The following is a 144179-nucleotide window of genomic DNA, read 5'->3' as shown; positions in this document are numbered from 1 at the left end:
AGATGCTACTGATTTATTACATAAATGTTATTGCCATATAGAACACTGCCTTAAGTCAGACACTTCTGTAATCTGTAAGTAAAAAATTAATTTCAGAAGTTAAATATTAAATATTACTTTTATGGTACAATAGAGGAAAAAGTAGTTGTGAAACTCAAACTGGAATTAGGAGGTTTCTAGAGAAAATCCTGTGTCATAATATTAGAGTATTTCAATCCAGATTTTGTAGTCTTTGGTATAAAATAAACCAACAGTTGTGATAAAAGTTGAATATATTAAAAAAATTATTTTCATAATTAGAAATTAAATGAGGAAATTAATCTCAAAGTGTGGAAGGAGGGGGAAAATGAGCTACCTTTTCTGAGTCAACAATGACTGCTGTTTTACAGAATAAGGAAATAATTCAATCAGTCAGTCTGTTCTTACTGGCGAAGCTGTCTTCATATCACAGGATGTGAAGAAGTTCATAAAGTGAAAATGGAATGAGGAAAGCATGTAATATTTAGGGAGAAATCATATTTGCAAAGGCTAAGATGTATTTGTAAATAGGTCTTTTCATTCATCTAAATAGAGCACAGCACACTGTACTTCATATCTGCAGTTAAAAACAAACAAAGCAGAGCAGAGCAGCGAACAAGCGGTGCACAGATGTTGAGATAGTGGGTGTGTGGTGGGGCAGAGGGCTACAGACACAGGTCTTTCCACACCCAGGAGCTTTGCCAACCTCTTCTAACATCCCAACACCTCAAAGAAACCTATTTTGTCTTCAAGCGTGAGTCTGTTAATTAGTTTCAAACATAACCATATCTTATCTGAGGTTTATAAAGTGGATCAAAAGACTCGATAGTTGGAAGGACTGTCATTTATCTGATAAGGCAAGAACTATCTGAAGAATTTTTTGAGTTGCTGGAATTTGGAAACTGGGAGTGAAAGGCAATACATTTGGAGTCCAGCTGCAATGGAATGTTTTAGTTCACCTGAAATGTATCACTTTTAGAGATTTCAATGCAACATTGAAATTTTGAGAGCATTCTGCTTCATGCTTCTTTGCCCCAAATAATTTTCAAGATTTTTAAAGGAAGTGAAGATCATTTTGAAATTATATATTTAACTGTTTAATAAGAAAAAGTTCAGAATGGTTTTTATTGTCATTAACTGTTGTGAAGTTTGTTGTTTTTGCTGCATGGTGTTTATCCCTGATACTGATGGAGAGATTAGCTCAGATTGGTTGTGTTTTTCCTCTGGACCCTCCTTGTGAATCCATCTTCCAGATCAAACGCCTCCTTGTACATTTAAAACTCTGTCCTTACTTCCATGACCTGATTTATGGAAGATAGGGGTAAATCCTCTATCTTTTTCCTAACAAATAAAAGGGTTGATTGAACCCTTATTGCTGTAAGATAAATAATTTTTAATCAAGTGCTGCCTCTGTGACCTGCTCTCTATACTTCTGCTTTTCACAGACTGTGCAAGTAACTTCAGCAGAAATTATATGGTTTCTGAGAGTTCACTTATTTTACATCTGGCAAATTGTCTCATCATTTATAAAGCTCAGGATTTTAGAATGAGAGTGTAGTTAGTTTATAAAGACATGAATGATTTTGACATGTCTTTATTTAAAAAAAAAAATCTTTGTTTCTCCCAGACATACCTAATTCCCAATCTGATATTTCTGTCTAAAGGCATGGTAGCCAGTAGGAAGGGGACAAAGTTGTCAGTGTTCCATGGCTGTTTGTTGATGATGTGAAATGAGATGCTGGTCCCAGCCTGTGTTTGTTGTACTTACAGAGGCCACTGTCTCAGTTGTCACCCTTCCTCAAACACTCAGCAGAGTCAAAAAAGGGAACTGCACACTCATTCTTTTTGAAGGAAAACTTCCAAAAGCAGGTTTGAAGTAAATCCACAGGGCAGATGGATAAGCTTCCTCTCCCACTGCCCATATTGAAAAATGTGATCTAGGAATTTCCAGAGTTACTAAACCTTTAAGGTAGAAAAGGAAGGATTTGATGTTAACTTCAGGAAGAATTTAAGTTTTAATTTTGGGATTAATGTCTTAATAAAAATTTAAGCAAGTCCTTAACTGCTAAAAAATAAACCTTTTGAGATTTAATGTGAAAATCATGCCATGCTGGCTGTGATGCAATAACTGAGGGTCCAGTCCAGATGCAGATCACTTTTTCTGTAATTGCCTTACCACCAAACTTTAAGATTTCAAAGGCAATAAGTAGGATCAAATTCAGTGAAGAAAAATTTACAGAATTGTGTCATCAGGTAGGTTTTAAGGACATAAAGAGGCTGGGAATAATAGTAACAGACTGCTTCAGTACTCCTGGTGCCAAGGAATGATCCACTGCAGCTAACTTGGGAGCTATTGGTAATAGCTCATAGTTATTTCCTATTTAGTGAAGCACGTTTAAGGCTAGAGGACATTTATGTTCTGGCCCTTGTCAGTGAGTATGTCAGTTGAGTATGGCATGGATGAGCAAAAGATTTTATTGTGAAGGTGTTAAGACACTGAGTTCTCAACTGGATGCTGTGTTAGTGAGCAGGCTTATAAAAACTAATGCACAAATGGGGAAAAGTCTTTAAAACTTGCTGTCTTCTGTTTACGCTTGAGAATAGCTCCCTAAAATGGTTACAGATGTTCCACCATCTGTAAATGAAAATTTTAGTAATAATACTAATATGACTAAATAATAAATATGAATAGTAATAGTAGTGTTGAGAAGCTTCATTATTTGTGCAGTGCTTCAAGAATGAAAAATGTTAAATAAATCCAATTAGTAATTAAAGTTTGTGCATGTAATAGAAAAATATGCCAAATGACTTAGACTGGAAAGCAGTTAGTCAAAATTTAGCCTCTTTAGTCGGTTCTTTGTGGAATGATGAAACTCAGGATTGTTATTTTGTACACTGTGAAAGCTGAGTAAGAATTAATAGGTGTTTTATAATTCATTGACAACACAGCACATTCATTAGCACGTATTTATGGATCTACCATATTCCCATGTATATATGCCATATACGAATAAAAAAAAGACTTGTATAAAATATTATACTGATTATGTATACTGATAATGTATGTATAAATAATATACTGTAATGTATTTTTGTTTTTTTAAACATCCATGTGCAAGCACAACTTCTCTAAAGCACAGCTTCCAGTTGCCTGTTAGGATCTGACATTTCAAATACTCAGAAAACAAAGTGCTGTCTGACAGAGCAGACAACAGGCTTGCAAAACTTTGTACTTGAAAATAATGAATTCAGGAAATACCTTGTGCCTGACCCCAGCAACAATCTCTTCCTCCCTAAGAGTGATCTGTGTGCTCTGTGCTCCACAGTAATGGCAAACACACAGGCTGGAGGGAGGGGGGCATAGAGAAAGAATCTGTAGCTAATGCAAATGTCTCCTTTTTGTACGCATCTATGTCACCATTTTTGCTTACATAGGGCAAAGTTCTTTACTTCTGTCAGGGAAGCTCTGCATTCTGCAGCTGAAGGCACCATTTTATTCTCAAAGCATAGGCAAATACATCCTAAAGCTGCCTAGGATAGCAGCCACAGCAGGATAATATTTTAAATCCAATCTGTCTCTTGCTATTCAGCCACTATTTTCAAATCAGTATTGAATTATTTCCATAATTCTCCTCCCCTCTGACCTGACTTCTGTGCTTTATGACCAACTGAGCAAGGAATCTATCCATAGATCTAGAGAGTTGGCGTTATTTCTAGGAATTTGGAAGAATGGGATACTGTGGAGTTGTTTTATCTCTAGGATTGGTTTTATCTGTTGATATACCTCTGAAAGTAGAAAAGAATAAATAAACATGTGTTTAAAAAACCCCAGTGATTTGTGTTGGTGGACACCACTTCCACCTCCCCATGCAGGTTGAACCAAGTGTAGAAGAAAACAAGGAATGTCTTTGTTACTGCTTGCTGATCATCATGAGTTTTCCGTGTGTTCCTAACCAGGACAGACAGGGGCTGTTACTCTTCATTGCCCTGCCCCTCATGGAAGTATTTATAGCAAAACAAAGTGGACATAAGGTGTCTGTTACCCAGAGCCTTCAAATAAATCTTAATCAAGTCTTCAGTAGTCTTCTAACACTGGAATAAGTAATTACCCAGAGCATGGGGAATTCATGAGTCCGGTCCCACATCTTCCCCATCCCAGACTACCTGCTTGTCATCCACTTTCCAGTAATGGATAGCTTGGGTGGAATGCAAATAATCTAGACAAGAGGTTGTTCCAATAAGACAGTAGAAAGTCTAGCAGCAGGGCCAACTCCTAGAACATTGCAGTCCCTAAATTGTCCTTTTAGTTAAAACACTTTTGTACTTCCAAAGAAATAAATCCTGACTCTGTGTTTGGAAGAACGGTGCTGCAACTGTGTAATTCCCTATTACAGGTAAAGAAAGTTCTGATTTGCTTTCTTGTTGCAAGGCTGGCCTGTCAACACAATGTCTGGTTCTCTTGGCTAAACTAAAAATCTGAATTGGTCCAGATACATATAGATATATATATATATTTTTTTTTTGGTCAGTCAGATGCTTAGATCAGATCTAGCCTTTCCATTATGAGTGTTTGCAGGCTTCAAATGCAGAGTTTTCTGTCTGGTGACTGCCTCCATGTTTTTATTTTCCATATTTCATACAGCCATTATCTATTTCATAATATTTAGCCATTATCTATTTCATAATATTTGCAGTAGCCTGCCAGATCACTTCAGCAAGGTAGACAGAAAAATGTCACTTTTCCCTATGTGCCTGTCACATTTTCTGTTGTCTCCCCTTACTTCTCCCAGTTAAAATCAGCAGTAATTAAACATGAATAAGATAACAGATCACTGCTATTTTTACTTCCGTGTGTATTAGCTCTATAATATTTTAGATTCTTCTGTTTACTCAGCTCTGCTGTGCAAGGAACCTTTCCCTGTCCCACTTGAAGATGTGTCATGTCTGTCATGGTGACTACTGAGGTTTTAAGACACTACAGTGAGGATTAGGTGACAGCAATCAGGGTGCTGTGCATTCTGCCATAATCACCAGAAGAGTAGTATTCACCTATTTTATATGGTTAATACCTGTTTTATGCACTATTTTTACGTGCATATCTATGTGCAAAATGTTATGTGCAAAATTATGTAGATATCAAGACCTAAGGTCAGAAAAAGCATTGAAAGATCATTCCACCTAGTGGCTCTCCTGACCCTGCCTAAACCAGTGCTTGTCAAACAACTATTGATTGCATGTTTCAGTAACATTTTGTTTAGATGTTCATAGTAGGTCTTGTTTCTGAAGTACTGCAAGTATTCTACTCTCTCTGCTGTTACGATCAAAAGCAGTATTAAGTTGAGAAGACCTACCTGGATCTCCCAAATGCTGTATGAGTCAACCATTTAAAAAAGAATTGGCATAAAGATCAAGATTCCAAACAGGTAACATGAAACAGGGGCAAAACTATCCAACTGTTTGGATCGTGCTCCAAGTGTACAAGCAGAATGCTTTGAAATCAACAGTAATAATTAATATTGGATCAAATAAAAGCTCAAAGTGCATAAAATCTTATTTAAATTCCAATGGTAAAAAAAGATGATAGAATATATGCAATAACAGTTTTTAAATAAATGTTCAAATAAGAATGGAGAACTAACAGTAGATAAGGAACAACCAAAGCCCTAATATCATAGTAATAATGCCTCCTTTTTCATTGGTAGTTTCAAAATAGCTTTAAAGTATGATCCCAGGATTATCAGTTTCTATTCCACTGAGAGGAATGAATTCACAGTGGAGGAATTATAAAGTGCCAGAAGCAGAATAGAACCTATATAGCTCTTGCATCCTATTGTGGTGCCTTTTACCACAAGTGCCTTTTTTTGATAGGGCATTCAAGAGGACAAACTTAAAACTATGAAGTTTTATATTGGCTTTGGAAACTTGGATATTTGTACTGTAGTTCTTTTGTTGAAAGAAAGTAAGTTCAAAATTAGTGTACAGTTTGGAATCTAAGCAGTAGTACATGTAATGGTGGGGTAACTGATACACAGTTAAAATCATTAAGGATATTCCAAACATATTAGCGATGTGTTACTGAAGTTTTAAGTAAATGAGTAACAATATGGATTTCAGTGGATGCATAAAAGCATGTGTTGTCAAACTTCATATGAATAGACTCCTGTCTATTACCACAAATAGGGCCTTTTTACTGCTCAAATGTAGGTCTCAAGATTTTGTGCGTAGTGGCTTTCTCTTCCTTTCCTTTCTTGTAGGAACTGTATTTCCTAAGGGAAAGTGTTGAATAGGCAAAGAACCTTCTGGTGATGTTCTTAGTTCAAGGCAAAACACATCTCTTCTGCACAAACCACAGTTTGTGAAGGGGCTGTAGCGCATTTTGGACTGATGGAAGTTAACTGACAAATGCATCCCAGGACTGTACCCATCTCTTCAGCTTTTTGAGCTGATGCCCAAGAGCTGCTTCATTCCTGCACATTGTGCGGAACCCTAGAGCCATAGTACGGAGAAGCATAGAGACCCCTCCAGTTAGGTTCATCTGGAGCTAGCTCTGCCCCACTGGATTCAGAGGTAAAACGTCTTATGGTTTAAGCAAAACCAGAATTTATTCCCTATTACTGCGCATCAGCAGGGAAGCCTCATTAGGGTTGGAAATAGGGTTTTTGTGATACGCATTCCATTTGTGCATGTGGACGCGTATCTGCCTTTCAGACTGAGCATACTCATATAGAAACAATTTTAGGGGGAGTTTTGACTTCCATGCTATTTCTGAAGTGCGTTATGAACCGGTGAGTTTATATAAATACTGCGTAACAGTGATAGCCTCCAAACTTCAAGGTTGCTTTATACACTGCGGTGACTCAGGGAGGCTGCTGGCGACGGAGCGGCAGCTCCGCAGCACTGGGGGCTGTGGGCGGGCGGTGGAGTCTTCTAAATGCATCACATACAAACTTGGCGAAAAAGCCAAAACGCGATTTCCCTCATTGAATACAGCTCCGTTCCTCCTGCCGCGGGGTTCTGGCGCTCCCTCTAGCGGGGAATTTTCGCGTTAGGAGCTTTTCGGAGGGGCTTGCTCTGCTCGCCGAGTTCCAGAGCTCAAAGACAAGATGGCTGCGAGCGCCTCCGGAGCTGGAGCCGGGCTGTTGCCGTGAAGTTAAGAGAAAAGTTAATATCGGCTATACCCGAGTGCCACGGCTCTGGCAGGGCTCGCTCCCTGGGAGCGACCGCTCCCCTTGCTTCAGCCAGCTCTTCTCAGGGCGCTGCTGGGCTGTGTCCGAGCCGGGCGAGTTTCCCGCCGGTCCTGCGGGCGGAGCGGCCGCCCCGAGCCCCGCTCCCCGCTGCCTGCCCCCGAGCCCCGCTCCCCGCTGCCTGCCCCCGAGCCCCGCTCCCCGCTGCCTGCCCCCGAGCCCCGCTCCCCGCTGCCTGCCCCCGAGCCCCGCTCCCCGCTGCCCGAGCCCCGGGAGCGGGCGGTGTTTCCCCGCCGCGCTCGGCACGGGCGGTACGGAGGCGGCGCGGCCCGAGCCCGCCCCGGGCCGTGCGGGCCGCGCCCCGCGCTCGCCGGCCCGCGGCGGGAGGCTGAGGCCGCCTGCTAACTACGGATTTTGAAAGTCTTAAGTCCTGTTATAATGAAACCCGTTTATTATTAGAATGAGAAGCGTTTTGGGGACCTCGCTCATTCTCGATTGCTTCAGAGAATATAGTTTGTTGTAGAAAAGACAGGATTTTTTTTTTTTCCACTTTTCCCCCTGTTTTTTATAGTGTATTTTACTACCCGGTTCTCTTGTCTCAAAGCAGGCGACTCAGAGATGAAAATGGATTACTACTGTGTATTTCTACCAGTCTTAAATTTTAGTTGCCTTAGTATAATTTTTTGATACTTAATATTGTTTTCAATAATGCGTTTGGTGCTTATTTGACAAGATAGTGCCCTGCTCAAGCTCGCATTGCACGGAGAGTGTGTGCTTGTCATCCAGATGTGTGTAAAACACCCGGGGAGTTCCTGCAAGGAGAAATGGTTGTCTGGGCTGCTGAATACCGAATCCAGCAGTTATGTTAGCTGCAAAAGTAATTAAATTTGATTATTTTTCTTCTTATTATACTGGCACAAAATGAGAGTAGGAGAATATCACAGAAACAATTAAAACTGGCAGCAAAAAATAAGAGGTTTCTTTTTCCTTCCCATACCTCCAGCATAGTTACATTTATAACTGAGTATGTGTCTCTTGTGGTCTCGATTACATCCTGTGTTTTTAGCTGGCAGCGTTTCCTCTGCAGAGGCCCTGTTCTGTATGCCAGCGTACATTTCTGTGTATATTAAAAGAACAGAATCAAGATGAAATAGTAAATTAAACTAACCCCCTCCACCCCCCAAAAAGTGAGGGTTTGATACTAATGCTTGGCACAAAATAAAAAGAGGTATATCTACCATAATGTTTCTTTTTGTAAAAGCAGGGATTCTGCTAGCTTTGTGTTGTCAAAGAAGATGGAGCAATTAGTTTGTCATCAAATGTGTTCCACAGAACTCTCCCATTCTTTAGTATTTAAATATTTGAAGACTGAAGATTTTTTCACCAGTGTTTTCTGAAAATGGAGCTTGGCTCCAAGTCCTCACCTACAGAAACACTCTTTTCAGTTTGCATTGAAGCATTTTTGGAACAGTGAGCTCTGCTAACAGCTGTATTCAATCTTGAGTAAAATCACTTCCTGAAAAAAGTGAAATTAAACTTAATATACAAGCTTGCTTGGAATATAATACCATGGAGTTAGGGAACTTTGTGATTATGAAACTGAATCCTTTTACCCTGCTGAGGTAATTTCTTGTAAATTGTACACTATGGAAATCTTTAATCAATGTCAATGTTTTTAAAGCTAAAATTCATACTATTCAAATGTGCTTTTTATTTCCCCTCACACAGAGAGTTCGGTGGGTTTGCTTATGTTTTAAAAAGAATTTTCTGCTGTGGTTGTGTGAGGTAGGAGAAGAGTTAGGGCACGTAGAATGGCACTGTTACCTGCCCTAAGTGTTTGGCACCATATATCAGGTCATGAAAATCATGACTGATCAAAAAGAGAAAGCTACATCTGATTCTATAAAGAAAAAGAAATTACAAAATCAGACTGTTCTTCAGTTTAATTGTGCAGTGTTACACAGAAGAGATGGGAGATGTTTCGTATTTTTTGATGCTTTTAAGATGAAATATGAGAGTCTTTATATATTTATGCTGTAATTCAAAGGTGGAATCTGAGCTCACCTGCATATTGGTGAACGTCACTCTTGTGGTATAGAAACCATGGAATAATGCTCAGCTCGCAGCCAGACTTAGGCCCTTGAGACTGAACCCCACCTTTTGGAGACTGCACTGCTCAAGGCACAGGAACTTCGAGAGGCAAAACAGAACCAGAAGCATCCATGAACTGAAGCAGTGTGTTAAAGTTGTTGACACAAGAATATTGTTCATGAGACTTCATGATCCAGGGCCTTAAAACAAGACCAAAAAGACAAGTGACCAAACCCAATTTGCTCAATTGTTTTTATTTAGAGGAATGGAATGTTTGAATCCTTGCAGGGGCTGAGGAGCTGAGTCTGTCGTTAGGACACTCCAGTAAAGCCCTGCCCTAGCCGGTGCCTAATCCTGTGGGTACCTAAGGACCAAAATATACAACGTGTGTGTTTCTGCATTCAGTAGTTTGGAAACAGAATATAAGCGAAAAGATTCGAATGTGGTTTTCTTATATTTGGGATGAATGCCATAGCCACAGGCTACAGAGTCTATTCCTCTTCTTCCTTACTAGCATTATTGCATTATTTTATATAAATCTGTGGCCATATTGATAGCAGAAATTGAGAGAGATCCATTCCTGAGTGCTCAAGGCAGCAGGCACTAGAATGGGGTGTGAGTGCTGGCTCCAGGTTGAATTTGGAGCTCCTGTTTCCATGGGGTATTCCAAATGTTTGTTTCTTCTGCAGCTTCTCGCATGTATAGTTTTGTTCAGAAGTGTGTGTGGTTTCTCTTCCCTTTCCCTTTACTCATGGCATGAGTAACCTGAGGGCCTACCTTGGAGCAGGAAATTCCAGGAGGGGGAAGGCCACCTCCTATGTGTTACAATAGCCAAGTGACTGACAAACTGCCATTTAACTTCTCATGCTGTCAGCTTTAAAGAGAAATCCTCCTGTCAGCAGAGTTTTGCTTTAAAATCAAATTTCACTTCCTGATTTACCAGGATACAACCGGAAAAAGAGTAGTTTACAAACTATTGTAAAATCTTATCTAGTGTGAACGTGGTGGGATTCTGTTACTGCTTTATATGCTATTTTACATTATTATTGGATTATCTGAATTCTTCTGTGAAAAATATAGGTATAAATTGCAGTCCAAATATTTGTACAAAAATACCCATTGGAAGTTTTATTTTAATGCAAATAAAAATAATTGCTATCACCCCAACTGAGTTCAGTCATAGTGCTTAGGGAACCAGAGGCTATTCCTTAGGGCTTTGGTTGCTTTATGGTCAGAACACCATATTTGAGTTGGATTTCTTGTAAAATGTAGAATGCATCCTCATCTACTGGGTGATAAAGCCCTCTCGGGAATAGAATTCATTTTTTTCTTAGCACGGTTGCTCTTTATTTTCTCCAAATTCATGTAAATAAGATTAAAATTTGGACCACCTCAAGCATTCCTTTTCATTTTGCCGCCAACAAAAGAGCATTTTTTTCATTCCTTGTCCAAATTGTTAAGATGCCCCTGAGGACCTTTGTTTACAGTGTCTTCTCATTCTTTTTTTTTCCTTGACATTCTCCCCTCCCTCCAACAGTGAGATACTAATTAAAGAGAGGACAGAGTGACCCAGAGTTGTTTAGAAGTCACAGGGGAGTGGTGGTGGCATAATGACAAAACCATCCCTGCAGGAAGTAATCAGGCTGGAGACCCAGCACAATACTTACTTCCATCACCTGAAAAACCCCTTCAGTTTGGAGATCCATCCCAGAAGCAGATTTATTTTCCCTTTAATAAAGTATCCTCATTACAAACAAAGCCTCCGTATCTCTGTGTGTCAGTCTGTTTAACAGGGTTATTATACAAGTACTGGTTTTCTTAAACAATTTCTGAAAAATATTTCTCTTAACAGAGTTTGTAAAGTAAAAGCAGTATTAAGAATAGCATGTTAGAATGCACCATCACATTTATGTTTAATTTCAAAGAAAAAGCAGTTGGTTGTCTTTATATCACCCAGCAGGATTATGGTCTTATCTAGTATATAGGAATTTTGCAATTTTATGATGGCTATTATTACTTAATTTCTAGCTCATCGAGACTTGTGGTGTTTTATAAGCACCTAGCACCAGAGAAATCCAGGATTCATTCCCCACTGGGTTTTGTAAACTGGACCAAAAAGTCACTTTGGATTGACACCTGTGAAAACAAGGTTTCTGTTTATCCAGAACACCGCCACAGGGCATTTCCAGCGCAGGGCGAAGGCTGGGCCCTGCGGTGTGCGCTGAGGCTGTGCCTGCTCCCGCGCAGAGCTCTGCTGGCAGAGGCACGGCGGCTCTGCTGGAATGTTAGTGCAGCCAGGCAGAGAAATCAGCAGGCTCTAGGCCTAGCCCTCAGTCTTAGCTTTATCTGTACTCTCTTATCTTGTACCGTAAAAGAATCCAGCTGATTTCAGTAGCTCTCCACTTGGGTTGGCCTGTGCAAATCAGATTGCAGCATTGAAGTTAGCAACATGATACCCATCATTCCATTACATGAAAAAAAAATCCCACCGTCTGCGAGCTGGATCAGTCTGCAGACAACATGCATTTTCAAATTCATAATTAAGGGATTTTTTGATTTTTATCCTAATGGATTTTTTTTTTCCAATTAAGAAGTAAATTATCTAAGAGAAACATTTAGAAGAGTCCTGCATGAGGCAGAGTGTCTTATTCCACAGCCTGAAGAAATCAGTGTCTTAAAATTAATCTTTTAACTGAGGTTTTGTCTGTTTGGTTTTTTAATGAAGTATTCTTGGAGGTATGGTGATACCTGGAATAATTCCAAGTTTTAGTGTGCCTATTTCACTGAGCATCAATCTCTGCAATAAGGTTTACACTTAATAATTAAATATTGTTTCTTTAGCCCAATTTAAAGTTTTAAGGTAATCCAAGTATGGTAGACATTGATCTACTGGGTCAGTCGGTTCCACACATCTAACATGCCTTTCACTTTTGAGTTAAGGGGTGTAAAAAATGTAAGGGAAAAAAAAAGAAAAATGCAGTGTATTTACAATTATTTTGCAAAATCATTGATCAGACCAGTCAAAACTATCCTGATCAAATATAAGGTTTTCTCTAAGAGTATCTATATTCTAGATAGTAGGCACCAGAATTTTGATAGAATTTTTTCTCTAGACTCTTTTTTTCCTTCTTACTTTTTAATGACCTATTGATGCCTCAAAAACTAAGGTGCTGTCTGTTTAGATTGGCTTGTGGCCTTGCATCTTCAGGAAGGCACTTTGCCCCAGTACCTAAATCATCCTGGAAAGCAGATTGTGTCCCTCCCTGCAGTGGCTCCGTGACCCTTCGCACCTACCCAGAGTGTGAGCTGGCTGTGTAACTAGAGACCCACACTTATTACTGTGTCTGGGCAGCAGGAAAGAGCTAAGAGTATCAAATACTATCAAAACCTAACACTGTGACCAGATCAGTGCCTGGTGGGACTGTTTGGCTATGCAGATGTGGCCCAGGTCAGGTAGGAGCTCACACCAGCTGCATTGCTGCTGCTGAGGCAGAGTGCACAGTGCAGGGCTTACATTGCAGAGGCAGAGTGGTACCTGGAGCCCGCCTGGAACTCCCTGCAGCTTCCTGCGCTGGTGCCCCGTTCGCTGAATGCCGGCAGTGTCACAGCAGCCAGGCGGGGTTTCTGGCACTGCTCAAGGACCGCACTCAGTGTCGCTGATGCAGCAGGCTCTGCCCTGGGTAGAGCAGCGGTGACCAGCATCCTCCCTGGTGTTGGCTTTTGGCTGTCTGGGCATTTGGACCATTTGTGGGAGGCAAAGACAGGCGTGAATGTAGTGACTGTCCACAGGAAAGAGCCTGCTTAAAATGAGAACATTGACCTTTTGGGCACCACTGGGGACTGCAAGGTTAGAGTAGGAGGGAGGCAAAAAGGGGCTAAAAATGTCTCCATTTGGGTAATCTTCTGTTTCAGAGCAGGACGGATGTTTGAGATGATGATGAGGCACAGCTATTGCTGGACTAAAGTTGTCACCTTTCAAAAACTTGGGAAAAAGATGACATACAATTTGTTTTTTAAGTAACCTTTACTAAGGAGAGCCCATTTGTGCCAAGTTTTCGCTGCATCATATCATGAAGCTCATGCAGCTTTGATCCAGCACAGAGTTTACTTGAACTTCATTGAATATCTCAGGGAATTACAGCATCATTGATTCCAACCAAAATGTGCCAGCCAGTGTTCTTGACATTGCTGTTGCTTATTGCACTGCCCATTTGACTGGATTGTTATTGTTCAGATTCCTTTCTGGTTTTGTAATGGCTGCATTTCACATTAAAGTTCAATGGTTTTATTAAGGAAATGACTGAATAGGAAGTTACTGTAACCATGATTTCAGCTGTTGAAGAAAGATTTGCCCTGCACGTGAGGAAATTTGTGAACCTAAGCTTTTTGTTAAATATGCAACATCTCCACATTGTTTTTTAAACCACTGATATTCAAATTAATAAATCACATCATTTTCCTTCTCTTTGTAGAGGTTTATTAATTTGTTTCCAAGCACATAGTATACCACAGCATCTTTCACTGAAGCATGGTTTCAAACAAGAGATTATATTGTTTGAAAGTTTCTTTGAGATTTGAAGACAAAACTAAAGACATTCTGTGTTTGCAAATGTCTCTCAAAACGAGAACATTTTATGTGCAGCTACGTAAACCCCCAAGTAACTGCTTGCTTTCAGTTTTGAGGCTGGTCAGGGTTCTGCAGTCAGACTTGATGTTGCTGTTCCCTCAGCAGATGGGTGGGATTTAGAAGTTCTGCCTCTTTTCCCAGGTCTAGCCAATCCTGTTGTGTCACAGCGGCTCTCTACATCAGAACATTAGGAAAACATATATACAAATATGTACAGATTTAAACTGTATCAGTTTTCCACTTCATAGCACACCCACATAAAGCAGTTGATTCAGTCCCGCTAAGGAGTGCGGTAATGTCTGCTTTGAAGGGTGGAATAAGTGGCTGGCATGGATGTGGAGAGGGAATGCTATGGCAGGGAGAGACATCTCTTAAATCAGGTCTGCTACAAATGAAATGTCAGTGAAGAAAAGGAGCTCACATCTGTTCGAGTAGTTGCAAGTCCCCATTCTGCCAAATGGTGTTTATTGGTTTCATCAGCTACCAAATAATTGCAGTGGTACAGTAAATAGTATTAAGCACTGTCTGTCTTCAGAAGCCTGGAGTTTCTCAGCTTGAAGAGGTAGGGTTTCCTCTCCTCCCCTGCCCCCCCATGTGTTTACTTTATAGTTTACAGTTCATGAAAGAAGCAAGAAGGAGGAGTAGTCCAGCATAAACTGAGATCTGTAGGTAGATACCACAAAATAATTTCCATTGTAGCTGCCTAGCAGGCAATCGACAGTGCCAGTCAAGAAGTATTGGTGGCTAATGAGAGGCACGTTTCCTGGCTGGTTTATCATTTTAACAAAGCAGTTCTAGCAAAGTTTTGATTCAACACAAATTTTATCACCCAAACATAATATGAAATCAGTATTTAGACAAATTTAAGTATTTAAACCAACTGTAGTTGAGGAATCTGAAATATAGATTATAAGAGGATGTATTATTTTAAATGACAATGTTATGGCAATACATTCTAGAATTAACCTTTTACTTAATTTGAGACTGCCTTTTGTTTTGTTAAAAAATTAAAGGTCGTCTACAATGGTGACATTTTAAAGACTTAACCTGATTTTTTTAGTGGAAATAAACAGATTTTTTCTGTATCCAACAATGACATTAGTAAAAACTACAGCAAGGAAGCCCAACGTGAGTTGTTACTTGTGATGCTGGTTAGGCTGATTTGTGGCCAGGTATTACATATTTTGATACAAAATATGAAATTACATATTGTTTATTTTTTTAACGAAGATGCAAATTGGGTTTTATTTTGCAGTCTAAGTCATTTTTATCTCAAAGACTCAGCTTTTCCTATTTTTGTTTTTCATTCTGTGAGAATGAAGAAAGAAAAATCTGGTCAAATCTGCTGGTGAAACTAAGGCTTAGCCCACTGAATATAGTCACCAAGGGATTAATGCAGCTCTCTTGTCTTTTTTTCACTCTGGCTTAGATCCTGCAAAATCATGTGCCTACATGATTTACACCCATGAACTGTCATATTGTATGTTGTCGCTAGGGAAAAAAGGTTTATTCTATCTCAAGTTACCAAATACTGAATCAGATTTAAGAAAGTCAAAGACCTCATGGTGTCAGAAAAAGTTAAGAGTTAGTTACTGGTGGCAGGAGCAGATGAAATTAGTATTAGAATATAAGGATTTTTCTTTACTCATACCTCCTGTCATTACATTTTTAGTTGATTTCAGAGCACTCCTTTTTCTCTGGGTAATGTCATTTCCATACATGCACGCACAGAAGTTAATGGTGTGCTTACACACTCTGAGGCACTGTTGGGAACAACCCTTCTGCAGAATGAAGTAGCAACTTTAGTGTAAATATAATGAACAAGGGGATTAAAATGGAAGCATTTAGGCATATTTAGATTTTCAACTTTCATGTCTTTTAAGTGATGTCTATAATTCAGATGAAAATTCTTCTTGAGTTGTGAAACAGTGGGCTCTACTCAGAAAACAATCTAAAATTCCTTAGATGCAAAATGTATTTTTTCACTTAGTGCAGAATGTGATTTATATAACATCTCAGCTGACATGATCTGACATGTTTTTATGAATTCCTTTGCAAGGCAAAAGTGCCTCTAGTTGCAATTTATAGTAATGAGACTGTCTGCTGTAGAGTAACTGATTACAATGAAGGTATAAGAAGTAGGCATGTTTGCCTTTCCAGCTCATTAACCTTTCCTTGCTTCTTGAATACCTAAGCCCGTGTTCTGGAGCAGTGGTATCTGTGGGTCTCCAAAGGCATTCTGTTTGTCCAAACACATTTTTGTGTACTTCACCAAATATAGTCAGACGGTATTTTGGACTGGAGTTCAGCTAATTGGGTTGAATACTATATCTGACAGATAAATTTGAAAATACAACAAAGCTCCATCTGTAAACAAATTATGTAAACAAATATTTACATGAGAACTTCTCAATGATCTTTAGAATGGTGAATGGTAAATTGTGTCTTAGGGTCAAAAGCAATATTATGATAGCACCCAGTTGTCTTCATTATGTAATTCTGGATTATACTGGGGACAAATGGACCAGGTTCTGAAGTGGGCAGTTGTTTACTTGTGGTTTTGATGGATAAATAGCAAAAGCCTGATGTGCATGTGTGGGCATATATTCACAGATTCATGTTAAAATGCTATTGAGAAAATTATTCAAATTTAAGTCTCGCTAGAGGAAGATCATCTTATTTCCTCCTAGTAAGTACTCATAGAAAGTTCCTGTAGCCGTTTGCAGAAGTAATTTTTGTCTTAGAGCCCCATTCAGCAAACACAGCTGGGACTTTTGCTCTTCTGAGAAATGCGTGTAGCAAGCTGTACTTGCAAGCACGGAAACATTGTGAAGATCTGGCCCCTGGGGAGCTTAGTGCAAAATTCTTTTTGAACATCCCAGAATGGAGAAAATCCTGACTATGCAGAGCTTCTGACAGAAGCTGCAATAGTGGAAGATAGGGGGAGGAGTTGCCAAGGCAGTGAAGAACTTCAAAGAACCCTGGAACTAGGGGCGAAAGTTCAGCCTAATTCTTGTGTTATCTGAACTCGCTGACCCACCTCTCTTGCAGGGCATCTGCATAACATGTCTGGGTCTGGTTGTTGCAGTAACTTCACTTTTCTGGAATATGACTGGAAATGTGTTGTTGAAAAAATGGTTCTCATTTGGTTGAAAATGTCTTGAGTAGAATTCCACGAGGGAGGCCTAGACTGAGTTAAGTCACTCAGCCTGCTCCCAGGAGGGACACACAGCTTCCCACCTTGGCTTCCCCCAGCTGTGTGCTTAACTTGTGAGGATCTTGTCAGACACCTCAGTGACCCAACTCAACTCCCTGCCATGGCAGAAAGAAAAGCTGCAGGGTTAGTGACTTGAATCAGTAAGCAAAAGGAAGAGTGGATTAAGCAAAGGGTTCATAACCATGAAGCTAGAGCAGGAGAGGGGAAAGGAATAGAAGCTTTCTTCCTTTTCAGCATCTCTGAGCATTAAATATATTGAGGAATAAACTCAGTAAATCACACAAGCACAGTGTAAGTGCTTTCATCCTGGGTGAAATCTGGGACTTGCTGGTAAATCTATTGATCAGACCAGGATTTCATTTCAGGTTTTATCTTTGATTTATGTGCATTGATATTCGTGAGCAGACCTTTGAAATATGGTTGTGCAGTATCTGATAAATACTTCGAATCCAACTCAAGAGAATGTGTTGAAAACAAGTCTAAGAATCTATTTGCCTAAATAAATGTAAAACTTAATTATGATGCAATAAAATATTTTCCCACCATGATTTGTGCTGCTGCCAGCCCATGACACTTAGTATGGAACATTAGTAAATAAGTCTATGAGTTACTCCCTGAAATAAATTGTCCTAGCCATCTTGATTAATTTACTGATTACTGAACATAAATATTCAGATCATATCTGAATTTAAATTACAGAAACTCAAATGCTGATGGTAACGACACAGACTTGGGGTAGCAATGCAGTTGGTTGTTAATGTAGCTCAGAGCAAAAGTGGCAGAAACCCCTTGTTTGCAGCTGATGGATAGACGTGTCAGAAGATGGCTTTGGTGTTCAGCTCCAGCTTTCACCTGTCTGTGGTGCATCAGCCACACTCTACACCTTCAGGATCCTATAGCCCTTAGGGAAGGGCTGCATCAGCAGGAGCTGCACCCTTCTTTCACTTCTGAGGGTGGGCTCTGCAGGTTACTGGGCCATGGGGAACCTTCCAATGCCAGTGCTGAGTGCCTTGATGGTGGAGGTCTTTCATTGCCATGACCATGAGCCAGATGACCTTTATGAGCACTGAATTTACATGGGAGGAAGAATTTTCTTGTTCTGAAGATGTATCTGTTGATCATTTTGTTCTGTGCTGTATTGATGTTGTGGAGGTGCTGCAGATATATCAAGTACACAATTTCAAAATTCGGAGGGGTAGAGCATGTACTTTTAGAGGAAAAATACAATTTACAGCTTCTTTGGCAGACCGAAATACATAATGCCTCTCAGAAATGTAAGCTATTCCAGGTACTTCAGGAACTATTGTGTGAAGATTTATGTGGATATTTTTATTTTAAAGATATTGAAAATGAGATAAGATTAAGGCTCATTATTGAACGTTTGCTTAACTTCTGACACGTGACTTTGTTTCTTCACTTTGTACTCTAAATTAGGTCATTAAAATCAGATTGTGCATTATAAACAAACATCTTTGTGTTTATAGGTGATTATAAAACAAACAGAGAGGGTAAAGGCTATAATTTTGAAACAGATAAAATGTATATGTCCCTTTGAAATCTATATGTAAATTAGTTTCTCACACTCCAGTCGAGATCATTTAAATGGACCCCAGAGAGCTGGTACAGTGTTGATGTACCTCAGGGGAGTTGGAGCACTGTAAAGACATTTGCAGGTCAGAAATGAGGTTAATTGACAGGGAAGTGTGTGAGGACAGAAAAAATTTGCACAGTGCTTGTCAGTGGGTAGAGCTGTCAGTTCTTCACTTGACTACTAGTATTTGTTGAACAAACACAACAGGACTTCGTTTCAGGGAGAGGGAAAAAAAACCAAGAAGAGTCATCTTAGGACAAAACTTTGGAAATATTGGTGTTTTGTGGTTTTGTTCCAAGGTACCCACCTGTATGCACCTACTGTACACAGTCCCCAGTCAGGCTCGTGGCTGCTGCCGGGGAGCCTGCTGCCTGCAGCAGAGCTTTGCAGAGCAGGACCTGCTCTGGCTTTTCCTTGGGTATTCTTCAAGCCCATGCTTGAGTGTACGAGCCTGATTCTGCACTAATGATGACAACTCCGTCTTTTTAATGTATCATATCATACATGACTTTCTCTGTCCTCTTCCTTTTTTCCACGTGTGTTATGATTCCTGCATGCTCCTCATTGCATTAGTACACATTTGCTTACAATGCAAATAGTGCCTGTTTCATTCATGGATTCAAAATGTATGTTCCTATTTATAGATGTGCAAAGACCAGGCAAGAGGCTGAATTTTTTTTTTTTCTATAGCAGCAGTGCACTGATAAATCTGAAGGTATTTCTTGGCTTTAGATACTAAAAAAACAACACACAAAGGAAAAAAAATATGTCTGGCTGATTTGTGGTCACACCTTCCGCTCTAACCATTGTGCAGTGATTTATCTTCTCATTGTCATTAACTGTTCTCAATCTTTAAAGAAATTTTAAATGTAGGAGTCTTTGAATTTCTTTTGTATTTCTAAGATTCTCATGAAATAATAACTATTCAATCCTGGTCAATATGGTGAATGTCATTCAAAAAAATCCAGCACACCAAAATTGAACATACTGTGGCTAGAAAGAGCATTTTTTCTGGTTAAAAAACGGAATATGTGACCCTGCTTTAGAACCTCACAAAGTGAGGTTTAAGAAAGGATGTTTGTGTATTTCCAGATTTTGCTTCTTTTATTAACATCTATATTAAAATGTAAATATGTAAATACATAAAAATCAAATACCTGCATGGAGTCATTGTTTTCTAGAAAATACTTAGCAAATATTTTTGCTTTCTTCTTCTATTGTTCCATAAATTTATTCTGACTAAAATGTAAAAATGCACAGTCAAAAAAGGAAGTCAAAACAGTAAGCTATTCTTAGTAGTCTCTGTTAAAAAATAAATATTATCCAATATAATGTTGATGAAATTTCTACATAGTTCATAACAAAGCAGAAAAAGCAATATGCTTTGTCATTTTGGACAGACTTTATTATTTTATTCTATAATATATTCGGCAGTTGTTTACACACTTTGACTGCTTTACAGTTTCAAACAAGTGTCTGGCAACATTATCAGGTTAATGGCAGAAATGAGATCTTTAAGAGTCATTTCAGTTCATTCCACAAATGAGGATTGGATTTTGTCTTGTGTTTTCATTACTGATTATGAGCAGCCTCCTTAAATTTCTCTTACATAGTAATCCTTTAAAGTAATTAGTTTCATACTTGTGCTTCCCAGAATATATAGGGTATATTTAGAAAGGGCATTTATTTGACAGTGGAAATGCTTCTATAAAGAAGTATCTTGTTCTGTCTTTCAAATAATAAATAGTGCTTTCCATAATATAAAATGCTGGCGTGGCATTAGCAGAAGATTGTGTTGCTCACTATGTTCATATTCTTAATACTAGTCATCAGTGAAGGAATGGCAACAATTATGTATAATTGTGCAATTTATATTAAGTGTCTTTCCAAGAACATTTAAGGAAGCACGGAAGGAATGAACAGCAAGCCAAAATGAATAGGAGTCAAAGCATGTCACTGGAGGTACAACCCCAGTGGCTACAGCAGGTGCATTCTGTGAGCACTGCAAGGGAGCAAAGGACTGCTCTTTTTTCACAGAGAGCTGTTGGATTTAAGGGAAAAACCTCTACAGTCTAGGTGATGGGAAAATGAGAGGAGGAGTTGGAGGACTCCCAGAGAGAATGAGCTGATGCGTTCAGATTAAAAAAAAAATCTCACAGTGATTGTGCACACATAATTTATAGTGAGTGATAACATGAGGTTTTTTTTTTTCATATTCTAGTGTAGAGTATAAGTAATTTGGTACTTTGCTACCAGTATTTGAAATGGTACAGCTGGAAAAGATTATTTGTTTTTCCCTTTTCAGATCATCATGGAGATTTTTTTTCTTATTGTTGAATATATTCATGTGAGTATTTTGAAGACTGCATTCTTAAGCAAAAGCTTCTCATTGTGTATACAATACCTCACTCTTAGCAGATCATATACTTCTGCAGAAGTCATTGTTTCATAATAATTTTTGTTTTCTAATAAAAAAGAAAATTTAGAGAAGATTTTATATATTAAGTATTTGGCATGTTCACAACATTATTATGTCCCATTTCTACTGTCCTCTCCTCATCCTCACTTAGCTAGATACAGATTTATTTCATTACCTTCATACTGGGAATACTTAAATAAAAACAATTAATTACAAGATAACTTATCTCTGAAGGAGCTTCCCATGTAATTAAGTTTATTCTGTTCCTTTGGTTGTTATAAATTATTTTAATGTTTTCAGTTTTAATAGATGAATTAAAGCCAAAATTGAAAAAACTGCTTCTCTATGATACTCGGCTTCATGTATCCCTTTATTAACACTTTATTGGAAATGCTTAATATCTCTCAAAGTTCAGCCCTGCATTCTGTTTCCTTGGCTTGCATAGGGTATTTAAAAGTATTTTTGCATCGCTGTGGCTTCACTTCCTGCCTACTCTAGTTTTTATCTTTCTCCATATGACCAGGTATGATGAGAGGATGGATGCTGAGGGAACTGAACATTGTGGCACCAGTCTCCTCAGTACCCTGAAGGTGGGGAAATGGGTGCCCACAGTCACTTTTCTACTAGTGGGTCTTCAGAAAGCCCTGAAGTGGTCAGGAGAGCAGAGCTGTAAGGAAATTCAGGAGATCCAGTCTGGACTCACAGGGGTTTGCAATAGACTGTAAGTTTCCCATTTAAAGCAGATCCAGGGCTGAGAGACCATCTGCCCTGCAGAGGCACTGAATGCCCTAAGGGGAAATAGCTACTTTGTTGAATTTTGAGATAAGTAAGGGAAGCCATGAATTTGATTTAGAACAGAAATGGTAAAGTAGCAGCTTAAATGCGTAGAACTGTTTTTAAAATAATGGCTTAGTTTTGCCTGTCTACTGTTTGTTAAGATTGATAAGCATTACTGGAAAGATTCTTGAGTACTTTCAGTTGTCTCCAGGTTTCCAGGTAAGTCTTTCTTTCTGTATTTATAACCATCTCTCTGCAAGCCTTTAAGCAAACTAACAAAACAGGATGTATAAATTGCTACATTGTATTTCTGAAATGCACCAGAGCTGCTCATAAGTTTTCCTTTTTTTCCTGAATAAGCAACTCTGGGTAATTTAAAGAAGCTCTGAATGATTTATAGAGGAGGCCCTCTTAGACTCTGTGGTCACCTTTTTCCCTCAGGATCAAAAGGAATTGCTCATTTATAACTGCAAGCAGCAATATGCCTGGCTACCTGCAAGTCTGTTCACACCTGTTGTATGCAGTTAATAAAAAAGTCCTTGAAATTTTGATTTTTCTCATCATATTTGCATACATTTTACAGATTAGGCATCTCAGTTTTGGCATTGCTAAGTCAGTGAGACAGAGACTGTTCTTTGCAAACAAGGCATGCTTATTGCATTTCAGAAAATATGTAGGAAAACTATTGTCAGTACTTGAACTGATATATCAGTGCACAAGTACTGAAAAGTCCAGGCACTTATCTTGAGCTTTATAAACATAATCTCAAGTACAGGGTTTTACAGAGAAATACTTTTGCCTGTGTTCGGGAGAAAGAGCAAAGCAGTTTTTCATATGAGCATAGCTTCCGATTGGAAGGGACCTCAGGGGATCTGTAGTCCAACCTCCAGCCCAAAGCAGCATCAGCAAAATGATCAGGTCAGGTTGCTTTGGGCTATATGCATTCTGGTCTTGGAAATGCTCAAGAATGGAGAAGGCACAGCCTCTCAGAGCAATGTCTGGCTGTCCTGATGTCCAGTCAGAAACCTGCTTGTTTCAATTTAGCTTTTCTGTCCCTTTATTTCCAGACACTCTGCTGTAAGGAGTCTGGCTCTGTGTTCTTGATAACATTGTCAAATCTATTGGAAGGCAGCTATTTCCGTGTTTGAGACAAAAATGGAGACAGATTACTCAAGCCTTTTAAAAAGAACAGATAATGTTGATAGACACATTAGCACATAGGAAATTATATCAAGTTTTGTTCCCAGAAAATTCTGTAATGAGTTTTTCCTTAACAAAAATAAATAATCGGATACTGTTAGATTGTGATCTAGTAGACATTTACAGGAATATATTAGTTGCTATGTGTTTTCCTAATATGTTAGGAAATAAAGTACTGGTAACTGAGAGAAATGGGCCACATCCTGAATCTAAGAGAGGGAAATTGTGTCCAAATCACAGGAAGCCTTGGGACATGTGACAGCAGAGTGAGCAAGATGGCAGCGTCTCAGATACTGCTTTGGAATATTCTTGAGAGCCTTCCCTGGTATGACAGTGACTGAGACCCAGTCGAGCATATAGTGTTTACATCCCTCCAGCCTCTTCCCTGGGGGGTGGGGCAGGAAGAGGAGAGGGAAGGAAGCAAGGGATGATTGATGGCTTTTGAAAAGCTTTTCCCTGCCAGGGGAAGGTGTGGTCACTATACACATCTCCACCTAACAAAGCCCTCCCGTAGGTGGAGCAGACTTAAGCTTTGTCACCCCTTTGGGGTGACTACAACACTGTCCAGAAAATATTGTTCTGTTTTTCAGTTGGGAATAGAGATCTGAGCAGGAGAAGTAGCCTGTCACTGTTCCAGTTGGTACTGCTTTAAGACAGTTCTCCAGCACTGAGTCAGATTGTGGCCTCTGTGACCAAGGGGCTGAAATAAATCAGATTGGAGCACAGATCGACTGCTGTGTGTGGTACATCTCGGGAAGGCATGAGCACGCAGCTACATTTCTGCCAAATTAAGCCACAGGTACATGAACATATTAAGCCAATATAATCCGGTACTGCTGCCAAAACAAGCACTCATATCCACCCTCTTGCCCCTGCCTATTCTTGCTCACTGCTATCTCCTCCATTACACTGGCACAAGCAGCAGCCACATGCTGAACCCAACAAAGGAAATGATCTTAAAAAAATTAAACTGATCAGAAAAAAAAAAAAGGTTTCACCTAGAATCAGTTGCTAAACTTTTGCTTTTTCAGCATTGATGCCAACTGGTGTTGTTGTGAAGTAGGCATGAGGCCTTAACCAGAGCAGGGAGTCTGAATTTATCCTAGCATTAAGTCTCTGTGTTAGCTTTATGCCAGGAGTGGGAATACGAATGTTCCGTGATCCAACATGAAGTTAGGGTAGTATAGACAAACAATACCTGACCTGACATAAAGTCTGCTGGTACAAACTTATTCCATCAAATATTTTCCAGTGCCAGTGATCACCATGTGGCTGCAGTGCTTTTCATCCAGTACTAGTAGACCTCAAACTTGTGTTATCAAATCAAGGCCAAATGGAATGAGATCCATTTTAGGACTTGAAAGAGGGGAAAAAGGGAAGTTATGTAGAACGTAGTTCTGCCAAGTGTTGATGCTTTCCTGTTGTTTGCTGTATTCAGATGGGCTCTGATCTGCAATATATTAGGATACCAAAATACTTGGAGATTATTTCTAGGGAAGTCAGTAATTGAAGATTATATGTTTTTGTAAATACTAGCATTTTCAGATGTTATTTGGCTTTTCAGTAATGAGCTACCTGGCAATTTTCTGTTTCTTCCCAGCTGTTTCCTATGGCCATGTTGGGGCATATAGGATCAGGGCCACCGTATTTTCAGAAAGAGGAAGAGAAACGAAAAGGTGCTTGATGATGCATATCCATGACAGAAGTTCTGCAGTGTCACTGATCAGTCAGTGGCCTGACAAAGCTATAGCTCTGGACTGTCTTAGAAACTAGATTGTCAACATCAGTGGGTAATGTAAATATAGTAAGGTAAACAGTGCAGAGTACCAGGAGTGAAGTTGGGAACTCCTTGACTCCGTATGTCCCTGTCTTACAGCCTAAGAACTGTAACGTTTCCTAGGCCTAAATTTCGTGAAGAAACTTAAGAATTTCCCCTCGCTTCCCAAATGCTGCCTTGAGGCACTGGAGAGGGCTGTGACCGGATGTTCCTCCCCCCTCCCCATCCCAAGTCAAGAAAAACTTAGGAGAGTTAAAGGGCGCAGTGTTTATCGCCTCGGAGCGGTCAGCCCCGCAGCTGTGGGGTGCCCGCTGCAGCCGGGGCGCCGCGGGACGTCCCGCTCCGGCCGCTCGGGGGTCGGGACCCCGCCGGGCGCGCCCCGCGGCGGAATGCGCGGCACGCGGGCCCGCCGCCCCCCCGCGCCCCTCTCAGGCGCAACCATTGCGCGGCGCGGGGGGGGCCGCGCCCGCCGCCCCGCTCCGCGCCTCCCCTGGCGCCGCGCCCCGCTCCGCGCCCCTCTCCCCGCGCAGGACGGGGCGGGGCGGGGCGCGAACACCGCGCCCGCTCCGCGCTTCCCCGCCGCGGCTCGGCGCTCCCCCGCCCGCTCCCTCCCTCTGCTGGGCGGTGGTTGAGGCCGGCGGGAGGTGGGGCCGGGCCGGGCCGGGCCGGGCTGGGCCGGGCTGGGCTGGGGCAGCCGGCGGCGGTCAGCGGGGGCCCGTGGATGGCAGCCTGGGCGGCCACCGCGGGGTAGGGTCGACGCGGAGCGGGGCCGGGCCGGGCAGGGCGGGGGCCGAGCGGAGGGTTCGAGGAGCCGCAGCCGGCGGAGGAGGCACGGAGGCGGAGAGCGCCCTGCAGCCCCGCCGCGCCGCAGCCCGGCGGCCGCCAAAGTTGCTCCCCATCCCGAGGGGGAGCGGGGGATCAGGCGGGGCGATGATCTTCCCCAGCAGCAACAGCAGCGCGGCGGGCGGCGGTCGGACCCCCTATCGGAAGCAGGTAAGGGAGGGGATGTATGGGTTTGTGGCACCTCCGCGTCCCCCCCGCAGCCCCGAGGTGCTGGAGGAGGAGTGGGGAGAGGGGTGGCGACTGGCGTGAGTTGCGGCTTGCAGCCTGCTCGCTTCTCGGGAGCTGGGATTTGACAAAAGAAACTCTCTTCTCCTTTTTTATTTTTTTTAACCTCCTCTGAAGAGCCGCACCGTGACCTTGGCGAGTGCCGGGGCGGCCGCCGCCGGGTCACCTTCGCGGGGCGTGCGGGGCGGTGCGGGGCGGCCGCCGGGGGCCGGGCGGGTGCCGGCCCCGCCGGGCTCGGCAACAGGTTAGAAAGGACCCGGTGTCGCAACAGCGAAACTTGGGGCTGGATGTTTTTCACTCGGCGTGAAATGAGCGAGGGGATCCGGGCGCATTTTTTTCTTTCAAACAATCCTCCAGAAAAGCTCTGCCGCCCTTCGGGCGCTCCCCAGCTCCCCCCGACGGGGGCACAGGGGGACCCTGTGACATTTCATGGGCCGAGTGATCTCTCCGATAAGCTCGGGGCTCTCGCATCTATGGTGCTGTACTGAAAGAGGTATTTCTTTGTTTGTTTAGTCGCTGGAAATAAAATATTTGAAATAGTTGCGTTACAACCTTGCTGGACCGTTTGTCTTTGGCTGCACTTTTTACGCACACAAGATGCAATGTTGGTATTAATCTTACATTGTTTACTTCTTAGTGTATTAATTTTCATTGACTCTTCGATTAAATTAAAAAAAAAAAAAAAAGAAACAAAAAACACATTTTCAGTTAATGGGAAAGCGTGCTCTGTATGTGTGCCAGAGGGTAAATGGAGTAGAGGTCACTGACAAGCTACCGGCTTGACAAAGCATGCCAAAAATACTATGGTAGGCTTCTTTCCAGGTGAGAAAAAAAAAAAAATCCTTCTGTATCTGCTGCACTTAGTAGCTGAAACGAGTAATTTGACAGGTTCAGTCAGCAATACTGGGGAAGTTCATCCTATTTTGCTTGGGGTCAGAATGCATTAAGGGTAGAAATAGGAAATCAGATATCACTGCTGCACACAGTGAAGGGTTTCATATAAATAATGAGGACATAGGCTTGGAAATTTTGAACTCTTGGTACATTGTTGGGATGACACATGTGTAGCTAACCTGCATGACAGTGAAAGTTAGACTCATATTTTCTTGAAGCTTAAGTAAAAATTGCTATTTCCTTTCTCCTCCCTGTTATTTTATAGAAATATCTTTTTGATAAGAATCACTGGTGTGCTATCTCTGCCGATGCTGCCCAGCAGTGTATGGAGTTATCTTTGCATCTTGTAGTCAAAGTGTTCAAGTCCATACATAACAAAACATGCTTATTGTGTGCACTGGTTTTGGTTTGTTGTTAATAAATGTCCTGGATACGCCCATGCTGATCATCTTGTCTGGTGCTCCTGCGTACTTTACAAATGAAGCCAGTGCATCAGATACTATTTCGTGCTCTCCCCGAGAGGACCATTAATCAAGAAAGGCCCCTTGTGTGGCTGTGCAGTGTCGGGTGCGGGGCAGGGTGCTGGCAGGAGCCGAGGGCAGCGGGGCCAGGCCTCGTGCTGGCAGGGCTGTGTTTTATGTGCGGATGTGAGTTTGCCTGCTGGTCTGGAGCAGGCTGATAAGATGCTCTTCTTTTCACAGTGCACTCCTTAGATTCAAAGAGCTAAAAGGGCCGACTGAATCAGAAAAACAAACAGACCCTTTTTCCCCAATAGGCAGAGAAAGAAATGAATGCAGGGGTATTATGTGGGCTTAAGACCCTGGGTACCAAAGGTTTCTTTTGTTAGTGTGTAGCTATTCTCTGCTCAAACACTTCCTGTATAAGGAGCCAGGGTCTGTGCTTTTCTCCAGTTAAGTCCATGGAAAATGCCTATTAGCTTCATTCATGTAGACTCACGTCGATTAGCGATTGGCTTTCTGATCTCCCTTTCAGTCCGACTTCACCTGCAGGGGTGAGCTGATGTCAAACAGTGCTGAAGAGCGCTGCAAGCCTAATTTTTCTACCCTTGATAATTAAGAAAAGTTGACATTAAGTCCCTGTATGCTCTGTGTAACCTGTATTCAGACAATTGCATTGTAGTTGAGCTTTAGCCTGAGACACTAGGTACTGTTAGTGTAGGAAAAGTTGTCAGCCAATGTCTCTAAATGGAGTAACTGGATTTCCTATGCTAAGTGTGTGTCATATGTGAAGCTGAAACAATTTAAAATAACTTATAAAAGAAATTAAAATCTTCTGAGCAGCTTGTATGTCTCTGCTGATATTTTAATACATATCAGAATAATAAAAGAACACTTCATGTTTAGTACTATCCTGTTTCATTTTTAAGAGTCTATAGCAGATTCAATTGAAAAAATGAGTGGTTAACTGATAAAAGGCAAGGTGACACTAACCTGATTTATTTTTAAGACATTGTAATATAATGTGGATTTCTACCTTAATTTAAAACATTGACAAAATACCATATAGGTAGAGTAGGTTCAGATCTTTACCCATGCTCTCTTTTTGTTTTCTCAAATAACTATGTTTGTTTTATAAACAAATCTGTGCCTATAATATTTTGCTTGTATCTACACTGTGTAACTCTGGCATGTAGGAGCGAGTCAACATTCTCAATTTCAGGTCAGATTTGACCGGCCTTATCATCTTCTCTCTTCTGGCGTACTTGTAAGAATAGTAAAATTTGGTCTCAGCTCAAAAGGATTTCCTGCATTATGGACAGACAGGCATATTAAAAATACTTCAACCAGGCTTAAAATTGAGACGTTGCTTAAATGAGTGACAGCTCATCTGAGAAGTAATTTGAAATGCAGATGTAGGTCTTGCTAAAGAATGAAAGCCACACAATATCTGCAATAATAACCTATCACAACACTCATAGCTGTACATCCTGTCTGAAAAAGGTGTAATCTAAGACTTTTGCTATCAAAGTTATTTGAGCTATTGTAAAGAATGCACGTGTGTGCATCATAATGAAAAGGAAACAAAATGACGTACAATACACTGCTTAATGCAGGCTTTTTTAGCTCTTGGTTTGTTGAGAGCAAGATGATTCTCTGTCCCTCCTCTCACTTTTGTCATTCTCATGTAAATTGGGAGGCGCTCCTCTGAAGTAAATATTTCTACACTCTGTAAAATTATCGTAAATGGAAAATTAGGCTTTCTCCTGCCATCTGCTCCTTGAATCTACAGAGCTACTCCAGCTATTTGATTAGGGATTTTAAATTGCTTTGTGCAGGGAGGTTGCTCTGCTCTCAGGTTTCTCGAGGAGGAAGCCAGAAGCAGCTCTGGAGGCCTGGGCAGGAGGCGAGTGCAGGGTCCTACCAGCCCAGCCCGGGTGCTCAGCCCAGTGTCTGTGCCTTTTAACAGCTTTGCCCAGTAAGGGTGATTCTTGTTACATTTTGATGAGTGTAATGTTTGTCTTGCCAGCATGAGGAGATTGACATAGTTTACTGCTTTCAAGAAGATTAACTGGGTGTAGCTGCACGTGAGGAATTTGACACTGATTTGAGGTTTGGCCTGTGTATGGAGGGACAGACAAAGCTTTTGATCAATCTTTTCATGTGGCTGTGTTAATATTAAGCGTTGTGTCACAGGTTATGTTTTCTAAAAGTTGAAGGTTAAGGTGTGTTTCTAATGACAGTTAAATGGAGAAAGCTTTTGCCAATCTCAGGCTAAAAGTGTAGATTAGCCTAGGTTAAGCCTATCGAGAAGCTACACCTGTAATCCTACTTTACGATTTCCCAGTTGGTGCTGTGTGTGGTGTCTGTGTGTGTGAGAAGGAACCTCATTAAACTTGCAAGACCTGGGCACGGTCATAACTCAAAACATGCAGCTCCACGGAGCAGTCTGTGCCCAGAGGGATTTGACACAACACCTCCTGTGTGTATGGATGGTGCTGCGGCAGGGGGGAGGCTGAGGTGCCTAAGATTGAGCAGATATCTGTGCTTACAGAAATAAATGGATTAGTTTCTTTTTGTTTCTTTCTCTCAGAACTATAAGAATTGTAATTTTGTATCACTAGCTTGAGGTGACAGACTGTATTTCTCTTTGCATTGTATACAATGTTACAGGATCTACCTGGGTTTCGCAGAACTGAACTCCTACATGAAGTACCAGCTACTTTAATAGTTTAAGTGCATCTGTAAGATTGTTTGTGAAGTTCTGCTTTATTCTCAAGGGAGCAAAACTACTCAGTCAGTGGGTTTCTATACTTGTACCAAAACGTGAATGAAAGAAGTAAAAGGGAACACCTTATCTTGTTCAGGCGTTATGTTATAGATTATAAAAAGTGATATAATTGTCTTATCTGTATTTGGCAATTTGAAGCTTTTGTTTAGTATTTCTAACAGGGTGAACAATATATATTTGTCTCTTTGGAAGTGTTATTGTTTAAAGTAGGTGTCTTTGCCATTTAGTTTCACATGGAAAGGAAGATAGAAGTCTGTGTCTTGAACATCTGCTGTTTTGTTTTGGGTTCATTTTTTTTCCCCCTGAAACTTCCAACTGTTAAAAAAATTGCTTGAGTTAACACATTTCAGAAGAGTTAGATCCTTTAAACTGTAACTGCTGGCAGGGAGGAGAGGGGAAGGAAGGAAGGGAGTGGAAAATCCTTTCCTGCGAGCTTGAGATGGCTCCTAAAACATCCACACAGTGCTGCAACCAAGTAAATAAAAATAATGATCATTCGACATTATAACCGTTTCAGTATGCATTTTTTCCCCCTTGTAAATTTGTGGTTGAAATTGACCTTTGCTTGTTGCACGAGGTGGTGTATAACAAAAGAAGTCAATGGAGACTAGGAACCTCTGGTGGATTTCCCTCATGGACCTGTTTCCAACTTCTTATGAATGTTTTTCTCCTTTTCTACAGCCAGCTGTTATAAAACACCTTACTTGGGGGACAGTGTGAAGGCTTATAAATCTGTAGTCCTAATGAAGAGGTGCATGGAGATGTTTTGATCTCGGAAGAAGTGTTGGTCAGAAGTATTTCAAAAAGCCAGCAGAAGCACATTTGAAAGTTCTTGAGCCTTGTTGAAGTAATTGTGAGTTATTTTGCATATGTTTCAGAATTGCAGTGTACTGTGGTAATTATAACAGCCCTGCAGAAGCCACTGTATTTGCAGCTTCCTGATGTAACAGGAAAGGGAAGGGATGAGTTAGAAATAGAGGAGAAACGAGGAGGGGAACCATGGATTAGATAAGCACAAGCCTCCTAACCCAGCAACTTAGGAAACATACACACAACAAGAAAAATCATGTGCTGTAAGGGCTGGTTACTGTGATTAGCACAGCTTTAGCTGTTTCCCTCAAGAGACTGCAGTTAAGGCAGTGTAGCTGCAGCTGTGTATTGACTCACAAAGTAGTTTTAAGCTGCAGTTGAAGTAATTGAATGCTGGTGAGAGATTGCTTTAAACAAATTCATGATTACCTAGGTTTGTGGCAGTTTGAGTTAGTTTACTTCTAGGAATTTAAGTGTAGTAACTTTTATTACTATTTATGTAAATTGATTTTTAACAGTAAAACTCTCTATCAATTTTAAGACTTAACCTGTGCGCTAAGATGTGTTGGCTTAAAACTATCTAGCAAGTATTTTGAAGTCTTAGAAGCTCTTCAAGACAAAAATATAGTTACAACATTTCAAAAATATCTTTTTTGGAATTTATGATGTAGCATAAGGATGTATCAGCTGTAGGGTCTATTGCAAAATAATAGCTGACAACTACAGAAATGTATAAATATATGATAATAATAATACCTTTTTGTTCATGTGTCCTCATAAAAGCCATGATGTACGCTTAACTATAATTGTATAGGAAATCACTCATGTGTGTCTTATTTGTTTAAAGTATTCTGCTCTAGAAAAATGATGTGTCAGATAGAGTGGGTATTTCGAATTTACTTGTTTGATAGAATTGTAGAACTTTGTGAAGTTGCAGTGGAAACAAGCAACACATTGTTCTGGGGAGCCTCATTTGGGCCTCATTTTCTTTTGTTGAAGAACAGCAGAAACACCAAGGCAGGGTGAGCATCAAACTTAGTCTAGTCTGATACTTACCTGCTTGTGAAATGAAATGCTTCTTCACTGCAACTAAATATATGTAACTTTATTTCACCATTGATTCTGTTTCTTTACAGTGTCTCTTATTGGCAATGGCACTTTCACACCTTATTGTGTGGGGTTTTTTCTGCTTAGATGAGAAGGGAATTTATTTCTTTCCTTACCTTGTATTGTTTTCTCAGATCAGAATCTCCTCTACCATATGGTGCTTTTTTCAATAAAGTGGAAACATGAATCCTTTGGTTAACTACGGCTCATATATTCTGTCATTTGGGTTCTACAGCATAACAATGTTAGAATTCAGTCCTTTAGGATATTCGAGGTATGTGTATGTCACTTCCATTTTTACTGTGCTTGAGCAGTGAAATCTAAGGATTCAGGGGGGAGTTTGGATGAGCATTACAAGAGAGCTTTTCTCAGGATTGTCAGCACAGGGCACTTCTCATGCCTGTGGTCTTACCAGCTCCCAGGAAGGCTGCTGCAACTTGGTGAAGGATTATCCAGTTATCTTTGAAAATCTGAAGCAGTGTTCATAGATTCTTGGCTACTCTGAGGTGATTCACAATCCTGCTTTAAGTTTTACTTGACCCACAGAAACTTTATCAGGTTGTGCTTGTGCCACTGCAACAATCCAAAATCACTCCAAACACCAGGCAGGCAAGGGTAAAATCAAATGCAGGTCCTTGTTAACAAGTCCACAAATAAAAATACAGAATTCTTAAAATGGAGAAATGAAAAAAAACCCCGAACAATACAGTAGTACAGGAGCTGGAAGTTTTCTTTACCTTATATGCAGGCATGTGGCACACAACCTCCACTCTTCTCAGGGAGACTGGTTGTTGTCCAACCCTGTCACCTCAAGTTGTGTTCGGAGAAGAGACTCTGATTTAATGCTCTGTATTTCTGTGTTTTATTTGTTCTTAACCCACTTGAAGGGTAAGGGGTAGAAATTGCTTTTTATTTTGGAAGTTGGTGCCGCCTCTTTCACCAGACCATAGGTTGTTTTTTCCTGCTTTGGAAGCAATGATGTCTCTTGGGCATCCCCAGGTGCAATGCTGCCAGGCTTTGGAGCGCTCTTCAGCTGAGCACTAAAGAGATGGTTGGTGTGTTACAAAAGAGATCCTATGTATGAAATGATGAAGGCATTTCAAGTCTTGTGGTATTTTTCTTTCTGTTCTGCCTATATGTACAATTTGCTAATAATGCTTTAAACAGTTGTGCAGCAGATATTTTGGTGGGCTACTATGGGAGTGAGGGAGACCCTGTCACTCCAGCTGCTGCAGGTGACTGGCAGGTGTGTGTCACCTGTGTGCCCACCTTTGAGCACGGCCATGGTGACCCATTTGGAACTGTTTGTATTGCCACATTGCATGTGTGTTGTTCTGGCTTGGCTTAGCTAATCGCTTAGCCAAGGTTTTAAATAACCTATTACAACATGAAACTCTTTGAAGTATGTAGTGTAGAAGTAACGCACAGTACAAGTCTGTGTTAACTTGGCCCCCTGTGGCTGTGCTGTGGGAGAGGAGGGACACGGTGGGTTTGCCATACTCTGGCCAGGGACTTGCCTCCTGTGAGCCCGGGAAAGCAGCAGCCACGCTGGATAAAGCTGGGCTTTGGCAGAGCCAGCACACAGCTCCATGGATTTCTGTCTGGTGTGAAAGCAGCCTCCAGCAGACACGGTGCTTTGAAGTGTTTAGTGGTCTGTCTTCCTGATAAGTTCAAGAAGAGTTTAAATTTGTAGGTCTGAATTTTAAGACTCTTGCTTATGCCAGTGCATATTTACATAGCTGGTGGTGCCACTGCATGGGGTGAGACTGCTGACATCAAAAAGTGCTTATTGAGACAGAACCAGACTACTTCTGAATTTCCCCTATGAGAAACTCGAGTTGAGAAGTTGGTATAGCATGGGGTTAGTGTTAAACTCACATTCAAAATCAAATTATATTTAAATTGCTTTAATGTTATTCCACCCAATCTGTTTGGCTTGCATGTTCCTCATTATGACAGTACTTGTGCTTATTTAAAAATACTTCTGTGTAATTTGGAAAAAACCATTTGAGACAGGTATTGAATACAATTGCTTATCTACTAGCCTTTGAAACAGGGGCATTTTTTTGGCTTTTATTTAGCATTCCAGGAGATATATCTCTGAATGCTACTTGTGAGAAACACTTATCAAAACTGGGGTTTAAGAAAAGTGTCTCACTTAAACAAAAATGTAACTGATAAGATTTCTTTATAGTCTCAGGGTATCAATGCCTCCAATGCATACATATACATGTAAATATTCCAGAATTAGGGACATTTTTTGAGATGAGAGAGCCAGTTCTATCCTGCAGTACTGAGGAGCTATAGAATACATTTGAAATCTTTAGTAATTTTAATGGTGAAGAATACTAAGATGTAATTCAGTATATAGAATTTCGGCTGGTTAAAGGTGCTGGTGATACCTAGGGCACACTGTGGTACCAATAGAAGAATGCAGGGGCTTTTTAGTTTTTTTTTTTTAAGTGCTCTAAGAGCTGCCCCCATACTCAGTTAAACTATTCTACAATGCTGTGGAGGCTAGTGCAAGATGGAAATTGTTGAGGAAGTCATTGTTTCAGCATTAGGTCGATATTTTAATTGCTGTAGTGACAAAATCATGTTAACTTTGGAAGTAGACTTTGTCAGATTGCCAGCAAATATAATGTTCTTAGATCTCTCAGGTGTGGAGTGTCATGGTCTCAGAGTCACTAAGGGCTGCAGACTGGCGTAGTCATTGTAAAAGACACTCTGGATTTTCATGTAACTGTTCTTTATGTATTCTGGTAAGTTGTTGGGAATTCCCTGCTGTGAAGCTCCTGACAATTTGGTGCTTTCTGGTTTACAGTTTCTGTTGCCACTTTATTACTGTTTTAGTATTATTAATGTGTGGGTTTGTATTTCAGTATATTAGATAATGTAAAGAAACATCTAGCCTGTGTGTCTTATCCTTCTTTCAAAAGACATTATTTTGATGTGTCACTTCTCTGTTGACCCTCTTTCAAAATGACTGAATCCATCTCCACCTTCTTCATTCCCTGAAATAAGTGCTGTGTTGTGTCATTGTCCTGGGTAATAGTAGAAGTCCCAGGTCAGCCACACCTATAAAGGTTATTCATAAGGATTAAGATGATGACCTGAAGTTCAGAATGGTCCTGTCATTGATATTTTGGATAATCTTAACTAAATTGTTAAGGCTGGACTCTTCAAAAGGTACTTGTTAATATTAGTTTCCTACGTCTCAGATTTTGCACAGAAATATACTAACACCTACAAGTGGTTCAAATACTATAGCAATTAGGAATAAATATCTTGGGAAAAAATATTTATATACACTTGCGCACATACCTACATAGATGTCTATGTTTGTCTGTCTCCTGAAGCTCAGGATAGGGCAGATTTTTTTGTTGGATAGAACTGTGTTCAAATTCTGCCTGTCATGTACTGTGTAAGTAGTTTCTTTATGATCTGTGAGAACATTCATCTGAATGCTATTATTGATATTTCCAGAAAATTAGCGATGGCAAAGTTCATTTTGGCAAGAAACTGGACTGTTGAAACTATGTAGAACTCTAGTTTTCAAAAAGAGTAAAGGTTGTTTTACTGTTAGCAATAGGTAAGTTTATTTCTAAGCAGATGTTTGTTGGGCAGAAAGGCAGTCAACCATGAAAATATTACTGAGAACAGGAATAACTCCCTGAAGTTCAGTGGCTAAGATTTTACAGAAATTTAATCTACTTATCTTTAGTGGTTTTATGTCCTTATCTTTCCTATGAAATGAACTTCCTTGGGGTTTAGGGTTTTTTTCCCTATTTTTGAAATCGAATTAAATTGCATAAATTCAGAATTCAAATATTTGTGTTTTTTGTTTGTTTGTTTGTTTTTGGGCTTTTGTTGATGTTTTTTAAAGGAATTGCAATACACCGTCATTCAATTTCTGGTGACTTTTGTAGTGAACCAGTGCTGGTGTACAAGATTATTAGTGTTAAATATCCAACTGTTGTGCAGATAGATAAGCTGCAAATAAAAGCATTACTGCTAAGAAAAGTACAGCTGAACACACTTATTGAAAATGTGATTCCTTGAAATTGTCCACAGTGTAAGACAAACCTGAAAGCAGTTGCTAAGCACTGGGGTTGTGCAGTAAGCAGAGGCAAGTGATTAATTTGTCTTAAAAATTTAGCCATTGGCTGGGCAGATTCCCTTTCACTGCAGCATTTTAAAGTTAATTATCAATTCCAGATGTACTTACTAGAAGTACTTTCCTTCATCTATAACTTTCTGGTGTGTTCAGAGGTATGATTCCTCAGCTGAGTTCTTGTACCAAGGGTAAGAACATGACTACTAAAATTGTGGGTGAGCTGGGCTCTGTGCCCAAGTGAACTGGTTTATTCCTGACTGGTGTTTTGTCATCTGTCCATACATAGCACCAGACATGGTTCAAGGCATGTGTCCCTTCACCACCCAGAGGTGGAGGCTGTCTCCCACAGGTGCTGCAGCTGTTGTGCCAGCTGTGCTGATGCGTGGCCTGCTGGCTGCAGGGGCTGCTGAACCCTTGGGTGGCTGCTGTGAGCGCTCCTTGGATCATCTCTGCTTGCAGCTGTAGCCGCTCACACGCCTGAGTCAGACTGTTACCTGCACTGCCACAACCAGTTCTGCCTGGCAGTTGGATTTCTCATATATTATTAATGTTGTATTCGGAGTACGTCTGGAAGCCTTCCTAGGTGTTATCTAATTCTTGTGTTTTTCATTTCAGAATTGACAATGATTCACTGTGCAGTCAGACATTCCCCCAGCAGCTATTTGGATGCACCAAGGAATGGCATCCTGCATTTGTTTGGCATACAGCTGCTAAATCTTTGTAACTGATCTTCAGAACTAAGTTTCTGGGTGTAAAAGGGATTGTTCGTTATCATACACTGTGAAGTCACAAACATTTTCATTTTAGAATACATCATATTGTGTGGCTTGACTTTCTGACATCTGAATGATATTCTTAACCACTTAAAATCATTTTTCTCTCAGAATTTAAAATCTGAGTTAAAAATCTGCATGTGTTAGAACAATAGTTTGCAAAAGAAAAAGAAAGTTTTGTCTCTTGGTTCAAATCAAGAGAGAAATTTGAAATTAGAGGGCAATATGCGAGAAAAAATTGATGAGGGCTGTGGAAGTGACTTAGAACAACTCTTCTGTTTGTATGATTCAATATAAATTACAGCTATCAAGAAGAACAGAAAATGATAAATAAAGTAATATAGCATGGGGCTTTTTTTAATTGCATGCACAATAATTTTGGACAAGATTGTCATTTGTAAAAAATCAGGAGACAGAGAGTATTTGATCTAATAAGTGATAATCTTCTACCAAAACATCATCCTTTAAAGAATGAGAAAAGACTGACTTGGGTTTGTTTCAGATATGGCTGTAAGGAAAATCTGACCCTAAGGCCAGAGCAGCACTGCTGCCTGTGGTATGTACAGAGGATTTCACTTACTTTTTGCAGACCAGTTTGTGCATGCTGCTTGTTGCCTTACTTGTAAGACTCTGCCAGAGGTACCAGGTGTGTTTGCTGCATTGTCTTACTTTGTGTATGAAAAACCAACATTGGTTGAGTTCTGGATTGTTTGACAGCCTAATGCTGTTTTGTTACCACTTCCATGAGACAGCACCGTTGGTACATGAAGCAGTCTGAAATTCTTTTTTTTTTTTTTTTAATTCCTCTTATTCTTTCGATGAGCAAGGGGAAGACCCCAGGAGGAAGAGTAAGCAGCCATAGGGGCAAAGATGCTGCTTTTTGGAGTAATGCCACCCTAAGCTATTCCTTGAACTGCCATCTTGGTCTGTGGCTCCACAGTTGCCTCCATTGCACTTGGTTCTTTTCAGCCAAACTAAGGGGAAGGTTGACTTGAAAGCTGAGCTGCTTGCAAGACCAGCCAAGCCATCTTTGTTCTTTATTTGGTACTGCACCAAAGAAAGCCCTTTTATCAGCAGATCTAGCCACCCTTTTTTGACATCCCTGTACCACTCTTTTCATTATCTGCACCTCCTAGATATCTCAGAAAGTGCTGTTTCTACTTGACAACTTTATCAGGAGTTGAATTTCCATGCTAACACATCCAATCAGTAATGTTTGAAAGATTTCAGCTTTCCATGCTGTTCTTAGTTGACCTGGTGCTACATTCAGGCCATCAAAGGTCAGTGCAGGCAAATAATCCCTAATGTGCAGCTAGACATCTGCCAGGGAGCTCCACCAGAAGTTACCTGCCCTCTTGCTCTTATTTTTATGGATGACTCTTCAGATTTAATTAAAAGCTTACCTTTACAACTTTGAGAATTTCATCCTACTGAAGGAATACTATTTTCCTTATTTGTAAGGAGAAGCAGACTGCAATCTATAAAAGCAGGCTCACATGCTGGATTTTCCTATGCTGATTTTAGCAAACTCCTTGCTACGTTTCATCAAGTCCCCCGATTTGTTGTGTTCACAGTATTGTAGTGAATTGCCTTAATGTATGAAAGAACTCCTTCTCATCTGTGTACCCTTCATCACTTACATATAGGAAAATATTTACATTTTTCCTAACTTCACATAAAGAGCATTAGATTTACTAACTGGTTAGATTCTCTTACTACTGCTACTTCCTCTAATTTAAATGTGTCATACTCCTATTTTCTAGGGTTTAAAATTCAAAAGAGTTCACCTACAGATTGTCTTGAATGTTCAGCAACTTTGCGCTTTAAACAGGCCTAAAATCAGCTTCTCTAGGCCACGGATGCCCAAACTGGCTTTCATTAAACAACAGAATGGTTTTGCTAGAAATAGGCTGGATCTGTTGAGACTGATGCTGAGCAAATGCTAACAAACCCTGCTTGATCCAAGTTGAATGGGGTTAAATAGTATTTGTATTCTACTAAGCATTGTATTCTGGAGTATCCTAGTCCCAGTTCCCTGAAATGATGCTGGAAAAGTGATCACTTCATTAAGCATTCTGGTAATAAAGCAAGTGATTTTTGTATTACTGTAACATCTAAAATTCTCCTTAAAAATGAAGCAATGCTCCTTTTTCACTCTTGTGCATAAAAATTGTCTATTGAGAAAGAGAAAAATGTGTCAGAGAGCATAGCCACTGTGTACTGGGAAAAAGATATACTGACGGGAAATGTGAGCAGAAAATGCTTCCCTCTAACTTCTAAGAAGCTAAACCGATCCTAACCAAGTAGGTTAGGATTTTGGAGTTATCTAAAGACAAAAGTTATTGCTTTCTTGCCTTTTCCAGGATAAAACTGTCCAAATGTCAACATTTTCCTAGTGTTCTTTGTAGTAGATGATTTCAAGATAAAAGCTCATAAAGGCTTGCAGGAGAAAAAAAAATTAGGTGGTAATGACTTAATCCATAGTGTTCCAACAGCCTGTAATTTAATTCAAGATTTGAATATATGGGATACACAGCTCGAAAATAATGTATGTAGAACTGCTTTGTGTGTATACTTGAGCACACACCCTTTCAAGGGCAAAGGGTTAACACGAGAGAAACTGTGTATATTTCTTGCTGTTTGTCAAGCTGTGTTTTCTGCTGCTAGTGTTTCCTGATCAACTGGGAACGTCTTGAGTTTTCTGTACCATCTTAGCAGCATTTTCTGTAGCAGTAGCAGCTGCGGGAAAGGTGGTATTAGGTATCTGTCTGGAGCATTTACTGGCTGGGTGAGCTGTTCTTGTTTCTATCTTTTCGGGCACAAGAGTTAAACATAGCTGCTTTTGTCATGCTAAACTGATTGTAATTTGTCCTGCAGTGCCTGTTCATGGGTGTAAATCTCTATGTGCTACATAGGATAAAGTTGTACAAATTGTTCCAAGCATGAAAGAGCACTCCTTTTTTCCTGAAGAGCACAGGGTATCTTGTGTGTGACTATTACATCATACATGGAGAAAATGGACTTTTAATGTCAGCTATGCTGGATATGCTCTAGTGAACATTTGGCCAAAAAGGCTGGATGTGGTGGGCTTTAGTATGGTTCTCTAATGGTGCAGGATCATCTCTGAGAAATGTCAAAAGTAGCATGGTGTCCACTGGCCCCAGAAATTTGGAAACAGTTGTCCTCGGTGCTGCCTGCACACAGATTTTTCTCAGCTCTTACTTTGAATCACTTTTGCTGGGTATAAGGCAAACTTACAGCACTGCAGTGTTCATTGCCTTCCATGGGAGCACAAATTAGATCTTGTCTGTCCTGGAGGTGTCACTGTGTGTGTAACTGCACTGATGCAGTTGAACTAATGAAAATCTTTGGTAAATCTGCTGCTGTGTCACACCCTCGCTGCGGGCGCTGCAGCCAGGTGCCCCTACCGAGGCCACACTCCCCTCCCAAATGGGAAATGATGCAGGAGGCAAACGTTTTAGAAGCAATGAAGTTAAACTCCAGTTCTTTTCTAATGAGATTTGAGCTTTTACATTTCATTCTAGGAAACTGGAGAGAGTTGGGAGTCATTTAGAAGGCTTTGGGAATGTCATTTGCAGTCTCGTACATGCTGCATGCAGTCTCATTACAATCCAAAGAAAATTGGTGTACGTGTTGTAGCATGTAGACCAAGCAGAGTTTGCTCCCTGGTGCTCTGTAGAAAAGCCCTATGTAAAGAAGTTTTGCCAACATTAAACACTGATGTCTTCTGGTCTGTGAGTTCTATGCAGTGCTGAAGTCTATAAAACTTCTGGACTGATTTTCAGCTTGTGCAAATGAATGCAGAACCACTGGATGAGAGTGGAACCAGGCCGATATGTGCAAGTGCTGAAAAGTGACAACTCCTCACATAATGAGTCTGATGGTTTAAAAAGTTTCTACTGATCTTGCACATGTTTAAAACTGTATTGCTATTTTAATGATACCTGGCTGCTTCTGTTCAGTTTGGTGGCTTTGCCATGGAGGAGAATCACATTTATGGAGGTGTGGGCATTCTCCCATAGGAAATTACAAGTTCAGTGTTAGACTATATATATAAAAATAATAATAAATATATAAATAACAGATATAAAAAATATATAATGTGTGTGTATACATACACCACTTGCAGTAACACAGTCTCATACTCCATAAATGGAGTATGGACTCGCATAAATGTCAAAATACCATGACAAATTAGCACAAGCTCCTAGCTGAAGTGTAGTTGATAGTCACTTTAACCTTTGCTGAAATAAGTGTCTTGTGCTTCCCTTTTTCTTGACTGTAAAAGGCAGTGGGATATGAAAGCCTGATGAATTTAACACTGTTAGTGTTTCTTGAATTTGGTATGTACTTTCCTGGTTATACCTGAGACTTGCTTTAAATCCTTTGCCAGCAATGCTGTGCATGTCCTGTTCCTTGTGTGTTGATTATAATGACTTGTATCTGCTGCATTTTATCATATTGCAGAATATAAAAACCATAAGGACACTTCTTGAAATTTCAGAAGTGAGGGGCAAAAAGATGAATGGGACTTTCCATCCAGCACAGGTCATGCTGACCTGAATTCTATGGCAAATGCTGTGAAAGACTATGGAAATAATTGCAGTGGAGTAACCAGGAAGGGCAGTGATGCTCTAAGTCTGCTTTCCTTTTCTTCAGCTCATGGAGGAGTCATTTATTCCCATGGAAAGTGATGCAAGATGCTGTTCTCACTGATGCTGGTTCAACTGTTACTTGACATAGGCGCATAGCGAGCTGCTGAGTGACAGAACGGGACCTTCTTGCAATCAGAATTACAGTAACCTTTGTGGTGCACTCAGGCAGTGTATCTACAACAGCTTGTTCTTTCCTGATTACATTAGTTAGGCCTGGAGACACTTAGAAAAGGGAAAACATTTCCAGAGTGAGTAGGAAAGATAAAATATCTAAAGTGATCTGTACTTTAGCATCAGTTGTGTAGCTTGAAGAGCATCCAGATTCAGTCTTGATGATGAAGTCTTATAAAAGTGGCTTTTTCTACCCTTTTTTTGTCTGATATGCCATCTTTCCAACAGCTAGAGATGCTGGCTGTGGTGAAGAGGGTGTGGTCTCTCAGGGAGATGAAGATGAGGAATGCAGAAGAAAGGGCCAGAGCCAGCTGCCTCATCTGCTCCATCGATGTTGTCAAAGGAAGCAGCAGGAATAGACTGGGCCACCTATTAAATACTTGTGTAATGGCCTCACCAGGAAGAACATCCATTCTCTTCTTTGGAATAGAACAGAGGGATTCACAGGAACAGTGCTGCTGCTATGCTGGGTGCAGTATGTTGCCCATAAGGAATCAGCAATCACAGACAAAGGGATTTTGATAGGAATTGACTCCCTCATGCACGGTCGGGCACAAGTTCTTTAATTTATTTAACTTGAATAAACAGAAAATGACATAGCGGATCCCATGTGAGCCAAAAGAGCCATCTGTGGTCTAACCCTGTGACAAACAGTATAGCAATAATTCCAATGCCACCAACAATGTGGAGTTTGCCAGAAAAGCAGATGCTTCTTTTGACATGCATCTTCAATGCGGTGCCATTCCTATCCTATAATTGCTGTCTATGGAGGGAGGGTGGGTAGGATAGCCAGATGAGCAGAATGGTGACATTGTAGTTTTTGGGGGAAAAGCCAACAGTTTGGAAAATAATAAAAAAAGGACAAAGAAGTATAAAAATAATTTTTAAAAACCTGCAAAATTCTCCTGTGTGCGTCATGAAATCTGTGACACTTTTAAAATAAGTGATAATACTTGCATGGATTTATCAGAAATCTAAAGTGTAATAAAATATGGAAGAAGAATAATATTTCAGAAACTTCTGTGCAGAGTTTTAAACTTTTTTTTTTTTAAAGCTTTTCTTTATTATTTTAAAGAACTAAAGACTGGCCAAACATTCTTTCATACTTTTTTATTTGTCTTTTTGCTGTACTGTCAGCTTTTGTAATACAGATATTCAGGCAGTTCTTGAATAAGCCAAGATGTCTGTATACACACTCTGCTACTTTTTAACCAGTTTTATGAGATATATAGACTTAGCTGGATTAACCTCCAAAATAGAGTGATGGATAGCATCCCTTATAGTTAAAGAGATGGCATATTTACTGCTTTATGAAATTAAAAATGTAGCTGCCTACAACCATAAAAATTTTGTATTTTAAACATCACAAACAGAAGCTCTTGAAAGCAGCATGTTTTTGATCACATTGAATATTGTCCATAGGCGTGTTTGTTGGCCCTGGAAGTAAAAGTTCACAACAGATAATGACAAAGCAATTGAACAGCAGTAGAGCTGGAGATTAGCATTCTTCTAATGAGAGTCTGTCCTCTGAATGTAAGTAACTGCCTGATGTGGTGCAGGAGTCTCACTGCCAGAGCTTAGTTTTGTGGGATTTACTTAGAGAAATGGTTACCTGCTCTCTTGTATTTTCCTACAAGGGAGCCAAAAAATGTCCAGGATAAAGCCATGTCTCTAATTTTCCATACATTTAAGTCCCACTTCTTCCATTACACTATGAGTGCAGTCAGAGAATACTACTACTTATTTTCAGATCTTAGTATGCTGACATCTGAAGAGTTCTTAAATGGAGGTAGTGAGGAGTTTCCTGTTTAATAAATGCTAAAGCAGAGTCCTATTTACAATGCAAAGGAACCACTATGAACCTCTTAATGCTTATGAAGAGCTTATTGAATAAGTTTTTTGCTTTAATTCCATGAGTACTGTCCTCTGAGATGCCATTGAAGTGCTTGTGAGCTGTATGTGATTTGCAGGCTATGATGTGACCATATGTGATCGAGTCTAAACTACTGCATGACCCAGGAGTTTCTAAGTTAATTGCAGTTTCAGGTGAAGCATTTCTCCTATGAAGGGTATCTTGAATGTTTCCTGTTGTGGAGAACATTGTCAGATTTTATACCCCACTATTAACATGTACCAAGAGATGTGTAATGCAAGGGAGGAATTTTTTTATTATTTGGATTCAGTGTCACATACTGGACTTGCTACCTTTCAGGTGCTTGCATAAACCATCGGTATGCAAGTTACACCTCTCTGAAAATGGATGTGTTTTCTTTTAATTGTAATTTGAATCCTCAGGCTGGAACAAAAACTTCAGCATAGTCTAGGTATTCAGTACTCTGTGCTTTCTGGATCCTGAGCAAAAGCATTGGCTGGTTTCACTGAAGAAAATAGGCCTGTGTATGTACTAGAATCAAGAGGGAAGTTGGCAGTGAATTCTTTTGTGTCTACTGCTCCATGAAGGGCTAACCACAAAAACGTATACATGCTTTTTTGTCTGTCTGGTAGGTCTTAGTGCCATGCTCTCTTTCTTCGGGTACTTCAGCATCTTGACTTTCTTTTCAGATTCTTTAAGTCTGGCCTAGCTGTTGAATTGCTGCTTGTTCATATTTCAGAAACTTAAGTATTTTTCTTTATATGTGTCTATAATTCTGTCATGGCTAGGGCATGGTACCAAGGTATTGTTTCAGGGGATTGTCCAGGAAATCCAGGTATAAAACTGAGAGGGAAGACAGATGCTGTGATTCATGATGAGCAGGTGGAAGGGGAAGGGGAGGGTTCATGACATCTGGAAAGGAGCAGGATGTAGCCCAGTTCAGCACTCCCCTTGCTCTCCTTTGGGATAGCTTTTGTGCTGAGCTGTTGCTATGTTTGTGTATTTTGCACTTTTTATTTGTCTCTAAACTAGGGGAATCAGTCAATGGAGCACTGAAAAATCCCTGACAAGGGATAAAGTCAATAGAGTGAGTTCCTGGGAACTTTGAAGCTTTTTCATTTATCGCTGAGACTCTAGAAGAGCTCCCTGAACCAGAAGGAGTTTCTTGCGCTCATTGCTTGCTTTACTGTTACCATCTTGCCTGCCAACTCCAAGTTACAAAGCTTTTTTCCTTGAGTAATAACAATAAAAAATTCTCCACACCCTATTCTTGGAGAAAAAAATCTGTTCAGGAGCATCAGTGTGGGTTTTGTCATATACTTCAATGTGGCCAGGATTATGGTCACACTTCTTCAAGTGTCTTCATGGAAAAGATATAGATAGATTTTTGAGCTTTCTTTCAGTGCTAGCAGAAGATTGCTGTTGAATTAAGCTTTAAATGTGTAATGTAAATAATACTGGTTTCATTTCCTGTCAAAATATAAAAATGTGACTGTTTATAACAAGCTGGAATTGTTTGCTTCAATACTTTCTGGTTTTAGTAATTGTTGCTTTCTGATGAGAACAGGTTCAGTCCTGCTATGTTGCCATAAGATCTGAGGAAAGGAAGCAAAACAGCTCAGTGGGGAATGAGCTTGGGTTATAATTGGGTGAGTTTAGAGGTGAAATTGTTAGGAGCCATGACTAGGGGTTTGTGCTAGACTTCATCTTGTTTCATTGCTGGTAGAGCCACTCTTCATGAAGATATTTTAAAAAGGAAGCTGCGAGAAGTACCTACCCATTCACTCATTTCTGTATTTCAAGGAAGGGCTTCTTCAAATGGCTCAGAAAAAATTATTCCCTGGAAAACATTTTTCTTACTGGCAAATTAGTTCAAATTAGTTAAAGAACAAAGAAGAAAGAGAATGTTAACTAAAAACAAATATCAGAGTGAAAATAACTTTATTATTATTATTATTATTATTTTTATAGATGCATGATGTTGTCCACGTATGGTTTTTGTTTCCTTTTGTTTCCTTTTAGTATGGAAAAGACTGTTATCTGTATTTAGAAAAACAGTTTTCATAGGGCTTGGCTGTAACATACAGGCAAGAAAAAAGGTATAAACCTATATTTTTATCTTGTAAAGCTCCTCTTAAAACTTATCTATTAAGGCAAGGGGCCTTCCCTATTCAGTGTGATATGTTTTTTTCCTTGATTACTTAATTTTCATCCTATTTATTGCAGTCCATTGTTGCTGTAATCCCAACTGTAGTATTCTGGACACAGTTCTTTCATACCAAGACATGGAACATTTAGAGCAGTTTTTTGGGAGAAACACAGGGCTGGATCTTCAGGTGCTCCTGGTCTACCTATGATACTTTGTAACAGGCAGAGTCTTTGCTTGATGCCAGCCTCCACCCTCAGGGTCCCGCATTTTCCCAGTAGTTGTTTCTGCTCCATGTGGCTGAGCCACTAACACCTGTCACCACCACTAAAGAAAGATGGAATGGGCTTGCATCCTGGGTATGCAAGTAACTCTGATCACAAAATGCAGTATCCATAGTTTCTGCCTTGTGCAGTTCACCAGCCCTTTCTGGAATAGTCCTGTTGACTCTTACAGTGTCGCTATGAGATCATGTTTTTTACCCATGCAAGGAGAAGTTAAGGTCAGTGGTTTAAAGGAGAAAAAGGTGGCAGGTATCAGGGCTTTTCCCACCTGAGGAGATGTTCAGCAGAAGTCTGGAGCTTCTAAGATACTCTTTATACTGGTGTCATGCTAAAAATGCTTAGATTTGGTTGTTGAATCTTCCTGTGACAAGTGCTTACAGACTAAAGAAGAACAGCTGTAGAAGCTACCCTAAGGCAGGAGATGTGAGTAAAGCAGCAGCAAAGCTTTCGATTTCTGCTGGTTGACTCATGTCCACTGAGAATTGAACTTGGAGAGGCCTCCAGAAATTCAGTTTTGCTTGCTGTAATGTTTCAGACATGATGTAGAAAAGCATGAAACAGAATAGTGCAGGACACTCAAAATGGCATCTCCGCTGCAGCTGTCACTTTGCTGGCTTAGAATAAGTGATCAAGGTTTAATGTTTCCTTATTTAAAGAAAGGTAATAAAGCAACTGTCTTCATCCATGAACACTCATTTCTGTTAAACACTTTAGAATTCTTCTTTCTGCTAGGGACATGATTTAATTCCGAATGCGTTCTTATTTCCTAAGCTGTGCACAAAGTGTTGCAGTGTCTTTCTTCAACTAGGTATGACATCTTCTGTTCTCCTGAGCCCTTGCTTTCATTGTAAAGCTCTCTCTAACCTAAAGTGTTAGGTAGATTAATAAATAAACAAGCAACCCCCAATTTAACAAAAAATAAATCCAGATTTAATGCTTTTTTTTCACTGTTGCATACATCCACAGAAAATCCATGGTAATTTTTATATCAGTGCCAGTTACTGAAGGTGCTGCTTTAAAAATCAGGAAGGTTGGGCAAAGTCAGGTAGGGTAATCAGGTGCTTGTAGCTTAGGCACCTGAGCAAAGCTAGGGAAACACTGCTGGTGAGATTTTGATACTATGAGATGATCCAATTAGCAATTCTGGATAAATCTGATAGTTAATGTATGCTGCAATTTATGGTTTGAATTTAGAGTAGATGTGTGAGAACTCTGTTGTTAAAAGTCATGGTACTTTTCCCATTAGGAATTTTGGCTGAGTGATTAAACTCATAATTAAATGCTAGCATGTTGTATAACTTTATATGCATATTTTATTGCACAAAGTTAGAGACTTAAATGGAGAGCTACTGTAGTGATCATACTCTGTTTCGGGACAGTCATTGTCCAAATTATCTTAGGCTCATTGAAGTTCTGTTGGAATTCTGTAGTCTGAAGGCAGCAGGGATCAGTGTCTTTCAACCTCCAGGTCAGAGGAATTTCTTGGGGTTATTCCATTTTGGTTTGGTGTCTTTTTTTTGTCTGTTGACAGCAAAGAGATTCTTCTGTTCCTAGGTAGACAAAATCCTGCTCTGATTTACTTGCAGTCCTTAAGCATAGAGTGGTTTATAAGAAAGACAGGAATGGCTCATATAAGATGAGTATATTCTCCAGCTAGTTTTCAGTACTTGGAATTACTCCCATTTGGAGTTCAAATAGAGAATGAAACACAGGCAGACAATTCTCCTTGTTTTAAGGCACTTCATGGAGACTGTTCAGTCACTGAGCTTTTTGTTTTCCTGAGAAGTACCTGTGGTTTTCCCATTGCTGTGGTGGGGCTGTGGAGGGCTGGAGGAAAGGTCCCTCAGAGCAGGCTCCTCACAGCTGTTTCCAGAATGGGCTGGGGAGATCATAGAGCAGATGGGCTGATTATTCTGTCACTGGCCTTTTTTGCTTAGATGTTTGTGGAAGATGACAGGAAGGAAACTGCTGTGTAAAAAGAATGATTGCTAATTACCTCTTGGAGTGAAAACTAAGGAGGAAATGGCAAACCAGTGTGACCATGGTAATTCTTGTGAACAGGAATATTGTCACAAGAAGTAATGTTCTTTTGTTTACATTCATTCCTCCTATTCTTAAGTTCTATGTTTTAATTTAAGATGCAATGATTACGAAGAAAAACTAATTAATGTATTTTTGTGTATGTTACAATATTGCAAATTATTGCAAGGTCCATATAGTAAAAACTTAAGAACAGCTTTTGATATGAATTTTTAGTAGAAACTACAGTTTGTAAACCAAAACTTTTCAAATTTGATTTCAGGTTTTAGACAGAGCACTCAGTTAAGGTTTGTGAAAGCTGTTTCTAAACAAACAACCCCAAATTTTGGCCAGGTCTCCTCTGCAGAATGTCTTGCCAGCAAAGCACTGTGTATCAGCCAGGGGTGTGGAAAAAAGTCATACATCCCCGCTGACATCAATATGTTGGCAAAAGCCCAGGTGTGGATGCAGCTGTGCAGGCAGAAGAGAGCTTTTATCGGCTTGGCTGATGTTGTTTGGGGAGGTGATGCAACTACGCCAGCAGACAAACTCTTCTCCTGGCCTGCGCTGTCAGCGTAGGAGGCTCCGCCAGCGCGGTCACGGCGTCGCGGCTGCACTGCCAACCAACCCTTTGCAGCAAGAGCAACTGGAAAAAAAGGCCCCTTTGAACAACAGAGGGACCTCTATAATTTAGTTTTTATAAGTAGTCGTCGATGAGGAACAGAGCGGAAAAAGTGATTCAGATTTTAAAATGAAAGTTTTAATGTAAAAAACGTGTTTTAGTTGTATGGCTTTAAGATGTCACTGTCCCTTTAATGGCTGGCTTTGGGTTGCAGGCTTTGAGAGCTGCAGGACACCCAGCACATGTGTTTTGTAAAGCCTTTAAGGCTTGTGAAGGTTTGAGTCTCTCTGGAAGCACTGGAAAACCTTCTGTCTGTAAACTTAGGAAGACAACTATAGTCACATTTACATTCCCATCATTTTCTAATGTGACCACTGGCACTAGAACGTCTTCATGTTTAAATAGAAGTTTAAATTTCTCAGAATGTAGTGTTTATGTTTTACAGACAGACAGAATTAGGATTCTACACACAGACACACATTTTCCTCTCCTGCCTTTGGCCAGCTGGTGACAAGATTTTACAAAACTCCAGCTCTTCATAACACAGAAAAACAAAAATTTTAAGGAAAAAACTCTGTAAGAAGTAAAAGTAAGACCAAACCAAAGATACTGAAAAACTTAATAGAGGCTCTTAGCCTTCAGTTGTAGCTTAGAAATAAACCAGTTTAGATGAAGACAGGTATGTGTATGTTGAGTTTTCTGGCAGCTGTATGTGCACATTTTGAAACTGTAAATAGCAATCTTGCATTTGATCACTGTTTGCATTTTGGGAACTTCACTGAAGGCTTTTTGAAGAAAATTTCACTGTGCCAGACTAAGTTTGTTCTGTTGTGAAAGTGTTTTGAAACTAGTTGCTTTGTCATTCTGCATTGCTTGTAACCCTAAAAATAATTGCCTGGCATTACTGGAAGAAGAGTGGTCTGACAGACTGACTTGTGCTGCTATTGTTAAAATCTGTCAATGTTTCCATTGCAAACTTGGAAGGGAGCATTTAATCTTTTTCCCTGGAAGAAATTCTAGATCAGTGCTTCAATTCCAAATATAAATATTTTGGATGAGATTTGATGTTTCTAAAAATCTTTATTAAAAACAACCAAAACAAAAAAAAAAATCTCTAACCCTATGACAATGAAATATTAATACTCCGTTTTGAAGTGCTAAATGATCAGGAATGTATTTCATTATTTTTTGTAATTTTTCAGTTCAATTAAATTAGGCAGCAACAATGTTACTGCTTTTCAATGTTGATTTTATAGCAAGTCTTGCAGTTGGCTGTTCCAGGCCATTATAGCTGCATAATAAAATTTGCAACATGCCAAATTGGAGGATTTCAAAACCTTCCTAGGGAAACACAAAAAAGAAACGCATAATTACCATAAAGTATCTGATATAAGGCATGCCTTTGTACTTTTCTCCCACTCACACTTCCATTCCAATTTCTTGAGGTTATCTCCAAAATAGTTTCACAATTCTTGTGTGTAGTTTCATGGGTGCTTTAAACAGAGGTAAACTCTAATCCTTTCCTCTCTGCCTTCACATTCCTGCTCCCTGCCTTGTGACAGCCAAAGCTTTTGCGTAATCCAAAGCCCACATGTGGTGTACCAGATCAGGGAAGATCATTTTTTGGTTCAGTTTGTGGCCATACAACTGTTTGTACTAATCCAAGGAAGAGGGTGGCACTAGGGTGGGTACAAGTGAGTCTACTCAGTGAGATTGACATCTCATTGTATATTCCATTTTGTTTTTCCCCCTCATGTGCCTTTCCTCTGTATTCACCGGGCGGTTCTTTGCTATGAGTTTGTGGTGGAAGCTCAGGCTTTTGCAGGAAAGGAGCCACATGCAGCCACTTTGTCAGTGAAAACCATGTAGTCACAAGAGGTTTACAGGCAGCTTCAGTTCTCTAGTATATTTTTTGAAGTATTCCTCTCTTACCACACCACAGACAGGTTCATAGTACTTTTTGTACAGTGCCCTGCTATATTTCTCTTAATGCAAATGATTTCTCTACTGCAGATTTCCTCTAGGATGTTTTTATGTTCCATTGGGGTCTGATTTTAAGAGCAATAGCGTTAGATACCTTGAGGAGTAGGTTGAAGTGCTTGTGTGCTTTTCTCCTTTTGAAACTTGAATTTTTTACCTTTATATAGAGCCTTTTTCTTGAGAATTGTGAAGTAATCCACAAATATGGAGATAGAGAGCAGTATGAAAGGTCTCCCAAGGCACACCATTCATTTAAAGTCTTTTCCTTAAGCTATCTGTGCTCCTCCTCTAGCTGTAAAAAATAATAGCAGTATTATATGATGTACTAAAAGCCAGAAGAGATAGAAAAGAGGCTTCTAATTATTTTTTGTATTTTTGATAGATTAAGGAAAGAGCATGGTCTTTGCCACAATTTGACTTGTGAGACAGTCATAGTGATATAAACTTTGTACCTGCTGGAACCTAGAGGAACGATAGTTCCTACTTCATTTTCACATGAGATGACACAATGAAGAGTGATAAAATCCTATGAGTAATATTCAGTGGAGGTTATATATAATTTGACCCTGTGTCACGCATCAAGTAGTGGTTGGAGATACTAGGATGTGCCTGTGAATCCCGACCCAAATGTGGTGTGAAAGCAGTTGTATTTAAAATCCGTGGGTAATTAGGAGCAGATTGAACACAGTGCTCCAAATGGTAACCAGGCTGCTGTAGCTGATGTGCATGCTGTGATTGCTACCTGTACTTTACTCTAACGTGCTTTTTCCTTTGCAGCAGTCCATTGTACCAGCCCACCCAATGGCTCCTCCTAGTCCCAGCACCACCAGCAGTAATAACAACAGTAGTAGCAGCAGCAACTCAGGATGGGATCAATTAAGTAAAACTAACCTTTACATCAGAGCACTGCCTCCAAACACCACTGATCAGGACCTGGTAAAACTATGCCAACCGTAAGTACTACGATTAAATGTCAATTATAATGTCATACTTTAAAGGCTTGTTGTAGGTACCCAAGATGAGCGTTTGGATTATGAGGGAAGAAAACCAGATTCATAAACAAACAGCCTCATGCTGCGATATGGTGGCAGGTTTCAACTTTCTTAGCAATCAGAAGGAAAAGATTGTTTGATGCTTTGGAGAAGCAAAGAAAGTGAGAATACAGTAGTGAACTGAAGCAACTCATTGCTTTCATAAAAGCTGTTGAAATCACAGATAAAATTAATGCCTAGATGTGAAACTTGCTGTTGAGAACCTGCATAGAGGATCTCCTCTGTTCACTGCTAAGATAATCTGTTGGTACAAACTTGAGTAATTGTTCTGAATCACTGTAAACTACAATGTGCATTTGAAAGCTTATCCTAGTTTCGCACTAATTTATGGCTGTACTTTACTGCACAGTTATTTTTTTAATATTAAAAATAGCTGGTCCATGTAAGAATCCTCTCTAGTGGCTGAAGTTCTGGGTAGACTTGGTTTAGCAGAGGGCTTTTAGACAACGTTGTTAACCTAAGATTTTTTGCTTATGGGAGTTATTTGTTCTGTTTTTTAATTTTTACAGCAGCATGTGCCTCTTTCAAATATGGGTTATGTATCAAAAAACTGTACATTTGGGTTGTTTATACACTGTTTAAAATCATCTGCCTTTAATGTTTTAGTGGATTTTAAAAATGTCTTAGTACTTCTAAAAGTCATAGTGCACTGTCTGGATTATTTTGAAATCAAAAGTACTCAGCTAAATTTTCAATACTACATGTAGGAAAACATCCAAATCTGTCTATTTTGGAGGAAGAATTATTAATATTTGTATATAATGCTACTGTCTGAAATTTAGAAAATAATTTTATGTTCCATTTAGCAGATAACTAACTAGGGGTATACATAAATAGAACACAACACAAGTAAGAAAATTCGATAGCGAACCTGTACATTTTGGATCCAAGCTTGTGTGAAGTACCTTTGGTTTTAAATATTGCAAAAAATCTGATACCTAATTTATAGAGGGGATTTTCTTTTTTAATTTTAAAGAAATTGGTCTTGCAGGGTAGTAGTCACATAAAAGTCATCTTAGTATTATAATAAAAATAGCTTGCTCTCAGGTCTTTAAAGAAACAAGTTCTATTTGCTCATTTCTCCAACAGCAAATGAAATCCTTGTGTTTTGCAGAGAAGAGAATAGATAATCAATCTTTGAAAAGGCTTGTTGATAAATTAAGCATTTTTACAGCTTCCCATGTGACAATGACCTCTTGTAACTTGAATTTTAGTTGCAAATGCATGTTTTACAGAAGTGGATTTTTCATTTCTGTTTTTGTCTTTTGAACTGATGAAGAAACCTTGGCCTATGCACTCATGTTATGTTAGGACAGAGCTGTGAGGTTATTTTGCACTGGAGCCACCCCAGTAACTACTATTTGTGCAGTGGTTACTATAGCTCCTTAATCTCTTTCTGAAGATGCTTTGGTTTGCACAGTCTCAGATGTCATTGATGCATGAATAGCTTAGAAAAAAATATTTTCAATAATTTGCTGTAACTGGTCCCCTTCCTCTTAAATACCAAAGATTCCAATTTTGTTGTTGCTGTTCAATATATAATTGTAGTTGTAATAGCATAAATTGTATATATAAAGAACTGGTAAAAACTTGCCAGTTTTCCTGACTTGTTAAATCAATTCTGATGTGAATTGATTTAAGCCATGAACTTGTTAAATCAATTCTGATGTGAATTTACAGATGTGGAAGGTCATGACATTTATTCCTGTGAGATATTTCCCTCCTAAGCATTTTACTGAAGAGGAAAGGAGATTGTCTCAAAATTCTCAGTGTCTGCTGAGGAAGCAAGTGAGATGTCCAGAAACTTTAGGTTGTACAACATAATCCCTTAGCAACTAACTGGATTGGGCAGTAAAATAGAAATGACAGCACTCTCTCTGTTCACCAAAGCTCAGTTATCTACTTTTGTAGACCATGGGAAGTTCAGATGCAAACTTCTTCCTTCTTATAAATCTGCCTAAGCTTCTGGGATGTAGAAGGCAAGATATTCTTGAAAGTGAACCTGCCATATTCATTGTTCAAGCTGAGGTAGTACAAAATAAATGGAGATAGAATCTTGGACACACAGAAGTCAATGAAGAGTCTGTTGTTTACTCCAGGTCTCTGAAATATTTTTTTAGCCGTTTCCAAATTCCTAAGTTTTTACTGAGAGGCTTTTAGAGTAATTTTAGCTCCTTTTCTCCATATAGAGTGGGTCTTGCTATCCTAAGAGGGTGTCTACTGCAGTGCTTGATGCTAAGAATGGGTAGAAAGGCTGCTCTGCATTTTGTAGAAATGATCTTGCTAGCTAGCAATAAGCAGCTTTTGGTGGATATGCATAAAAAGGTCACTGGCTTGTTTTGTGTCTTTTGGCTGATGTCAGACACAACAGAGAAACACCTGTGGCTTGAGGAAATAATAGTTGAAAAACGTGATTGTCACTGCAAGTACCAGAAACATCCCATCTTCAGAGATTTTTCCTTCTGATCATTATGGATTTGTATCATATATACTCTACTGAAAAGTTATTTTCAATGATAGTTATAGTAGAGAAAGATTGCTTTAGACAGAATCCCTCAGAATACGAGCTCGAATAATCTACAGGATTCTTGTGTGGGGGATTGTTACACTGTGACTTTTATTTGATTTAGTCAGGATTTTCATTCGTTCTTGTCGTGACAGCAGTGCTAATTTTGGCCATGTTTTTACTTTGTTTAATTCTTTTTGGTGAATCACTAGAAAAATCCCTTATCAATTATGGAAGTGTTGGGCTTGCACTCCTGTTGTAGCACAGCTGTGCAGTATTTATGAACACAGTGAACAAACATTCACCAGCTTTGTGGAAAAGTATTTTCCTGGCAAGAGCACAGTTTGTCAGTATATGTGTCCACAAATCTGTCTCCACCTTCAACCGATTGGTCCTTTCTGTTTTTCTATTAGGTGAAGCTCTTTTCCTCTTTTCCTAGTTGAAAAGAGCACATTATGTTTTTATTGTGAGGGTTTGGGAGCACGGCTGTTTTTCAGAGCATATTTCTGGTTTTGTGTGGGAACTGAAGCTGCCATGTTCCTGAACAGTTCATTCAAACTTGAGCCTGCTTCTCCAGTTCTGCATTGAGAAACCAAATTTCTTCATATCAGTTGTGCCAGAGGCAGAAGTGTGGGGAGGACTAAAGTAGGTATTGTTTGTCAGAAGGATGCCATAACAGTCAGCCCAGAACCAGAGTGTGTCAGGGGGACATGATGTGAGTCAGTCCTGGCCATAAGAGCTTCCCATCAGGTATGTGGGAGTAGCCAAAGCAATCAATGCAGTGGCCCACAGATCCTCTTTTCTGTGGGAGGCTGGACAGGAGCAATCAGCTAAATAGGACAGGAGCAGAGGACAGGAGCCAGTGTGGTTTGGGAAAGTCTGCAGGAAGCTGCCTGACGCTGCTGTGTGGTTTCTTTTCACAACCATGGAGTGCCATTACATGCGATCTGCTGCACTGAGCAACCCTCTGCCATGAAGAGCTGGTTTGACAGGGTTGCTGAAACAGTGTTTACTTCAGCCATGCTTAATTGCACTCCCTTCTGGTGTGGATATCAGTACTTGATATGCTTTTTTCAGCTCTTCAGATGGGTTTTGAATATATTATTTAGGCTTTAGCTGTAATTTCTTATTTGGTGACTCTTAGTAATTTATTTTAACTTATTGAATATCTGGATCTGAAGATACAAGAGTAAATCCATTCCAGTTATTCACTGAAATTGTTGAGCCTGCTTATCTGATTAGGGACTTACGTGATTGGGTCTTAGCAGATTCAGTCAGGAGTTTGTAACTTGCTTTGACATGTTTTCTAGGTGCTTTCCAGACTCTCACTAAGCACTGTGCTTTGCTGAGGATGACCTTTATGCTGAAGCCACATGGTTCCAAAGCCCTGTACTTTCCACTGTCTAGCTTATGATTTACTTGCTGGCCTGCAGCAGCATTGTGTCTGTGTAATGCTGTTTCTCCAGAAACCTCCTTTTGTGAGATGTACATCATTAAATGAGGATGATGCAGCAGACCCTTCATCCTCCTGACAATCTCCAGTCCCTGGGTGAGATTTCAAGCTTTGAGGCTTAACCCAAGTCTCCTCTGTTCGGTTCAGCATAAATCATCTGGTCAGCCCACCCTTTGGTATTTTCTCTTCCAGGCTGATTTCTCACACTGTGCTGCTTGTATCAAGCTGTTTGTAGTCTATATGATATTTTTAAAATCGCTTTTTCCTCTGGACAGTTTCACTTAGTTGGCTTCCCCCTTAAGTTGTCACTGTAGGGTCATACTGTGGGTTTTTAATGGTATTACATTCAGGAAAGCAGCTGCTTTAAGATAACAAAATATAGAATTACCACAGCAGGCTATTGTTCTGTGCCAGAATGGTCTGCACACAGAAACAGAACCTTGCAGTGACTGCCTTTGCATATGTGCATTCTGAAATCACCTGTCTTGTTGAGAGTTGTTTAAGGGTTCCTTGCTAAATACTCAGCATCATGAACACAGGCATAGCTAAAACAACTGGCAGGCTAATGGTTTGCTTGTAACATATGACTCAGCTGTGATATACAAATTTGTTTTCAAAACGTACTTAGTTATATACTCCAATGTTTCCCTGTTTTCAGGCAAGATAACTTGAAAGTTGTTTCAGTGCCCTGTTCTTAATAAAAGATGTATTTTCATTGTTATGTGACATTCATTAACATATTGATATTTCCATGTTCTTTGCTGTGTAATTGTGACCTCTCCCATGTTGCCATTTCTCATCTCCTTCAAATATACTTAGGACTGAAAAGAGGTGAACTGGAGCTCAGGCATTTACTGTAGCAGGGAACTGGCACCACTGTGGTCACTTAAGATCAAGAAATTTGTTAATTTTACTCAGCATACCTCATTAGAAAAAAAAAAAAGGCTGGACTTTAGAAAATAGTCTGAACATCTCTTGCATTTAACTCCTTGGGAGAGTGATCTGGGCAGGTCATTGCTGCTTAGAAATACTTACAGCACATGAACACAGCCCCTTTAGATAAATGGTGTGGCTAAGTGGAATGGAAGTTTTCAAAGCTAACTTCTCCAATTCTCTTTAGAGTATTTTCTATTTATTCCTTTTTTCTTTTTTCTCCATTTTCTTGCATTTTTCTTTTATGGTTTGCTGGCTGCAGTGAGGTATTGGATTCATAATTATGTGGAATATGATTTCACATCATATAATTAAATGTGATACATCAGTGTCTCTGAAACTGTTCCCTTTGTGAACAGTATTAATACTGATTATATTGTAGCAGGAGCCTCTCTATTGTTCTACCTTTTTAGGGTAGAAAGAAGCCCTCTGCAAATTTCTTTTTTTCAGAGTTATGTGTGCATTTTTAAAAACAGTATGACTGCATACACATCTGAATAAATAACACCTGGTTTACAGAATAACATTTGGTTCTAGGAGAAGATAGATTCCTTAATGATTGAGCAAGATGTGATTTGTACTGTTCAGCTCAATTGTATAATACCAGCATCATGTTTTACCTTTATTCCCTGTTCAAGGACTATGGCATGCTTTGGGGTTTGTGTTACCTGCAGTACGTTTTCCTTAACTGCACTTTTCACTCAGTTCTGCTCTTCAGAGCAAACGTACCCCCAAGGATGGTGGAGGTGTGCTCCCTGCATGTATTCACTGATTGTGCCAGTGCTGTTGCCTGTGCAGTGGTGTGGAACACGGTAGGGAAACACCCACAGGAACCCAGGGACCCGCTTCAGCTCATCTCCACTGCGTTCTGCCCAGCTGATGCACCCGCTTTCTCAACCAGCCAACTGTATGAGGAGGAGTGGCCTGCCACTGTGGTGTGTAAACCGGCTCTGCTGGCTTCTGTCTGAGCTGGTGATCTTCTGAGAAGTTGCTGTCAAAAATATGTATCTCATTTCTACAGCTGTAAAGAAATAGAATTCATTATTGTGTGTTCCTTTTTCCAGATGCACCAGAGAGATGTAGGCCTGGTATGGAGGCTGAAATGCTCCTTTTTGTCAGGGCTTGACTGCCACAACAAGTAGCATGGGAACTGTGATTGGCCTGGAGATGTGATGTTTGGTTTAAATAGTCATTTCCTTTATTGTTTAGCAACGGATTTCAGCAGTCATGTCATGAAGTGTCTAGCCTGGCATGATGTGAAGGAAGACTCTTTATCTTCCCCTCAATATCTGGATTTTAATTAGCTAGAAATAAAATTCAGACAGCTTTACATTCATGATCAAATGAAATCTACACTGTAATTCTCTCTGAGAAGTTTCAGAGTGTTTTTTTACAGTAATGCTTTCATGTAGAATATTATTAGGGACCCATAGATATTTTCAGGGAAATTGTAGTTGAGAGAAAAGTAAAAAAGTTGTCCTGTCCTCCAGATCCAGATAGTCTCTTGACTGGCCTCGAATTTAAAACTAATATAGTTTTAATTTTCTCTTTCCATTTTTTTATTAATCAAAGATGGTGGTTTTTCTAAGTCAGTATTTCGTTTAGGCTAACTTAAAAGCAGTTCCCCTCAGCACATTGTTTAAAAAACAAGTAATCCAAATACAGATGCGAACTCTGTGTTTGCCCTGTGCTGGCAGATGTGGAGATCCAGTGATTGCAAAACTCTCTGTCCCCTGGGAGATGAGAGTTTTGTTGCAGTGTGAGGCCAGAGGAATGGTGAGCCCATGGAATTTCCTTGAGGAAGTGGGGGCGAGGGAGGAGAAGAGAGTGGAAGGAATGTTTCAGCCGCAGCTGCTTGTAAAAGAAGCACTAGGAAAACAGATTTGGTAAAAGTTACCACCATTGAAGATCTCTTATTGGAAAACAAGAAGCTGGTTTGGTAGTACAGGACGGGGTATTTGTTGTGCAGACATGCAACCACAGAGCTGCAGGAAAGAAATGTCCAGTGGCAGCTGTTGGAATGTCTTTGATCAGGGTCCCAGTCCCCAGCTCCACAATGGCAGGGACCTGACGCAGATGGGAAGTGATAGCAGCAGTTATTCATTGGAATAACCAGTAATTCAAGAACATTTTGAAGGGGATAGTTTAATTCCAGTGGACTACTAAAAATGTTAACAAGTACTAATTAGGCTTTTTGGTGGGTTCCATGATGCCAAAAACTGCCCCTTCTGTCAGAGACCTCTTAGGCAGGCGTCTCAAACAGAAACCAGTCCAGAATTGACTCAGCTTAGAGCCCAAGTTGGTTTTGGCCTCAGTGTTCTTACATCAAGCTTGTCCTTTTCTTCAGGAAACCAGCGTAGAAATCAGGATCAGTATTTGCAAGCAGATTCTCATATCCAGTGTCCAATATCTCCTGTGGTTTCACATAACTTGTAGAAATTTTGCGAAGTCTTGGCTTTGTTTCCTAAAAATTCCTTGTCCTTAGCTCTGATTTCTGTAATGCTAATTCCTTGAAATTAAAAATTGGGCCATCTAATGTTGGCATGTTATAAGGCCACTAATTTTTTTATAAGCTTTTAACCTTTTTTTATCCACATTATTGCTGAGCAACAGTTAGGGTTGACAAACAACAGCCCATAACACTTTGCAACCCACATAATGAATATTCATATTTACCTGCAGAATGAAAGCAGTAGCAAATATAGGTAAACTAATTAGATTTAATAAATTAATTTAATTAATTAATTAAATTTAGATCCTGCTACCTCCAATGAAATATGTAACTGAGGAAATTTTAGCTTTAAAAAAACCTCCACAGAATGTTAAGCCTTGATCCTCATTTTTTTGCCACAACTCCTAAAATTTTACCCTGTTTTCACATTCAGAAAATGTCAACTACCTCAGTTCAGTTTGAGCAGTTGCTTTACGCAAGACTCAGACAAACTCTGTAGAAAATTAAATCATTAAAGGGTTACTGAGAGAAGAATTAGCACTCCATCATTTAAATGTCTGATCTTTGTAGATAGATGTGCTGTACCTGGGAAAAAAAGTCAAATTTTAATTAAAATATTGATAATGTTATGATACATGGACATAGAGCAAACAAAAACCATTGAAAACTCAAAAAGAGAAGACTTCAATTTGGGGTCTGTTTTGACACTGTAACTAGTACAAATATTCTACTTGAAATAACCTGTGTGAGTTGAGTTAATCATTTACAGAATCATTTGCAGTGGAAGAAATATGTTCTGATTTGTATTCCTATCCTGCCCCTTACACTTCCATTTCTTCTCTTATTATTTTACCATAAGAGGAAAATTATCCACCGAAATATATGTAACTTCACTTTTGGTTATAAATAATTACATTTAATTTAATCATTTTAGCCATCTTAACTGAAATATGTTAGCCTAAAATGTGTGTTCTTCTTGAATGCTTGTTTTCCATATTCTGTGCAGTTGCGTAATTTTATATGTTAGCTTTAGAAGACAGAGTCTGAGTCAGTATTTTTTCCTAGGAAAACATTGTGGGCTTAGGTTTTACACATTATTGCTATTTCTAATCCTAGTGCTGTTTTTTGGCTTACTAATAAGCTTTCACAAGTCTCTCAAAGTATCAACAATTATTCTGCTGCATTAATAAGGACTTTAACGTCTGAGTGAATGCAATAGAGAAATAAGTGTTATGTTAATAAAAGATCTAAAATTGTAAGAAAAGAGCTTCATACAGGGTAGTATAGATAAATGAGAATCATGTATCATCAAATCTTTTATTTGCAAGTTCTTAATGTCAGAAATAAAGCTAAAGACCTGAAAAAGATCCAAACTACTTACTCCTGGTTTCAAGGACTTTGCTCAAAGGGTAACTGAAGAGCTTTTGGAGCCCAGAGACAAGCACAGTTTTATAGTTCAGTATATAATTGCATTTAGTGTGTATATCAAAGCCCGAAGGCACTGCTGTGCTGGCAAACAGAAATGCTTCTCCATGCCCAGAGGTGATGACAAGCTTGACTGAAGCTGTCTGTGTGCAGTGTGCTCCCAGAGGCCCAATCCTGGAAAGCCCGGAGTGCCTGGGACCCACCGCCCCTGCTGCCAGCGCTGGGGCTCAGAAGCACTCCCTGCTCCAGAGGCTGCACGGAGGGTTTATCTGGTAGTGAGGGCTGAGCTTTCAGCTATGTCGGTGCAGAGTGCCAGGTGAACTCTACGATGTCTGATTCTTTTGGCATTGTGGTTTCTTCTTTTCAGCCTGTAGCTGTGCAGTACCCCAGGCAGAAATCTCGCCAGTGTTAAACCTGAATGCCTTGGCCGAGTTCTGGAGAAGACATTGGGCAGAGAGAAGAGAGGCTTTTCCCCTTCAAGGCCTGAGGGTATCAGCATGGTGGGGTATCCAGCTGAGCTGATGTAGCAGTGTGCATTTCCTTTCCCTCATCACTGTTTGTGGTACTGTTGATCTGGAAAGGTCTCTTTGTAAATCATTTGCCTTGCCTGCCCCTTCTCCTCAGAGATCCTGTATTCAAACTCTTACATTTCCCATACTTGAAGCTACATGTTTTTTATCGTATGGAAGGCTTTGTTTTAGTTTTATCGCTAAGGCTGATTTCTTGCCAAAAGTCTGTGTGCTACATTTTGAAGCTCTCAAATAACGAGAGGGAAAGTCTTGCTCTCTGTTCCTTTTTCTCTGTGACAGCTTACAGGGCTTCCACATTTCGGAACAGAGGTGCAGTACTAGCAGCGAAAGACTGTTAAGCCAGCACTGCTGCTGAAAAGTCCAGCATCAAACAAAGGCCTCAGGATGAATGTACTTTTTAAATGTAAATTAGGATCACTTCTTTTTGAACATCTTCCAAATATTCAATTATGACATTTTAAAAATACACTAGAACATGTCCCAGTCCTCTGTTCTTCCCAAGTGAATTGCATATTACTTTGTTCCATGGGAAATTCTGAAGGTTTTTTCCACCCATTTTATTTATTTCTTAATTAATTATATATTTGTTAATTCTCTTTGAAGTCTAGGACACTCACTCTGAATTTTGCGGTTTCACAAATGTCATTAAATATTTTGAAAAGAGTGGCCCTCCAGGAATAGGGGACAGCTCTGACTGCCACTGATCAACTGTTTCCCATCCAACACTTGAACTGAGGTCGAGGTGATAATCTGAGGAGCACAGGTTTACTGGTCTCAATGTAGCTGAAAGGGGAGCAAAAGCAAAACTTGACTTTTAAAAGTAACTGGTTACTGAACAGTATGCTAGTGGTGGATATAGGTTTTGGGAACATTGTTCATTTCTTTATCTCACGGGATTAAAAAAAATAGTTTAATTAGAAACAGAGCAGAGTACATCTAAATATATAGCTGTGAAGCCAGATGCTCAATTCTTTAGAATGGTATAATAATATACTAACAGAATCTCTACTGAAAAGGGCATCCACTGCTATTTATATCACCACAACAAAATTAGTTAATATTTTGCCATGAAAAAGGGGAAATAAATTTCTTTTTTCTCTCTATGAAGATTTTCAAGTCATTGTGATAGAAGATATCTGACTGCATTTAGGGCATCTTAGATTTGCTCATCATTTTCTGGTAGTTACCATGCCTTGTTTTGTTCCTTCCATAAGTGAGAGATGGGGAGGCAGCTTAAAGTGCAGAGGAAAGAGTAAATTTTCAGAATTTTGTATTGTAGTCAGGAGGAAGTATTTCTGAGGGCAATGTTTTCTTCTGCTCACTAGTGTCTTTTCCAAACCTTTGCTTTATTCAGAGAGAGAGAATTTACAAGAAATTTGATTTTTCCTCAAGAATTTTGCTGGATTTGTATTTGGATCTGTGTCACTGGTGTCCTGCCTTCTTTAGGACTCAATACTTCTGTTCATGCTTGTGCCAAAGATATTTGACAGCTCTTTAGTTCAGCTTCTTCAGTGATGGAGGAAATGTGAGGCTGTTTCGCTCAAGTTGCTTTCCCCTAGTGGTAGAGGTCAGCATTTGGCTATGACAGTTCTCCTTTATTTTTTTGGCAGGCAGTTCTCTGACATTCCTGTTGCTGAGATCATCCTCACTAGGCTTTCAGAAGAACATCTGACTGGGGTTCAAATTCTTTACCTTCTGCTGTTCTGACCATATAGTATGTTATAGGAGAGGTTTGCTCCTTGCCATTAATAACTAATTTGTTTCTAGATACCTTTTGTTAACCTTTTGTTAATTTGTGGTTTCTTCCTTTCATTGTGATTTGGTTCCATGTTAAGGGTGTGGATTCTTTTAATCCCAAAGATAATTTAAGGGAATAAAAGTATCATTAAATTACTGCAGTCTGAGTCATACTTGGTCTGTGAGTTTATTTCCCTGGCCTTCCCACACAGCATTTCCGATATGCAGTGAGCTGAGGGTGTGCAGGAAAGACTTTAGAGTGACCTAGATACTATTTAACTCTTTACTAGAGGGTGGCTCTCTGACACTGGCTATAGCCTTTGCCTCTTTCCATTCTCAGTCCTTTCCTATGTGATAAGTGTATCCATTACATTTCCCTGCCTCTGAGTGGTTTTCATATAAACTATTTTAAGGCTTCTACTTGAATTGCTTTAAGCATCTTGTTTAATTAAATTAATTGGAAAATTTAGAAAACTAACTATTTTAAAACCTGAAGTGTAGGCACAGAGATTCATCCTCAGAAGTTACAGCTTCTTTCCTGTACTTTATCACTTCTAAGAGAAAAGCTTGTTCTGCTGCCCTCTTGCAGGCAAAGAGATAGTCATCTCAGGCTCTCTGAAACAAAAAGATCTGTAAAGCCCAGAAACACTGTGATCATGTCTTACAAGCTTCCTTGCTGGCATATAATGTTGAATCTGTTCAAGAAAGGTGGTGATATGGATTGACTTTACTGACTTTGGGCTTGCCTGTCAACTTTGCAGTCATGCAGTGTTTGATTGATATTTCTTGACTCTGTGTAAGAATGTGGGTTTTGACTAGTCCCTTCTGTGGCTGCTGATGTTCTGGGTTTGTGAAATTTCCACAGATGCTCCTTTTAAGAAACTTTGACTTTATATCTTATTCTGCTTAATGTAGTTTCCACCCAGGTTTGCAGTTGACACCGCCATCTGGAGGATCCTAATTTTCTCTGAGCCCAGCTGACTCCTCGCTTTGCACTAATGCTTTTGGGTTGAGTTTTCTCTGCTAGGCCAGGATTAACCTCTGTCATCTGTGTACTTCACTGTGAAGCCCAGTGATCCAACTGCTTCCTTGGGCGCACTGCCAAAAGTGCAGTCTGGGACACTGAACTTACCCTTCCATGATGGTATTTGCCATGGTCATTATGCAAAAGTCACCGGAGATGAGGAGCTGGGGATCACATGAGGTTCAGCTGGCTCTGTGTGTTCTGCAGGGCAGTCTGGTGGTGCCCAGGGCGTGGGACTGCAGCCCTGGCTGTAGCTCAGGGCTCAGTGGGCTGATGGTGCAGTGCTTCCAGAGGGCTTCCATTGTCCTGGGCTGCTGCAGTGATGGGATCAGAACAGGTTAATGATGTTTTTAAAGAAAAGGGTACATTTAAGCTACCAAAAGCAGATTTCCATGTAAGTATCTATTACATACTCTTTGCAAAATTGCAGAAATCAAACTCTGCCTCCTGCTTGCTTCAGTCAATATTCAAAAGACCATCTAAGCAGTGTGAAACTGAGGAGTTGTCACTGAATATGACCCTGACGCATCAGCCACAGAGGTTGTGCTTTAGATTTTGTGTTACAGCTTGTGATTGCTCATCTATCTAAAATTTGGCAACAGATGGATAATATTTTTTTTAATGCATAACACTCCTCTATCCCTGTCTCAGCACTTAATACTACTGCAGGCATTTTTTCAACAGAGCCGTGCAGTTACAATCAATAATATGTGAGCTGATGTTTCTGCTCAATAACATACAGCCACTTAAATGCCCTTCTGAAGTATATTGACCCCTGGAGAGAACTACTTTAGTACAACCATCTTCCCTATTGAAATGGAGTTATTTGCTATTCAGCACAGCTGGGACTTGAGACTACAGAAGCAGATTCAAATAGAGATAAAGTCTACATGCCATGCTATTAAGGGGACAGGGCATCTGGAAGGCTTAGAAGTGATTTTGAGTAATTTGTCCATTTAGCTCTGTTCTAATAAGATTGGCATTTAAGTTACCAGAAATTAAAGGAGTTTGTACTCTATTTATTGTAGTGTCTTCATTACAAGGTGTTAATCCCAGTATAGAATAGCTATTGAAAGCAAGATGTTACTATGAGTATTTCATAGAAGAACCACTGTAAAATGCAGTTCAGAGAAACTGGAAGTTATTTGAACGTATTGAGACTTTCCCTCTCTGGTCTTCCAGACCAAAGACAGGCAGCCAACACTTTCTGAGATGAGGTGTTAAATTAGTGCAAGATAGAGGTAAGGACGAACAGTTATCTTTATGTATAGTGTACTTTAACCCAGCAGGACAAGTTGGCTTTTCAGTTGTCTTCATGTTACAAAACAAGAAGGAAAGCATACAAAATACGTTGGTGTATTTAAAAAAAGTTATCAATTCTAGGCATTATACCAGCAACAAAACATCTTCAGTGCGAGACAAAAACATTATGTATGCATGTACATATAGATGTATGTATTTTTTATATGTGTAATTTTCACAGAATGTGAAGCAGTTTTTTGTAGTTCAGAGTTGGCAGATGGATCAGGGCTTGGGAAATGGGATGTGGTTGAAAGTGCCCTTTTATGGCAGTCCTCAATCTCATGGTTTTCTAGACTGATGGCTTCCTTGAGGCATCATCTGTTTAAACTGAGTGCATAAGACTTGGTTAGCAGCCTTCACCAGAAATGAAATTGATATGCAAGAATAAATTAAAGAGTAGTCTTCTGCAAGTATGTAGGCTTGTGGTATTAGTAGGTGTCTGCCTATCTATCCAGAGAGGAGGTAATTTCACACTAGCTAAGCCTGTAGCCAAATGATAAAATAATTTTGATTTATACTGTTCTGTCTAAACAAGAGAAAAAGTATTGGGAAGTGTAGATAAATTATTTTATTTTCCCTTTGCCCTTTCCTTAATTCCCTCCCACAAGAAAAAGAAATATGCTCAGGAATAAGCAAAATAATGGTTAATGCATCATATACTGACAATGACTGAATTTGGCTTCCTTGAATGGAGGAGGAGGAATTGAAAAATAAAATGTCTTCAGGTAGAGAGACTCATTTATGCTCCCAAGCTGGTCTCTACTGTTTAACAGAGGGAAGAGGAAAGAGTTATGAATAACAAGAACTGCTCTGTTGTCTTCATAGTTTGATTCTTTCAAGCTGTTAGTGTAGGCTCTGCAAAATCAGCGAGGCTGAAATTTGCCAGGATTTATGGCTGAGTGTGGAAACACTGCTGTACCTTCAGATTAAAACGGCGAGCAGTGGTAAATCAATACATGCACATCTGCAGACCTGCCATGAGCTTGGCTTATAAACACATATTAGCATTCATCTGGCTTAATTTCTCATCCTCCCAAATCATTGTCCTGAGTAGTGATCATTTCTCAGTATAAAGAAAAGGATAAAATATCACTAGACTGTAGAAACAACATTTCAGCTTTGCAATGTGAACCTTTTTGGTACTTTTTGTTATGCTTGCAAATGAATTATTATTTTAAAAAAAGCTGTATCTTTTGTGCCCATGTGAAACCCTATGCTCTCATGTGTTTTATATTTTTTCTGGGAGCCACAGAAACTATGATCATTTATTTACAAATAATAATATTGTCTCAAGCTTTCAGTTGGGTGAAAAATGCGGATTTTTTTCAGTACATAATTTGTGTCCATTTTATAGCACTAGGGTAAGAAAACAACAGGGTGAGACCATTTGCTCTCTTAAAATAACATGGTTTTGTTCTTCCATCTTGTAACAGTAGGAAACTGTAACCTCTTCCTGTATACTTGAATAGCCTTGTCAGTAGTTGCACATGCAAATTGCTGCAGAAAATATAGATGATACTGTGTTTTTTTAAGTAAGAGTGATGGTAGTACTAAAAAGTGAGTTAACCAAGAATTCCAAGTATCTTTTAAATGATTAATTTTTTTTCTTTTTTTTTTTTTTTTTTCTTTTCGTAAAGTCAGGGTTCTCCAGAACTGCTGAACTGGATGCTGGACAGTAGAGATTAGGAAGTGCAGGAAGTGCAGCCTGCTTGGTGAGGCAGACACTGAGAAATAGACTCCTTGATTTTTCTGATGTCGTAGCATTTACTGGCAACTTCTTGTTTGGATCATCTTAATGCATGTTAGTTGATCTATGATAATTTATGATAATTATGAGATTTATTGTTTGTGACTATCTGAATAAATGCAAATTATTTTCATACAAAGGATCCTCAGTTCCATGACTTGTGGTGGAACTTTCTGTAATGCTTTCAGTGGAAGAGCACATCACATAAATTACAATATCCTATATTAGAAGCAGAATAGTGGCAAATTAGTTTCTAAACCATTCTATCTGATTTGCACACATCACTGCATATTTAAATATTTTTCTCAAAGGAACAATGCCACATAATTTATAAGGAAAACCAGAGTGGTCTTTCACTCATTGGTTAACAAATTCAATAGATCTTTGGCAGGAAACAGCACTTTTAATGTTAACCAGCAATTGTGTCCCTGCAAACAGATGTTTGAAAACCATTACTCTGCATAGCTTACACATTTAAAAATACTTCATATGTGTGTTTCTAAATGGGTAAAGAGAAAAATCTCCTAAAAGTGTAGGCAAAAATTAGTTAGGAAAAATCACTTTAGTTTTGCTGTGCTATTGATTTGATAAACTGTGAAGATTATGATAAACAATTTCCTTTTCTGAAAGAATAGATGCATTACTTTGACTTTTATTTTCTTTTTCTTCCATTTAGGAGTAAGCAAGCTATGATTACTTAGACAATACTTGCACTTCAAAGTGTGTTAAAGAGGCAGATCTGTTTGTGTTTCTGATAGGTTATTTATCCTGCTTAACCTATAAACTGTAAAGTAACAAGGCTACTGAACTGACAGATAGCCTAGCAGATGGTTCAGAGATTATGCAAAATCACCTCATCTTGTCAGAAGTCAGGTTGGGTTACTGCAGGGGCAGAGGCAGCAAGAAGCACAGAACAGGATAATTTTTCACAATTTGTTGCTTGAAATTCCATTTTTCTTCACAGCATGTGACAGAGTGTGTCACTTGTCTTGTGTCTACAGTTGAAACAGCTATGCAGTCAACAAATTTAGGACCAGCATGTTTTTATTCTGGCTTTTATAAGAGTCATTAGGTTGATGAGAATCTTTAGGTGTCTGTGAAATATGAAAGCTGATCTCCAGTGCAGAGCAAGAGGTCAGCTCTGCCACTTTACTGCTATTGCCCTCTCCTTTTTCAGTGTCTGGAGCTGTTTTCTCTCCCTACCATAACATTGAGCAGCATTCTCTTGTTAGCCTATGGAAGATTAAGTGGAAATTAGGTGCCATATGTTTAGTAGTAAAAATCATGTTGCAGCTGAGCAAGGATAGGCCAAAATTGAGGTCTTTGACAAAAATCTCTCCCTGAAGAGAGGGTGATTATTAATCATAGCTCTGCCAAGTATCTGAATTCACATCCTCAGTGGAGAGACTGAGGCTGCAGATACTGATAAACTTGTCAGAGCCTAGAATAGAAGTTACAGGTTCATCCTTCCGAATTTACCTTTTTCTTTCTTTTAAATTAAAAAAAAAACCCAAAATCCCTAATGTAAAGATTTTTATACTTGCATTTTTAAATCTCTTTTAAAGTTGATTGTACAGCTTTTTTTTTCTCAGAGTAGCATCAGCAGAATTCTTCTTGATGCCTGACAGGGCATAATACAAGAGCCTTCCCCTCCAAGTCCAAAAGCTTTTTGCTTTTTGCTGAGTGTGGGTGTACATGTATGTGTGTGTGCATACTTATTTTTAATTTCTTTCCCCCCCTCCCCCCATGGCTGTGTCATCATAGTAATGAAGAATAACTGCTTTTTCACATATTGCAACATTCTTAACCTTATAAAGTAAAACTAAATAAACATGCCCTTACATATTTGTTGATTTAAGATTGACAGAGAGCACACCTCTGCAAGCAGCTGTTGAAAGTCTGTTCCATAAGATACTAGAAAGCCACATTGGGAAAGCTGCTTTAGTGTCAGCTGTAATATTTCTGAAATGTTAAAAATGCTCAGAGACATTAAAACCTAAAGTCTTCCTCAGCTGTGCTAAATAAAAGAACATTGTGCTGTGGGTCTTGCTTTTAAAGTAATCAATTTTTTGTGCAATAAGGACCCAATTAATTGAAAAACCTCTGGAAAAGGTAATAAAAATAGATGTAGGATGCTAATGGGACTCTTTTCTGTTGCATTTCTCTCAGCTTGTAAGGAATGGATAAAGGTTATTCACATCTCTACAAAGCAAGAGCAGAAGGAAGCAAACATTTCCTGATTCTAAAAACATATCTTCCCTGTCCCCACAGCTTATCTTTGTCTGAACCAGGAAATAACTACTCTTGGGAAAAACAAATTGGGTAGCTGTAAAATAATAATTTCCAAAATCTTTTTTTGCATGTCACTCCACTATCCATTAGGATTTTGAATTCCTGATTATTTTTAGTTCTAAGGAGCATTTACATTTGTGTAGAGCCTGTACACTACAAGCCAAATACCTATTTATAAAATAGTCCTTTATATCTGTTGAAGTTAATATTGTCCAAGAAACTTACAAGGCATTTGTTCACAGTTTACTAAATTGTGTATGTCCATTGTGCAAAGCATCTGGTCCTGTGAGGACAGACAACGGTAAGAGATGAGAAAATACCTGGGCTTGAGTCTGGTTTTGCTGCTTTTGATTACTTCTCAGGGAAATCTGAAATTGTAACCTAGTGAGACTGAAGAACAAATTGCTTGTACCAAAATAATAGTAGTTTGCACTGTGGAGATGTTGGTAATTGCACTGGTAATGATGATAACATACACTGGTTCTTATTGAAAACACAAATTAAATTAAAAGAAGAGTTAAACATAGGCATCTCATGAAGAAAGCTTTGCTGATCTTAATGAAGAGTTTACAGCAGTATATAAGAATATTGATTTGTCAGTAAAGGCAAGGTTCCTAGGAGCCTAGGGTTTTTTGGCTTTTTTAGTTGGAGGATCTTTTTTCCCTTTGTTTATTAATACCCAGATCTCAAAAGCAGTCTTTACATTAATAGACAAAATGTAATTTTTGTAATTTTGTAAAGACAAAACAGTAGTTGGCTTTTATAATAATAAATTCTAATTTATTTGGAGGTATTATTTGTCTCACAAATAAAATAATAATAAATGTGAATGAGAATTATTTGGATATTTAGGTATTTTGAAAATACCATATTTCTTCTAATGTACCAGAGAGTCAAAGGGACAATTATTAAGATAGGAAGGAACTAACTTTATGTCAAAACCACATGATCCTTTAACACCATGTCATCAAGAGAACACTTTAATTTAGGTACTCAAGTAAGTTCTGTTCTGCATATAATGAAAAATATGGTCTAATGTCTGAAACAGGGCACATTTGGTGGCATTGGTTAACCCAGTGGTTTAATACCTGAAACTAGGAAAGGAGACTTTACTAAACCAAATAAATTAGCCAAATCTAGAACAATTTTGGAACAGAACTCATACTAGAATAGAGCTAGAATACCCATATGCATTAACTCAGAAAATAAAAATATGAAGGTATAACTGCAACTTTTATGTAATGTTTTATTATGCACTTAAAATTATTGGTCCAGCTTTTGATGGTAGATACTTATTATGTTCTGGTAGAAAACTTTAGGTGTATGATGGCCTTGAAGCAGCTAAGTATTCCAAAGAGTTTCTCAAAGAACAGTGTGTCTTCCAACAACAGAAAACAAAATACGGACAAAATGTTCTTAGCAATGTTTCCTTCTGAACGACAGCATAGATGTGGTGAAGAAGAATTTAAAAATGGAAACCATATGGCTTGATTCTGTTCTTCAAACTCAGTCTTCTGCTGGATTGAATAAATTTCTTTATCAAGTTTTTTAAGAAACATTTACCCATAACAAAAGAGTGGGATCAGAGTTGTCTATCGCAAGGACTAGTAGTTTTGTATTGACAACTATTTTCCAAAATTGCCCTTACTGAAAATTGAAAATTTGATACACAGAGAAACAAAAACTCCCTGTGTTTGTCTAAGCTTAAAAGGGACCAAGAGCTTAAGGTTCAGTACACTTTCCCAAAATGCAGCAGAGAGGAGGAGGTATGAGAGCCAGATAAAACTTTTATGCTTGGGTTTTGGATCCAGGAGAAAAGATTGATGGGGCTGATCATGTTCCCTTGGCTGTGCTGTTGGCTTAGAAATGCCCTGAACATGGGAAGATCCGTGAGGAACAGGAGCGAGCTGTACCAAGTCAGCTCTTGCTGACAACTCCCTTGGCTCTTTTTCTCAGACTCAGGGAATTTTCTTTGCTCCTGCACCAGGTGTTACAGAGGAACTGGGAACTCCAGCAGGGATTAGGCCTTCCCATGGGCTGTTAGGGTTTTTCCTCATCTCAACTGAGATAATGTAATGGCTTCCACCACTCTACAAGCAGGATAGATGGTGGTGTGGGCCTGACTAGTAAGACCATCAGTTGCATATAAATGCTTTGAATCACAGTGTTCAGAACAGAATACTTTGTGTTTGGGGAGGTGAAGATCTTAAAATTTGCACGTCACTGATTTGCCGAAGTCCGTGTTTGTTGTGTGCACTGATTTGAGGTCATGCTGAAAGACAACAGGATTTCATTTCAAACAAGAATTTGCTGCATTTAGAGTACATGCAAGGTACCCACTGACCATGCTGTGTGGTGAATAAGGCCATCTTGAATAAGAAACTTTTTTTTTTCTTTTTGTTGTTATCTCTTTTATTTTCAAAGCTGATTTACAGACTAAGCAGGCCCACCTGATTTTTCTTTTTAGTGTTACAATTAATGTATAGGAATTGCTTAGGAAGTATTTGCTTTATGCATTTTCATCTACTTACTTATACTAGTCAAAATTACAGTTTATTTCGATGTGGCTCTATTCAGCAGCTGCATTTTATTTTAGGATTAATTGATCTGCTCTCCTATGTGACACTCCTTGACAGATGTGTCTGCTTCTTGTGCTCTCTCCAGTCTTTGAGTCACCTGGTGAGACTATTGGCACCCTATTAGAATATTTTGTCTTCAGCCAGGTTCTCTTTCTTTCACAATTCCACCTTAAAGTTAATTCATGTACTTGGAGCCACTAACAAGTTATGAAATCCATGTCTGGTTTTACTGCACAATTCTGGATCTTAAAAATATGAGCATTCCATGAAGGGCAGTGATAAGATTCTAAGATGTAAAAATTAATCTGGAACAAGCACAGAAGATATGCAGCATTTCTGTATATCAGAGGAGTTTTGACAGCACTACAGTACTACAAACTGTAACAGCAGGATCTCTAGGAATGTTCTTTTATAGCTGGACTGGACTTAGGCAAAGGGAGATCACTGTTCATCTTAAACACAAAGTTCTGGACAGTTCAGGATGGAGGGCCTACACAGCATTTAAAGGCAAGGACTTTCCATGGTAGCAGAGATCCTTCTGGCCTATTTTTGCCCAAGTCAACATCTTGTGGTAGAGAAATCCTTCACAGCAAAAGAAGACAGGTTGAGAGTATTGCAAAGGGAAGCACTGTAAGCATGGTGGTATGAGGCATATTACATTATGTTGTGGACACAGATTTGAACAATTCATTCCAGACACACCTTATCAAGCCTCTCGCTGCCCGTTCTTACTGTACCTCCCCTAATGCACACACAGATAAGTTCTTTCAACGCTCACAACAGCACTTGGGGCAGCAACTTCAAGCTACTTCATTCCCCATGCTTTGTCATGCTCATGCTGGTGTCTTTTCACACTCACATTTCCACATATGTTCATCATACTGCCAGATGTACAAAGGGACAAAAATAAATAGTTCAGGTTGATTCATGTACTTGGTTTTCTAAAGACCCTTTTCTTTCAGCATTGCGGAGGTTGCCAAAATTAGGCTTCAGAGATGTTTTAAATGTCAAATGTATCCCTAGCTGTTTGCAATGAATCTGTCAGGATGATTGTTTGCACTGGCTTTGACCATGTTGCTGAACAATATGATTAAAAAAAATTGTGTGGTGGTGCTTTGCTTCAAGTCTTCCACTTCAAAAGCATGTAAGACAAATGTATAGTGCAGTGTTTGGCATTCTTATCGCCTGGCAGTAGATTTTGGGGCAGTGTGAGGCAGGTGAGGGTTATTTTTTCATTTCTGCACTGTGAGGATGTAATTAGCAGTAGTAAACATTATCCTGTTAAGTGGCTGTACTGCATTTCTTCCTAGTTTGGCTTTGAACATGTTTCTTCTTTATCTTCTATCCAGCCAGACATTTGTATTGGTGTTCTGTACCACAACTGTATCTTTTATACTGGGTCACAGGCAGTTACTGAGCACACCCCTGTTAATCCCATACCCAGTGCACCCTGGTAATTATTTACCTGCCTCTTACCCAAGCCCTCTCTTTCTCAATGTGTGAGTTGATATTGGTACAAGTGCTGTATAGAAAAGAGATGCAAAGCTGAAAGCATGTTCCCATCTCCAAACATAATTCAGACTGAAGAATGTGTTAATAGCACTCAAAAGGAAAAAAAAGAGAACTCTATTTCTGTTGAACATGAGTTTGATGTTGTTTTGGGGAGAAAAATAACTCAATAAGACATACCTAGTTGCTTGTCACCAGCCAGGTTAGCAGTTATTTCTAAACACTAGTACTTAATTTAAAAGAAAGCATGCTTTAAAAACTGTTTCAGCTGAGAGGGAATGAGCAAACACCAATTGCTGTAGAAGTGATTCTGCTAGCCATGGGAACAGTGCTCTGCTGTAGGTACAAAATCTCACCAAGCATGCCGTAAGGCTGTGGAGCAGGAGAGAACCCTCTGCAAGTGCCTTAGACAAATAGATGTATATAGGCTTTGAGAGGAGTTAGGATCTTCAGGCAAGATCTAACATCATACACACCTTTGGAATACAAATTTTCTCTTGCTTGCTATAGTCCTTTTTGTAAGCAGGCAATACATATCAGTTTGCCTCATGACTGGTGTGTTTTATAGCTCATTGATTTCTGCAGGGTCTTGATTGCAGTTGCACCCAATAAATGAGCAGCTGAAGAGAGGAGCTTGTGTTAGAAGCAGAGTATAAGGACTGTAGAATTCAAGGGGAAGAAAAGTTTTCACAATGGTCATAATTTGAAGGAAGCACTTGGGAGAAACTGCATGGAGTAATTCCGCTGGTATCAGATCACATGCTGGGAACAAGGAGGCGGTGCATCCTGCTGGCTAGGCTCAGGGTGGGTAAACTGTTTTCTGTGCCTCATGGCATGAGTGGAGAACAACTCGCACATTGGGAGGGAAAATCGTAGGAGAAATCCTGGCGATAGCTGCTATTGTTATACAGGTTCCCAGTTTGTTCCTAAACTCACACTGCTGAAATGTCTTGGCAGCCTTCCATGGTGACTGGTTCTTTGCAGAAGCCATGCTCTCTAGGACAGTGCAATAAATCACTAAGCCATCTTTGCACAGTGGAAGGTGGTCCACGAAGTTTCTGTAAAGATCAGCTGTGCAGAGACCTGTTCACGGGCTGGTGAGCATCAGCAGCATGGGCTGGAGCAGTCGAAAGCAGCCCCGAGCCAGCTGGCCAGGTCGCTGTGCTCGCAGAAATACCCAGGGCTTCACCACCACCGCTTTCTGTATTTCAAGAACTGACACAGCAGCAGAGAGAAGATCATCCTTCAGGGATTTTTTTCCCACAAAAGGCTATGTAGCTCTTCACTTTAAGAAGCTTTAGGGAGGCTGATAGGATATGGAGAATGCTGGCTGTCGAATGTCGTGCTGGGTGCAAGCGCCCTGAGCAGTTTGGCTCTCTCATTTATAGCATGTGCTTTTGCTTTGCACTCCAAAAAATTCTGGAGAAAACGTGAGAAGTTTTGACTTAGGGACTGTAAAGCTTTCTGAATGGAATGACATATTTGGAAAATAAGTGGTACGAATAAGGAAGTACCTGCTCCAACTATTACGCACAATTTCTATTGCTTTATTACAGCTTCTAAAATGGTAGCTTCAGATATGCACAGATTTTTCATTGGTGGTATGTTTTTAGGCTAGAGACTGATAGTTCTATTTTATATCAGTGTAGACGCTCACAATTTCAGATAAAAGGAAGCACTTGCCTCATGGCTTGTGTCCCGGGTTTACTCCCTTGCAATTATTTGAAGCCATCCAATAACTATTGCATAAACAGCAGGGTCTTGAAACTGGTCACAAAGAGTGATAACTACACTGAAAGGTGTATTTAAATGCTATTTGTGGGGAAAGTACTTGGTAAATAGGCTTTGCCTTTGAATAACTATCACTTTGCAACTGAACAGTTAATTGATTATTCTTAATGAACTAAGCTTAATTTATTAGGCTTCTAATATACTTTGAAGAATTTTTAAGACTAATACAGCTACTGCAGAAATGGAGTTGTCTTTTGACATAATATTTTTCAAATTTATACTCACTCTGTTGAAGTTGTATTTAGCAGGTAAGATGGTAAAAGTTCATTTTTCCCAAATTCCCCTATTGTGTACTGATGACATTTCTCATAATTCTGGGTTCTTGTACAATGATATAGAGCCTCTAACACACTGTGCATAGATATACCTGTTAATGTAATAAGTTACATTACATTCTCAAGTGAAAGCAAACTCCTTTTGCATCATTTTCCTCTTCTGTGCTCAGGCCACCCTAACAAGTGTCATTGACAAGCAGAGGAGGATGTGGGAAGGAGCTTGGGAAACCTGTGCTCCTTATGCAGGCCAAGAGAATTGCTGGTTTTAAATTGAAAGTGGGATTTTTATTCCAAGGGAAATTGCAAGCAGGAACAAATTCTACTCTAAAAATGATCAAAATACCTAATTCTGATAAACTTTGCAGAGTGCTTCAGAAACAGTCATTGTTCTTATAGCTGGGATTGCTGTCCCTGTTTCCCAAGCTTAGTTGCTGAGATCTCTGTGTGCTCACCTAGCAGACTGGGCTAACCAGGTACTGAGAAGCTGAGAAACTGGCAATAAGAAAAAGAAAATGGAAACTTTCCTGAGGGATGTTTTTGTTTTAGTTGAAATTGCTTATATTTACAGAAATGTACAGAAATTTTTTGCCAACTTTGTTGATCAGCTTTCATTAGTCTTCCACTTGTCACATTCCAGAACAGAATAGTATTAAATCAGATGTAATATTTTTATGTTTGTCAGCTGGGGTTTTGCTGGGTTTTTTTCTCTCTTTTTTTTTCCTTTTGCATACTGTGCTAGCTAGCAAGCCTAGCACTGACAAGGCAACTGGTCTGCTCTAACTGGTGTATATACTGAGGGAGTCCCAGCTTATATCTATGACATGGTGTCTTATACATACCAGGATTTTAACTGCATAGGATTCTTGTCAATAAAGCACTGTTTTCTGGCTTATTCTGTGGTGCCACTGGGAATATAGAACAAGATCGTGCTTGAAATTGTTGGTTTTTGTCACTTCCATCTATGTATGAGTTTGCATTCCATAATTATAGTCTATAAAAATTGTTTCATTTTTCATAGAGTAAAGGGTACTAGGATATAAAATAAAGTGATTTGTGTGTTTGTTATAATAGGAGGTTATTTTCTCATTTTCCTTACACATGTATAATGCGTTTTAGGTATGGGAAAATTGTATCCACGAAGGCTATTTTGGATAAGACTACAAACAAATGCAAAGGTATGTAAATTTTCCTTTATACTGTGCTCCCCTGAAAGTTGTAGCTGATTCTATAAAGTGTGTTAATGTTGTATTTTAAGTTCATTTTACCTTTGTTGGTTTGGTTTGGGGTTTTTTTCCCGTTCTTGCTCTTAAACAAGTTTTATTCTTGCTGGTGGTTGGTGTATTCAATGCATTTGCCTCCAGTGGAGCTGGCAGACAGCCAGTGTCAGTGGTGCAGCCAAGCCAGAGTGAAGCTGACATGCTTAGTGCTGGCTGGCAGCTTGCCTCTATTTTAAAAACAAAAATGGAGTTAAAAGCAGCTTTTCCCCTTTTGCCTGGAGAAACTAGGGAAGCTTGCAGATGACCATTCAACTAAACTAAGCATCTTAAAAAATTATACATTGTGGAAATAAGCTCCATTGATTAGTGTAGCTTGAAGCAGCACTAAATTACATGTTCCAGTACTCTAATTGTGTTTTGTTATGTTCTATTGAATGTATTGGGAGCAAAGAGAGGGTTCATTTTCAATGAAGTAATTGCAGCTGGAAAAAAAAAATTTGAACTCCTCTAGATAAGCTGAATATATCAGTTCATGGATTTTCATCACTCACTGCAATTGCAGCGATTCAGATCCCAGCATGTTTATGATGGGAGAAGGTGCAGTGACAGACACTGAAATACCAGATTTCAGGCTTTAATTTTTTACAATTAAGAGGATAATTTCTAAGCAAAGTGAAATATTAAGTCAGCTGATTGAGCAGTGTTAATAAGCATAATGCCCGTGAACGAGCAGAAAGCTGAGAGGCAGAGGGAGGAGAGTTTGTCATTAATTAAGACAAAGCTTTTGTGCAGAACTTGGAAGCAGTGCAGGGACATAGATTCTCAACTCCCCATCTTAAGCAAATTAAAGAGGCACTGACAGTTCAGAACCTGAAATTTCTAGAAAAATTTTTCCTAGCTTGTATGCAGTTGTCATTGTGACTAGGAAAGAGGAGATGCCCTTTTCAATTATTTTGATTAGTTAATGCCTATGATTGCATTTACTTGATTTAACCTGTCCATTCTGTCACTTCCTGAAATATTCAGTAGTTCTTTCAGAGATACAGAAATTCTCACATTAATTCTTTAAGAGGTTTAAGATGACTTTTTCAAAATAGAATTTAAATCTCAATGATGAAAAGCAGTAGCTAGCAGCCTGTTGTGACAATACACTGCAAGGTAAGGCTCCAGGGAAGCTCACTGCGTGTCACTGAAATTGCAATGGGAACATAAGTAGGCAGAATGCAAATATCTGACTGGAATTTAACCAAAAGATTGACAGCATCTCTGGCTTTTGCCAAAAACACACCATGGGGTTTAAACTAACTGGAACAATGAGCAATTGAGTTTCTGTATCATCTGGAAGGTGGCAAAGCCAGCTTTGATGGCATGCTTGGTGTCAGTGTGTAACTTTGTCTGTATTACACCCTGCAGCATGTTGGTGATAACCCAGGCTGCCATGGGTGTGGAGAGCTAGTTTTTAGTAAGGGAAGTTAGTCTTGCCTTGGCAGCACAAAACTTGATAGGAACTAATTCACTTTGTTTCATGTCAGGATTAACAATCCACATCACCACGTGTTACACAAAACAATATGCTGCTTTCTTCAGCTTCTTGGCAGCATAAATAAGCTTGCACTGATGTACAGGGATGCTTGAGTTGTTTTTTGCGAGTTAAGAGCTTTAAAGCTTGTTCTGTTATAACATTAGACAACCTTTTCTCAGCATATATATATTGTAAGAGGATAGTAATATATTTTGAAGAAATATTTACATTTCCTACTTCTCCAGAGGTTGTTTTATTGTTAGTTTTTTTGTTTGTTTTCTTTTACCCCAGCTTTAACTCTGGAAAGGGATTTTATTAATACTTGGGCAGCAAACTGGAAAAGAGGGGGATTGAAAAATGCAGAATGAGGTTTGCAATAACATCTAGTGGAAGTACCTTCCAAACTCTGAGTGCCTCTTGGTGAGCCTTGAGCCTCCAATTCCCAGGCTGGATTAAAAATCCCAGCCTGTAAGATCAGTGTCTGTTAAGGCCAAGGTATATTGCAATTTGGACATCCTGGAATCCCTTAGTTATGTGCTCTTGTTCAGAATAAGAAAGGAGGTTATTGCAAATATATGGAATTTGTTTCAATTGATGTTGAGCTTATTTAATATTTAAAGATTGCATTATATGGCATAGAAAATGCTTTCAGGACAGCTTTTCACATTCTTTCAATAATAGGAAAAACCATTTGATTTCACTGAAAATGGGTTTTCATTCACTTTTAAATGTAACTGTCTTTTATGTATATACAGTGAGATAAGTAATTTATTAAAAATTGGGTAGATATGTGTATTTTAAACTAAATTCCTCTCCCAATTTTGAATAAACAAAAAGTAACTTACAGACTTACTTGTCATTTATTCAAACTGCAATAAGAATTTACTTTGGAAAAATTAACAGATGATGCTTTATTTGGTGATCTCTGAAGTAATCTGCTGTTAGAGGTTACATACCAGACAATACAAAGCAAAGCACTGTACTGCTTGCTAGCAATTTGGCCAAAATTCTCATAATAAGTGGACATGGAAATGGATTTGTTTCACAAGGGCAGATCCCCACCAGTTCAAGGTTCAAGAACTTTGCTAGGTTTTTTTTTTTTTTTTGGGGGGGGGGGGGGAGGGCACGAAATCCGTGAAGACCTGGAGTTCAAATTGTCCCTCTTCAACAAAAAAATTGTATTAAATAACTGTGCCAGTAGCAGGACTTGGCTGTGAAGTGTTTGTTTATAAGCTGGTTGCTGTCTTGTTAACAAAACGATGTTTTCTCTTTCAGGTTACGGTTTTGTTGACTTTGACAGCCCAGCAGCTGCTCAGAAGGCAGTTTCTGCTTTAAAGGCCAGTGGAGTCCAAGCACAGATGGCAAAGGTGAGTTAAAATAACCAGCTAATTCTTGCAATGGGTTGTGAAGGTGAACAAGCTTGTACAGTGGCACAACAAGGGCAGTGTGGAGTTTCCAGCTGCAGGGCCCTTTACAGAGAGCGCAATCCTCAAACCACGTGATTATTAAGGTAATAAAAGGGAGACTTTTGTCTGCCATATCCCAAATAATCTCAGCTAATTAAATAAAGAAGCATGAAATTGTAAAGTCTCCAAACGGATCTCATGGCATTTATCAATTTATTAATAATAGTCTTTTCCATTGGCTTCATCAAACAAAAGTTTCACAATGGTTTGTAAAAACTACAGCAGGCTTAATGAATTGCTTTACATCACAAAGGTACAAAAGGTTTAATAGATTGTCTGTTTTTTACTGATGTTAGAAGCCTTGTGATTTAGGGATTAATTTTTAAGTATACCATGGCAAAATTTAACCTGTGAACTTTGTTTCAGCCCTTCTAGTATATTTTCAGCTAATATAAGTAAAATTTGAATATGAGCATTCATGATAGATACTTTGAAATTCTTAGCCAGCTCTTGGCTGACCTACTTTTGCATCACGGCAAAACTAGGAATTATTAAAAAATAACAGAATGAGAGCTATCTTCTTTTTCTCTAATTTTTAATGAACCTTGCCTCTGAACCAGCTTATTAGCCAGATGTGATCTTCAGAGCACCTTCAGGGCTCTTTTATGTAGTTAGGGAGATGATACTTTAGTAATGATACTGTCATGCATTCTTGTTGGGTCAGATGGCCTGGTTCCAAAGGAGAGCCATAAACACCTCTACAAATTTGTTAACTAAAGAAAATATTACCAGTATAATCTGTTAGAATTCTGGTACCTCTTAAAGCAAATTTATTTTTAGTTTGAAAATTATATACTAATTTAAAAAACCTAAAATCTAGTAATCTCAGAGGCTTTTTTATTAAAGCAGTCTGCTAAAAATCTAACAAATCTTTTATAGTTATCCACTAGGTACAGATTTTTTTCAGATGAGATATTTTCCACAGCTTCTCAGCTAAAGAGAACAGTTAAGCTAACAACATAAATGTCTTTGGATGGATTCCAGGGCAACAAAATGGAAACCATATGTTTCATACTTAATGCGTGTTTCATTACAGCCATGACACAAACATACATGCTTACTGGAAAACACTTGGGGTTTTTTTTCCTTTTATAAGGTTTTATGTATGCTTAATAAAGACCATTTATTTAATATTTAGGTTTTAGGTGATCACTTTAAAATATGCCCCAGATTTTTCAAAGTTCTGTCTGCCATCTTCTGATTATGATATCTAGGTAGGAGAGGCAAAAAGAAATTTTGAAGTCATGTAAATTCATTTTCTTAATGAACTTTGATGTCTGATTTAATTGTTTTCTTGAGTAGATGGAGAAGCTCTAATAATTAACTATAGTAAACTAATGAATAGTTTCTTAATCTTTTTAATAGTATATATTTGTGACTCATTTCCTCTGACAGTTGCAAAATCAGTAATATTTCTTCTTGTTAGCATTAATGAAATAATGGGCACCAAAATATCCTACAGTTTTGGGTATTTTTCTGACCCTGTGTCAAGCTTGATGACCTGTGGGAAACCTATAACTATAGGTTTGCATTCCAGTGAAACTTGTTCTGCTTCTTAACACAGAGTGTTTGAATTATTAAAAAGACCAACCCCAAAATCAGCACAATGAACAATACCACAACAAACAGTCACTGGTGACTATGGGTTTGAGTGTTTTGATTTTTGTCTGTTTTGAGCCATTGGATTGTTTTCCCCCCTGGCAATGCTGCTCTCCTTTTGTCTGAAAAATCCTATCTCTACTTAGATGCTCCAAACTGGGAATGGCCAGTCAGAGCTGCTTTGGCAAGATTAGCAAATCACACCCTTCACATGCAAGACACTATAGAAGTTTGTGTTTATGTGATTAGTATTTTATCTTTTTGCATGTCACCTGTGCCATGGGGTGGTGGACGGACACTGCTTCAGGCTTAAGCCTGAGTGTCACAGAGAAGGATTTGAGGAGCTTCCTGGCTGTCGGTGCAATCGATTTCCTTTCTGACCACGACAGCTGCAGCAGTTTCAAAGAGGAAATCCATGCCTGTTGGGGTGATTTATCCATGGGAAAGTGTTGTAATTACTCTGTGCCCAGGGTATGAGTAGCAGCACAGCTCCTCAGTGCTCTCACCCTCCCCCCAGACATGGTTCCTGACCCACAGCAGCTGAACAGGGAGGAAAATGTTCTTGCTGAAGCCACATTCTGACTCTGGCTGCCATAAAGTCCTTTTTGCAGTGTCCTGCTGTAGCTCTTGGTCAGTGAGATAAAAACTACTCCCCTCAGCAAGTTCATCTGCAAATCCTACTTTAGTGGAAGTGGTTAAAATTTTTATATATTAAAATTTTTGTTTTGTAGAGGTAACTTCAAATTATAGTTATGTTATTTTTAAAAATATTAAGTAGTGAATTGCATTATGAATATGACTGTGATGATGATGATGGTGATGATTATTATTATTTTCCTATCCATGGAGTAAATTAAAGCTGTATTTGGCAGTCTATTTCCAAGTTGATCTGAGTTGAGAAAAATCCCACTTGCTATGTTTTGCTACTGCTGAGCAGAGTGGGAAGGCCCAGGGCCCAAGATATGACTTCAGGCCAAATCCTGCCAAATCTGTTCCAGGGGTCACTGTTGGTGGAGAAGTGGCCAGCACTTAGAGGAGATGCCATGATAATGGAACCCTGTGTTAGTCCATTGCTCATGAAATATCATATCTTCAGCTATTCTGCTTTTTCTGAGATCTGAATTGAGAATCCTTGGCTAAGACAAAGCAGCCTGGGAAGAGTTTTGCTTTGTGCTGGTTACCAGTGTCTTCTGGTCACTGCTGAAACAAATGTTTCCGATGTTTCCTTTTGGCCAGAAAATGTGGCTAAGGCCTTGCATGATATGGTAATTGCATAGCCAGGGGATGGGAGTAGTTTTTGGATGGAAATTTAAAATTGATATAACAAGCTCTTGCCCCTCTCCTCTCTTCCACTTGAGTATTGCTAGTGGTAAGTCCATCTTTTTCAGGGTATGTAAGTGGCTGTGGAAGGGGATCAGATCAGATGATGTGAGCTCTACTGGTAACCACTGTGTCTCAGGACCCACCAGTAGAAACCAGTAGGTTAGCTCTTACTCAAGAGATCTAGTACATGTCTTGCAAGAGTAGTGTTATTTCTAAACTATTTAGTAACTGCTGGATGTCCAATTTTTATTCTGATTACTTTTAATTTATCGAAATTTCTTTTCTTAATGTTCTTGTTCCTAGAGGAGTGATTATAAACCAAGAATCATAAGTTCAAAAGCTGTGATTTCATAGAGCTGTGCAGTCTTAGGTGAGATTAGTAACAGTGTTGAAAAGCTCTGACCATTTTGTTTGTTAGAAAAGTTGTGGTTGCTGTTAGAGTAATTCTTCTGAGAACCCTCTTCTCTTTCCACCACCCCGAAAGTAAAAGTGAGATAATGCTAGGTTTCTACATTATTCAGAGCAGGCAGAAAGGGACTTCGTGTATAGGAAGATAGATGCACATGGAAAATCAACTATATATTGGTATTTTGAATGGAGATTTAAAATACTGAGACTTTGTAAGGATATTTTAGAAATGGTGAGGTATAAATGCTATGGAGATATCAGACACCTAAGTTCTCATAGGCTTTTGACTTTGAGGTTAACCTAAAGCATCCAAGTCACTGCTCAGACCAAGTTCTGTCTCATCAAATGGTGTTAGGTGAATTCACCTGTAGCTACTGAAGCAACTGTTTCAAATGGAAAGTTGACTAATTCTTTCTTTCCGGATGTAAACTAATGTATCAATATAAAAGGTAAAAAAGGGCTACTAAGTAAGATAGTTACTAAACCCGCAGTTCTTCTCATCTTTCTGTCTAGCAAACTTAAGACAGGAAGAGAATCATTGTATTTACAGCCCAGATAAAGTCAGCAATAGAATATCTAAATTATACTGACAGCAATGTAGAGCTGCATAAGCCAGCTAGAATACCAGTGTGGCTCTGCCAGCTCAGACTTCATTGAGTGTTAACTCCTTCCTGGCATGGCAGGGACATTTGTACAACCAGATTGTCCATCTCCTGGTAGGTTGACAGATTTCTGAAATAATAGTGAAAGGCTTATATCTACATAAGGAATTACCACTTTTTGCCAAGAGCTAGCAATGTACTTTAGGCATCACAAGGAGGATTAATGGACATTCTCACAACTGAACTTCAATCACGTGTTGAAAATTAGTGTCCTGTCCTCTCTTTAAAATGGTTTAGGCCATCCAAGTCCAACACAGCTGTGATGGACTCAATGACCCCGATTCCCTACACTTTGTTTTGAAGACCTTGTCTTCTCATGTCTCTTCAATGCTCTCTCTCCTCATGAGATTTGTAGTTCTTCTATATGTGCACCTTCACTATAAGATAGTCAAGATAATTTATGACTTAAATGGTTGATATTAATTATTTTCCAGTTTCTGTTTTCCTGGGTTTTTTTTTCCTATGGAAGCATAACCTTTAGGAAACATATACTACTTACAATAGAAGCCATGAAAGGAGTCCACGGACATGGAAGATTTCTGTGGTCAGTGAGACTTGTTAATTTGAGCCAAGGAATGCTGTTCTATGTACTAATGTGCATTTTTGTGGGAAGACTCACTGTTTATCCATTCAAAGATTTCCCCAGAGTTGCACATTTTTAGGACTTAGTACTTCAGATTTATAATGTTACAATTTCCTCCTCCCTAAAGCCTTCGCTTCCGCTGACACAATGAAGTGTGGTCCTGCTTATTTGTATTAGCTCTCACATTAACTTGTCACTAAATACTTTCAAGTATTTTAAGCTTGTGCAAAAAATTAGGGCCATTTTAGCAATTGTTTCTTATTTGAATTGTGTCGTAATAACAATGTGCTGACAATGTAAAGGATGGTCTCCCATCACGTACTGATTTCCACCATTCTTAAGACACAATTTGTGTTTTCTGGAGTGGTCTGCAGACCTTCAAAGCATCAGACCAAATTCTGAAGCTTGTAACATGGGGGTGGGTATTAGCTTATGATGAATATGAGCCCATTGTCTGAGTTCATGTTGATCCTCTGGAGTGCAGAGATGACCTGAATTTGCAATCTTAATATTTTTCACTCATGGTTACTAAGTCAGAATTGTGATGTACTCTCCATATGCAGATGGCTTTGTCTTTCTTTCCTAAGCTCTTATACCTTAAACTTAATCTAGGTGACTTTTTTCCCCCAAGTGTATTTGGAACAGATGAATTGGCAGATCATATAAAGTGTGAACTTGGGGAGGGAAAAGCTGCTTAGCTGCTTGTCCTCATCTCTGTAGCAGAAATCAAGGCTTTTCCACAGCTAATAAGCATAATGTATTGAAGGCAGCTCTTCCTTTATGTTGCTGATGAAGAACATGGTTTAAAATGAGCAAAAATGAGAAACAGCTAACTTTTTTGAGGTTCAGTAATGTATTGCTTATAGTACTTGTCTTCAGTGTGACAACCTTCTGGAGAATTAAATCAGTTTTCATTCCTACAGAGCAAAGTAAGAAAAACAGGTTACCATGGTAGCTAGTGCACTTAATCTAACTGGAGAAGGTAGGTATATTGCAATTTTTTGTTCTGCATCTGGGCTTCTGAATGCTAAAGAACAGATGACAGGCAAACTGGAGCTAACTCAAGCAGATTTCTACAGCAGTTTTTAGTAAATGTCTTGAAAAGTTTTTTTTTTTACCTAGTTTGTGCTACTTTTTGTAGGTAATAGTATTAAATTTTACTGTAACTGATTTTAAATAAATATAATAAATTTTTCTGCTTTTAATCATAAAAGTTCTTCAAAATCATTATAAAATAAATTGAAGGTAAGCCAAATTTTGCTTACCTGGGAGCCACATGACTATCACTTCAGGAATTGTAAGTGCACTAAATAGACAGTTAACAAACACTTGCCTTGAGTACAGAGCTTCAACCCACAAAAGTCTTATCTCAGTTGCTAAGTCGTGCTGTGGTTTGTTCTGACAAGGGTCTGGTGTCTTCTTTTGAGCTGTGGTGGGCTCATTCAGGGCTCTCAGGGAGCACCTTCCTGCCATTCTAGCAAAGGGAAAGCAAAATCACTGAGAAATAAAAAAGGAATGTATTAATGAAGTGATAGATTGATCACAATGCTTATTGTAGTTAAATTATTCTTCTTAATACAGATGTGCCTGTAAAAATAAATTTAAATGTTTAGTGTATGAATCATATGCAGTTCTGGAGAACAAGTGAAGATTATGGTAGTGATTTCTCCCTGCATTGTGTGGTTAACAGTCTGTGGTCAGACACCATTAAAACTGTGGCTAAAACAGACATATTTCAGTGAGACACTGGCCAATTGTAAATTTTGAAGTAGTATCTATATGAAGGCAGACAAGCATTTAATCCCTTCCCTATCAGGCAGAGGATCTTCCTTGCTGTGAGCAGTGCCTAGTCACATGTTTCTGAATGGCTGTCTGTTCACTCTGACCTTACACAAAGCAACAGAAAACAGATGTCCTTGCGTTTTGCCAAGTTTCTTTCTTGCAATTTAGGAACAATTCCACACGCACAGGGAGGTTTTGTTAATTTCTTTCAGATGATCATAGAGCACTTCACATTTTGTAGGAGTCCTGATCACCTCTTTCTTCAGAAATAAATATTGACAGTTGATCATTCCTGTTATTTTTATACAAAATGCTGTATCTTATGAGCTTTGGGAGCTCTTTGGGAAAGAGCAGCATGTTACTCTGCAAGAGCTCTGCTCTCCATCTTTATATTCTTACGTTCTGGTAGAGAACTTCTGGAGACACAGCTGAAGGTGTTTGGAGAGAAAAGACTGATAGAAACTTGATGACTTGCATTGCTAAAAACAAGACTTGCTAGTTTCCTCAGTAATATGGATACTTACAGTAGCCCACAAATTCCCTGATGTTGCCCAAAATCTGAAAATGCTGAGCAATTTCAGCATCTTTCAGGATCTGCTGAAGGTTCTGTTAACTAAGGAAAACCCTGCATGAGATATGAAGACACTCAAATTAAGCAGTTTTCCTCAATTGTATAGAATTCAAAAAAATTTATGTTCAGTAGATTATATGTTAATGGAGGCTTGCTGCCCAAAATTAGACACTGAATTTAGTAAATCTTTTTCATCATTTCCATAAAATAATGCAAATAATTTCAAGAGATTTAAGGTATACAAGGGGAAAGTGGCTTATACAATTTCATGGATTTTAAGCAGAGGAACACCCACCTTTATATCCTAAGAATAATTACAGTGTATAGGCAAGGTTTGAGCTGAGTTATGTTGGAAGGTATTTTTGCTGGTTTCACTTTTTTTTTTTTTCCTTAATTCCAGAAGAGGAATTAAAAACTCGGGTATCAAAGGAATTATTTTTCTTTTCTGAGACAGAATAGTAATAATACTGTGAATTAAGCAATGGTAAGACAGATTTTGGTAAGGAAAAAATTCACAGAACTTAAAGTATTAAACTCCTGCTTGCCAGAGAGAGAGAGAAGGATGACTTAAATTGTTTGTCTTTCTCCTAACTTTCTGAGTTTTAACTGTTAATCTGTAACCATTTTCCATGACAAATTCTTTCCATAAAGACAAACATCTGTTTGTCCAGTGCCTTCTGTGTAAGATAGCACAGAGATGGAAGGAGAATCCTGGTTGTGGCTGCTATTTGGAAGTCAGCTTGGAAACCCAGCGTGTTCCAAGGGGAAGGAGCTTACAATCTCCCAAAATGTACCCAGATATCTGTTTCAAGGTTTAATAGCCTTCTGGACATGACAGAAGCTGCATGGTGAAATAAGTTTTTCACAGGAAGAGAGGAGGTGTTTTGCACATTAATTGGCATAAGTCTTCCATTGTCAAACTGTATAAAATTCCAAATACACTCTAGAAAAAGTTCAGTCATGGTTTGCATCTATGCCAACACTAGTAGGGGTTGCAAATGAGTGTTGTAAATGAGCCCTTTTGTGAACCAGTGGCAGTCTCTTTCTTTTCTTGAAAAGTGAAGAAGTGGATTAAATTAATCTGTCCTGACCTAGTTGGACTTGGTGATCGTTATGGGTCCCTTCCAACTTGAGGTATTCTGTGGTTCTGTGATTTATCCTTATAGCTGAACTGCTGCTGTTCCCCAGGGTGGCCATGGGTTTGCACCTGCAGTGCAGATACCACCTCAATGCACTGTGGAATGTGTTTGTTGGCATTTCAGCTATTTTGCTGGAAGAATTACAGATGGAAGAAATTTCAAGTTGCATTCCAAGATTTCAGCGAGACATCCTCATCTGTTGGCAGCTTCTCTGCTTTTTGTTTCCCTCCTGTGCCTTCCATCTTTACCAGGTCTAGCTATGGACGTGTGTAGAAGTGTCTTCAAACTCCCCTTTGTCTGCTGTGGTCTGTGTGTTCCATCAACACAAATCAGAAGTGACTGAATCCCTGGGAGTATTCAGGCTGAACTAGACTGATGTGGAGATAGGGTCAGGAAAACAGAAGTTGTTTCCAGTCAGCCATTCAGCATGCACCTGACCACACCCTAATAATTAATAATGCAAAATACAGATTGTTTCATGGGCCACAAGTAAAATTTTTCCATCACAAAATACTTTCTGTTCAGAGAAAACAATTTCCTTAGAACAATTTCCTCAGATGCACTTCTTTTTGTCTTTTTTCCCAAGAGCTTTTTAATGTGGGTTAGTGGTGAATTTGCTAATCTCCTTCCAAAGTGCAGCATTGCCTTCCCTAGCAGTTGCACAATTTTGTGGCAGGAAGTTTTCTCTCTCTGGTAGGTGGATAAATACAAGCATCTAGTGCCCAGCATGTGCAGTGAATGGCAGCAGGGCCTTGTGCCCCTTTTGGCAGGGAAAGTTCATGGTGTCATCCTGAATACAGTGCCAGGATGATGGGGGAGTCTGGTAAGCCCTGGGCTGCAACAGGAGCCCGAGAGAAGGGGAGTGTGCTCTGCCCACTTACCTGAACGGGTTTCTCTGAGTGTCTGCACTTGACTGAATTTCTTTCTCTGTTGGGTAATTCTGAATGTAGTCTTTTGGTTGGTTAGTTGGTTTTTGTTCTTTTGTGTGTGTTTTTTTTTTTTTTTTTTTTGTGTGGTGTTTTTTTTTTTTTTTTTTTGCATGTAAATTACACTATTACTATTGTGAACAAAATGAGGCCTTTTTTATCTTTTCAAATATTAGAATTTTTAATGAGAATACTTTTATACTTACTGTTATTCTATAATAAAAACATTAGGAAATTAAATAAAAATATGCAAAGATTCTGACTTTCCAGCTGATATACTGTTTTAGATTATTTAGGGAAGTTTTAGGATATTTGCCTGCAATATATTTTACAGCCTGTAATGAAATTAAAACATTAAAAACTTTTCCTTTCAAATACTATTTGTAATTTCAGAAAGTCTTGCTATGGCTCCAAGTGCAATTTTGTAATGCCAATGCCTGAAACCTCCTTTGAAGCTTTTGCTAATATAACTCATTAAAGAAGGAAGTTAAGCCTACACATCTCAAGGTGCAAAACAAAATTGCCTAATACTATCTAAGTAACAAACCAGTTCTAACACTGTGAAAGCTGTTCTTCATCTCACATTCCTGCCTGAGGAAATTTGAGCTGAATGTCAAGATATAACTACTGTAATGCTGCCCAGCAATTAATATTAATGTCAGCTATGGCCTCACAGTGAATCCATTTTCTTTTCTTCTCCTTCTGTTGAGATTTCTAATGAAAAAGAATTCAGATATCCTATGGTAAGATAATTTGAACCCCAAACTTGTCTGTGTACTGTATAGATTCAGTGTTACTTTGGAAGGGGAATTTCTCTAGTAGGTAACAAAAGAAAAATCATACAGGGTCATCAAATGCCATTTATAATGGACCATAAAGGGGCCAATGAGGGGGCAACACCTGGGAGCTGGAAAAGGTTGTTTTGCAAGATATGTGGGATTTTGGTCTGGCTAGGAATTACAGTCATACCAGTGGCAGAGGCATGCACATCAGGAGGATGAAATGTAAGAACATTTCCCTCCTATAGGTCTTTTATTCCAATTTCTTTTAAAAACCTTTTTGGAAAACTTCAAAACATTGACTCTTTTGAACTGAATGTGAGGCTTGGGGTAAAAATGTAAACAAGTAAAGGTTTTTCAGCCTAGAATTTTCTTCCCCATTTTTAATTTTCATTAGTTTTTGGAACAGGATCATTCCTTTCTGTGCCTAAAAGGTGTGACCTTCCCCCAACCCTCAACACTTTTTTTTTCTTTTTTTTTTTTTTTTTTTCCCCTCCTAGGAAAAACTAACCCAAACTGAGAGGTGGTATCCAAGATAGCAAGTTACAAAATTATGCAATATGCTGCTAAAAGTAGTGAGATAATATTAAGGGGGCTTAAGGACAAATTGATGCCTGTTTTACATGAGAGGATATCACAATCCACCCAATATAATCACTATAAGAAATGCTTTAATGGCAAGAGGCAGTTGTTGTGTTTTTGCATGGTTTTGTTTTTGTTGTCTGGCTTGATTCAAACTCCCCTGCAAGCCAGTCAGCCCTCTTGTACAGAAGGAAAATACATTGTGGACTATGCCATCAAATATGTTGGAACCAATAAATATGTTGGGACAATGGGCAGAAACTGATGCACAAAGAGTTCCATCTGAAAATGAGGATGAGCTTCTTTACTGTGCAGTGCCTGGGCACTGGAAGAGATTGCCCAGAGAAACTGTGGAGTGTCCCTCACTGGAGATATCCAAGAACTGTCTGAACACAATCCTGCACAGTGTGATCTAGGATGACCAGACATGGTCCTGTCCAACCTTACCCATTCTGTGGTTCTATGAAAATTGTGTATGTATATCAATAAAATTGGTTTCAGATCATATCACTGCTGATGCCAGAAAGGTTCTGCTGAATGTGGGCATCCTGCAGAGACTTAAATTTGTACCAGGGTAACAGTGGTGACATCGAAGTTCTGCACAAGGACCATGTCACATCCATCTGTGTAGATCAAGAGTGCGCTTCAGTACAGAGCATGGGCAGTGATCACCAGCATGAAAGAGATGCTCCCTTGCCACAGCTGGGAAATCTGTAGACAAACACTGGAAATCATCAATTTCAACAAAAGATTGCTTTGAGGTGTCATTTCATGGCACATACATAGATAACACAAAGTAGTTAAGTAGCCTAAGATCGGGGAATGGCAAATATGTGGCTACATTTTTCTCCTCCCTAATTGCTCATCTCCTGGCTGCTCTCCTCTCTCATTTTGTCTGTTTCTAGAGAATGTTTTTGGAAGACTTTTGTATTGTCTGAATGTATAACATAAAAATTTGGTGAAAAGTCAAAAATGCTCATGTGTGGAAGGCAACAAGAGTGTCCCACTTGCTTCTGTATCAGTCTGTTATTTTGGTATTATTATGGCAATGTACATACTCTGAAATCCATTTTCTCATATTTTCCTCATATTATTTTCTGCTTGTCATCCCAACCTTTTCTCTTCTTAATCTACATCAGGCTTTCTTAATGCTTCCCACCACTCTTGCATTTCTTGTCTGCTAATTTCTTTTCTTTATCTCATTTTTACTTTTTTTTTCCTTTCAGGAAAATTTGAAACATGGAGTTTTAACATGGACTATAAACTGGTCAATTATTCACCTTTATCTCTACTTAAAAATGTCGGTGTCAGCAGTAATAGGAAAAAGGAAACTTTCTCAGGAATGCTACAGGCAGTGGCAGAAGATGGAGGTCACAAATACTAGGAAAGAGCAGCCTTTACAAAGGGCCTGAGAAGTAAAAATCTGCACCAGAAGTCATATGCAGTTGTTTGTTTTAAATTCAAAATGATGGTGGCAACAACAATAACAATTGGTTTTAATTCTCTTTCAGCAACAAGAACAAGACCCGACTAACTTATACATTTCCAATCTGCCTCTTTCAATGGATGAGCAGGAGCTTGAGAACATGCTGAAGCCCTTTGGGCAGGTCATCTCCACCAGGATACTGCGGGACTCGAGTGGGACAAGCCGTGGTGTTGGCTTCGCAAGGTACCTCAGTGCTGTTAGCCGTGCTGGCAGCCTTTTTCCTTTCTTTTGATTAAAAATGCAAGAATAGGTGGAAAAGGCAGAAATTACTGAAAATTATAAAATTTGTAAAGAGAAGGAAGATTGAAATGGAGTTTTCCAGCAGGGTTTTGTTAATTCTTCCTTTGGTAGAGTTGGGTCTCTTTTTGCTTAGATGGCTAAATCTAAATTTATTGCTCTTACTGGACAATTATCTAGAATAAGAATGCACTCTAAACAACTTCCTTCTCTTTTCTGTACTTCTTCTTCCTCCTCTATCCCTGAGCCAGTAAGCAAGGGCTACGTGATGCTTCGCAGAGACTTTTCTCCTGTGACTTCTGGCTTGTGACGTTTGAATCCCAGGCAGCAGACCAGAAGGAAGAACCTTCTTCCCCACCCCCACGCCTTTTTTTTTTTTTGTTTTTCTTCATTAGTTCCTTGGAGAAAATGAACTCATCATTGCCCTTTGAACATCAGCCCTTTGAATTTTCAGGCTCATTAACATGATGTCAGCTGGGAAAGAAAATATTTTTATTCACTTACAGTAAATCTCATCTTAAAATATTTGTGTGCTAAGTCAAATATCTCACCCAAATCAACAAGAACAAATATTTTCCATAAATTATTAAATACCTCCTAAATATTCTGTCCATATGAGCCTACTCTTTTTCTAGTTAATGTAGTTATTTTTTCTGGGATCTCTTCATCAAAGTATTTTCTGTTTTTATTTATGTAAGTCCTGCTTTAAACCTAGTATAGCAATCAAAGTTTAGAGGCTTTAAATTGAAGGTTTCTATTATCAAAAATAAAAACATGCTTCAAACAAAGAATTGGGATTCTCAAAATATGTTATAAAATCTCTGCGAAATCAAATTTCAGTAATTGAGATGTTCAGTCAATATTACAATAGCTCTGTATTTGAAGAAATATCAGAATCTAAAATTAGTGCACAGAAAAGAACTGAACAAATTTATCTCCTGATGTCGCCAAAATTTTTAGGGATTGATTTTCCTGTGAGTTGGCTGGGGAATATTTCATGGCACTGTGATTTTTATTTTTCTTTTTTTTTTTAATCTCTACCCCCACCAGCCCCCTGATCCCCTACTTCATATGCTTGTCAAACTATCAAGTTTCAAGAAGGTATAACAAAGGAACAAAATTAGAAATAATAGAAGAATATTCATTATTTAACAGGAAAAACCAGCAAGTTTGGGCTTTGCTAAAATTTCTTCCTGTCCCCTTTAAAAAAATCAACAAGTGTTTGTAATATTTTTGGGATAAAATTAACTGGGCATTTTAATTTCATTAGTATATGTGTGTTTTACTTTTTGTTACTGTGAAGAGTAGAATCCACTAACACCCACTATAAAATTCAGTTGGCGTTTTGAATTCATTCAGTCTCTTCTCACTAAACTTGTTTATCACCTCTACCTCGAATCAGTGGTATGGTAGGAAATATGGTAGGATATATTTTTTCTAATGTAGCTGGAAGTGTTCTGGAATCATGCAAAAGTCAAAAAGACTTGTGTGTATCCAAAACCTCACTTGTATTGAAGAAATTACAATAGAATAGTTTTAGAGTACTTTCTCAATAGTTTCTCTATTATGCATTTTGTGTTTTATATATACATGAGTGAAGTTATTTTTATATGTGTTTATTTATATACATAAATATAGTATACATAAGTTCTAGGATAAGTATTGCTTCTATATCTAATTAGAACTTCTTTCCTTCTACAAGGTGAACATTTTTCTTGTATTGGAAAATTCTTGGAGAATTAATGAAAGTTAAAATTTTCCAAGAAACCTGTAGACATTAAATAAATATTTTAATTTCTTGCCTTTGGGAAACTTTTATTAGGTTAATAGGGAGTAATGTATTTTATCAAGTCCAGACTTGAGTCTGAAACTAAATTATATTGTTTGTTTCATGTGAGGCAAAAAAAAAAAATATTAGATTTCTTTGCTGCAGATCCAATAATCCAGAACTTCTGAAAATTCCCTAAGAGATATTTTTGGAATCATTAGGAAAACCTCTTGTTCAGTCTGGCTGTTTGGTGATATTGGTTGTTATCTATGCTTGTGTTTTGTCAGCCTGTGCAGAAAGGATATCAGAATTAAAAAGATGCCAAGACTTAGGAATTTTTAGTCCTGGTTGTTTGCTGCTGAGGCCATTGGCCTAATTTGTGGATATGAATTACAGAATTTAATGAGCAAATGAAAAGACGTTATCTGTTCAACATTAACCAAACATCATCTTGCAGGCAGCTGCAAAATCAGTTCTTTTAAAATATATTTTGTTGTAATTGCACATGAGTCGTTCAGTGTGACTGAGTCCAAGGTGACAGTCGGGGCTGGCACATCCTCACTGCAGGTGAGGCCCCTCCCAGGCCAGCAGGGGCTCTCCTCCCTCTGCCCAGTCTGCTAAGTCTAGATCTGACAGCATGAGTGCACAAACTGCTCCAGATTTTGGATCCATTCTCAGTAGCCATCACAGCTATGCTGGTATCGCCTCCTGTTTGGAACTTGGAGACAATTAAATAAGAGCCAGGTGCATCGTTTAGTGGAGATGATGTGTATAAGCTGAAAGCTGCCAAGTCAGTTTGGGTCATGCAGTCAGGCAGGTTTATATTTGAGTTTATTACCCTAAACTGTACAGACAGCTCTGAATCCTCTCTTAAGAGTGGCATTAACCTTTGCTGCATGCAGCATGGACACTAAGGATTCAATTATGAATGATAGTGAGTCACTCCTTCTGCTTCTTTCAAGACAAGAGAGGTACTTGAGGCAGCTTGGACAGCTACAGTATAATTTCTGAGTAAATAAGACTATTATTTTCAGTTTGGCACTGACTTTGGTCTCAGAGTGCATAAAATGTTAATTCAGTTTGACTTTACCTTTCTGAAGTTATATGTTCTTAGAAAACATCTTCTCCATTGTTCACACATGGGAAAGCAAGCCAGAGCAGTGAAGAGGGGAAAAGCAAGAAATATGATTTGAGAAAAAGCAAGAAATATGCTTAAAAAAAATATCACAAACATGGGAATCTGGTTGAGTGTTTAATTTATGTAAATTATTCTTTATTTTCAAAGGATGGAGTCAACAGAAAAATGTGAAGCAGTGATTGCTCATTTTAATGGAAAATTCATAAAGACACCAGCAGGAGTTTCTGGTATGTTGCATATATTTCTTACAAGATGTATGAATGGGTTAGTGCTTACATGGTGGAAGCCTGCTACACTGATTGTTGTATCTGGCTTCTCATTTTGAGGCAAGCTTATTAAAATTAAACTATGTCTTTTTGGATGGCTGTAATGCTTGCTTGGAACACAGTATATCGCTCTTCTGTTGTAAACCTTTTCTAAGAATCTAGTAGTATTCTCTCCTAGCAGAGAAACAAGCAGCTAAGATGCCAGCTATGTACAAATGTACATCCCACGTAATCCCAGTTGAAGTGAGGAAACAAATATCTATCAGAACAGAATTTGGCTGCTTTTCCATGGACAGGGCTTTTTTCAGAGGCAAAAATGGGCTGGTTTTGTCATCTGTTGATGATTTTTTTCAACACATTTTCAAAAAAAAAATTTGCTTAGAAGAAAAATGAAATCTGCAGCAGTGCCTGGCATGATCATTCACTGGAGAGCTGCAACTGTCAAGTCAGGTTTTAAAGTCCTTCAGGAAAATGGAAGGAGGTCAGCATAGAATGCTGCTTCTAGAAATATTGTGCAAGGCAGCATTCAGAGAAGGCTTAGTACAATTTTGTTGTCACACCAAGTTCCTCGTCTGTTTGTCTGCTTTGTCAGCACTGTTTCTAAGAGACAAAATGTATATTCCATGAATACTGAAAAATGAGGAGAGGAAATTCAATGCTGCTGAGTAAAATAGAAAGTAGAGAGGACAATAAAGAAGGGAAAGGATACATGCCTGACATTCCAGGCAGCTTTCAGTAGGCATTTTATTGAGAATCCCAAGTGGGAATTTTACAAATTACAGCGTTGATGTGGTTGCTGAAGCTGCCTTTATCCCACTGGTGAAATGTTCTGTGCAGCCGGGCCCTGTCATTGAGGAGGAGGAAAGTAGCCCTCGGCAGGCAGACAAGAATGTGGCTTGTTTAGAAAAACTCCAAACATGCCTCATCCCTGAAAGATTGCTCCAGTTTGAGGCAGTCTGTGCTGCTGTAAGGATGGAAAATGCTTCAGAGCACAGGAAACCACTCCCTTCAGCAAAACTAATCTAATGCAGTATTTTGACTTCCCTAACCTTGCTTTCGCAGACCCTTTGCACAGGGATTAATTGCTGATATTATTTTTTAGTTGAAACTTTGTTACAAAGCTTTGGTAAATTTAAGCACCTTGTTGCATTTGTTACTTTTGTTATAATTTTTCCTTGTTACATTTAGTAAAAATGTTACAGCCTATGTATAAACAGACAGTAATGACACTAAAGAACTGTAACAGAAGCTCCTATTTTGTTTTTTAGTTTGTTAATTTTTATTTTCACTTGCATTCTCCTGTTCTCAATGAATGAGCCATCAAGCATGTCATTGCTAGTCATGCTCTGTCTCCAGTGGGTCTTTGCTGAAGCTGGAGTTGCACCCTTACATGATGAGGTTCAACTGGGTCAAAATAAAAAGTCACTGCGTGGAATTATAGGAATGATTTTTGCAGTCTGAAGGAAACATTTAACATAAAAATGTGATAAATTACGGACAAGAAATTTGCAGAGAACTGTCCATTGTCTGAATGTGGAAACTACACAGGGCTGTCAAGATGTAATTCACCTCACAGGCTTGAACTTCTAATGCTTGCTTTGCAAAGCAGTTGTCCAGGCACTCTGTCTAGAACAAGTAAAGAAAAGCACACCTCCAGAGGCTGTCCTTGCAGTTACAAAGGGTGTCTAGCTCAGCCACTCAGAAATAGAGACCTCCAAATGTTTGAAATCAGTTAAGTGAGATTGGTCTCACCTTCCATGATACTGAAAACGAGTCAAATAATCAGGTTCATACGGGAGTGGTGAGAACCTTGGTTTTTAACGACCCTCAATTTTGTTGTATAGGGCAAGGCCTCAGTTCTATGTTTCTGTGCTGGTGCTGTGAAGTTTCATTGCTCCTTGCAAAGGCTTTTACGGAGATCACATTCTTCCCAGAGTTCCATACCACCTAGCGAGCACCTGTTCAATAATGCAGCTTTATGTGAGAATTCAATTTATGCATAATAGTATACTGCAGTCTGCCAGGAAAGTGGGGTGGAGTCATGACACAGCTGTGATTTTGGACTGCCTGCAGAGAGAAAACTGGATGATAGTAGGAAAGCTCTTGAACAAGCAAAGATTAGGAAACTGTTTTGAAATAGATTAGCGACCACTGGGATTATAAAGGATCAACTTCAAACACATGCAAAACAAAATCATAAAACCGGATCCATGTTTAAATTAAAACACTCACTCCTGGAAACTTGGCTAAAATCAGCAAAGGGAGCTGGCTCTAGAAACACTGTTATCAGGATGAGGAGGGTAGGAGAGATGGGCCTGTAATGAAATAGGTGTGGGAGGAAGAACATTTGTTCAACAAAAACTTGCTTTCATAATGCAGCTTTGTTATTTTAACTAAGTTTGGGCTTAAATGGAAGAATGGGTTAAACAGTTATAGAAAGCATAAATGTAACCTTCTCTGGAGCATGAGAAGGCACATAACGAATAAAAGCTGTAAGAATCTGGGAAGGCCAGGGATTAACACAGGGTGGTGTCAAAAGTGTCACCTCCAGAGTTAGGTGAGTGACTGGGCATTGATGATGCTAAGCAAGCTAAACCCAGATATAACTGGCTATTCAGGCTTTGTTTGACTTTATGAAATATATTCAGTATTTAGTGTGTCCTTGTTTATCTTCAGTAAAGAAGAAGAAGGGTTAGCTCGGAGAGCAGTTTGAAATGCACTGCAAGTTGGTATAATCCTGAAACTCCTAGAAGTGATGTGTTAGTTTCACCATTTGTTGTTGGGCTTCGTCCTTTTTTTATGTAAGTTGTTGTATTAGTTGGTTGTGTTTTATGGACTATGACTTCCTCTCCATATTGTCACCAAAAACCAAACTCATAACTTTAATTTTTGTACTTAATTATCTTCTCAACTATGATATGTAACTATATATATAATTGTTATAATTTTAAGGAAACTTTTGCATTTAGTTTCACTCTCCTTCTTAAGTAACTATTGTTTTCAGTGAAGAATGTAATATTTAAAGTTTTCTATTCTCCTGCAAAATGTATGACGTGAATTGAAGGAAACAGACCAGACTGGTATCAAGAGCCAGGAGCCAACTGATGAGCGGTGAGAGCAGAGCAGCAGCATACTTAGCCTTCCTCCTCTAAAGATGATACTCAGTGTTCACTGGCTTTTAATCTTGTGTTGGATCCATAGTGATTGTAGAAATTATCTTCTGGGTAAAATTTTGAAAGGCATCTCCTCCCAGTCACGGTAGCATGTAGCTGTGTGGCGATACACGAGAATAGTTATATAAGAAAATTACCTAAAACAGCTGTGCTGTAGAATACGTAAGGTATATGTAAGTCTGAGTGTATTTGTCTCTCTTATATTTAAAATGAGAAATATAGAAGTTTAAAAGTTACAGAAGTTTTATGCCTGTTCTATAGGCTTTATGGATTACTTAATATTTCTTTTACTGGAAAAGAACTTAAGTGATTTAGGCTTAATGGGTTTAAGGTAAAGAGCATTTTTGCTGAGCAGCCCATGCCATTTTTACTCCAGGAATGGCTGGTTATGGTGATGATGCAAAAATCAAAAATTATCCATTATCCATGACCCACCCCTTTCTTCCCACTTAGGATAAAGATATTCGTTGCTCAGATTCTCTTTTAGGGGAGAAAATTGAGTGCTCCTGCCTGTGTTCTTGACTAGACTGGGAAGAGGTCCACCAGTTTGAAATGATCTGGCCTTGGACATCTTTCTAGTGTGGGGAGGAGTGAAAATGGAGCCCTGAAGTAGCTGTCTTCTGTCAGTCATATTCTAGTGTTTCCTAGTTCTTACCTCTACAAAGTATCCAGCACTGAAGATCTCTTGTGAATTTAAGCTACTTGACCATAAATTCAATTTTTCTTTCAATTAGTGTTCACAGATCCTTTAGAAAACACACATGAACCACAGCTTGAAAACCACTGCTACAGGGTATCAAGGGCCAATAGTGTTGATGTTACTCCTGGTTGTCACACTGAAGGCAGAGGAACAAAAATTTCATTCTTTTGATCAAGACTCTGAGATTACCTGGTCAGAGCGTGGTGCTAAGGTACCAGCAATGTAGGTTTGATCCCTGTATGGGCCATTCACTTAAGATTTGGACCTGGAAGGGACCCACAAGAATCATCAACTCTGAATATTTTGTGAAATCTGTGAATTAGAGGCTTTTACTGCTCTAACTCCCATAATTTGCAATTGCTGCTTAGTCTTAAGAAGCAACATCAGATTAGAAGAGAAAAATGCTTCTTAAAACCTCTCAAAATATCCTTCTGTAACAAATTATTAAACCTTGTATAAATTATTAAAGCAATGTAATCCTGAGCATTATGTTTAAGGGAAGACTAGGACGGTGAAGAGTATAATATTTAATGTCTTTTTAAACATATAAAGCTACCCTGATCTTGGGTTGCACAATTTCTTTTTTAATTCCCACAGCCTTTGGCAAAAATTTCTAGCTGTACAGGCTTGCTCTGTCATTAAAGGGATGTTTTAATATCAGAATTCATTAAGTCCCGTATGCTTTGCACTAGAAAATAAGCAATGAAAGTTTCTGAAAGACGCAGTTTAATTGAAAACTGACGAAAGGAACAGTATTTTTAAACTATTTTGTTGTATTTTTCAGTAACTGAAAGTAGGGTTTATTGAAAAGTTGATAAAGTTAGCCATGTAAAGTCAAGGGTGTAAACTCCAGGTCCAACAAAGAACATCAGTTTTGTTCTTGCATTTATAGTATCACCTGGTACAAATTTGGATAGGCACTGAGCAAAGACAAACTGAATTCTAATGTACAGATGTGTGCAAAGTGTCTACAACAAGGAAGAATTTACTCTCTGGACTAATATTGCATTCACATCTCTCTTCTGTAAAAACATTAGCCCTAGAGGAGAGTGATTCAGGGCAGGAGGAGATGGTCAGCACTTTCCACACCCAAGTTCTAAAGCCCTGACCTGATGCTGAAGGCCAGGAAAGCTCGTGGTTGCAGATCCCCTCAGCAGCTGCAGCTCAACGGGCACCTGCAAACCATTGGCAGTGTTGGTTTGCACTGGGTGTCAGAAGAGTGAGCATGTGAAACGTGATGTCCTAGCTGCAAAAGCTTAACTCCATTGTAAGCTGTAGCCTTTTACATCAGGTACCTCTTAGCTGTGAATGCAACTCTGAATATTTGTACTCTGCCTTTGTCTTGCACATACAGACAAGTCACTGAATGATTAATGATCTGCTTCATCACTGGGCCTGCATAGTTCCCAGCAATTAAACAATAAAAATGACTCTCCCTTCCTTCCTGTACTACAAAAGATTGCTTAACTGGTCTGTAGGACTTGTGAGAGCTTTTTGTTCAAATATGTATCTGTCACATGCGTGAGCTTATACGCAAGAGAGAGAATGTGTTGCATATTCGTGAAAACTATGAGAAAAAGTAAACTGAAGAAATAAGGTTCAGATTTAATTTTGAAGAGAGTAAGGTCTGTGTTCATTCTTTGGTGGGAGGGAGATCAGTAGGTCAAGATAAACCCAAGAAGGTTTATCTGCTTCTCATGAGCCTCCCTCCAGTGACCATCCGTCATTGTGTTGTGGCAGGAATGAACATGGTATTATTCAGGTCACGTGTATGGAAGAGCAGCCAAAAATTGCAGTTGGGCTTTCCACTGGAGCTGTCCCCACTGTCAGCATTCAGATCTTGAAGCAGAATCAGGGAAGGCAGATGCTGTACAGCCTTTGTGTGCAGCACGGAAGTGCTGGTATTAAGTAGATGGTCTGCATGGAGTTCTTTTAGTGTGAGCTGGAGCATTCCCAGCATTTGATGGGTGCAGTGAGGAGCAAGGGAAGGTGGAAGCTCAGAGAAACAAGGGTTCCCATGGCTGGATCTGTGTTCAGTATGATGGAGCACTAACTTCTAGTAGATCACAAACAGATAGCTCTTCAAATGCATGGGTTTCTTCACTGATGCAGGTTTAGGATATTATGTATGCAAAACCCAGTACATGTGTATAATTCTTACTCCATTTTTTCTTCCTCTTTAAATTTATCAGAGAATTTTTACAATGCAACACAGAAGACGTTTAATCATTTAAAATGTAGCTGTTTTGAGTTACCTACTGACAAAAAAATCATATTTATTCTTAAAATAGAGTTTTATGAATATTTACTCTGGTGTTTCTTTTTTTGTAACAAAAGATCTTTATGTTGAGACAATGATGAGAAATGCAAGCATAAATGATGCTTTCAAAAAAGTTTTTTATAATTCATTGTCCAGATTTTTAATGAAAGCATAATGCAGCTTTTAATAAAGCATGTACTACCTGTGAGTGCTATGATACAGAATGACATGGGCAGAAACATTTTTCTGATTCTTTTCTGTACTGTTCTCATGTCAGAGAAATTGAATTTTGAAATGAAAATTTGATTTTTCATCCAAAATTTTATAGTGCATATTTTGGAAGACACATATGCTCCTCACAAAAATAGATTTTTTGAAATAATGTAAAAGTAGATAAAGATATTCAACTTGGGGAAGAGCTTTTTTTCATTAAAGGCAGTTAACTTCAGTATTTGGACCTCTTCTCTCAGTATCCAATGAATTTTTGTTTTCCACACCATTTAAAACCAATCAAAATTATTTCAGACCGGAATATGAGACATGTATCCATATTGACTAACATATTCTGAGGGTACCTCCTCTTATTTCAGCAGAACCATATGTGGACTAAAATGCTGTGTGCTTTGACCAAGGTTATTTGATGTAGCTTTTATAAAGCAACATCAAGTCATCCATCACCATATTGATATAGTATTTGCTCCAATTATGTTGATACAGAAGTTGCTTCACATAATAGAACACACCAAAGCAAAACTCAGTTTTGGTAATGCCAAAAATTCCCTCAGAAATTCCAGGTTTTGAAGACAATATTTTCCAGTTTGTCTCCTACTTTAGGGTTTCTGTTATCTCCTTGTTCATTTAATCCATCATCCATAGATCTATATTTTTCCAGTGTCATTAGCCTAACCTTTTCCTGGTTTATTTTATGATTATAGGGTTTTAATTACCATTCTCTGAAGGATAATACATTTTAAATTTATTCAGTTGTCATGTTTAATGTTATAGTCTGACACTCTGTATAACAGCACCCAGGTAGGAGAGGTCCAAGTCTCTGACCTGTGTGGTCAGTGCTGGAGGTGAGACAGGGAGCCACACACCGGTTCTGTCTCCCTTTTTTATAGAGAAGGCTGTCAAAAGATGTGTCATGCAGGAAGTGGATATTTTTCCAGTAGAAACAGAGCTAGTGTTTTAGGTGTGACATCCAAAGGCAGGAATGACTGGGTCGTTAATGCTTGTTTTGTGCCCAAGTTTTAAAAGTCAAGCTCTTTGCGGGGTTACGCATCCCTGAGGTTTTCGGTACCAGTCATCTTTTGCAAATGCAGACAGGGTCAAGAGACATCAGCACTCACCATGGTTATATTAATAGATTTTGTTGAAAATTTTTCTTGGGGTTGTTTTTTTGCAGGTGGCCTTCCCACCCCATGTGTTTACTCTGCATTTGGAAACTTGTATGTTTTCAGGTCCAGCCATGTCTCATGAAGATGTTTCCAAACAGAGAGTGACTGGAGGAGTGTCATGGTAAAGCTTAGACAGCTCATGTGTCAGGAATTATTGGCAGAGAAGCGTTTACATCCAAGTCATAACAGTGCTTCCACCCTGTGATTATGGAGGGTGTGGTGTGATGCAGCAGAGCTGTGCTTCAGCCATAGGTACTTGGAAATGTGGAAGCTAAGAACAGGGAAAAAAAGAATGCTATGCAAACCTTTTCATTGCTTCAATTCTGACATTAAAAATTGAGGTCATGGTCAGGATTGTATTAGGAAAAATAATAATAACAATAACAAGAAAAAATAATAAAGTATAGTGATGCTGTTTCATGGCAGTATGCAAAAAAACCCTAAAAGTACAGTCTTGAAGAATTTCTTGTTGCACTGGGTGTTCTTTATAGAGCAGAGATGAACTGGGAATGGACAATTTTGGCATTTTCTCGGTGCAAGGCCTCAGGACATAAAGGTGCCTCTTCTGGATGAGTAAAACACTTGTAAGTTTTGGGACATTACTGAAACCTCCAAGGAGTGGGGAGAATGCATTACAGACGTTTGGCCAGATTTTTTCTCCATCCTCCTTAGATATACTTCCAAATAGACAAAGCTCAGAATTCTGATGAAAGTTCTTGTTGAACCCAGACCAAGAGACACACACTCAGGATATACAGACCATGTTTCCTTCCAACAGGTTTTGCAGCAATAGTTTAAAATCAAATAGATAAGTAATTCCAGATGCTCTGTTTGTGTGTGGCAGCTGTCTTTGTGCTATGCTGAGCAGTTGTTGATGCTGTAGTACAGCACTGTGTTATTTAAGTGTCATATTTGGAATATAACTTAAAACCATACCTCATTTGGAGAGTTGAACCCCTGTGTATCAATGCTACTTCAACTAATTTTTCTTCTTTCTTCTCAGTTCCTGCAGAACCTTTGTTGTGCAAGTTTGCCGATGGAGGACAGAAGAAGAGGCAGAATCAGAATAAATACATACAGAATGGAAGAGCATGGCACAGAGAAGGCGAGGTGAGACTTGTAAGTCCTCCCTTCAAGCTTTAGTGTGGGTGTGCAATAATGAATACTCAGGAAAATGATAGGCATTGAGACTTCTTGGCTTGGGTCTCTGGCATATTAAAAATGTGCAAGCAACTTTTACCTGACAGTTTGTGTCGCTATAAAAAAAATACTTAACTGTGTCTTTCTTCTGAGGAGAAAAGGCAAAATGTGAAACGCTGAGTCCTATCTCATTAAAGCAAACAATAAAATCTCCTTCAACTTGCTTATAATATAAACCTCAGCTTTTTAAATATAAAACTTCAGCTTTCTCATATTATTAAACTACCAGAAACATAACTGTGCTTCCATGCAGTAAATAATCCTTTGATCTATGCAACACTAAAATGCACATCACTTTCACAAGATTAAAATAGTATACCAGTGCCATGCAGCATTATTATTTTTAGTCAACAGTTGTTTTAATCTTTAATGTTCAAGATAATAGTTTTATAGACTTACTGTGGCTAGCAAGCCTAGACACCTCATTTATATTACACAGGAAAATTCAAATGTGCCTTCTGAAAAACTGCACTCCCCATGCAATCTTATAGGTCATATATTGTAGGCAACACCCTAACATAATCATCTGCATGCCCTGAATCTCAAACACACATGTACTTTTAGCCAGGTGTTTAATACATTGCATTTTGTTTCTCATAATGGGAACGTGGAAACTTGTATTCACAAACAATATTGCTGATTCTCTTCACTGTATAATTACTTCTGTCAATTAACCTTTCCCTAAGTTTTCATAATAAATTATTTCAATACAAATTTTCAGTTAAAAATGAGACAACTAAAGAAAGAATAAGAGAAATAATTTACAATTTAAATTAATTTTGTCAACTCTTTCTTTTCCACTTTTTTTTTTTTAAAGGCTGGAATGACACTCACATATGATCCAACTACAGCTGCTTTACAAAATGGGTATGTTGAGTAATGGCACACTAAGAAAAAAAAAAGTTTGCATTATGAAAGATGCCCAGAACTAGCATTTAATAAATATTTCTGCGTTTTCTAGATTTTATCCATCACCCTACAGTATTACAGCAAACAGAATGATCACTCAGACATCTATTACGCCATATATTGCTTCTCCAGTTTCTACATACCAGGTTTGTATTTAGAGCTTGGTAGCTGAAATGGTTAATTGGAGCTTATGTTTATTTATCAATTGTTACATCTGGTATTATGAGGTCTCCAATAATGCTGCATTTGAATGAAGTGGCCTCCTTGTGCTGTACAGCATCAAAGTGACAGCCCGAAAACCTGAGTGTGTGTTTCAGGAAGCACAGTGATTTAATGAGACCCTGGTGTCTTGCAAAACCAAGTCTCCAACTTGTGCTGGTGGCTGAGGGATTTGTAGTTGCTTCTGCATTTCATGGGAGATTTTTCATTTTCTCTCAAATTCTTTTAATGTCACTAGTATATATGAAGTAATTATTCTTTATGTAAAACCTTATTGGTTTAATTAAATTCATTTTTAAAGATGTTTTTCCATGCATTTTGAGCTTTTCTCTGCATTTTTCTCAGAAAACCCAACAATAATATCTTATGTAGTTGTACTAAGAAGGGTACAGAAACATTCTTGACAATAGAGAAGGAAATTTGAAAAAAGTACAGAGTTCAAATTAGTTTAGGATTCAAATTCAGTGTTTTTGTATTAGGAGTAAAGCATTTAATAGCCTAGGACAGTATTTCTAAACCAAAGGCTACTTTATTTTGAATAATAAATTAAAACATAAATTGTGGTTATTTTTGGTCCAAAGCTTTCTGAAGAGGGATTTTGATAGGTGCCATTTTGAGTCCTCACAAGGGATATTGCTATACAATTCAACACAATGGGAAATTATATGGAACATTTTTAGTACTTTGATATAGATCTCTTAGGAGTCCTCCATTTTAGGGCATCATACATTTCAGTTTACAACCAACTTACTTTAAATACAACTGTGGCAGTCTCAGATGTGTGCTCTATAATTACTACTTGAGACATGCCAATTATGGCAGTGTATGCTAAATGATGAGATTTTTTGGCATTTTACTGTTTAACACATAGATGGAGTAAACAGCAGTGATTCAGGTCATAAATAACCCAAACTAATTTAATTTAGAAAATTCTTACCTCTGTGTGTCAGGGGAAGAAGAGGCTGTTTGCTTTCTAGTGAGAGAGACATGCTGAGCTTTCTGATGAGCTCTGTGTGTGAATGAGTATGGAAGGGTGTGTAAAGGGGAGAAGAAGGCTGACAGAGGCACTGTGGGCCATTTCATCAGCTGGCTTCTGCAGAAATTTCCATGTAGCCTTCAATTCCAAGTGAGGAGGATGAGGAAGAATTGTCTAATATTAGTCTGGAGATCTAATGCCGTCTTGCAAGAGCAAAGTATTGTGTAGGAGTTAAAACAGTGTTCTCTGGTGTGAAGGGCAGCTGGATTATTTTTATATTAATTTCTGAGGTAACTTATGCAACACAGTGTTTGCTCTCGGCAGACAGTGCTAGACTGTATTTTTCAGTATACTGACTCATTCTGCTTGGTACTGCATTACCTCAGAAATTACAGTAAGTTCTTACCCAGGAAAATATTTCAGTAAAATTAACTGCTATTCTTTATTAAAATATAAATTATTTATCAATATACAGCTCTCTAATATTCAGAATCCAAGTAAAAATTGGAAGTTGGCATGGAAACATACTACTTAGCAATATAGTATTATTTTTTAGGCTTATTGAGATAGGCAGACCACAATCCATTATGTTTCCAGAAATGTAGTTACCAGTATTTCAATATACATGGCATGGAGTTTAAATTATTGTGGATGGAGTTATTAATATCATTATGCTTGAAGTGACACAGTAATTGGAATTGAAAATTAAATTGAAGTATTCTGTATTGGGGAGGAAGGAGGTTCTTGGCCAGAAGAGGTTCATAATTTGAGTATTAGTCACATCTTCATTACAGATCCCTTATTACTGAAACCTGCAGATTTCTGTTTTCTACACAACAGGACATATCACACAAGCAAAGATTTTGTTGGTGTTTTTTTTTTTTTTTTTTTTTTTTTTTCCTTTGAGGCATGGTATAACCTGCTCCTGGATTTATTCTTATTCAGGTAAACACATTTAGTAAAGCTTTGGCTAGTGTTTTTTTCTGCAACCCCTGTATACCCAAATGACTGCACTGAGCCAGTTACTATCATAGAGTGAGATTAGCCAAAGCTTTAGTCAGGCTGTACCGGTATTTTTGCCATTAAGATTTTGCCTGAGGAAAGGGAGTGTTCCAGTCTTTTCCATTCCATTTTTGAACTCCTGTTTGCTCTTTTCCTAACTGAAAAAGAAAAAAAAAAAAAAAAAACAACCAAAGACCCAACTCTGGTTTGAAACTAAGTACCAAAAAGAGGCAAAAAATATTTCCATCTTCCACAAAATACCCCACCTGGATTTTTTTTCAAGGCTGTGTGTTTACCTGTCCTGTTCACAGGACTCTGGGAATGATGGTAGAGACATTTAAAAGGCTTTAAAAGTCCAGCAGCAGTGGTGAGGCTGCTCTGTGTGTGGTGCAGGTCAGATTCCTGCCCCTCCTGACACACCTACAGCAGGTGGGGAGGAAACATTTTTTTCCTTACCTTGAGTATTTCTTGCAGCACACTTTTTCAAAGAGCTGTTACAACCAGCTCTTTTTAACCAGGATAATAATATAACCTGTTACTTTCCATATTTGTATTTCACTTTGTCATGCAAAGTTAGGCATTCTACTGCAATTGAAGTATTTGGGCGGGTCACCCATTTTGGAGAGAAAATGTGCTTGTTGCAAGAGCAGGGACTCTCATCAGAACCTCCTCCTCTTCCTGTGCTTTGGTAGTACCACACCACAATGTCTCAGAGATCGGTGCACCTAAATCATCTTTTTCCCGGAACACGATTACCACAGAATTCCTGATTATTTTTTTTTCAGTTGTGAAATACAATAATTTATTTTAGTCAGATCACACTAGAAGGCAAATGGTGCTATACTTTCTGAGATCCCAATTACTTTTCCACAGAGGAATTTCTGAGACGGAGGGAGCTTCCTTTTTCAATGTAGCAGAAATCTGGCGTTCATCTATTTGACCCCTTTCACTGTACTTGATAATTTCTGAAACCTGCACTAAAACTATTGTCTTCTCTTCTGAAAGGTGTATGTGGTATACGGTCTCCAAATCTTGTCTCTGATTTACAGGTTACAATTAATACATTTTTCATAGAAATCAATGTTGTTCCACAGAGGGACTAATTTGGTTAAAAAGTCAATAAATGAGGGAGGGGGCATGTTAACATGATTTAAGTTATCACTATATCTAAGTTGGAGTAATGTGTAAAATGAAAAATAAAATGCCAATTTCATTTTAGGTTCAGAGTCCTTCTTGGATGCAGCCCCAACCATATATAATGCAGCACCCAGTAAGTTTTTATGTTTCTCCATTGTTGTGTGTATCTATTATATAAACACTTTACATACTTTAAACCACAGGAAGTATGTCAATTCCTGCCCAGTTACTTCTATGGATCAAAATGAAAAGTGAAACAAAGACAATAACCTGAACTGGGGCCTCATTTTATTTGGACAAAAAAGAAAGCTACCTTCAGAGTATTGATGTGATGAGGACCATTAGAGAAAACTTCCAAGAGGAAACTTAGTGGTGGTTTTTTGTGGTTTTGTTTTTGTTTTATTTTGTTTTACTTTAAATGGAAAGCACTTCGCAAATGCTAAATGCTCTGCATACAGACTACCTTTCAGGAGCTGAAATTGGAGACCCAGTGTTTTAGAATAGGTCTGCAATAGTTCAGACTGGATAATTTGTGAAAGACAGATGGATGTAGTGATATGAATGACATTATGGGCACTCACTTGAGAAAACCTGCATAGCTTGTTCTGGCTTCACCACTCATGAGTAATGCTGGTCTCCCTACACTTTTGGCTGTGGCATCTGTACCAGACTGTCAGGCATTCTGATCTCTACTCTCCCGTGATATTTTGCTTCTTGTCTATGTCATTTGCCAATTAAGTACCATTACATCTGAGACTTACTGGGTTTCTTGAGATGAGCTTTACTAATAATAACAGGCACTTTAATACATGCACTCCCGTAGTTAACAAACAGGTCTGTTTCCAGATGCAGAAAGGATATTGTCTTGACTTTAATTAACCTCTCCATGCAGATTATAGAATGTAAATCTTCTTGGCAGAACATTTTCTTCTTGGGCATGCAGAGAAGGTGGTGTTGAACCAGAACACCCTCTCACACACTTAATTGTTGTTGTATTTGTGGTTTTTGATGTTAAATACACACACACAGAGTAGGTTTTAACTTCCTTCTCTAGCAACACAGATTTTCATAAAATAACATCCTGCAAATAATGCTGTGAAAGACAAGATATGTTATAATGGTGTATTAGTTTAGGTGTATTAGTTTCACAGGTACAGAAGATGAAATTTCACAGCTGAAAATAAAGACCTAGATTCTAGACTGAAGTTTGGTTTTGGCCCGTGCAAAGACAGGTGCTGTCTTGCTCATTTGCTTTTCAGAGAAGCCTGCAGTCTACAGACAGGAAATTCTTTCAGTGTTTGATGTGCCTGTGACTCATTTCATCTACACTGATCACATGGTTGTTTTTTCCAAGTATATTCTATACTTCTTTTTTTTCTTTTTTATCATTTTAAGGACTAGTTATTGATTCAAAATACTTGCTTTCAGTACACTGCAATTATTTCTGCTTGTTTTGAGCCTCCACTAATTTTTATCAACACCTTGTGCAAGCATAAGTCATACAAAGTATTTGGAAATGTGTTTTTGTGGAACATGTTTGGTAAAAGGAAATTTCTTGATAATCTTCCATTTCAGTTGACTCTGAAAACCTATGTGCTGTCCATATTTAGCAATCTAAAGTGTTTAGAAGTTTAGAGTATAATTTTATGAACCTAAAAAATGGTACAGAAGCAATAGAAGTGTCATCAAGAGCAGCTGGTATTTAGACAAAGAATCAGCGTTGCTAAGTCACTCTTCTGAAATGTGTATGCTAATGAAAGCAGCCACTAAGTAGGGCAGCTGTCTCATGTGTGAACATCGTGTGTGATGGGTAGCAAAACAAATGTTCCTTCTCCAAAGCCGCCATTCCTAAAGATGAGATAAAAGTTTCTTCCTGAAGCATGAAATTCCAAAGCTTAAGATAAGTGAATCTGTACCAGGTAACGTGCAAATTTTTGCTTTCAAGTCAGCATCTGGTTAAACTCATATTTTACAAAGCATTTTCAGCAGGTCTCTCAAGTGTATTGCACATCAGTTGAATGTCCAATGGGCAGTAAAAGCAGGACTTCCACCTTGAGCATCTAAAGATGCTCAAGTAAAATATTCAGAATGCCCCAGACTTGCTTTTCGAGTCATGCCTGGGATTAAGGAGAGTTCTTGTGGTGCATCTCCTCAGAAGGACAGTCCATTCTTTGACTCTCAAATCAAAAATTAAATCTGAGTGCTGCAACCATTTCTTTGTTTCTCTGTTTTAACAGGGTGCTGTTCTGACTCCCTCCATGGACCACACCATGTCACTACAGCCTGCATCAATGATAAGCCCTCTGACACAGCAGATGAGTCATCTTTCATTAGGCAGTACTGGAACAGTATGTAGCAATTTGATACAAAATAGAACTTACCCAAGTAGAAAATACTGCATGTAGATCACAGTATCCCTGTGCAGCTTGCATGTGGGAAAAAATAATCCTATAAGTCATCTTTTGTCCAGGAAATTACTAGGAACTATTTCCATTTTTAGATTATATTCAGCACCTTTTATTCAGTCTACTAACTGATCAGAAATTGGAAATGAGTAAATAAAAATAGACCAAAGCAAATGAAAGCCATCCAGGAGGTAACTTCAGAGTTGCATCCAAGAGATTAAAAAGTTAGTTTTACTCTTTATATTCCTTTCTGCAGCTCTAATCTCTTGAAGTGTGGAACAGAAGTTAAATCAGAAGAGATTCAGACTTACTTCTAAACTGCAAGACCCTTCTTTTTAGACCAAGTGGAGTTAAAAAAGAAAATATGATGACTGGGGTTAACAGAGAAGCAAAAGTCCTTTACATAATCTTTGAAGTCTAAATTTAAATTTTCTCAAAATAGATAAATGACTTTTCTGGAAAGCCTATTGATTTCAGACACAAAAGTATTTCTCTTATCTATATTGCTTTAGGGAAACAGTCAATATCTATTAAGCAATACCATGACAGGTATTTTGAATACTTTTATATTGGGCTTTCACTCAATGTAATGGTCTCTGTCTTTCTAGTACATGCCAGCCACAACAGCTATGCAAGGAGCCTACATCCCCCAGTACACACATGTCCAGACAGCAGCGGTTCCTGTTGAGGTCAGTATATTTTATAAAAGACCAGAGATAAGAAATAAGAATACAATTTTTTTTTTCCTAGGAAAATTAGTGCTCAAAGGCAAATATTGTAACTGTGAATGTACTGTGAATGCCACATATATTAAAACTATAAAATGTCATTATTCTCACCTAATATAGTCAGTATTACAAGAAAGAATTACCTGATACTTATGGCAGTACATACTCAGAGCAATCTGCTCTCTGAGCATAGCTCAGGCAAACCCTGTGTTTTGTCAAACATAACTCCAATAGTAACAAGCCAGGGAATGTATTGTAGTTTTGATCTTTCACTTAGTTTACCTGTGTACAAAATTATCTGCCAGCAGACCTTGATTGTAGCTTTTTGCAAAGAATCCTGATTTGACCTTGGTATCTCAGGATACTCTGCATGTTTGTCTAATAAATCTCTCCATCAAAGAGGAATTTATTACTTTTATTGGAGAGCATAACATAAGTAAGCTAAATAATTAATATACTACTTTGGCTTACCTCATAGCCTTTCATAGGTCAGTACTACTTTAACAGAGGAGCTAGACAAGGCATGCTGCAGCTCATGTATTCAGAATGAGTGCCAGACAGTCTCTTCAGAGCCTGTAAGAAAAGAAAAAAAAAACAAACATTTCATTTCAAAGTCTGTTTATCCAGAAACTCCAGAATTTGTTTGATTCATTTTGGTACATCTGCCCATGTGGATCAGAGAAGTTCTTTTGGTAATTACCTGATTGCTCTGTCTGCCAGAGCACTCTCAGCTGAATTAATTGCCTGGTTTCTGGGGAGCCTGGTGCAAAGTCCCATCTACAATTCTTTGTGTTACCTAGTGCCAACCCCATCACAGTACTCATAGTGTTTGTGTGGTAAGTAGACCTCATTCTTCTCCCTCCCCTTCAAAAGGAGAGGGACAGAATGCTCTTTTACATCTACAGATAGAAAATATTCTAGCAGTTATTTGCTCTCTCTATTTATATCTATAATGTCAAAAGTTTGAGAGGTTTTTTTTTGCATTATCATCAAAGCATCTGAGGAAGTACAAGATCATTTAATTTCTCTGTCTGCTGAAATATTAATCAAGATAAAGTTAGCACCTCAGATTTGGAATACCTCACTTGAGAAATGTGATGGATATTTCAGATTTGAAGACTTAATTGCATGAGTCAAGTGGAAATACAGATTGCAGGTAATGCTGCTTGCTTTTGTCTCTCATGGCTTGCCTTCCTTTTTATTTGCAGGAAGCCAGTGGTCAGCAGCAGGTTACAGTAGAGACATCCAGTGACCATTCTCCATATACGTATCAGCAAAATAAGTAACTGTGAGGTAGGGGCTCATCCTGTCTCATGCAAGATGTGAATTCAAAGATGCTTTATTTTATAATTTACAGTACTCTGTATTGAACTTTTTTTTAATGTCATATACTATCTGGGGACAGTGAAGCCGATTTGAACTTGGCCAGTGTCAAAAGCCAGGGAAGGAAACATGGGATCCAGAAATGAATTCATGAATTCTGAGTAATATTGTTTTAATGATTTCTCTATACCATGACTGGATTATGTTGGATTTTAATTTGTTGATTTTAGCAGTGTGCTGTCTACAGAACAGCAATGGATTAATGCAAAAATACAAGAATCAAAATGCTAAAGGGAATTGTACTGATAGACATATCATGCCTAGTTTAGTGGTACATGTAAGATTAGAAGCAGCTTGGTGGCTGACTTACAGACCACAGGCAGGGAGGCAGTCTGGTAGAAATCCTTGCTGACCTTTTCTCCTGAAGACTTCCCTGCTCATCCTTTTTTTCAAGAAAAAAAAAGCAGTTTGGTCCAGAGTTTTGTCAATTTGTTTTTAATCCATGTCCTCATTTGGCTCTAATTCCAGAGTTTTACTTTCCTCCTTCAGGTTTCCACTTGTTCTGCTTGCATGGCCTTTTTTACTTGCAAATCATTAGCTTTACCTGAACTTACTTCATACAAAATTGTTTTGCTTTCTGTACATTTCCGTCCTAAAAATGTTACTTGCACTAACTGTTCCCTTGTTCCCTTTTCCATGATCCATGTTTTAAAGTTCTGGAATTTAGTTCTTCCTTAACTTTTTCTTTTTTTTTTTTTTTTTTGAGTGCTTTGTAAGCCAGATAACTTGTCTATGTAATTTTTTACATCACATTTTCTAAAATCTCACACTGAAAAATTCCATTCATCTGCAATAATGTGCTGGAGGCCATTTTAGAAGGGTTTTCCTACAGCCCTTGTGGCATTTAAATCAAAACCAATTATGTGCTACCATTGTGTGATATCTCTCCAAAATGTATTGATCCAACAAAACACACATTTTGGTATTAGCTTTGATCCTGCAGGTCGGCTGTGCTGTTTGACAACAGTGCTCTCATCCCCACTATTGGCATAACAGCTTCTTATTATGGGAAGATAGAGACAAACCAATGGGGAAACTTGGCAAATTCAACAGACGGCAGAGCCTGCGTAGCACAGCATATGACCTGTGTTATTCCTGTAGTTGGGCCAAATGCTGGCATCTAGAGGAAGCCCACATCCTTGATTTGCTTCCAGGGCAGGCAGCAAGCAAAGCCACAGGCTCTTCTCCTTATCCATCTCCTCGTGTTAAAATCATGACTCCTGCACGTTTCCTGTGCCAAGGCTGTTGCCTGGTGTTAACCGCTTTTCAAGGAATTATTTGTTTTGCCTTAAGTCTTCCCTGTGGGCATGTAAAACCTCCTTACCAATAGAGATCTGGGTAGCCAGTGAAGCGAAGTGTAATCCTGCATGTCACATCCGCATCCTGCCTCTCTCTCCCAGCCTGTCAGTATCTCTCCCCATAGACTGAGGCCAGGCAGGAGGAACAGCCTTAAGTCTTCTGAAGGGATGAGTTGTTGTTGCCATCTGAGGCACGTTTTGTATTGGTGACTCTGTGTAGAATTCCAAGCTCTGTGTTTGCTGTAAGCCAGTTCTCCACTTATTTTATTCTTCAGAGAGGCACTGTTACCTGTATTTATATGCAGTGGGAGCAGTGAAATCTGTGTCAGCAGAGGCTGTAGCAGTGGGCACGTGGGGAAGGTTAATATTACCCAGCTGATTTCAGCCTCAGAGCATGGCATTTGGTATTTCTGTCCCTGGAACATGCTGGTACTTGTCTTGGTTCAGACAGGTGAAGGGGAGGGAATCGACAGTTATTTTGTGCCCTAAATACAGGGAACACTGCAGTCTCTTGATTGTTGTGGCTTTGTCACTGTTGTCAAGCTGAAACTTCTTTCTAAATGCACAATGCAGCACTTTTGGGAATGTCTAATTTAAAGTCAGTACACATATTCCCACAATTTGAGGGGTAAATTACAACTAGTACATTTGCATGAGTGGATGCAGTCAATCAGAAATACAGTGTTTTTCCTCTGGCAGCTACATTTAATAACTTTATAACTTCTTTTCAAAATGTTGCTCTTATGTGAAAAATAGTCAAAGGGACTTGAAAAAAAAAATTGTTTTATATGCACCTACAAATGTACAAGCCTTAAAATACCAAACTTTGCCTTGCTTTGAAAAATGATAAAAATTGTCTAAGCTGTTTTGTCATTAGCTGGGTACTTTTTTAAGCCCATGTGGCAATATAAGCCAGTACATTAAGAAGTCTGCCTTCAAATTTGATGAGCCCTGGCTTGCTGTTCAGTATTACCATCAGGGAGGCACAGTAGCTCTGTCTGAGCTGTCGTACATAGCCTTGTTGAGGCTGCACCAAAAGAAAGTTATTGTTCCTGTCCAGAGCCTTGGAGATGGCACAGGAGTAGCACACTCAACCACTTCTGGTCGATTAAAAGGAACAACAACAAAACAACAAAGAAAGGAAGAGCTTTGAGTGCAGCCTCACAGCTCCCCAGTGGGAGCTCTGTGTGCTGAGCAGTCCTTAGGGAGAGGGGGAGATGCAGCACGGGCTCTGTCCTGGTGGAGAGCCTTGTTCTGGGAAGGGCCAAGCACCTGCAGTGCTGCCTGTGTTACTCCCCAGGTTTATACCCAGATTCTTTAGTCTTCTCACAGCTGTCTAAAATAGGAAATTAGTTAGTTTTGTGGACAGCTACGTTAGAAAAAAGGTGTGTAATTGTAACTCTGCTCTAGCTCTGACCTTTCTGTGTTACAGATGTCCAGTGTTGACCTGGCCTGGAGAAGGGTGCAAAGGCTGAAACAATCATGGATTTTACTGATCAATTGTGCTTTAGGAATTATTGACAGTTTTGCACAGGTTCTTGAAAATGTTATTTATAATGAAATCAACTAAAACTATTTTTGCTATAAGTTCTATAAGGTGCATAAGAAAAACCTTAAATTCATCTAGTAGCTGTTCCCATGAACAGGTTTATTTTAGTAAAAAAAAAGTTTTTATCAAGTGTTATGACGCAAAAAAAAAAAAAAACCTTCAAATTTCTGGGTATGCACAGATGACCACGAAGACTTATTCACGTGCATGACAGAATTTGTGTTTTGGTTTATTTTTATTTTGTTTGTTTCTTTTTATCTTTTTTTTTTTTTGTATGAAATGGATTTTCTGAAGTTTAAAATAGTAAAACATCTAAGATGATGTTCTGTGCTTGCAGTGTGTGAGTGTTGCTTTAGTGCAGTGTTGCAGTTATAGTGTCTGGTCTCTTAGCTTTCTGTTTTTCTTTTAATGTAGTGTGAAGTGTCTTATCCTTTTCTATAAATTCCAATTTGCCTTAAATCTTTCAATGCTGTAGCTGTTTCAGTAAGTAGTCCAAACTAATGGTGTAGAATGCTTTGACCAAATGAGCTGGTCTATTATGCCTTGTAAAACAGCAGCATAGGGCTTTTAAAGTTAGTCAATAAAAATTGCTGAAAATTTGGCTTTTTTAATGTGTAGTAAGTGTTTTTAATGATTTTTTCACATAATATGTAAGGTAGTGAAATGCAAGAGGGGAAAAAATGTTTTGTGTGAAACACATTTTCTGACTGGGGAAATTTTACTAGTATAAATTGTTTGTAAGGCCATATGCCAATAGTTCCCTCTGGTAGTTTGAATGATTTAGGAACTCTGCTGTATGATGCAATGTAAAATCTTTTTTTGCCTTTTTTCAGAAACTAACTTGATGTTCTAGTTTTAGCATAGGTAGAGTAGGGAGTTTGGGGTGGAGATATCACCGAATGTTTTTGTCCTTCCTTTATACTAATGATAGTGCTTTAGGATGAGGATTGTGCTGAGAGGTAGCAAACAGAAAAGTTGCTATTACAGCAAAATGGCAAAAGCTAAAGGACTCGTTTTCAAACATATGCTGAGATTTAAGTAGAAGCATAATTGATTGGGTACTAGCTCTCTATAGTAGGTAAATAAAAATAAAAAGACTTGGCACTTTTAAAAGGTAACTTTACCAAAGAACAAAGAGCCAGTAACCAATAATTCTGATATGTCTCAGCATTGCGTCTTCTGTACTCTTTATTTTTGCCGGACCAGTTTGCGGTTAAGAGAATGTGCCTTTTTTGTACATTTGCATTTAGGTTTTATAATTTTAATTGATGTATGGACACAAAAGCATGAAGGAAGACTTGGATCCAAGCAGTGCCACACTTTACATCATCACTACAAGTGTTAAGTGTAAAGAAAACCAATTTTGAAACTATGAAATTCCTGATTCATAAATACACAGTTATTTGTACTTCACATATTAGATAATTCACTGCTACTAAAGCTTTTTATTACAATTGCATATGTTTTAAATTGAATGATAAATTAAGTTGTCTTCCAAAACTGTGTACTTCTCTGGTCAGCTGTATATGATCAGTTATCTACCTCAAAGTTTATTTCCTTTTGTATTGGGACAGGTTGCTGGCCCTCCCTGTTTCCACAGACCAAATCATCCTAGCTCAGGAGCTAGGGCTAAGCAGTTGTTTCTTTCAAGTATTTTTTAGTTTTTAAATTTTGTGTGAGTATTGGAATATAGATGTCGGTGACATTTCATAGTTTCAAAAGTAAATTGCTGCTCTGAGAAGTGTAGATTCTAGTGAAATGCATAGTCATAAGAGATGTGTTTTTGTTTTTTCTTTTTTTAAAAAGTTGTGGTATTATTGGTTCTATGCTCCCTGGAATATTACTGCTTTGTAAAAGTCCAGACTTCCTGCAGCACCTTGCCTGTATTTGGTAACTTTCCAAACCTGGATCTCTCACTACTTGCTATTTTTGCATTAATTAAAAACTGCAGTATGATAGCTGTGTTAGAGGGAGGGAAGAGCTGCTGCCAGAAATGTCTGAACTAAGTGCCATACTCATTGTCTGGGTAAGATTTGGGAAATTTAACCTCTGTACATAAAGAAATAATCAGTTACTTAAACATCACATAGTAGACAGCCATTAAATTATAAAAAATTAATTTATGAAGAAAGACCTTTTGTACAGATTGAAAAAAAAAAAAAGATTTTCATAGAGATATCTATATGATCAAGAGAGTTAATTTTTTATTTTTGTTTTACTAGTGCCACAAACTTGCCAGTGGTAACTTATTTGTCCGGTTCAAGATAACTCTGTAGTTTTGTTTCCTAGGACTTGTTGTTAAACGCCAAAAGACATTTTTGAACTGTAAATTTGATTAGATTGTTAGCTTTTTCTGTTTTATTTCTTTGAAAACTTTTGAATAAAAAAGATCCAAAAAAACGAAAATGCATCGTCTTTTTCCTTCAGACCTTCCTTTATTGGGGGAAAACCTAAACAGGTTATGGTAAAACTTCTGTGCTTATTTTGAAATGTTAGGAATTGCTTTCTGCTTGACAGCCTGGGATTTTTTCTCCCCTGTCTTTTGTCAAAACCAAATTTTAACTCTTTCACACCATGCTACAAAGTCACTAATTCTTTCAAACAAAACAGGAAAAGATATATGAAAAATATATGATGAGATGTCTGACTTGGATGCAAGAACTCCATTCTGCTGTGTGTCAGCCCACACAGAGAGTTGTGTGTAACCAGGCTTGTGTGCTGTGGCTGTAAATGCCATTTTCCTGAGGTAAGGTTGGAAGTGGAGAGTCACTTTGGTAGCTTATGGCACAGGATCACTGCCTTCAAATGCTTTTGTCTTCCCACGTGTGCTGGCATTGGCTGCAATACCCAGTTCTGGAGAGCCAAGGTGACACTTCAGTGGGATTCAAAGAGATCTCCAGTGCTGGCCTTCCAGCTGCCATCTTTAAGCCCTGCATTTCTTTAAAGGTAAAATCTCTGATTTTATTATCCTTTTGGCAGGATCAGTACTGCTGGTGGTGTGTATCTGGTAGAGGACTGCTCTGACCAAAGTAAGTCTTGGGAAGGCAAGAGAGGAAGAGTCAAACTACTGTGTGTGCTCAGCCAAATGCTTTACCAACTTCATGGTCTTGACATGGCTTTGGATTGATGTGTGTGGCAGCAGAGGGGCTCTGGCCTAGCCTTGGGCACCTCAGGGGGCCCCCAGTGGCACAGAGCAGGGCTGGGTCATCCAGAGGGCTCCTGCTCCTTGCTATGGGAGCTCGATGGGCAAAGGGGAGGCTCGCTAACCCCAGACTGTGCTGCTCTGGAGAGTCTTCTCCAGCCTTGGAGACAGTTCTTCCCTGGCTCACCTGGCTTGAGGGATCCCAAGGGCTCTCCCAGCACCATGGCAGGCCAGGCAGCCTGCTGGGGATGACAGGTGGGGATGACAGGCTCATGCTGCTCGCAGCTTGAGCTTTCAGTCATGCAGTACTCATGCAAGATATTGAGAATAAATGTGTTTCCAGTGGAGCTGGCAAAGCAACTCACCTGGGGAATGGGAAACTTGATTTGCAGTTGCTTATGCAATCAAGACGTCCTCAACAATTATACCACTAATTGACCCAGGGGAATGGCCTGAAGTTGTGTCAAGGGAGGTTTAGTTTGGATACTAGAAACAGGTTCTTCACCCAGAGCGTGGCTGGACACTGGAACAGGCTCCCTAGGAAGTGGCCGCAGCACCAAGCCTGACAGAGTTCAGGAAGCGTTGGACAATGCTCTCAGGCACATGGTGTCAGTGTTGGGAATGGTGCTGTGCAGGGTGGAGAGCTGGACTCGATGATCCATGTGGGTCCCTTCAAAATCAGCATATTCTGTGATTAATGGAGAGAAAAAAACATCACGCTGTGCTACTAAACACTCAATTCCTGTTACTGAAAAAAATACCATTTAGCCATTTGGGGGGTCATTTAAATATTGGCCCAGTATGTTGCCTGTCCCAAATGCAACACATGAGAAGGAGAATACAGAAAAGTTTAAAAGGGTTTTGTTAGATTATTCATGTTCATCACCATACTGAATTAATCTCAGATTAATAGGCATTCTTTTTAAATTAGGTATGAATACCCCTCATACAAAAGCTGTATGTAAATAGACTCAGAATAATACAGGCTGGAAATGTTTTTTGCTCTCTCTCTATTTGCTTTTCTAATTATTCCTATGATAAACTTAGCTTTCTCAGTATATTTGATAAGACTGAATGCTTTTTTCAGGTTAGTATTTTTTGCCTGATCTAATAAGGTTGTGTGTATCATTCCTGTCAGGCAATATGCGGTAATACAATGTCTTTATGTAATATACTTTTATTGTATATAATAAAAGTCATTACCAACTAGTTTGTTCAACATGGACTCCATCTTCTTGCATACAACCTGTTTTTAACCCTACTTGCAAACCTGCTGTTAATAATGTTTTTTACCTGTTAACAAATATGGGTAAGTATCAGATTCATGTGGGATGATTGTGTACCAATATAAAGGTTTTGTGCAAGATCTTGCACCAACCGTGTTGTTTTTTGGTTGTTAGTGATTACAAAATAGCCTTTCTTTCGGCACTGAACATAATTTTTTATCTTTCTCCATTTTCTAAGTCAGCTACTCTGGACAGGTGCAAGACAAGTGCAAGCAATGCATTAACCAGCAGTATAACCAAGTACTGTTGAGCAACTGAGCCTTGCTAATGACTGCATATATTGGGCTGGAACAGAGTAAGTCAAAGTACTCTAAAGTACTTTGCTGGTACTGTGTGTTACCTTTTCAGGGGAAAAAATTAGTAAGTGCTTCTTTAATTTATGCCATGGTACCTCCACCATACCAGACAAAATCATGACTGACTAAAACTGTGCCGCCTAATCTTCCTCAGAAACATCATATCAGAAATGCATTTTATGTGCCAGAATATTTGTATGGCTTTGTACTCCTACTCCTCCTGAGCGCACTTCACTGCACTTGTTCCTTTTGCTGTAGTCAACCACTCCAAAAATTTCTGTCAGCTTCCACATGTGTTGGAATAAGATAATCTGTCCTGTCCAGCAGTGCCTTCTTGTGAAAGCCAGTGTGTTGTTTGGTGGCTTTTAAGACGCGTTACCTTCCAGACGCTTGCCACACTGACGTACTCTTTCAACTGTGAAAGATCATCTGTATCCTTCCCCCGCCAACAAATTCTGGCATTGATTAACCCAAACAAATCTGAGGCTTTTGGCTTTCTGACTCAGTCCATTAATACTCTCCAGAATAGGGGTTAGGATATACAAAACCTATTCTGTTTGGCAACTTTTCTTTCAGTGACTAAGAAAAGCCAAGCTGATGTCAGAACAGCAAAGATTTACTGTGCAGTGATCAGAGGGAGGGTGTAAAAGCCTGCATGTGGAATGAGTCAGTCTTTCCTTTTCAGGACAGCCCTAACCACATCTACCATCTGAGAAATCTGTGCAGCCCACTTCTGTAGTAAAGAAGAAATCATATCACAGGAAAATACTACTGGGGTGTTTTTCCATGTCCAAGAAGAAAGGCCAGCTTCTCCACAGGCAAGCCTTAACTGTTTAAGTTGTCTTGCCTTTTTCAACACTATCCCCTCATGCAGTATCCACATCAGTGGTGTTCTGAATTCTGTTGTGTTATGTTGGTCTCCCTTCAGCTGAATAAACTGACCTCTTTTGACAGCTTCACTGCAATACAAAGGGATTTTTGGAGAACTGAAGGAATGAAGGTATGTGGCACCCTAAAGACATCACGCGTGCACACCGCAGGTGTTTGGGTCAGCCTGCTCAGGCAGCTTTCTAAGTGGGGTCATTGTTTCATAGCCCTGCGTGCAAGTGTTAGCAAGGGGAATAATATTTGTAAAATGGTTTCTGCACGTGCACTCTGGTGATTTTGAAGAAGTCATCTGCAGTAGTTGTTTTCCCAAGTATTTTAACCACCTGAAATTCACACACAGGGATGATGGTTTTAAGCAATGTCTGTGAAGCACTTAAGGGTAATGGAATAAAGCAATGATTAAACAAGCCCAAGAGAAAATTTATTAGTAAATTTTGTTTTGGTAAATAGTTTTAGCTTTTTCCAAGTACAAATAGAAAATTACCTTTCATTTGTGTGCTTCAGCCTTTTCCCACTTGGAAATACTTTCATACCAATGAGAAAACACTGCTAATTTTTTTTTCCTTCCGGTGACTGTTAAAAAACCAAAAAATGTATTTACAGGCATTTGTTACCAGCTTGTTTTTGCATCAATTTGTTCTGGTATCTTTAGCCAGTCTTGAAGATAATCTGTAAGCAGAATATACATAACTAGGCATGTGAAGCAGTTATTTATTGACCAGCCCACAGAAAAGAAAGAATTTCACAGCCATTCGGCTAAGTATGACTCTACTCACCCAGCAAGGTACCAGCAGTGGCTTTGCTGGGCAGGCAGACATTGGGCAGGAGCGGAAAGGTCAGTCCCTGTAGCTGCAAGGAGCAGACTCTCAACATTGCCACATTTCTGTCTTCTGCCAAGCTCCATCAGGGCCTTGGCATGGGTGCCTTGCCCCAATAAACTGACGGACCTAATGCTTCCTGACTTGCCTTGCTGTTTGCTTCCTATAGATTTTATACACTTTTGACATTGCTGCTTTCCCTCCTAAACCCTCGAGCTCCCAGCAGTTCTGTCCCACTAGCTCTACCTCTGTCTATAATTTTACCTTTCTTATCTCTCCAGATTTTCTCACAACTTTTTTTCCACACTCTGATCAGCTGGGCTGATCAGAGTTGGGCCCTCATGTGCAGGGAGCTGTAGAGAGGGAAGGGAGGCACAGGACAGGGGCTGCAGTAAGGGCTGACATACTCCAGGTCTTTCTTGAGTCAGGAAAACATTCAAATGCAGTTGGAAGAAAGGGTTTTCAAAAAGCTCCAAGTATTGCTGTCTTTGCCAGAACAGAATGAAAACTAGATTTCAAACAGCTCTAAGAGGCCAGTACAGCTCAGTGGAATGAAATGCTCCAGAAGTTAGCAGCTGCATGGACCGTCAGTTCCTGACCTCCTTCAGCCCTGCTCTGCTCACTTTCCATACTTCAACAAGTTCCAGCTGCCAGTAGGCAGAGGGTTCTGACGTGAGTGGGAAGGAGGGAGCTCATCAGCAGCTCACAGGCTTCACACAGCAAAAGGCCTTTTGCCATTTGTGCATTCAAGCAAGTCACTGTGCCCTGAGCTGCAGAATTTATGGAACAAAGCCAGCAGTAGGGAAGTAAGCTTGTGCACAAGAGTGGGAACGTTTGGGGTTTGTTTCTAGGTAAACTGTTCATATTTAAGACTGATCTAGCTTTGTCTTGGCTGCGGCATCTCTATAAACAGCAAGCCTTACCCTCTATTCTTGGGTGAATTTTGTACAACAGCATTGAAAATCCAGGTTTCAGTTATTAAAAAACAATTTTAAAAAATATTAGGCAGTTACAAAAATTCCTCTCCTAAAAAGTATTTTGTGGATGAAACTAGCCAGTCGTCTCTGGAAAAACAGTTCAGGACAAACCATGCCATTCCATGTATTACAGTCCACATATGCACAGCTCATCTCTTCCAAGTGAGGATTATCTGATCAGCCCTGCAGTGCGTGCTGCTGCCCTGCTTCAAGCCTGCAATGAATTTCCTAGGCAGCGTTGTACTACATCAGCAAAGCCAAGTGTTGGGGCTGCCCTTGTCTAATTGGACTCACGAGGTGAGGGAGGGCTGCAGGGCCCGGGCTCCGAGGGAGGGATGCTCTGTGCCAGCCGGACTCAGGCTCTCCCGCTGCTGCCGCCTTTGGCTGCTGGTGCTGTCGGGGGAGCAGAGAGGGCCGAGCTCTTACCCGGGAGCTTAAACAGCTCCTGGTGCAGCCACCAGAGGGCATCGGGATAAACCGGAATTATCGCAAAAGGTAACCAGCCCTTCATAGCACGCCATTATGGAGCGCCTATTTACCTGTTATTAAAAGCAAAACCTCGTTCTGCCTTTGCGCAATACAGTGCAAGTGCTCGCATTTCTTCTTTCTCACATCTCAGAAGGTGTTTTTAGTCCCCATTAAGATAACAATAGGGTTTTCGTTATTAGAGGAAAATAAAAACTAGTTTTCATTTGGTTAATGAAATGTGTAAGGATACCTTCAACACACAGAAGGCAAGGGGGAGGAGGAAAAAAAAAAGAATCTAATAGAAACCACAACGTCACCAGAAACACAAGTGCTCCATGCAAAATCAGGGAGAATTGCTAAGTAGCTTGTAAGTGACAGATGAACATAAAAGGAGAAAAACAGCAAGGGAATTCTGGAGAAGTCAGACTGCAAAGGTTCAGCCCAGACCAGAGTTAGCAATCTTCTTCCCATTGACTCAAAGCCAGTCTATTTTCACCTAATGTTGGGAGCATCTGTTTTATAACTGCTATATCTTTATAAGAGCCATGACAATTGCAAGTATATTCATTCCAAACACAGTGTAAAACAAATACCTTCTCAGGAAGTAGATAAAGCTGTGAAAGTAAATTGGTGTCTTGGGAGCTAAATGAAAAATCCGTACCACAAACCAAAATTATTCTAAGTATTTAAATGATATTGAAAAGGTAGCTCATTTTTTGCAAAATTCATTCAAGAAAACCTGTCAGTGATCACTAAAGAGGGCTTCCTACATATCAATCCAGATGACTAATACAGATGTGGCAAGTTGGCGAAGGGGCCCGCAGAAATAGATATTTTTGCTGCTTGTCTCTATCTGTACAGCTTGAATCTAATGAATAATTAACCATAACCCACAGAGGATAGTTAGTGCTGCAGATCTCAGAAGCTTTTTGCAGCATCCCTTTTGGTCAGGGAGAATGATGTTGCCAATGCATTTTGGATTATTGTGTTCCCCTCTGGTTCTGCTGGACACAGCCTTGCAATTCATCCCCAGTGCCTGAGGGCTGGCCAGTGGCTCTGACCTGCACAGTCTTGCTCTTAGATGTGGACTACAAGAAGCATTTGTTAATCTCTGCCAGGGATTTTGTCAGTCTTTAAAGTAATTAGATGATTCACTTCTGGACCAGGCCAGATTGCTGTATCAGGCACAATAAAAGACCCAAAGAGCAATCAGAACAAGTAGGAGAGTTCACAGACAGTCATGAATAAAAATACTGTAAGTCTGGAAATATAAAGTATTTCTCTGTTTTGCATACACCCTAGCTTTAGGCTAAACAGTGCACAGACACAGACTTGAATTTCTGGAAAAAGATCTGATCCAGGCATGTGTTTGCAATTTTTGAGGATTTTTTTTTTAGTGTTGAATGAGGGCTGGGGAGGAAAAGACACAATTTCCACCCCTCCCTTCCCCCTCCTCTCCCCCACCCCCCCCAATCAGTTTCAGACCTGAAAGCTTTCCTTTCCCGTGTATGGCTTCGGAATTTTTTGTTTTGTTTTGGTTTTTGGGGTTTTTAAGTTTTTTTCTTTACAGTCTCAAGTACTTGTGATTATCTTCTTTTGGCATCCAGCTCAATGTCAGCATGACTATGTTTGTCACAGGTTTTATATGCTGCTGCAAGCAGGACTCAAATTAGGATTGGTGTGACCAAAGGACAATAGCTCTGCCAACAAGACAGACTTTTTTTGATCTAACTAGCAGATGCTCTGCTAGCGTCTCTCACTTTTTTGCCTCTCTCTTGCCTAGAGGACTGAAACCAGCCTGTCAGTGTGATCGTACTCTTGGGAGCTACAACTGTTTGCACAAGATCTGAATCTAGCCTAATACCTACTTTATTAACTGCTTCCAACAGCTACTTGTGAAGGCTCTGGTGGTAAACTCCATTTAATATATCATAATTTTAAAGCAGAGATTTTACAGAAATGGCTGCTCTTTTTATAGAGGCTATTTTGCACTCTAGTGGATTATTTTAGGTAGTAACAAATTGCTCCTGTATATCTTTGGTCATCAGTGACTTGCAAGACTAGTATTGCAGGAGGAGGAGGAGGCTGGAAAGAGAACCTGATGGGGTTCAAACCTTGAATTCCATTTTGTTCCCCTCCCCTGTTACTTGACAGGAGTTTTGGAAGAAGAAGAACTAATAGACATATGAAAGACCTGGCATAAAATATTGGACCAGCTTTCCAGGTGTCACTGAGGGGCAGCAGGTCCAGAGGTGTCTCTCCCATCCAGACTTAAGAGGATCTCAACTGGCTTTAGCTTTTCAAGCAAGCCTGAAGGCTACTGACTGCCAGTCATCCTGACAAGGTGATGACTAATGGGGCAATTAACTCCCTCCCCTATCTTGCTGTCTGTCATGGTGATTGGAAAGGAAATAAGAGCACTTTTCCCTAAGGAAACAGGTTGGCAAATGGGTTTGGGTCTGTTAAAGCTTTAGTGTTAATGAAATTTCATATTAGCAAAATATCAAAAAGTTGTTCCAATGAAGAGCAGGTTCAAGCCCATATTGTCTGCTTTGTAAATTCCTTTTTAATTCATGTTCACATGTTGAAAAATTCACTTTAGAGCCAACCTGTAATTCCACAGGAGTAAACTGCAGAATTGCCATTGGCTACTAAGGGAGAAAGATACAGTTTTGCATTGTCCACTTCATACCAAACAGCTTTTCACAGTGTAATTTGTTAATTTGTGAAAATTCAGTTAAAAAGTAGCAGGTAATTTGTTTCCATCTCTTTCAGAATGTTGTTTTTAGTTCATAAACCAATTTGACTGGTTGTAACTCATTATCACCAAAATCCAGCTTCTAATCATTAAACCTGACGCTTGCAGAGGTGCCCTGTATCTCTGATGGATTGATGTTTTGTACCCATAGAATCATAAAACGTTACTTCTAGACCTGCAGACATGCCCAGAGCATGAAGGTCAGTTTGTGATGCATCTTTGCTGCTGAATTTTATTTGGGCAAGTCAAAATTTTTCCTTAGTTCACACCTTTTAGGGTACAAGTTTTAGTATGGATCTCAGCAGAACTTCCTGAAAGGAAAAGAGAAAGGGAAAGGAGTCACCACTACTGAACTAGCCCGCTCTTTATGCTGACCAAGAAGCAGCGAGACTATAATCCAAGAGCCACTGTGAAAAGCTACATGACTAATCTCTATTTTCATTGTGTGGCTGGTAGCAGGAAGGAGGATGTAGCACAACAGTCAATTTATTGGAAGAACAATGTAGTCATTCATCAGGGCATTATTCTGAAATAATTTAAATGACAGTAGAGCAGCCCACTCTTGACTTAAGAAAATACAAGTCATTCAAATTCCATATCTAATAAGGAAATTGTTCCACTGTCTTACTAGTTGGCATAAATTACATGGAGCTAATATGTTCCTATTGCAGACCCTGAGGACTCTTTGTTTATGCTAAATGTGAATATATTTTAGCACATGAATTACTATCCTCCTGCTTGCTTCCTGGGCGCCTCCAGAATAAGTAATACGTTGGCATAACTTTGCCATTTGTCAGCCAGCAGTCTGGTAGCACATTTGCTCGTCAATCTAATTTTAACCTTTTCTCATACGAGCACTTGGTATTTCATGTAAATCAACCAGACAGTCTGTCATTCAATAGGATACTATCTTCATAGTCTTCTGAAGTGTGTGCTCTATTGTATGTGCTTGTTATTAAGTAGCAGAGGTAAAGTAAAACTAATATATTACTTCTGGTTTCTTAATACCAGAATGCCAGGGATCTCTTTATTACCACAATAGAGACAAATGATATGTCTGGCAGAGGTTCTGGACAATGGGCCTGGTAATGCATTCAGCACTTTCTGAATTGAAAGGTCTGTCCTGAATGGTAAGTAGTTCAATGCATCATTTTAGGCTTCAGAGCACATATTCTAGGTCTGTTCCCGTTATCACTCTAATTTGCAGTTAATAATATTAAAACTATGTTCAATTGATGAATTAAAAAAATATTTTTTTAAAAATTTTCCTGTGTTTCCAACAAATTTCTTAATAAAATATGATGCTTGGTGCAAAAGAGAATATAATTAATCATGAAATACATATAAATTAGTTAACGATGTTTTATTTTCATGATTTGTGTAAAAAGACATGAAAGGCTCAGTAGTATATCCTTTACCTTGTAAGGATTTTCAGAAATTGATTTGGCTAGGAAAATAGTATGTTTGAAGTTTATCTGTTTTGTCAGTGTTGCTCTACCATTCATGAATTTAATATCTTTGATTTTTTAAAACACTAGTGCTCATTTATGCAGCCTAATAAATAATAATAATAATAATAATGCTCATTCTGGCTTATTCAGATATTTTTACTGCATTAAGAATGATTTTTTAAAAAAGCAATTGTAGCATTATAATGAAATTGTCTGTGGTGTTGTTAATAATTCAGTCCCGCATGACACCTGTAACCATTTATTGCATGGTACAATAGTTGCCTATTCTATTAATTGTGAAAATCATATTCTGATCTAAATTTTCCTTACTGATACTTTGAGACTATTAGCACTACATTACATTTCACTCCACTCAGGCTTATGACTGATAGAATAAAACTCATGTATTTACTACTCAGTTCAGTTCTGAGCAGTGATTTCTAGCACTGTGTTTGGTCTGGGGCAAACCCTGAGTGGTGCCTTCATTTCTCCCAGCACAGCTCAGCAGTTCCCTCAGCAGACAGCAGAGGCAAAGCTCATCCTCTCCTGAAGCCTCACAAAGTCCCTTCTCAGTCCATACACTCTTCAGGTGCTCTTTACTTACAGATTTACCATGCTCTGAGTCCATCCCCGCTGCCATGCCTCCTCTCCAGCAACTTCTGTGTAAAATTTACCTCTACTGCCATAGAATTAATTTGCCTGTGTTGAATTTCTGACTTGTATATATATGCAAGATATTAATTCAATTTCTACCACAAAGTTCTCTTTCTGATTGAAGGCACACCGTAATAGAAGTAAAAACATATAAAGTGCTTTCATCACTACCTCCAGCATCTTTTATATCTACAAATCAAGTAAAGGCAGCATTTGTCCTTCAGGATGTAAAGTGATATAATTTAACTTAGCACTTGTTTGACCAAAAGATTTAACCAAGTTTAAGTAAATATCTTCAAGGACGTAGGCCTGAGGCTTTTGGCCTTGAATAATTATATCTCAGATGAATCTGCCCCATAAAACATTCAGATATTTCTATTACTTTATTTTGTATAACAGGGGTATAAAGGATTTTATTCTTCCTGCTTTGAGAAAGTTCTCACAAGGGAGTTTGTTTGGTTTCTGTATCCACGTTTCATGCCAGGCAGCTACATTTTTTGCTCTCAGGGATATATCTAGGCAAATTTAATACAGTCAGTGAGGTAGATTGTCTTAAGCAATGACAACATTTAATTTCACTGAGCCTCTCAAAAATAATTTTACACGTGGTTTTGTTAATTTCATGTCTGGTCCTCTGGTTTAGCACCACTGTTCTTGCAGCTGTGAATTTTACCTAGTTCAGGGAAGTGTATATTACTAATAAATGTTTGCTCTGAAGAAAAGCAGTGAATTTCTGGGGATTAAGAGAGTCTGCATTTTATTGCAGGCAAAATATTTTCTGGTCTTACTTATTGTTTGTGCATTAAGGCACACATAGTTGTGTTCAACAAACATCTTATTTCTCTTCAAATTTTCCACTCTAGATCCTTAGGGATTACTGAAGAAATAATCAATCACAAGGACCTGAAATTACAGAATTATGCGTGGGATGTATCCAGCCTCAGATTTTTATTTAAGAAGGAAATTGATTTTTAATTCTATGCCTGTATGAAGAAAAATATAAACATGAAAATTATGGTAATGAATTTCTACAACTGCAGACAACCTGGGTAATATTTTTTCCTGGAGTACATATCTAAGTACAAATTCAGTTCTAGTTATTAGCAATATATTCCTCCAGGTATCAAGTCCAAAATCCAGCTATTTCTTTTGGAAAATGTGTAGTAGGCAAGCACAAGGGGGAAGAATTTTGTCTTTCTCTTTTCATGTGATTTTTTAAATTTCATAGTGAAGTTTTATTGCTATTTACTAATAGCAAGCCATTCTGTAGCTATTTATATTCCATTTTTAAAGGTATGTAATTGAATTCCCTAGTCTGTTGCAGACCTAGTGCCACATTAATGTTAATAGCTCAGGAAGATGTTCTTCCTGACTGGTGTTATGTACGTAACTATAAATGCACATCAGCACCTGGCACATGGGCTGGGCTGCTGGTTCTGTGAGCATCAGAGAAGATCTCTGGTGCTGCTGACCTGCTGCTCTCACCTGCGGCTGTCAGGACAGCTCGGGCCCCTCTCCAGTCTCAGCCCCCTCTCACCTCGTGCTCCCCAGCTGCTGTGAGCAGCCTGGGCTTTGGGCACATCACGGCCGTGCTGCTCAGTGCCCCCGTGTGCCAGACCCAGCCTGCCCGGGCAGTTCCTGCCTCCCTCTGCCAGGGAGCCAACAATGGGCAGGTGCTGCCCACCCCACATGGGTCCTGCCTGGAGGAGCCTGTTGGGCTTTCTTGCTGTGTCCATGTTCTCTTCCAGGCACTTCTGGCCTCCTAACCAACTGCCAATTTACAACTTAGGTTCCAATTAGCTTCCAGGGACTTAGAGTGAAAAGTCACAATGTGGGTTTATAGTGGGCCACAAGTGTCACTGCTCCTTCAGAGAAAACTTTGTGCTCTGCGTGCTTTTCCATCCTCTTCTAATGGACTCTTCTCTTGCAGCATAACCTACTTCTCCTACTCTGACCTTACTGCTTTGCCTATTAATTCCACTTTAGATCCTTGCCCAGCTCCCCGAAGTTCTTTTGATTGTTATTTGTTCCTCTCCTCTCTCCCCTCTGAATCACCTTCACAGCTGAGGTTCTTGCAGGAAATTGCCTTCCACCACTGTCCTTTCACACCCCTGCACAGGCTGGACTGAACATGGAGCCGTCTCTGGCCCAAGGCAATTTTCTGGCAAAAAGCAAATGTGGTCATGGGTGACACTGATGTTAAAGAAACAACCTCCACCAGTCCCCACGACTTCCCTCCCTGGGCTCTGTTCTCCAGACATGGTCCTCCCTGAGTGCCACACTGCAGCTCAACAGGCCCCATCTGAGGGTGGCTCAGGAGAGGGACAGGCTGAGCAGAGCTGGAGTGTGGCAGAGCTTTGTGGGGGTGCCCTGCAGCCCCTGACACCACTCAGTCTCTGAGGGACCCCCCAGCTGCCCCAGGAACTGTGCCACCAGCTTGTGATGGGAGTCACCTACAGGCACAAAGGGGGTGAATTTTGCTAAGGGGCTTCATTTCTTTGCAGGCAGGAGTCAGGGGAAGAACAGTACAGGGTGTCAGTTCCACGGCAGCACGTCCCACAGGGCTTCAGCATGGGCAGAGTCAGCACAGGGGGTGCTGCCACCCCACCTACGTGCATGAGCCCAAAGGGCAATGCCCCAGCCAGGCATGCTGATACAGGGTGGAGCAGGAGCTGGTTAGCTTCCTCTTTGGGTCTTGAAGAGATGGGCTGGTGGTTTTATATATTACTGTAGGTAGAGGGAAAAGTGTCAGTACTGGTGGTGAGGAGTTTTCAGCTGGGACCCGTGGGGTCTGCCCCCATATCAGAGCAGCCTGGCCATGGGGAAGGGGCCAGTGGCCTGCTGAGCCCACTGTGCCACTGGTAGGGTGCCTCAGGCATTGCAGCTTCCAACCCCACACCAAGAAATGCCATTTCCCTGCCTCTTCACAGGTTTTCTTAATTTTCAACTAGGTGCATTCCTAAGACAATATTAGATCCTCATCTCATCTCTGGCTATTTTTTGTCTTTTTTTTTGTCTTTTCTCTTTTCTTACAGTGCTCCCCCATCTCCTTAACTACTGCCCAGGGAAATGATGTGAACACTGGGTTGCCCCTGCTCTTTATGCCTGGCTTCCCGTTCAGTTCCTTAGAACAGTGTTACAGCTGCTTGCTGCTCTGATTTGTAACCCAGCTGGCACTGATGTTTCCTTTGCATTCCCTAAGGTAATTCTGCCTCCCTGCCATTTCTGCTTTTGTCTGGGGCTTGTCTAGTTTTCCTCTGTTCTCTATCCCAAACTAATTGTATTTTGCTGCTCAGATCAAAGAACCTGGTTTTATGTCTATTAAGATGAACATACAATGCAATTTATGAGAAAGAAGCTCCTTTGGGAAGTGTGAAAGCAGGTGCCTGTGAGGTGGAAGCACTGCCCTGCAGAAAGAGGGGGGATTAGAATTATAACAGATACAAAACATCAACATAATTCTTTAAAATAATGGATGAATTATTCCAGTGACAGTGTGTTGTGTCTTCCTGTGCTAAGAATGCCTTTATTTCTTCCCTCTGAAATGGGAAAAGAAAGTGGTTGCTTAAATCCTTATTGATGTACAGCACATGAATTCCAGTTTTGATTTTATGAACAGCCTTTATCATCCTGTCTTGTCTGGACTGCCTCATTTTCATTGTACTATGGAGTTAGACACACTGTCACCATTCCTATAAATAGCCTGCTTGGTTATGAAGGACCAGTAGTGTTTCCCCTGGGAAGAACAAGACTTTGACTAATGGCATTTTAGGCCAGTTTTTGTCAGACTTTCTATAGGAGATAGGGTTTGGAGAGTAGAATGTCTGCTAAAGAAAGACAGTAATCAAAGTATTAATGTTTGAAACACAGACACTTGGTGAGCCTGGAGAATCCACAGAGAAAACTGAAGTTTGAAGGAGCAGGATGGTGGTGTGCTTTTAAAACAGAGGCTTGACTCCAGGGCTGGTAAGAAGCAAGGCAGCTGCCATGTGGAAAAAGAGAAGCTGTCTGTGATCCTGCAGAAACCTGGGCTGTGGTGCAAGGATGTCTGCAGTGCCAAGGAATCTGCTCAGCACACAAGATATGTTCAAGTGCACTGGGGAGCAGCAGGTAAGGCAATATGTTTTTCTGTAAATTTTTGGAACAAAGGAGGAAGTACTTGTGTGTAGAAAGCCTTGTGTTTCAGGTCTTTAGCTGTTAGTAAGACCTTCTGAGTGTGGAGAGCATGGGCAGGCAAACAACCTCAGAGCTGGTTCAGTAAGGATGGAGTGGGAATCCCTGGTTTTAATGATACAGGTAATTTGAGCTGTGTGACCCTGTTCTGTGAGTAAATGCCTTGGAGATACCAAAGAGAGCACACATCCTGCTGGCCATGCAGTGGGGGAAGTTCTGTTGACAGTGCGAGAGGTCACACACAGCAAGGATTTGAGTGACAGGTAAACAAGGCTTGGTGGCTGTCTTCTCCTGTCTATTAGAAGAAACAAATGCCAAGATAAAGATATTTGGGGGGTTTTCTTACAACTAGAAACTGATCTGAAATTCAGATGCCATGTTCTACAGCCTGGGCAGATTCCAAGGGTGCATTGAATCGACAGCAGCACCCTTTGTGCAGAGCAACTCTGTACGCCCTGCTGAAAGAAAAGAAACAGAGCATTGCATTCAGGGATGTGCCTAACTTCTCCTGAGCAGCGAGGAAAGCGCCACGCTTGCCAGTTATCTCTTCTGTGCGTTTCCTCAGTTGTGGCTGCGGCCATCTGATGAGTGTTTCCCTCTCGCTCCCAGCGCGGCGCAGTCTGTCTGCTGTCAGCAGTTAATGAAGTCACTCGCAAGACGCCATCCCCTGGGGAAAAGCAGGGCTATGAATAGACCTGTTATTGCATCTCTGGCTGCAGTGCTCTCAGCGCTGCTTTTGCTGTGCCACCATCCCTGATGATTGTACCACTTCTGAACAATGGTCTTTCACTCTGGAGCGACTGCTATTCACAATGCCAGAAGTGATGCCTTTCCTTCTGGCAGCGCTGTGGAGCTCAGTGAGTGCTTCTGTGCTGTCCCCAGTGACAGGCACAGGTTCTGAGATACCACACAGCTACCAAGAATGTGCAGGAAGAGAATGAGTAAAGTTATTGCAGCAAGTGTTTTTAATAATTGTCCTCAGTGAACGTCATTGTCAGATGCTTCATCAATGCACATCCTACAACAAGGAGGAAAAAATAAAGGGTTTTTTTTTCAGTGGATAAGGTTATTTCTGTGCTACTGAAATACAAAGGCAAACTGTTAATCTGATGAAAACATCACCTCTTTGCTCAGCTGAGCTTGCATATCTAGGTGTGGTTAAACTCATGTTTAAAAGGAGTTGTGTGTTGGTCTAGACAGAGGTGAGCTATAAAAGAAGCAAAATCAGCAAAAATAAATAGAGATAAAGAATGGTGAATCATGATGACATATTGCTCAAAGTATGTAAGATCATGTAAATACTTATCATGCTGTGTAGGGCATACAATCATTATTTGTGCAATTAAAGCCAAAAGACTATTCAGTGCACTTTAATGACTGTGTTTGTGATTTAACCCACAATAACTTTGCAGTTGAACACCTTTGTAAGAAAATTTAGCTAACAATGCCAATAAGTGGTGAAAAAGATAAAAATTAATTAAGGCAGCATTCACTTTGAACAGTTCCTGTTCTCTGTTCTGGAGATGTCACAGAAAACTTATTTTTAAAAGATTTTTTTTCATATACACTGTTTATTATTTTATATCAGAGTTGATGGCCTTAAAAGGCTCCCCCAAAGCAAGCTGCCAAAATTTTAATTCTCAGGAAGCTACAATGAGGTTTTCAACAAAATGAAAATTTAGACTTTTCTGCATTGTGATCCAAATGTGTGAATCATTCCTACATGAGCAGAGTTACAGTTGTTGTTGCATGTGAACCTTTGCTCAGGTGCCTCATCCTCCTGCTTATATAAAACCAGAACAAAAACCAGCCCCTTCTTACTCATACTTTTCATACTAATTCTGGTTGGCTGAATTAGTTTAAGTGATTCATGACCTGTGTTAAAATTTAACACAGCCTTTAATGTGTTCAGCCTGACACATGGTACCTTATAATATTGATATATCTCACCGACCAAGCAATCTGCATCAGCTTGCTGAAGCACGCCTTGAGGGGAAAATAATACAGTAGTCCTGATCTACTTCTCTGCCAAAGCTTTAATTAAACATTCATGCTATCAGTTAAGAGTGAAGGAGCTTTGGGAAATGCATGAGATGCCAGTCCTGTCATTAGCAATATTTCTTTGTGAAAGTTTAGGAAGATAGGAATATGCCTCTTAAATCAGACATCTATGACCTGGTTAGCATCTCAATGGTATTCAAAACTCGAATCTGTCTTGCTCTCTGGTATCCTATACATAAGAAAACACAAATCCATCTGATTTTCTGTACTCAGCACTTTTCTCCAGTGGCACCCAAAGCAGATAGTGTTTAGCAGAGCAGAACTGGAGTAGTGGTGCTCTGGCAGTGGATCTCATCCTTTTCCTGGGGTACAGAGTTGTGAACCTGGGGGTAGACTTCTACTTAGCATTTGTTTCCCATTGCTGGGAGCCAGACAGCCTGAAGGCTGGTAAAGCAATCATCAGCCTTCTGTAGGCCACTTGTGTGGGAGATAGAGCCTGCTCCAAATGAGATTTGATTTAGCACTAGCTGCCCCTGAAATGAGGCTCTGCCAGACTACTTAGGAATGGCACTTGTCTGATAAAGCCTTCTGGCTGTGTCTGCAGAGGTGTCTTATGAGGATTATGGAGAGATTGTTTTTTCTTCACTCAGTGGTACTGTCTAGGGGTAGAAAATGCAAATGCTGCCGTTTCTTCCCAGGGCAGAAAACCTGCTTGGAATGGTGAACCTTGGCATCCTTAGAAGATGCTTCTTCCCTCCTTGGGAACCATGCTAGCAACAATTAATCTCATCCAACAGCGGTGGATATTACAACCACAGCCAATATCTCAAATGGTTGTTTAAAATCAGCTTCAGCAAGCTTTGCTCCCTTTCTGACCCTTTCCTGGCTTCCCCATCTCTTGTGCTTGGCTGTCCTCCACCCAGGCTTTCAAGCTCAGATTTGGAAATCCCCTGCTCCTGACAGTGGACTTATTTTTCTGGCAACATTTACCTGCCATCCTTGTGGAATAGAGTCAAGGCCTCTGTGGTGCCTGTGCTGTTATTCAGAGTGTTAATAGACATTGTAAACAGATAGAGATTGTCAGATTTCTGCCACAAGAACTGCACTGAGGAATTTCCTCAGCCAGGAAGGCTGCCCAGGTTGGAGCTTGTGATATTTTGTCTGACCCTGAGCCTGGATTTGTTCTAGTTGTAAGAGAAGAGAAACTACTTCTGAGGAACGACCTTCCTCAAGCTTCACTATAACAACAGAAACAGCACAATACCAGGTTCATGAAGAAAATTATGCACCCTAAAAACCATGAACTTAGAAGAATATCAACAAAAGGCCAAGTCTTGAAAGATTTGTTAATATGCAAGTTAAGAAGCATGAGCTAAATCAAACTGTCATTGCTCAACCCACAAGCACAGCAAATAAACTTAAGAGGGGATTTGGAAGCAGCAGGGAAAGAAAAGAAAAACAATCCTTTTAAAGTGGTCAGGACAAATCAGATGGTAACGTACGAGAACATAAACATCAGTTCAGGATGAAGGAAAAATAGGCTTTATTACTCCCCTTGAGCAAATTGATGATGCAGGAGACCTAGTAAAAATTAATGTTTTTATCAGTAATGTGATGCACAGGCATCGTGAATAGCTGTGTGTCAGCACAGTCTGAATAAATAACTGCAATGATTTTGTTTACTTCTCTGTTTGCTTAAAACTGTGAATTTTGATCAAATTTCATAAAATTAAAGAGAAAATTGTGACATCATAAGAACCTAACAAATAGGCACTCTCCACAAGTGCTGACACTATTAGATAATCTAAATTCAAAAATTTAGCATGATTTTTGACTGTTACATCATGTACCCATCTTGTCTAATATTCATATTAACATGACACAGGCAGAAGAAGGTGTTTCTGTTTTCCCTACGTGCAAGGAAGCTGACACACTACACAGCTGGAGGGGAACTTGCCTGGCTTTGTAATATAGAAAGAAAATGTGCTCTGTAGCATCTGATACGCCCAAGTTAGGAACCAGTTTGCTCTTGACTGTATCAATGGAAATGGCAGAGTGGGGCACCTCCTGTGTGTCAGCCCAAGCCCTGTGTGTGCTGCTCCATGGAGGTTTGATTGCTACCACATCCATGACTTGGCACAGTCCTGGGAGCAAACCAGTGTTTGACCTGCTTCAATTTTTTCTTGGTTTTTTCCTGTGGCTCTCAGACATTGCCGAGCACAATTTTTCTGATTTTAGAGGGCACTGAGATGCCTCTTCCAGATTAATGTTAACTCATTGACCTCTTTCCCTTTTTCTTGTACTGTTTTAAAATTTTGTGGTGCTCCTCTGGTAGTTTGATACTCAAATGCTCTACTGATTAGGGTGGACAGGGTCTTGCTCTAATTGAGAAAATCTCATCCACCAAATCGGTATCTTACTATAGATCAAAAGAAAAATAATCGCATCGTAACTGACTGAATAAATAACTATGAGTCAGTGTCTGCATTTCTTCCCTAACAAAACACTGCATGGTAGACTGGCTTTGAATAGGTTTTTCCCCATAATTTCAGGTAATGATTAACTCCCAATGACTAAAATATCTCCAGGAGAACTGATGAGACATTTCACAAAGCTACTCAAGTTCAAAAGTATATTCAAGTTTTCACTTTAGCTTTTTCATGCAAAAATACTTATTTTAAGCTATTTTAAAAGTACCTCATAAATGTAAATTCAGCAGTACTATTAGAGCATAGTTTTAAGTTAAAATTATTGTATTCCAGGAAAATACACACACACAGTATGTGCATGCAGTTTATTATTTATTCCGTTTATAAAACAGAAGCCATTTTAGTGCCAATGGCAGTGCAATCATTTATGGGATGAAATATAACTGTACCAAATCACATTGTAGGATAAAAGACTAAATGAATGAGCAGTGGAAAGAACAAAAACCAGAGGAAATCTGTGTGAGTAGGTTTGTCCTAAAGGAAAAGCTCCCACTGCAGGGTTTCATTCCTGAAGAGGGTGTGTTAAAGCATGCAAGATAATAAAGAGCAGCAGATGTCTTAAGAATTGGTGTTATGAGGAGTGTTGTAAGGAATTTAGCTTTTGAGAAGGAGGATTTTCCACACAAACTGGATGAACTCTGTTGGAGCAAACATGGCATTGATTTTCTGGAACCAAGATTGCTATAATTGGTATCATTATAGTATAGCAGATCATGTAGCATGTTACAAAATAATAGATGATAACATATATATACACATACACACATCAGTATAATAAGTAAAAGAACTCTAAGAAATAGGAGAGGATGTTGGGGGACACTCATAAGTAATTTTGATGCCTGGTTCTGAAAAGCAGAGCGTGGTGAATAAGTTAGGGAGAAAGAAATATCAGATGGGAGAAAAATGCACAGCCAAAATCAACACTGACACAAGTGGGAATGTGGTGTGTGTGGCCTGGGTGTTAGGAATAAAAGGGATGTGACACTTTAAAAATAATTTGCACATTGTCATAGAAGATGAGCCAAGATGGTTGTGTACAAGAACTGCAAACACAGGGTAGAGCTGCAGGATCCAAGATGACCCCAAATCTTCCACGATTAGTGAAGGATGGTAGATGGGCGATCTATGACTGAAACACACTTACACTAATGTGCAGTCTTTAAAGAAAACTAGCAATAAACCCAGTGGCACAGAGATATCCCTCGTTAGCAGTGAAGTTGCCTACTGAAGCAGATAGAGGTGGCCTGGGCAGAATGGAATCTGTCAAGGCAGAGGTCTTCTGAAGGGCCACTAACAGTTTACAGAGAGGTCTAACTCAGATGACTACAAGCACAAAAGAAAAGCTCCCAAGCATTGCCTCACTGCAGGAGATTTTAACTCGTCAGAAATAGAGTATAAAGCAAATGTTGCTGATAACAGTAGAGCCAGTTATTCCAGGGTGTAATAGCTGGCAGATTTCATCAGCAAGCAGTCACTGGGCTACCATGATGCTATTCTAGGTGATCTTTGTTAGGTAGTGATGACATAGAGCAGCTGGTTGTAGAAAATAACCTAGCTAAAGTTATCCCAACTTGGTTAAATTGAAAATAAATGAAAGAATGAATGAGAATAGGCCTGTTAGTTTCTCAAAATTTGTCCTTGTGAAGTATTGTACCTAAAGAAATTAGTGATATTAATTGGATGAAGGCTCCAAACCTATTAAAATTTAATTTAAATAATAATTTTTAAATCTGTAATTTGTACTGTAAGGAGACAATGAAGAGTGCTAGCACCTTACAAATCCTAAGAAAATAAATAAAAATATTAGGAGTTAACGAAGAGAGTGAAAGCCCCCATCATACCAGATCATCAGTGAAAATGGTATTTTGGGAACCCAGAAGCAGAGGGTGCAGTCAGATCTGTCAAGTTTGCAGACATACCATCTGTAACAATATTTGAAAAAGTGAAAGTTTCTCCTATCACACAAGTAAAAGGGAGTCTGGTAGGTGGCAAGTACTCTCTCTGCTAGAGATTAAAGACTGTGTAGGTACTGCCCAAACCAAACAAATGCTCTTTCTTTTTTTCTGATGATGGTCCAAATCTTGGAGAAAAACGGAAGCATCTGTAGAAATATTTACAAAAACTTTCCAAAACATTTACAAACTTGAAAACTCTATAAACAAGCTGCAGTAAGCCCTTAGTGAAGTGGTGTTTGTTATTCATCCTAAATTGATCAAACAAGAAAAAAATCAATTTTCAGGTGAAGGATCAAGTTTTGCTTTAAAGAGCTCCCAAAACAAAGGAGAGAGAAAAGGCAGAGGAAAAAGTAACCTGACATCTACAGCTTCATTAAGTAACCTTAGTAATCTGGAAATTTTGTATGCATTCTGCAAAAAATAATAAATAATTGTGTGAAGATAAAATACAGAAAATTATGAAGGAACAGAGACCTGGAGGTGTCTGGTAGAATTTAATAGTGCAAGTGCTGGATCACACCCAGACTGAGGTAGAAATTATTTCTGCTGTAAATTGTGGTGAGTTGGTTGGGTAAGAGGAAGACTGTAATGTCTTGGTCAGTCATAGAAGGATCCTGAGAGAACTGGGGGGAAGCCATGGGAAAAGCCAAAATAGTCCTCCTTAGATATCATGTAGGAGACTTAAAGAAGGGATGCCTGAGTACAAACACCCTTGTAGGTGGCTCCTCTGGTCAAAGCTCCTCTGGGTACTGAGAACAGTCTGTCAGCCATAATTAGGAAATTACTTTGAAAGAAACACAGAAAAGCAGTACTGGACAAAACAAAGAATGAGGGATATACAATTGCTCACTATAAATACATCAAGGGGAGGGGAAAGAAGGGCAGGGCAAATACTAGGGAGGAAAGAAGCTATTTAAGTTGCCAGACAATGTTGTCATTAAAATAAATGGATATATATTGAAAGTTTGTCCATCCAGGCTGGAGCTGAGGCAGTTTCCAGCCATGAGAAGAGTGAAGTCTCTGGAACAGTCTTCTAGTAAGAGTGACAGGGACAAAGCACTGTAGGTGTGGGTATCACAGTAAAATGGAAGTTATTTGCTTGCAAATTGGATGATACAAATCACGTAGCTCTTGCATAACGGTGAGTAGAGCCACTTTCTCTTTGCCTCTCTGCCAGAGAGTCAAGCAGTCTGACAAGACTTATGATGGATTTCCGTAAGTTTATTAAGACAGCTCTGTAAGGTGAAAGGACACATTTTCAGTATCTATAAGATCCTTTGCAGTGTTGTGGCCTCTCCTTTTTATTACTGTGGCAATAGTACTTTTGAAACTTCTGTTGATTTATTGGTTCTGATAGAAAGCATGACTATGGCCTGTGTCATACTGACATGCTACAAAATGTTAAGAATTAACTTTTTTTAAAGATTGGTTTAAATTTTTGATAAATCTATTGAAGTGTCAAACTAGAGCACAACAAACATGAGGTAAGAAAGCTAAGGTATCAGTGGATCTAATATTATTGACTGCATTTACATGATTAATCATTTTGAACTCTTGGAAAACATTGTTAGAGAAAATTTAGTCTGCCTCCTTCTTTTGGTATTACTCAGCAAAATGCTTGGAATTGATTTAGTTTGATTTTCTTTTTATTTAGAGGTGTCTCTATTTACATATTCCTAGTTTTGCATGGGTTTATTAGATATTTAGTATCGGCAGTTCTGACCAGTACTTTAAGAATTGAAGAAGCAGTAATCATTCTGTAAGATATTGTTTTTCCAATTGTTTGTATGTGAGCAGCCACTGTTGGTTTAAATTTCTCTCCTGCTTTCAGAAGAAACACATAAGAATAAGGCAAGATTTATAAAATACAGTAATAATTTACACTGATAAAGACACTGCAAATGATTCCTGACACTTCAGAAGCTTGTAACCAAGCTTATAACAAAGTCAATGGAATTAATGTTCTGTTTAGTGTGAGAAATATAATTTGAAAAAAGGATGCAAACAAAATTACAATTCTAATATAACATAAGTGAATAAATAGTTTTACAAAGATGTGAATATCTCCAAAGGTTTTTATATAAGTCACAAAGCAAAATATCATTAAAAGTATCACCTTTTTCCCACGAGTTTGAGAGTGCTCATTTTCCTCCTCCAGAGGAGCAGAGTAGCCATAAGATGGCAGCACTCTGCACAAAAGGTTTCTGAAACCATAAATTCTGCTCTTTTCTCAGAAAGAGACGACAGCCGCTGGCGAGGATGAGTGGCCTGAGCGCTGGGTGTCTGTAAATGGAGCCAAACTGGCCGAGCCCAGAATAGCTCTGGGAGGCTCCAGTAATGGAGCTGCTTTCATGCAGTACCTGAGCCCACTTTCCTCAGTATTTAGCAGCTGCTTGGGTGCTAGACTAAGCATTCTGTTTCGGTTATTCTAAAATAACCTTATTCAAGCAATGGGTTTTAGCAAAGCACTATACCACTGTAGGTCTAAGTACAGGAAGAATAGCTATAAAATTATTTTCTGTGCATAAAACCAGAGCAGAATCACTTTTTTCAAGTGATTTAATCCCAGCTCCATAGTTTAGAATTTACATATGGGTGGTCAGGCCTGAAGACATTGTGTTTACCCAACCTTACAGTCTTTTCCAAAAGCAAGCCTGCCCTGCTGCAGTGCTGGGATGCAGGGTTGCCTTTCCCTTGGTGCTGTTAAAACAGCAAGGCCATCACCTTGTCCCTTCTGTGATGGGGCCTGCAGGCATGGCTTGAATTTAGCATTAATCAGAAAAAAGTAAGTTATGAAAAGCTCTTCAGCTAAAGTGCAGGGGTCTGAGGAGCTGTGTAGTCAGCGCTCAGTGTAGTTCCCATCCCCAGCATGATCACCCACCTGCACTGAGCTTGCTCTGCTGTCTCTGCCCCACATTCTTATAGTGTAGGGAAAGCAAGGGGTGCCATGTAACCAAGAAAAGCAAGCACAAACAAAGGTGGGATTTGATGGGATGTGTGGAAGTCCCTGGCATAATTTGAGTGTTGTGGGCTGGTTGGCAGTCCCACTCCATTTTCCTACGAGTTCCACCTGAGCCCTTCTGCAGTTCAGAGGTCTCATTATTTCTCTTTGAGTGTGAGAATGTTTTCAAATCTGAAAAGCAAACAAATCTTTCACATTGCTCACCCATGCAAAAAAAAACCTGAGAACAAAGGTTTCTTCACGCCCTTGGATGGAGACAGCCAGGTCAGAGCTGTGGGCAAGGTGAATACAAGTTGAAAACACCCTGAGTTTCCTGCCTGCTGCTCACTGTACAGTTGAAGAGCAGTCCCTCCTCCTTCCTTCTCTGCCCCTCTGCTTGTTCAGAGACAGGTTGTTGACTTCATTCTCTGCGCTCCTCTAACAGCAGCACGCTGCTCCGGAAACAAGAGGAGACCAGAGCATGAATCACAACCTGAGTCACCAATTCCCAACACCTTGTTTTGCTCAGAGCTGGAGGGGAAAACTCCTCTCCTCTGTGTGATTCTCTATCTCCTGTGACCCTCCAGAAGAGGCTACAAACACCCCCCTCTTCTTCCAAAACTGCACTCCATCGTGTGTAGCCATGCTTGCAGACAGCACCTGAAGGTTAGGAGAGACCACATCTCACTGGGCTCTGTGGCAGTGTTTCGGTCATAGGCCCCTAACGGGACATGATATTAGTACACCCCAAAACACAGGAGCTGGAATGAACTAGCTCCATCACTGTATGTTCAGATCTTTGCTTTCAGCAAGCTCCAGGTCACTCACACAGGACTGAAATGCTTACAGCAGTTTCTTTGAATGTATGTCATTTTCTGTTGGAGCAATACCCATGTCCCACCATGATGATTAATAAAGAAAGAGAAAGCAGATGTATCAACTAAAAAAAAAAAAAGGCAGCAAAATAATTAAAGAAGCAAAAGTTTCTGATTTTGCTGATTTGTTACTTTCACCTTCACTGTGAATTTCCCCATTAAATACAACTGTTTGCTAGGGATTGGTGCTTCCTCTTGAAATGTTTTTGCCAGCTCTCCCTAAAGCATTTTCAGATCTGTACTGCAGCAGAGACAGAGACAGGATAGTCCTTGCAGTGTCTGTGCAGTATTTGTGTGTGGTTTCTGTCTCTGCTGGACTGGCCTGTGTGCAGAACTCTCACACCACTGTGTGGATACTCACATCATCTCTAGCTCCTTAAAGATGAATCAAAGTTTCAAGCTTAGAAACTTTTTTCAGCCTTCATTGTTTAGCTAACTGACAGGCATCCTCTGAAACATCTGCCATTGCTGTTCTTTGGAACTGGGTCTATCAGGCTGCTGGGGCATATATTTCTGTGCAGACTTTCCAAAGAAAATGCTTTCCATTTCTGCTGGCCCAGGAGTATGGAAGCACTTGACTATGCAGCTATGGAACATATGTCTTCTTTGGGAGAGAAGTGTTTTAACCTGTAGACTTTTGCAGAATCTTCACTTACTTCCTTTCCGGTTAAAAAGTTTGACTGAAGTGTTAAAGTCTACTTTCAGTCCCTGCTAGAGACTGTCAGCAGCTTTGGGAATTTGATTGGGAAGCCAACCAGACAGAGAATAAAGTCACCAGATGATTCAAGTACAAAGCAAAATGCCTCTGGCCTAAGGAGTGCAGCCCTTTGCCTCTTCCAGATGCATTGAGCAGTAGGAATAGGGTGGGGAGAAGGGAGACTCTGCTTCACAAACTTAAGAAAGCTTTTCTCAAGCGCAAGAGGTGCCTCCCTGCACCTTTGTAAATACTGAGAATCATCTCAGCTGGGAGACATTCAGACTTTAAATTGTTCCATATTTTTCCAGCCTTTCAGGGTGTGAGTGTGTATGACTAGATCACTGGGAATCAAGAGCTGGCTTGTGTATGAAGCTGAGAGGTCAGGGCTATATTTGAGCCAGGAATGGAGGGAAGACTTGCATGTTCAACACTGCCTACACTGAACAATAAACAGCTGTTTTCTGTTCTGATGTGTCATTTAAAAACTGTAACTCTGATTTAATAGAGACCAGAATTTGCTCCAAAATGATATAGTGGCTGATGGAAACAATCATAATTGTGTTCTTTCTCTACTATAAACTTCCTTTTTGTTGTATCTCATTGAATCAATGCCTTTCATTTGGGTGGGTGATGCAAGACTTGTATTAAAAACCTTATGAAGAATGGGAACCCTGTTGTCAAATCAAGTAATGCCATGACCCCAAAGCATTTTACACATCCTTCCCACATCAGCATGGCTACTCCAGATTGAGATTCTACTCTTCTAGTGATAATTAAAGCAAATAAAGCATTGATCTAGTAGAGGAACTTCCTGGTCAACTTAACTTTAGTTTTCACAGGTGATGTTTCAAAACAAGGATAATCTGTCTGCTTCCTGTCTAGGTATTCTTACCTTGCCCAAGGTTTATTCTTAGTGCGCACTGTCTCTTTTTCAGGACCTCTCTTAGGCTTCTGCTCTCAATTTTTTTTCCCTTGTCTGTTTTTGTTGTTGTTTATTCTACTACTTTCTTTTCCTTCTCTTCTTTCTCCAGACAATCCAAGGTGATCTAATAGATCTATTAATAATCTAATAGATTCCTAATATTTTGCAGAAACTTAGCTATTTTATTCAGCAAAGGCTTAATTCAGATAGTCTTTGGCAGCCGCCTCTCTCAGAGGCAGGCACATAGCCTCCAGCCATGCTATTCTTGCCAAGACCTATACAAAATATTACCTCACAAGCA

The 144179-nt window shown here is 39.3% G+C and overlaps 1 protein-coding gene across 5 annotated transcripts; it reads left to right on the top strand.

Annotated features, from left to right (window-relative positions):
- Window positions 1-24746: 24746 nt before the first annotated feature.
- On the top strand, window positions 24747-117493 carry RBMS1 (RNA binding motif single stranded interacting protein 1). Of its 5 annotated transcripts, none has more exons than XM_068195650.1 (14): window positions 24747-24800; window positions 51468-51643; window positions 76414-76472; window positions 79312-79403; window positions 91368-91525; window positions 94633-94712; window positions 103285-103400; window positions 104299-104348; window positions 104443-104536; window positions 107807-107857; window positions 109962-110072; window positions 110738-110818; window positions 112066-112150; window positions 114971-117493. In XM_068195650.1, exons 2-13 carry the CDS (start codon window positions 51492-51494, stop codon window positions 112141-112143), a joined length of 1122 nt encoding a protein of 373 aa, XP_068051751.1. In that variant the 5' UTR covers window positions 24747-24800; window positions 51468-51491; the 3' UTR covers window positions 112144-112150; window positions 114971-117493. The 5 variants fall into 5 exon arrangements, with proteins under 5 accessions (XP_068051751.1, XP_068051750.1, XP_068051749.1 ...); XM_068195649.1 differs by lacking the exon at window positions 24747-24800 and adding an exon at window positions 25212-25894 and having other exon boundaries at window positions 103285-103391; XM_068195648.1 differs by lacking the exon at window positions 24747-24800 and adding an exon at window positions 25575-25894 and having other exon boundaries at window positions 51471-51643.
- The last annotated feature ends 26686 nt before the right edge of the window (window positions 117494-144179 follow it).

Source organism: Anomalospiza imberbis, chromosome 7, assembly GCF_031753505.1.
Source record: "Anomalospiza imberbis isolate Cuckoo-Finch-1a 21T00152 chromosome 7, ASM3175350v1, whole genome shotgun sequence".
Classification (NCBI taxonomy): domain Eukaryota; kingdom Metazoa; phylum Chordata; class Aves; order Passeriformes; family Viduidae; genus Anomalospiza; species Anomalospiza imberbis.
This window is presented reverse-complemented; position numbering and strand designations above follow the sequence as displayed.

Excerpts from the sequence above, each read along its gene's own strand:
- RBMS1 (XM_068195646.1), top strand. The coding sequence starts at position 25,832 with ATGATCTTCCCCAGCAGCAACAGCAGCGCGGCGGGCGGCGGTCGGACC. Across the intron at positions 104,349-104,442 it reads ACAGCTGCTTTACAAAATGG|ATTTTATCCATCACCCTACA; the intron begins GTATGTTGAGTA and ends TGCGTTTTCTAG. Across the intron at positions 110,819-112,065 it reads CAGCAGCGGTTCCTGTTGAG|GAAGCCAGTGGTCAGCAGCA; the intron begins GTCAGTATATTT and ends TTTTATTTGCAG.